We start from the raw sequence: 108,355 nt of genomic DNA on the forward strand, positions 1-108,355 counted from the left end.
TTGTTTTATTAATGTGCTGTGACATGTGGTCCACTCATGCTCTAACAAGGACAAAAATCATGTATTTTTTCTTATTAACATTGAGAGATTGTTGCCTTTTGAGAGCTGGCTCACCATTCTGTGAGCTGATTCATTGTTGTTTCTGATGAAACAAACTTGTTTTGAATTCTACTTTGCAGCACAGTTGTGAGTCAGCTGTGTGCATTGCCCTTGGGCACACCAGTGTTTACTGTGTTAGTACTGAATGCAGTGTTGCTGGTGATTAAGGCCTCTTGGGTCAAAAGGTTCAGAATCCCGGTTGAGGAATGTGTTCAAATGTGTTCAAATCATCAATGGATTAGCTTTCCAGTTTTGCAATATGACTTCCATAAGAACAAAATACTATTTGTAGTTTTAAGACTATGAATTCAGTCAAACGTCCTTCAGAATAAGCTTTGAGTGTACGTGTTTTATACTTAAAAAAAAAAATTTAATTAGACATGTTCTGAATATTAAAAAAATAATAATTTTACATCATAAAATATGTTACATTAGACTGTTGTCATTCATTTGTCATGAACAGAACTCATGCTGATATTGTTATCATCCTGCAAGATGACATTATGTGTTTCATTTTTGTTTGGATTACATGTGGACATCCATAATGCAAAGAACACCATTACATGTAAAGTGAAGATGACACATTCATATCCTTCCCCTTGCAGCAATTTAATCTAATCAAATCCTATCCTTGTTAGAGGGCAAAAAAGACAGCACTAATCAACCATCAACCTGAATAAAGGCTGACTGTATACCTTTTTCAAGAAACGAGAGGTTACAGGCAAGATCTTGGCTCTTCCATGCACATGGTTTTGTGAGTGGAGTTGAGAAGCTTGCAGAGAGTACTGGGTCGATATAATGTTGAGAGCTTGTTTGTGTGTTGGCATTTGGAGTGAGTTGCAATGAATAATGAATGGAGGAAAGGGATGGCTCGAGGTCATTTCCTACCTCCGGGTGCAACAGGATTTGCTTTGTGTGCTGCAAGCTGAGCTTCTTTAATTCTCTGTGTTGTTTCTCTCCATTGGCTCAGTTCAAATGATCAAGACTGAGGGGTTGGTGGGATTGGGTGAAGGCACTGCTTCCATGTTAACCTTGCAGGACTTTTTTTGTTGTTGACCCTGATAACACATTCCTTCCAGCCCAATCACATACAATCATGCATACACAGAAAGACAAAAGAAGGGCAAGTCATTGCTATGCTGCTGCCTAGTGCTTAACTTTGTGTAACAATGATACCCTTTTAATAACAAATAATCCATCAGCACATAATGCTGTTTTAAACGTGTTTTGTCCATGTTTTAGGTTTACAAACCATTCCATCTTTCAGTAGCCCTGATTGGCAGTGCAAGTAAAGAAAAAAAAAATCCCCACATCCCCACTCTTCTGTCACGGGAGTTTGCAAAGCAATAAGATGCTATCCTGATAAGAAGAAGTGATTGGAGGGAGAATTGCATATAGCAGAATACTGTTATTAATGAACACATTGTCCTCCATATAAATATAGTGCTTAGACTGGCAACTTTTATTGGCAACAACAGTTATAATAGATTAATGCAAATTATTAGAGCAATCTGTATTTTGTGTTCTGTAAAAGTTATAAATTGGGTTCATTCCCACAAAGATATCTGATATAAACAAAGATCATAACTGAATTTTATTAGTTTGAGGTGTGTGTGTGTGTGTGTTTATTGAAATGTAAAAAGTCTCTACTTTCTTAAAAATTGGTTCCAATAATAAAGTGGATCGGCAGCTGAAGTGTTCCTCTGCGTATTATTATGAAAATGCACAGGTGGGCCCATCAATCCTGAGCATGTTTACATGCCTGCCAGCTGTTGAAGACCATGACCAAGAGGAGTGTGCTAGAAGCATGCAGATGTTCCTTGCCGACTTCACCAACCCAAACTGTGCTCCCTTGGGCCAAATTAGCTTGGCTTTTTTGACAACAGCAACAGTGGACACTAATGTTTGTACCGATTTACAAGCTTTTGTCTTGCATGTATATTGTAGCTAAGTGAAATCTACATGGTTTTAATAGTTCTATGTGGATCCTTTGTTAAAATTATATAGAACCTTGTCTATTCTAGCAAACAAACTCTTAGCATACTAATTAACATATTAACATCAGGACAGAATGTTAAAAATGTTGATTTATGTATGTCTACAAATGTATGTCTTCATGCCTATAGTGGCAACTAAAGTTTATGATATTAATATAAATATTTCCTAAGAGAAAGGCCATTAAAGTGCGAATCATCTGATGTGATTTTAAACTACAGTTAGTTTTGTCAGTTGCCAATACTGGTGAGGACTTTAATTTAATTACAGAGGCCCTCAGCATGGCTAAGCGTTGCCCACATGGTGTGGCACAGCATGCTAGCCGGACACATCCTGTCTGAGGTGTCGGGAACATCAGACAAAGCAGATGGCTCATGAATCATGTAGGTTCACACACAGTGACAAAAGAGGGTCTTCCTTATGAAAGAAGAGGAGAATGAGAGTGAGAGAGAGCAAAAAAGAGAGCTATATTATAATAATCCAGCAAATGGTATACAGACCATCAAACAGCATTTACCTTTATGGTAAAGGTTATTACAATTTTCTCTAATTAAATATTCTTTATTTTAGTCAGGATGTGAGCAAGACTAAACTATAATAGAATAATATTCTACCAAACACTTTCCTAATTTGGTGGCATATTCAGAGTTAGGTAAGGAACAGTCCAGCACCACTGTCTTACAATCCATACTCATTTACTTATAGTAATCACTTTATTCTGGTCAGGGTCAGTGTGAATCCAAGAATTTCCTTGGCACCATATATCACAAAGAATTCATCATTGACCACTACCATGGTCATACGTTCACACTTACTTTAGTTAATCTATCTCCTGTCATGTGTTTAAACAAATGGAGGAAACCAGAAAAAAACTGGATGAACCCACGCAAACCTGGGCAGAACCTACACAGAAATTCACAAACAGTAAGCTCAGGATAAAACTGAAGACTCTAGGGAGTTGTCATTCTGACTGTCTGATAGTCTGATGTAACCAAATAATTTTAGTCTGACATGGGATTCTTCACTCAATGAGTTGATTTGCTACTGAAGTTCCTGCAGTTTATTTTTTTTAGTCCTGGTAGCTTTTTGGCAGCCCTGTGATTACTACCACTTAATGTAGGCTTTTAATATGCAATTTGCACCTTTCACAGTATGAATTTAATAGTTGGTTCCAGATCCAGTTTACATGACATGCTATAGCCATAGTAAATTGAATGTTAATTTCAAACATACTGTGGGCACTCTGTGTTGCTGCATCAAGCTGTGTTTTGTGCTGCTTTTTTCTGATATATGTGCATCTAGCATTGTACATTTGAAATCATTTGTGAAAGTCTGAGCTACTGCAATGAATCCCATCAAATAAGCTTTTTTTTCATGAAAACTTGTTTCCGCAAGGTGGTGACATATTTTTTCTTACATTTATGATTTTGTACATATAGTTCATCAATGGTTTCTGAACATTCTAAACACTCTTAACTTTTGAATTGCAATTTTAATGATTTTAGCTATAAGTGACCAACTGAATGCTAATTATTGAAACTGAGTAATATTAATAATTTGTTAAGGATTTTATTATAACAATTTAACAATTTAATCTAATTTGGAAAGACCAATATAAAAGGCATTCATAATTAACAACATATGTAGGTGTTACAGGTAATAATATAATATTATGAATAATAATTCATAATAATGCTTATGAATCTTTTACCTATAGGCTGAAATGGTTTACAGTCTAAGTCTCCTTCCCTTTAATAATATCCATTTGGAGTTGCCTTACATTTTCATAAATGTAATAAAGCATACATAACTGTATGCATTCAAATCCTTTGCCCGCTGGTGTATATTTTAGTGTCTTTGTAACTCGATTACACACTAAATTTGTACATTGTTACATGTCATGGTCATAGTTCAGTGTTTCCAATATTAAAATTCATTACATTAACCCTGCACTTTACAAACCCCACAACACTGAACTGTATCCCAATGTCATCCTGTATTTCCAACATAGAACATCTATAATCCTCATGTGTATAACTACACGAGTGCTGTAGTGCCCCCAAGTGTAGCAGAAACTCAGCTACTTGGAACCCACATTAATATGATTGCTACTTTAATTATGATCCCTATCTAACTTAGTGTAACAGGAGTTGGATTTTTTAAAATTGGATTTTCCTGGCAGAATTTTTAATGAACTTTATTTCAGACATAGCTGTAGATACCCTTTACTGGTTTCATGCATATGACACTGTTATTAATTACAGACTCATAAAAACCCAAACCTGGAACATAGTGGGCAGCCTGGATGACTGTATTCTATCCTGATATGAGGCAGAAGGAGATTTTTTTTAGATAATTGTAAGCGTTTATGATAAGAAGACTTCACAAATGGCATTTTTGATAAACATTTAATAACTTAGATCTTCTTATGTGCCTCACAGGATGACTAGATGCTGGAATAGCTTTCAGAATTTTGAACTGATCCCATACTAGTGTGTGTTCACATGCCAAGCAAGCCAGTATCACTCTTTTTCAACTGATGCCTGGGCAGCCAGTGAGAGATTCCCAGATCACTTACAAATTGAAATGTAGAGTGGCATATGGAGAGAGTACCATGGGATTGAATAATTAAAATTAAGACTGCTTTTTGCAATTGTTTTTGTATTAATGCTTTAGACTGTTTGACATTTTCCATTATAATACTCAATTAGATTTTGTTCACTTTTTGCTAAAAAAAAAAAAAAAAAAAGTAAGCATTTCATGGTTACATCACAAAATGGGGAAGTGAAAGCAATAAATGGATATTCATTCTGTATATAGCTTTTCTAGGAAAACTTGTTTTGACATTTGGATTTTCATAAAGGTCTTAATTACCAGATATGCTAGTTATCTTCATTTTTGGATATGTTTGGATTTTCTCCTGTGGCATGGAAGTTTGCTGTTTCATGTTCATTAATAAAACATTCATAGCACAGCTCTCATACCAAGGTCAAACCAACCTTTTTTTCTTTGCTCCACTCAGTATCCCATATCCCAAAATTAGCACATCAAAAACCTCCCATTGTGACCGATCACATGATAAATGAGTGTGGAATACTTCACTTCATTAGGGATCTTCAAAAATACAAGGAGTAAAATGTAAATGCTAATAAGAGAAAACCAGTTTTATACTCAGGTCCAAACACTGATTTAAACAGTAAAACTCGAACCTAAAGTTGACACAACATATGATAATTATTTGCTAGTTACATTTTTGATGGCCTATCAACACCCTTTCCCAAGTGTTTAAAAAGGAACATTCTACTAAACGTGTGTTTTGGGTTAAGTGTGTGTGGGAGGGGACAGTTACTGGTATGACCCAACACTTTTGACATCTCACTTCTCAGCAATGCTCTTCCAGTTTTTATATTTCCCCTTTTAAGGTTTGCTTGAAATATCTATTTTTAAAACCCTAGTTACATAGAAATAAACAGTTTTTTGCCTATTTATGCATTACCAAAACTTGTATTCACACATATAATATATATAAAGCCACAATGCTTTGTACATTTTTGTAAAAACATTTTAAAAAAAGACTTAAGTGATATGTGAACACTTCTAGTATGAACAAATTCAAAGTAGTGTCATGAACTATATGTGACAAGTTTAAAGACTCCTGACCAACCACTCATATGTGTGTTAAACATTCCATGTCAGTTTTAGCCCCCTCTTTGCTTTTATAATTACATTTACTATTCTAGAATGGCTTCTCACTAGATTGTATAGTGTGCCAATTTTGGATTTACCTATGTGGCTAAGGCAACATAACTGAGGTCAGACACAGGAGACACTAAAGAACATTCACCATTCTAGTTCATCCCTAAGGTGTTTAGTGGAGTTGAAGTCTGGTGAAGTTAACACGAGTTTCTCCACGCCAACTATGATGATGCACTGGTGGCCATATACTTTTGGCCATATAGTGTATTAATCAATACAAAATATTTTTTCAACCTCAAATTGTTGCTTTACAATAAAACATTTTAGTCTGGAACTAAGCAATTGGATGACATTATTTACATTTTACACATATAGACGAGTGTCTAACTAGCTACAAGTAGTGCTAATATAAAATTGGCTATTTGTTTTAATTAATGTGGCAGAAGTTAAACTATTCTATGTATCAGGCCTTGGTTCAATACTTTTTTTTTTAAATAGCATCAAACATCGTATTACTTTTTTAATTACTTCTACTTTTGATTAAATGTTAACAGTCAATAGTTTCCAAATGTTTATATTGACATCGGTCGTTTTGCATAATATTTATAAATGCTATAAATATAAATAAATGTTATATGGATTGTAACTATTGTGTTAAAGTTAAAAATATTAACTAGTTAGCTAAATATTTCTGGAAATAAACTTTAGCCAAAGCCCTTTGTGTGTGTGTGTGTGTGTGTGTGTGTGTGTGTGTGTGTGTGTGTGTGTGTGTGTGTGTGTGTGTTTGTTTTCTGTTATGATGTAATGTTATTCTTGCTTTTTACAAAAAAATGGTACTTGAAATGAAAAAGCAAATAGTTTAAAATTAAATTAAAATTAATATTATTTTGGTGTTTTTTTTATCACGCGTTGCATGTAACCTGGCAAGAATAATGGCAAAATAGCTTCCCCAACACTGATAGAGACATACAAAGTTGAAAATGTGTCCCCTTATAAAAATAGATATGACATAGGTCCATACTAGTGACTTTTATATGCACATATCATTACTCTTGGCACAGCAATATTAAATCAGTATACACAAAAAGCTTACCCACTGGATTGTAAGACAGATATATTGTGATTATCTTTATATGATTGGAAAAAATATCCAAAGAAAGCCTTTCATCACCCATGCCACAGCTCAGTTGAAAAGAGGGAGCAGGCTGAAAATAAATAAAGAGAAAATCACAGCTTTTTGTTCAGCCTGGAAAATGTCCTTACAACAAGTCTTTGTAATTTCCATTTAGCTGAATCAAACCATAGGTCTGAATAAGCACTTTCATTTGTGGAGCTGGTAGCAGAAAACAAAAGAAATCAAAACTTACACCCTCTCCAGTCTGCTGTAATTGTGGATATTTCATAATAGTGGCTGCAATTGTAGCTCCCATGATTGAGTCCTACTTAAATAACTAGTTCTAAGGTGTACTTTTCAGCAATCAAACTCTGCTTGTGCTGTTCAGTGGCTTCATCAATGTCACTCGAAATTCTTGTTTCAAAATTCCATGTAAGGCAGTCTTGTAATTAAATAGTGTTCAGTGCACGACCATCTGTTGGCTATGTGTCATCTGTAGAATAATGTTCCCCACCATAATATTTTTAAGACAAACATTAGAAAGATGATAACATTTCAGGGTTTGATGTTATTTTAATAAACTTTCATTGTGAAATGTATTCTTTATGCAGTCCCCATGTTGTAAAGCTGTAAGAAACAGCATGACTGTGATGAATTTGAAAGGTTTAATTCTAAGAATATATGCTCATGTAACTCTTTTGTCCTGCGTTGGATTGCTTTTGTTTCACATCACACACCTGCAATGTGGATATAATATAAGTGCAGTTTTAATTTATTGGTTCACTGACCTTGACTAAAATGCATGTGAAATAAATGACACAGATGCCATCTTTTAATTCATATTTCCTTATTTCATATTTCCTATATTCCTATTAAATTGAAGGTTCTATTATGGCAAATTGTAAGTCAGGCAAAAAATTGGGGTAGCTGGACAGTTTTATCTGCTCAGATCAGTGTGCTGTACAGTAGATTTATACAAATTTGTTTTATGCTCAGTGAAGTAATGTTTTTTATAATGCCAGCTGTGTGCTATGTAAACAAATGTAGCCAGGAGGGAAGAGACAACAGAAGCCAGTAATGCTGAAATAAGGACATATGGATCAAAAGCTTGGCATCTTAGTGTTCTTTGCACACCCTCTCCTGCTATATGACATCTGCCTCAGACAAGCAAGTACAAGAGCTGCATCAGAGAGCTATAGTCTAGAAATTCCTGCCAAGACTAATAACTTTTGTTCCTCTTTCAATTCTCCTGAACAATGGCACAATCTCATCAGCCGCACCCAGAACGTAAGATTGCAATGGGAGGTCTACATTGACCTTGCTGTTTGTTTATATGTTGTTGTAAAATTGCTTCATGACTTGTGAATATAGTCATATGCCAAATAAAAGACGGCATGATTTATCACAGTTGCACACTCCGGTCCATCTCAGCATGGCATGGCCCATACCAATATGTGGTGCACGTGTCTTTGTACAGCCAATCAATATTCTCAATATGGTGCACCCAGAGCCAGCTGTCCATGTCTCATTAGTGGAGGAGTAAGCCTGCCCTCCACGGCCCCATTAAACACACCCCTGCTCAGAGGGTGACAAACGAGAGATAGAGAGTGAAAGTCAAAGCCTCTGCAAGCAATTGCGGTTCAGACCATTTTAAATTGGGGGGAAAATTGGGAGCAGCTGTTCTGCTAGTGGTTAGGGAATGATGCTCAGAAAACAAAAATGTAAATATTTCATTTATCTGGACAATAAATGTTTAACCTAAAAGTCAACCTATACTGACTGTAGAATTCTTAATTTAACAATATCATTTTCATTGATTGTTTTAGTGATTTTCATTACATACATTTTTAATGTGATCTAGGCTTCTTTTTAATCTTGATCTGGTAAACCTGAGCAGCCAACTTGGTACAGTAAATAAACTTTTTAAACACATTTAACACTCCATCTCAACAAGGCAGTTTACAATAATGTATTGTCAGTGCCTAAATGTGGTGTATAAATGTGGTGCAGCTATTTTCTCACTGTAGCCCTGTATAGGGGTCTATATAGAACAGCCTGGAGAGTGAGAAGTTCATGAGTGAATTCAGATATGACTTTATTATTCAGATGGTGCATACACAGCACTCATGTAAGTAAAACAAAACTGTGTATCATGTTAGTTAAATAAAAACATCTTTTAAAAAATATATGTGGTGTATGTATTTAATCATTTTTTAATTATATAATTAGATTTCTCCTGTTCTCTTCACTTTAGTTCAGCCAGCCCTACTGATAAGGATCACTCACAGCTAGAAAGCCAAGAAATGTAAATTGAAATTTGTGTTCATTGTTAATATCATAAAAGTTTTATTATTATTATCCTCTTTATCTTGATATAATTTATTTATTTATTTATTTATTTATTTATTTATTTATTTATTTTCATTTCTAACATACCATGGCTGTGAAACTGTGTGAGAGTCTATATGTGGAGAAAAACATGTTCATGCTGTTATGGACTGATGGCAGTCACTAAAATTTCATAATCAAAGATTGCTTTCATGATAATAACAGAGAGAGATGCCATCTGCCACAAATTTGATCTACCAATTTCATTGCCAGGTTGCTACCAAGCTGATGTATTAGGTCTAATCATATATTACAAAAGAAAATGACACAAATATTGTGTTATTGTGAGGCTTTTTTTGTTGTTGTTGTGAGGTTATTATAGGCTATGGTATTGTGAGGTTGTATAGGCTATGTTATTGTGGGGTTGTATAGGTTATAAGCCATCAAGCCTTTGCAGAGTTATCAGTACTGTTAGTCATGTACAGTGATTTGTGCATATTCTCCATGCACATGGAAAACCCATTATTGATACATGTTGAGATCCTTAATGACTGCTCATTTAGGGCTGCTGCACATGTGTTCACAATCTATTTTCAAGCTATCTCTCTATGTCTGTTTTTTCCTTTGAGTTTGGTGCACTCTGATACACGACCTGATTAATTAGTCCCCAGATACAAGCTGATGCACAGGAGATGCTGGTTTGGTGTCATGCAGATGCACCAACTCTCATCATTTAAACGATTCTCTACAGGAAATTGCATGCTGACTCTCACCAAAACAAACTGCCATTCAAACTATGTGGGTGTATTAAGTCAGGGATATTGTGAGTAATGTTAGTCAAAAGGTTTTCCCATTAATTACAGCTGAACTTGAAGAAGCTGTCACATTGCCACAGTTATCTAAATGTCTTCATTCAGTTTGCAAGTATTGTGACAAGTGTGTTACACCTTTACCATAAATTAGTTGATACAAGCACACAAAATTGATCATTCATCTCAATGATTCTACTGATAAGATAAGACAAGATAAGATAAGATAAGATAAGATAAGATAAGATAAGATAAGATAAGATAAGATAAGATATGCCTTTATTTGTCCCACAGTGAGGAAATTTCTGTGTTACAGCGGCAAAGCAAAAGAAATGTGCAAATATACAAAAAAGTACAGACATAGTCAAAGTATATATATTACAGTGTATGAATACAAAAAAATAAAAGAGACCACCAATAAATAGTTATGCTTTCAAACATATTGCACATAGGTAATATTACACCGTTTTATATTAGTGTTATTGTACATTTATTGCATTAAACACTTTGTTATTGTTATTATTGCACAGTAAAAAAAACACTAACACCTACACATAAACACATGATAAACAACACATTACATTATTTTAACTATTCATTCTTTTGCTTTTGTTTAATTTTAAACATATACTGTTTTACTGTATATTGCTAATATAAAATTATCAATTATTTATTATTTAATATAAATATTATATATTATTATATATTATATAATATATATATTATATATAAGTTATTTAGGTACTCAAATAGGTTTTTATCATAATATGCAGTATTCTATCCTATAATTAACAATAAGCAGTTGTGCAAAATCTACTAAAATATTACCTCGGATTACCTTGTCATGTTAGTTATTTTGTTTTGGTGTTTTCTTTTCTCTTTTTTATTATTTTTTTATTTTATTAATGCATTGTAAATAAAAATTCCATAGTAATATGTGAAACTAATGTATATAATTATATCAATTTTATATTTTATATATATATATATATATATATATATATATATATATATATATATATATATATATATATATACACAGTATATATTTTATATATTTTAATATTTCAATATCTGGATGATAGAAGTTTTTCATTCAATTACATAATTACAATATTTTCAACATCTTTAAAAATGATTGAACCAACAACAACTAATACAACTCTTTCAGTAATCAAGAACAGAAACTGGTAAACAATCAAAGAACATGTACTTTTTTCAGTGCAGATGCTACACCCATGAAGTAATACTCCAGAGAATGTGGTATATGCACAGTAAATACTGTTCATATAATATAATACAGTTTGGTGTGCCAAGTAATGAAGTAATACTGCACAGTCTAATTGGTTTTTATGTGGCTCTACAGATAGTAATTAAAATAGTCTGGAATTAATTATTATCCTAAGGTATGGGATTACTGTTATGTTTTTGCTGCTATTAGTGAGGTTGATCTTCCTTCCTTCCTTCCTTCCTCCCTTTTTCCTTTGCTTTGTGCATCTAATTCTTATTCTAATTCTTCTCTAATTCTTCTTAAAACTAAAAATAACAAGTGTGTATGGACTGGATGACCATAGAAGCATTGAACTAATCCTGGCAACCTCATAAATATTTTACATTTATATATAAATATTTTTTTACAAAGTTCAAGCCACAGGATCATGTTGAGACATAGGTAAACAGGCACAAAATATCATCCAATACTGCAATACTTCAGAAAACATTATGGCAAAGTGACCATGATCCAGGGAGACATGATGCACCTCAGCTAAATTTCAAGTGTCATTGCAAGATGGTCTGAAAGGTGATGTAATTATTTTTTATAAATATTGAAAGTTATCCATTGGCATTGTCTTTATGGGGTGTAGAGTGTGAAAGGAAAGCATTTTACAAGAAGGTTACAACATAAAACATGTCATTAAGGGGTCTGAATGCTTTCTAAATGCACTATATAAATGAGACAACAAACCATGACTTAGTATTACATGGAACTCTTTGGTTATGTAAGGAACACAGAAAGACACACAAAATATATCAAACTTCCAGTACCCCTAAGCAAGTGTAGAGCAGTCCCTACCTGGAGACCTTGTGTAGAGCAGTCCCGAGCTAAAGAGCTTGTGAAGAGCAGTTCAGAACTGAAGAGCAAGTGTGGAGCAGTCTCTACCTGAAGACCTTGTGTAGAGCAGTCCCGAGCTGAAGAGCTTGTGTAGAGCAGTCCCTACCTGAAGACCTTGTGTAGAGCAGTCCCGAGCTGAAGAGCTTGTGTAGAGCAGTCCCGAGCTGAAGAGCTTGTGAAGAGCAGTTCAGAACTGAAGAGCAAGTGTGGAGCAGTCTCTACCTGAAGACCTTGTGTAGAGCAGTCCCGAGCTGAAGAGCTTGTGTAGAGCAGTCCCTACCTGAAGACCTTGTGTAGAGCAGTCCCGAGCTGAAGAGCTTGTGTAGAGCAGTCCCGAGCTGAAGAGCTTGTGTAGAGCAGTTCAGAACTGAAGAGCAAGTGTGGAGCAGTCCTTAGCTGAATATTAGCAGGTTTTATTGGGTGCTCCTGTTAGGGGTCACACAGTGGATTAATAGTCTACATATTTGATTAGGCACAGGTTTTATGCTGGATGCCCTTTCTTGATGCAACGCTTCAATTTTATTTGTTCTAGTGACTGACTCTGAGAATGCACTGGCTTGCACAACCCCTAGCCACTGGTTGATTCCCTGCCAGGAATTTGAACCCAGACTGCAATAGTAAGATACTGTTGCTGCTAGGACAGCTGCATATTAACAGGAATATAAACTATTAGAAGAATCATATTGCTTGTAGATATGTGATAAGATGTTCATCAAGACCAAAATAAAAAACTCAATATATGGACAAAAGTATTGAGACACCTGCCTTTTCAGCTGTATATTTTACCACAAAGTTACCACACTTGACCTAGGAGACCCAAACCTGTTTTGGCATGACACTCTTGTGTACAAAACCAGCTTCAGGAAGATATGGTTTACATGGGGTGGAGTGAAAGATCTTGAGTAGACTGCTATAGAGCTCTGACCTCTATCATATTGAACACCTTTGGGATGAACTGGAACACTGGCTGCACCCCTTGTTGCTAACTAACTGAGCACACATTTACATTTACAGTAACTTACAGCATTTAACAAATACCCTTATCCAGAGCAATACACAAACTTGCAAACTTTGGATAGTATCAACCCAAAAATATCCCATAATGAATTTTCATAGCAACAGAATCCTAACAAAGACCTCCCTTACAAATATATTTTGAAAACAATATTTACTGCGATTTAGGTCTAGGATGTATTACAGATTTATTACAGACTATTAAAACATATTATTAAATACTAATATAAATTATTATTATTATTATTTAATTTAGTTATAACTTGAATTGGTTTCATGCTTTCAGAAACCAAGCAAGAAAATCCCATCTTAAAAACATGACCATGAGTAAATCAGTGGACCAAAACATCACACTGAATGTTAAATTGATCTAAATTAAGCTTCTTTCTAAATATCACAGTTCATAAAGTCTTTACAAATTAATTTAAAGGACAGTACATTTTTGTATATATAATCTGACCCCTTCTTATTGACAAAACTTGTGTAAAGTAGTAAAATGGAAAATGGCTGAGTATTTTATTTAATGAAATAAATAGGTTTTAATAGGTTTTTCGATTTTTTTTTTTAATAGAATTTGCTAAGCGTTTGTTTATTCATCCATCTTGCCTAACTTTAAGTTTTTATAGCTCTTAGCTCTCTTTCTCCAGTAACTATGAGCCCATTAAAGGTGAATGGCTCAGCTTGGCTAGACTGCACATCCTCAGCTACACATAAACTTCAATTTGAATTCCATTAGATGCTGTGGCACTTTTCAAAAAATGGAAAGCCCTATTAATTACCAAAGTATGGGCCCAGGGTAAAGGTGCATGTGCAATTACAGAATTAAATCAAGTCACCGTTTAGCTTGTCACTGCTGACAGAAATAATTTTAGTGAATTATTGAACACCTCCATAGCAATCGTGCAAAATGTCCAATTCTAAGTATGGAATCTGGCCTTTTTCTTCTAATCTAATAAAACCATTAACTGCCTTTCAGCTGGTTTAGGGCAGACTGCTGGACAGACCTTTTACTAAGCCTGTAATGTCCAAATGTGTCCTGGTTATACTACCAGGGTTTGTTTTCTGGAGGTAACATGAGAGAACATATGTTATGTTGTAGCACTGTGATATCATCCAAACCTGCTTCTAGAGCTCTTTCTTTCACAAGTGACAGAGGATCTTTCACCTCTTTTAGAAGTAAAAGAATAATAGATAGACTAGAAGATAGGTAGGTAGGTAGGTAGGTAGGTAGGTAGGTAGGTAGGTAGGTAGGTAGGTAGATAGATGTTAACAGTTGTTGATTTGATTTGCTGGTGTTCTTGACCTGTTGCATGACCCAATTTCAAACTATCTTAAGCTGCTTAAATAAGTATTTTGGTATAAAGTGGTCATTATTGTCTCAATGACTGCAAATTTCCAAGGTCATGTAAGTGCAAAAATCATCATGCTTGACAGTTGGAATAAGGTAATGTGCATTGTTTGGTTTTCTTGCCTAGCATTAAACTGTCAATAATAAACAAATATCTCCATATTCGTCTCATCAGTCCAAAGGATATTGTCCCCAAAACTTTAGTAATTTGTTCAGATGAAATTTAAATTTTCTTTTTTTACATCGCTGAGTACTAAACAGTTTGACCTTGGAATGAATTTGCTGGGGGAACAACTAATGGGAGATGGGCAGCTGTCGTTAAGCTGTCTGTTAAGGCTTGTAGAATAGTACATTTAAAATTGTTTTGTGGCCTTATAACCCTTCCCAGATTGACCATCAACAATTTGCATGGCTGTGTCCTTTCATCTCTGCATGATGTAGACACATACCCAAGTGCTCCATAGCACAAGACTACCAAAAGATCTGCTTTTATAATCACATTTTATGATGATTAACTAATCTTGTGAATTTTATTAGAAACAATATTGTGCATTTTATTTACTAGCTGGTAATTACTATTTTAACAATTTTGGAAATAGGAAAGAATGTACTTATTTTTCCCACATAGGGAAAAAGAAGAGGTGGATGGACATGGAAAATGACTGTAGCCAGTATGCTCTTATTCTGTTATAGCCTATCTACCTCAAGTTTTGTCACGGTGCGATGCGTTTCAGTTTACCACAGATCTATTGTGAGCTGTTTTAAATAACAATAAAATAAGCATTTCCAGCTACAACAGTCATACACTTAATGTTGTTTATTTTAATAAATTTTATTGTTGTTGTTTAGTTTTTTTTGCGCCATTCTATGTTAACTTTAGAGAGTGTTGTGTGTTAAACACATATTGCACTTTTCTTCATTCTGATAATTGATGTAAACTGATGGTCTTGACCAGTATCTGCATAATTTTATGAATTATGCTGCTGCCATATGAATGATTGATTAAATAATATATACAAAGTCTGAGAGCACACTGAAAATCGGGGTTTTAAAATATTCAGTATGTTAACTTCTGCCTACATGCTTGCCTACAAGGCCAAAAATGGTCTAACACCATCTAACCTCAGAGACCTCATCACATCTCGCATTGCACCATGCTGTCTGAGATCCCCCAGCACTGCTCAACTGGTACCACCTTGTCTCAGAATGAGAGGTAAGTATACTTCAAGGCTCTTCTCTGTTCTTGCACCGAGGTGGTGGAATGAACTTCCCCTAGATGTCCAAACAGCGGAGTCCCTGGCTATCATTAAGCGACGGTTGAAGACCTACCTCTTCCTGAAACACTTAATTTAGCACTTTCCAAGTTTGCTTTGTAAAAATCAAGAGTTGTGGTCTGGTTTATCTTAAGTTTGTTATATAGCGTACCAGTGTAGATTTATTCATTGCTAGTGACTTAAAGCACTTTTGTACGTCACTCTGGGCGTCTTCTAAATGCCACAAATGTAAATACTAATAACGAGAGGTGGATAAAGTTTAAAAACTATGCATATATAAAAACTAATGGATAGAGATGCAGTTACTGTTGCATCTACATTTTCTAAAGCTCAAGTAAAACACTTTACTGTTACTTGGAGTTTTGATTAATTAAAGCAGGCCTTTCCTTTTCTCTCCATGTATAGACCTCATGTTACTTCAAACTTTCATCTGTGCCTAAAAGAGCTTTTCAAAGCTGGAACCACAGGATGAGCACAGTTATACAGAGTGGCTCATAAATCAATCTCACTGAAAAGGGAGTTGATTTTAAATACCTTTCACTAGCACAAATGGAATAGTAAGTGACAGAACAAAGTGAGGCAATTAACTATGCTTTCCTAAAAGAGTGAATATGGCCATTCATCATTTATTGAAATGATGGTTGTGTAGAAGAGTACTATAAATGGAAAGAACAGAATATATTACCAAGCTGAATGCATTGAGGAAGTGTACCTGGGATACTCATTGTGAGCAAGTGGACTTTTAGGTACATTTAATAGGGAAGTAGGGATCTAGCTAGGTTTTACTAATCTTGCAATAACTTTAAACATTTATCATTGTAAACATTATTACCAATAGACAGAATGTGTGTGACACTGGATGTGCATTATTTTATTTAGGTATTGGTTAGGGTTTATTCTATATATTTCTTATTACAATAAACCTTTCACAAGCACTTTAACTTTTATTATTATTATTATTATTATTATTATTAATAATACTTTGGCTGACAAATGAGAAATGTGTGTCATAACAAATCTTCTTTTGGATTCTATTGGCATGTGAATAATCTCTAAGTAATAAAACTATCCATAATAATAATAATGCATTTTAAATTATTAAAATAGTGTACGCACAAAATAAAACAATAAGCATTCTAACCAGAGCAGCATGATGGCAAATTGGGAAGGTCAAACACGTGCAGGCATGCAGATTGCAAATTTGCCCGTATACCTGAGCTATTTCTATCCATCACCATGGTCTAGTTAGGTCCATTAACTACTGAGCTACATTCTGATGTTGAGTCAGTAATAACAGTGATCAAATGATAGCACACTATAAATATAAACAGTCCTTAAACCCTTGTTTTGTTTTACAGACAGACCTATAGTCATTTTCTATATTCCTCACAATTTCTCCCCTCCCACACAGATGTCTCTTAGTAAAAAGGTTAAAAAGGGGGAGATATATAATTTAGATTGCCTTCTGCTAACCTCCCAGCTAGTGCTACTGACCTGTGGTAAGAAGGAAATCAATAGTCAATTCAATTTTGCAGCCTGCCTGTGACAGGTACTAGATAGGACTACATTGGATGCTTGTAAGGAGGAGGACTGTGGGTCCAAGCCATCTTGCTTCACTGCCCTTAAGACAGATGTAAAGTGTACAGTGCCATCGCCCTATTGCCTAATATAGTTTTGCCGGCGGATCCAGCACTTTATGGGTTTTCAAGTAGCTCTACTGGTAATTTCTTTAAGTGAAACTAGACCTAAGGGTGTGCTTTATCCTGGATGGGGTTATATCTAAGTAGTAAAGTTCTATAAACAGAGGTTTAATTTAAGTCTATTAAACTTCAGCACATGGTGATTGAAGAATAATGAAGTTTGTGAAGTCGGTTTATTGGATCTCAAGCTATTAAAAATTATTTTGAATTAGCAATCACAATCCAAAAGAGTCATGCAGTGAATTTCTATTAAGTAAATTATTATGAATGCTAGCCAATGGTTTTGTTTGAATAGGTTGACACCTCTAAATTTATGAAAGAATAAAAAAGTTAATTTTAATACAAGGATAAATATGCTCAAGTTGCTGGATAAGCTGCAGGCTCCAAGTTCACAAAGTATGCAGTATATTAAATTAATTAATGCTGATTAGCACAGAGATGGCAGAGAATGTGTCAGTGTTACCCTAATCAGACAATGTACTTGTATTAGCATATAGTCTCCTTTTCTGTTCCCCTTCAGCAGTGGGACTTTAGTCATTTTATTTTATGTATTTTTTAGTTACAGTTTTCCAATTAGCTGTTGTGTTTCAGAATGTCAGAGTGAAAATATAGTGGATAAAATGCTGAATCGGAGGACACGAATTTAAACACCTCACAATAGAAAATTTTTCTAATTTAATGAGCTAATAAGCATAATTTAACAAGTGGGATGTGATACCCTGGAGGATAAAGGAACATTTAACACATTTCACAGAGTATGATTCCGTTTAACAGAACTCACTTTTTGTGCTCCTACACCCTAGTGTCCTTAACCACAGATCCTAATGCTTGCAACATTTCCTGTTTTTGGGGTTTTTTTTTTGCATAGCTTTGCCAATTTCTTCTTGCAAAGGTAGTGTTCATAAGAGGCCTGGCATGGAATGTAACCTTAGAACCTTCTGAGACCATGTAGGTAAAATATAATTGAAATGGTGTTGCAGAAAATGATGAACAATGAACTCCTGATCCCTAGTGGTGTGCTGGTAAGAATTGTATATAAATTAGGCATATATGTATATATATTTTTTTCATGTTAACCAAATCAAATAATGAATGCAGGCCTTTTTTACCACTGTCTCTTAAATAAATAGCTCTGTTTCTTCAACAAATCAGATTTTAAATTCGCCTCACAGAGCAGCTAGCTGGTCCAGAACAGCGTCAGCATTTTTTTCTGATTGGTTGGTCAGAGGGAAACTGAACAGCCAGGTTCGACTGGCAAAACACGTGTGTAGCTCTGCACACATTAATACATCAGAGTTAGACTTTTTTTACATCTACAGAGGAAGAGAAATTGATTTGGTCGTGGACATACTTAAAAATAAATTTTCCAAAAAAGCTAGGCATCAAAAGGAGAGGTCGGCCAACCCTTAAGCTATCTAGCTTGTCTCAGCCTGGGAAAGGGTTTATTCTCCACTTCCAGACCAGTGAATACGAGTGGTACCACTGGCTTACAGCCTCTGAGGAGCGGTGGAAATTATGAGTATTCATCTCTGGTGAGTGGGTTGTATTTTATTTACATTTTTATGTTTTTGTAATGTTATTCGACAAATATTGATTCTGAACTGCTCCAGATGATGTACGTGACACAGTTGCGGTTGTAGTGTAGAGGTTAGGAGTCTTAACTAGGTTTCTTGTTTTAGTAAAATGGTATTCACCCTTCATATGCGAAATGCCTCTTTCTCTGTAATGCCACGTGTTGTTATATGTGTTTTTGTATAGTATTGATGGTTTCTATAATCGCGACGTGATAGTGGTGGTAATGGAGGTGGAATAAGTCGGGTAAGTCCTCACAAACAAAGTTCATGAAAAGATAAACGTAAGACAATTACTGCATGGTGAGCCTGATTAACCTTGATTAATCCAAAGTTTTAAACAGGTGCAGAGATTATTTGATGTGACCTATTAAGGTGCAATGGCTGATTGGAAACATTGTCTCTTGTCATAACACTAGCAAAATTATAAAAGTGCTATTAATGCTTTTCCAATTGTCCACTGACCAGTTTCAGTGAACTTGTGCCCACTGCAGCATAAGATTGTGATGTTCTATATTAATCATAATAATCATAAGATGTTCTAAGCTGAAAAGAGTGAAACCAGATAGGGTTTTCTGCTGTTGTGGCCCATCCTCCTCAAGTTTTGCCATGTTGCAAATTCTGAGATGCTTTTCTGCTAACTAGTGTTGTGATGAGTTTCAGATTTTCTGTCAGCATGAACCAGTCTGACCTTTCTCATTAACACAGCATTTTTTCCATCAGAATTGTCTTATTGGTTTATTTTTTTTACCATTCTGCCTAACCTTTACAGACTGTGAATAAAACAGTGTGTGAATATCCCAGGAGATAATTTCTGACATACTCACCACAGTCCTGTTTAGGAACAACAACCAATCAGTGAGATCAAATTTTCTCAGTTTTCACACTTGATTAACATGAACTGAAGCACTTGACCTGTATCTGCATAATTTGATGCATTGCTCTGCTGCCACTTGCAAGAATGGTTGCAGGAATTAGCATTTTTTTCTAATAAAATGGCCAGTGACATGTACACACTATATTTTACTATACTATACATCCTATATGTTTAATTTTAAGATGTCACTTTTTGTGCTACTTATTTTATATACTATATTTTATATACTACTTTATTTTATCTTACATATAAAATGGTGAATCACTCAGAAATGCTATATATTTAGCCTTGTTTGGGTAATGGATATTAATTTCCCACTTTTGTATTTGTAAACATACAAGACAAGAATTTGCTTTGCTTTTTTGCTTTGTAAACTAGAGAAAAGTATTGTGTGGCATTGTAAAGCAAATTGTTTTATTAAATTCAAATGAATATTAAGCATTTAATAAAAATACATATAGTTACACAGAGCTATGCAACAAAATAATTCAAGGCAACAAAATGATTAATTCTAAACACCAACAATAGTATACAAATATTAATAAAATTAGTTACAATGCCTATAAAAAATCTTTTTAAATCTAAAAACTATATATTTCCTTCTTTTTATATTTTGGCTGTAATAGTTTCCCTCTGACCAAGCAATCAGAGAACGGATTATATATATATAATATATATATATAGAGAGAGAGAGAGAGAGAGAGAGAGAGAGGGGGGGGGGTGGGGATAGATAGATAGATAGATAGATAGATAGATAGATAGATAGATAGATAGATAGATAGATAGATAGATAGATAGATAGATTCATGTTTGGAGGGGGGATGGTTGTGTGTGTGTGTGTGTGTGTGTGTGTGTGTGTGTGTGTGTGTGTGTGTGTGTGTGTGTGTGTGTGATTCAATCTCTGTGAGTCATTTTAAGGATTTGGTTCTCCTTTTTTTCCTAAAATCATGTGATCTCTCTTGATAAATGTGCAACCATTCAACTACACTAGTCTGGCACAAACAGAGATTACAAAGTGCAATCAAATTAGTCTGATAGCATCTGTATGTTCTAAGAGACTATAAAAGCTCCCAGTCCTTGCCGCCTTATGTGGTGAGTGTTCTTTTGTGATTACATTTCTATATCTCTATATGTCTTGTATGAAACCAGTTTTTTAAAGAAGAAAAAAAAAAGAGTTATTTTCAGCAATTCCAACTTAATACAAATGCGGGATTATTTACATATTCTATACCTCTTTTTGTTGGTTTGTTTTGTTTTTTAACACACCATATATGGCATTTTACAATTCATTTAAATCATGGTATTAAGTGCTTTGTACTGTATTTTTTTTATATTTTTGTGTCACAAGTTATTGGTTGAATTTTAAAACCAATTTTTAACATAACATCTATATTATTTATTAGAACTACATTATTAACTAGATTTATCATTGTAAAGGTATTTTATATGTAACAGTTTCAACAATTTAAGTTGCCAAGGCGGATGTGAGAGATTTAGTTTTTCAAACGTAGTTCTTCTTTTTACTTTGTCTTCTTCAGTTATTGCACAATGGCATACACAGATTGCAAAATTGTCTGAATCTGTTTTGGGGGTTTTTAGTTTTCAAAACTAATATGAAAAGCAATGCAAGAAAAAGAAAAGAAAAGGAAAGGAAAAAATCAAAAAAAGAAAAAAAAAGAAAAGAAAGCAAATAATCGAAAAAATAGAAAAAAAAGAGAAGTGTGATAACAAGAGAGTGTTTCCTGTAAGATTATTTCTTAATCAAGTACACAGTGTTCTAAGACATTTGGGCCAGCAGTAAGAGTAACAGATAACACATTACTTCCAGTGTGGTGGAGCAGAGAATAAAAAAGAAATACGTAAAACCTCACTAGTTAAAATCACTAGGCAGTTACTAAACAACTTCGAAATCTGACTGTATTACTTCTTATTTTCACCGAACACATTTAATGGAAACAAATAAATCAATTTGTGGCAACAGAGACGCAAAAAACAGTGCAGCTATATGTAAGTCATTTGTTATGTTTTGCCATATTCACATTATTAATAAATGCGTGCAGGCAAATTGAGAGAGAAAAAAACATAAGCAACACTGTGTTTTTTTTTAATGGAAAATGAGAAATTGGCAGTCTCATTTGTGTTCGCAAGCACATTAAATCATTGTGCTGGAGCAAGATGCCAGGCAGTCATTAAAAAAAATATATAAATTACTACAAATATAATAGCTGCTTTCTCCTCAGATGGCTAAAAAGCACATTTAGGAGCCAGAGGCAATTAGCCCCTGCAATTGGTGAATTCTCTGTAAAGCGAGTGCTGAGAAGTGAAGGCCTTTATGGGAGCCAGTGATAAGAAAAGAATTGAGTGTAACTTCAATAGTCTGTATCTTTTTAACATTCACACATGCATACAAACACAACCAGAGAAAGAACGCATTATCTGACTACCATCGGGCTTATGTGAGCTACAGTCCACCAGTTGTACCTTGCTGGGGGTTGAAAATAAATGAAATGATTATTTTACCTGGCTTTATGATGTGTGATTGACTTCTTTACCATTATGTCAAGTGGCATTATTCAGTATTTCATTTAGTTATTTTATAATAAAATAAGTTATATTACACAAATAAGCAAAACTAATGAGGGAGAAAAGACAGCAGACTGTAAGAGAGGGTCGCAATATGTTGCACAACAAGCTGACATTTCCTGACATTGGCCCCTGTGACTCAGGATAGAGCTAACGGTACACCACAAAACAGCCGATAGAGAAGAAGAAACACGTTGAAGAAAAGAAAGCTAGTAAGTCTAATTTTGTGTAGTCTTTTTTGTTTTAGAAAGATCACCCTGTCTAACAGAAATGGAAGCAAATGAATCCTACTTACATGCTAACATGTCCTAAGAAACTCGTTCAAAGGTATGTGCATATTTTTGTATTCATGTTCTATTCATTATCCATCAGGGTTTTAGCTAGTAGACAGATAATAACTTTTCTACTTCAGTAGCTGTGCCTCATTAAATCAACTTTTCTCTTTTAAAGTCTAATGCATCACTCCTCAGACAGGTGGGTCAAGTTTATGAAGGATTTAAATCTTTAACGTAAAGCAATGAAGATAATGTAGAGAATATAGTAAATGACACCAATTTTTTTTTTGGATGTCTTACAGATTCCTTCCATCATGTCTCTGCAATGGACCACAGTACATGCTGTGCTCTGGACTATTCTGTATTTGTTCACAAAAAGTAAGAGAGGTTTTTTAATACATTTGAAGTCAGTGGGCTATAAGCTTTGTTCCAGAAAGCATTTTATTCAAACAATTAAAACCAATTTGATTGATGAAATAAAAGTTAAATAAATGGATTAAATGAATTAAATAGTTTACATTTATTCAATTAAATTTGGGTAATACAGATGTGTATGTAAGTGTGTGTGTGTGTGTGTGTGTGTGTGTGTGTGTGTGTGTGCGTGTGCGTGCGTGCGTGCGTGCGTGCATGTGTGCGTATGTGTGTGTTTGGGTTTTACATTTAATATTTAATTTTTTAAAGATATGATCTACGTAACTGTTCTGCTTATTTCAGCACACTTTAACAAATGTCTTTATTCCTTCCATCCTTCATTCATTCACCTTTATATGTGGAATTGTCAGAATTTTCTTTTTTTAAAATACATTTCTAAAGCTGGAAATAAAATGCTACAGAATCAATAGCAATAGCGTTAGCCGCTAACCAGGAAGTGGCTAGCGGCTAACACTAGCGCTATGGATTCAAGATTGAATATTTTTTATTTGTCACAAACATAGTTATACAGTAATCACCCGCTTTACTGTGGTTCGAATCTTGCGCCCCCGGTTCATTGCGGAATTGCATTTGCCACGTAACTTTGTTTAGCTGATTTTCCCGGTCTCTCGCGGATAGCATAATGGACCAAAAAACTTATAGGGAATAGTTTTTATGGCGTTATAGGTTGATATAATAAAATTTATTCATTAATATATAATTATTTATTATAAAATGAAGTAAAATGTTAATACAGTACAGTATTGGTGTATACATAAAATGGCATTTTTGGAGTGGCGTCCATTTATCGCGGTTTTTCGTTTATCTCGGGTGGTTTTAGAACGTAACCACCACGATAAACGGGGGATTACTGTATACCGGACACATCTTGCAGTGAAATTAAAAGTTGAAAATCTTAAACGTTAAATACCTAGCGGTAGCAACTAGCCCCTTCCTGGTTGCTCCTCAAATGTTAACCATACTGCTGATTAATATAATTTGTCTAGTCTAGCTGGTAAACTGAAAGATGCTTTCACAAGATTGCGCTGACCTATTTCACCATGAGTTTTGAAATAGCCCAGTTGTTGAGAAGTAGGATTGCAATGCTGTGTTTCACAAGGTCTGGTGTGGGAATTTTATTGTTATTGCATGATTTTCACTTTCATATCTTTTTAATATGGATATTATGCGACCACAGTGTTAGTACTCTTTGTATAATATATGTATCTACTTGCGAAAATGTCTCATATGTGCCTTTTGTGTATCTTATTCCCTAAAGATGTCAGAGCATCACCATGTGCTGAGGTAAACAGCTCATCAACAGTGGTTCCTCTTGGCTCAGCAGTCAGTGCTTCCTGTTACATCAAAAAAGAGTGTACACTAACACAAACCTCAGGTTATTTTATTAAATGGAAAAGAAACGCTCAGTTTATCCACCGTAGTAATGCCAGTCAGAAGAATGTATATGACGTCTACATAACCAACCTTACTGACATGCAAAATGTGCTGGAATGTTTTGTCTGCGATTATGATACCTGCAACATTGTGGGCGCCGTGGAGATCAGAGCAGGGTGTAAGGACTTTTACTTTGTGCTATATATACATATATTATTTGTTTATGCATTATATTAGGGAGAGATGGTACAATGATAACTTTTTAAAAAATATTTAATTGAAGCTAAATTACACAGGGTTTACATATTACAATTGTTACAATTGTGGTTTTTTTTGCATATATGAACTGAGTTTAATTTTTGAGCATGTAATGGAAAAATTATTATAATTAATAATTTTATAATTTATCTTTGTAAACCAATAAGGCACAAATATTTCCAGCATGCTTTTCAGACAGATGCCGAAAAGTGATGAATATGCTCTTAAAAGTAGTGTAAGATGCATGTGTGCATATTGGAATATTATAATATTGACAATACAATAGGGTTACAGTTGTGTTACTATTGTACCAACTCTCCCCTACTTACTTATGTGGCCTATACTGAGTTAAACATAAACTGAGAACACACACTTTTGGTTAAAAAAAACTTTATTTTACAAATAGCAATCTTTTTGAAAATGTATTTTACCATTCTACTATCCATTTAACTAAATATTAAGCTGATATTCAAATTGGTATAGAAACTTCATATTCATTTTATGATGCACTTTTGCACCACAATTTAGTTGTGTGGTGTAATTTAATAAGGTGTCTCATTTCTGTTTATAATCCTGTTTATTTTTGAAGATCCTCCATCCGTCCCACAGAACTTGACTTGCTTAATAAATCTAAATGAATCCCCTACAACTCTGGAGTGCACTTGGCTCCATGGTAAAAAAACTTCTGACATTCCAACAAATTACACCTTGTACACAGAATTCAGGTAGCTATATAAAGTACTCAATTCTAATTACTAAATGTGCTATTGATTATAATATATAGTACACTGATTTGTTTGAATGCTATCACTGACAGATGATACATGTCTGTTTTATTTAGAGATGTATCAAATAAATTGCAACGGTTCGCCTTTGTTCCACCACCTGATGAGAATTTCTTCAGGGTTCCACGTTTTGGCTTTACTTTGTTTTATGAAATGCAAGTTTATGTGGTAGCAATGAATGCCCTTGGTCAGACCACATCCAAACTCCTAGTGATGGATCCAATGATAACAGGTTAGAAATTATCTTCTGTGCACTACACAAATGAACAAAAACAAGGCACGGGACAGTTTTGAACAAGTTACAAGGGGAATTCTGTGTAAAATAGATCAAAAAAACATTTAGCCTAGAATTAATTTTATGTTGTTTCATTCTCTGTGTTTTGCTTATAGCTAAGCTGGATGCTCCTGTGATTCAAGGGGTTGGAACACAAACATTTGGATGCCTTGAATACAAATGGAGTCTCTCACCTACTCAGAAGTGGATAAAAAAGACATTAAATATAGAGATCAAATTTAAACCTGTGAATAACAAGATTTTCAGTGAAGAAAAGGTTACAAATCTTTACTCTATAAAACTACTTACACACAGTTTTGGCTTTTTAAAATTACTCCACATTGATTCCATGCAATAAACTTTTCCATATTTTAACACTTCCAATCGTCTAAAAATGCCAACATGTTTGCCTGATATGTTTATTTAACTCTTCAACAGTTTAATTATAGACCTGATAAGAAAGTTAAGGTGTGTGGTCTGCTTCATGGCATGAGCTACGAATCACAGATGAGGGTAAGGTATCAGAGCAGCCCATGGAGCGAGTGGAGTAACACTACCGTGGCTACTACACCCATGAAAGGTACTGAGAATTGACTTGTATTTTTTTTATAGTCATTATATCATTTGTTTGTAGCATACTGTATATCCACTAATAAGCCAGCTACCTGACAGTAGCATGTAGCTAATGTAATTACCTGGCAAGTATAGCAGATGTGTGGACTTAATGACATTTTATCCAGAATACTACCAAAGTGTAGAAAGTACAATGTTCCAATGGTAGCTGGGGGTAAATTATGTTGCTCAGTATACACTTCATAGTTTTTATGTCATATTTTATTTCATTAATAAATATAGTAGTTTCTAAATATGATGTGTTAACCCAGGACCAGCTTGCATTGAGTATGTGGCAGATAAATCCACTACTGATCATGAATATGAAGTTTGGAAAGCTTTACCAGAACATGGACTAAAATTCATGTTGCTTGAAAAAAAAAAAGAAAGAAGAAATACCATTTGAAATTTAAAACAGACAATTTACATTCAGATTGATGAAAATAGTTGATTTATGGAAAACTTCTAATCGCCTTAAACAAACACATCTCTGTAGTTCATGGTAAAATGGATAGGCTAGCAATTTTTACATTTTGACATCTGTAATGCAGCACATAACATGTTTAGGTTTTTATTTTTTTAAGTTAAATAATGGAAATTAATTATTTCTAACCTTCAAACCTTAAACCACAAATTCTTGAAGTATCACTGATAGCATTGTTTTAGTTTCTTCCTATGCAAGTAGATTAGAAAAGAGAGAAAGTTTAATTTAATCACAAAACTATATTGCATTTATACTAGGTTGCTTTAATGTTATACCGAAAAGGTCATTTGCACTTCCTTGGTGTTAGACTTCTTTTGTAAAAAGTTCACTCAGATACTGCGGTGCGAGACTGTTAAGTGCGTTATACGTCAGTAGTGCTATTTTATGATCATTGTGAGATTTGATAGGGAGCCAGTGTAGACTGATTAAAACAGGAGTGATGTGGTTATATTGTCTAGATCAAATTTACACTCTTGCTGCTGCATTTTGAACTAACTGTAGCTTATTTTTGCACTTCGAACACCCAGACAGTAAAGTGTTACAGTAGTCAAAGCTGGATGTAACAAAAGCATGAACTATTTTTTCTGCATCCTGTAACATTATATTTCTAATTTTAGCAATATTTCTAAGGTGAAAGAAGGCGATCCTGGTAATGTTATTCACATAAGCCTCAAAGGAAAGACTAGGGACAATAATCACACCAAGGTTTTGGACTGCTGTACACACTGAGACACAAAGACCATCCAGAGATTCTACATAATTGGAAAGTTCAAACCAAACTTCTAGCTGCATGTGGTCCTAGAAAAAGTACTTCTGTCTTATCCTAGTTGAGCAGAAGGAAGTAATCAAGCTTCCACTGTTTAATGTCCTTTACACACTCCTCACGTTATTAAGCTGATCTCTCTCATCTGGCTTTGCTGAAATATACAACTGTGTATCATCAGCATAGCAATGGAAGCGAATACCATGTTTATGTATATTCACCCAAAGGCAGCATATAAAAAGAGAAAAGCAGTGGGCCTAAGACAGATCCCTGTGAAACACTAAACTTTACCTCAGAGAGTATGGAGAACACACCATTTACATCAACAAACTGCTAGTATTCAGTCAGACCTAAGCCAGGAGAGAGCTGTTCCCCTTAATTCCAACAACATTCTCTAGTTTAGCAAGGAGGATAGTGTCAAAAGCTGCACTAAGGTTGAGCTAAACAATTCCAGGTTCTGTTTTAACACCACAAATGAATGTTTGTCATATCAACTATCCGCAAAATTGGCCACAACTTATATAATATAATTATAAATCTCTCTTTTGACTTATCAAATTTGCACATATTATGCACACTGTAAATTATTTAGAGTGCAGTATGTGTCAATGAGAATGGCCTATGCTATAGAGTCTCTAAAAGCTTTACTTTATCACCAGTGCAAATAAGAGCCTTGATGTGCTGAATCGAGTGCTCTCTTTTCAGCTCCCACTGGCCGGCTAGTCACATGGCTGAAGCTACAGAAGCCAGAAAGCAGGAATCCAACCGCACAGCTGTTTTGGAAGGTGAGAACTCAACAAATACAACACCTCACAAGCTGTGAGAGATTGTCTAATAAAGACTCTCTGTACGCATCAATTTTTAGCAACTTTTAGTTGCTTTAGGTTTTTAGCAGCTACAGTGATATTGTCTCCTGTATTAGTGGTGTCATTATGGCATTACTAAATTACTAAATACAGTTGAAATATTGAATGTATTTATTCTTAAGTTTTATTCTGACAATTCTCTACTTAATGTTAATGTAAAACTTTGCACTCTCTCAGCCATCTTTGCAGTTTCGGCCCAACAGCATGAATGTATCTTACACTGTATCACTAATCGGAGAATTTACAAAGAAGAAAGAAACTGTGTGTGTCACAGATCAGCAACACTGCTCTTTCCAGATACATGCAAAGGTCAAGAAGGTCTACCTAACCACCTTGAATGAAGCAGGGAAATCCCACCCTACTGAAGTGGCAGTGTACAGACGAAGAGGTAGGAACAGCTTCTAGACAGAGAGCTTTTTGTCAAGCTAGCATTTTCATTATAATAATGTAGAGAAGAAGCAAATGATTTCAAATGTATTAATTATAAATCATTGTTGATTTGATATGATTTTCAGGACTGGATCCTGTCTCTTTTTTTAACGTACTTCCACAATCTGAGGAGTCTTTGATGGCCAACTGGAAAAGCACGGATAACTCAGTCATTAGTGCATATGTGCTGGAGTGGAAAGCATTATGTGGGATGAAACAGAATCATGTCTCTTTTGAAATTGTTGACAGAAATCAGACCAGAATGGTAGCATCCGGTACAGTATACATTCAAAGCATCATACAGGTGTTTCTCTTAATCACAAAGAATGGTTGTTTATTAACCTGAAATGCTAACCTGAAATGTAACTTTCTATTTTAGGTCTTGAGCCTTATATGCCTTATGAAATTTCAGTGTATCCAAAGTATGGCGGTGGTATTGGTCGACCCTACAGCAGTGTGGTATACACAAAACAAAAAGGTTCATTTTTATAAAAAGAATTATACAAATTATTAAATGATAAAATGATAAAAGACAGAAACATTATGAGAAATATATAGTTTTTCTAATGATACAAGACTTCCCTCTAGTGTTCTTTCCAAGCATTAGCAGCAGACACAACTACTAATTTTAAATATCATAGCCATAATCATAATAATGAGCTGCACTTATCATGGTTGTTCTTCATGATCACAGCCCCTTCCACTTCTCCAAAACTGGACACTGGACAAATCACACCTACTTTTATAGAACTTTACTGGGATGAAATCCCACTGGAGCAGAGGAATGGAATCATTACTGGCTATAAGATTTTCTACAGAGATGAGAAAAACAACACAGGAGGTTTGCTATTTAAAATTTCATTTCCAACTGCTTTTTGCTTAATGCAAAAAAAATTTCCTTCTCTAATTCTTGTCCGTCTCATCTAGTTAAAGACACTGAGAGCACAATCAGGCATGTGGTGCTCAAAGATCTCTATCCTTTCACCGTCTATGAAATCTTCCTGATGACTAGCACAAATGGTGGCAGTGTGAATGGGTCCATTGTAAAAGTGAAAACTGCATCTATTGGTATTGATTAACAAATATTTTATTAGAATATTATTTTACAAGATGATAACAAGGCTGTTAATAACCTCGTGTTTTGCTTTTGTTCTGTTTTCAGATGCCTTCGAGATTGTTCTGATTGTCATTCCAGCATGTGTTGGATTGACACTTTTCTTCTTTGGTGTGTTTACCTGTTTTATCAAACAAAAGTGGTGAGTCAGCACAAAAAAAACATATTGATTAGTTATTTTATCATTTTCAAGAATTTATTTGAGAATACTCCACCATTTTTCCTTAAAGGATGAAGAAGTATTTGTGGCCAGTGATTCCAGACCCTGCCAACAGCAATATTAAAAAGTGGGCAACAGCTGATTCTTTGGAAGTATGTCCAGTTTGTTTTTTGTAAACAATACAGAATAGGGTAGCAATTGTTTTATTTTATTACATTAATTTCTTTTCATGGTGTTATTAAGAAAAAACTACAAAACTGCTTGTATATCTCAATTTTATAGTAACTGTATATCTCAAATAATTTTATTTAACCACATATGAAAGTTATTGCTTGTTCCTATTATGCAGTTTGTCAAGATAATCTATATTTTTTGCCAGTTCTGTTATAGTATAACTATTTTTCTACAATATCATGCATGAAATGTTTCATCCCTGTCAATCCTTTTAATCCTTTAAACATTTATAAAAGGAGTCATTTGTGTCAGCAAACAGGTGATGGGAACTCATTTAAAAATCATGAAATGTAATTATACATGGTTAAAAGCCTTACATGTAATTTATTAATACATTTTAAAAAATGGTTAATTGGCCATTAACAAGGATTTGAATAATCCCTCTGTAGGCTTTTAAAAAAAGAATCACACATCCCATGCTGATTGAATTTCCTTTAACACCACTCCAATTGTTTTATTCCTTACTTGTCATACAGTCAATTTAATCAATGTTATTCAACATGTCTGTAATATAGATAATGATTTGTGATTGTTTTTCCCACAAAGTGCATGCAGCCCTTTAAAGAGGACAAGGACCCTATGATCGTGTATCTCTCTAACATCAGTATTCTGAGTCTGCCTGAGAAAGAGATGTTGAAAGGAGACGAGAACATCAAGATCAACAATTGGCCATATAATGGCAAAAGTGTGGATGCTGGCCACAATGAGCCATCCCATGATTCTGAATCATTTGAGTTAGAGCAGCAAAGTGAGTCTGTGCCTTATGCTACAGTTGTCTTTGCTGAGCCATATCGACGCCAGCCAGTCTCTCCACCGGTCTACCTGCGCTCAGAGTCCACACAACCACTATTGGCAGAAGAAGAACCTTCCAGTCCTCGTCAGTATGAGAAAATTACCAACCAGGTCAATCTTGCTGATGTACACCACTTTTCATCCTTTAACAAGAATCTCAGTGTTAAAGAAGAAAATGCTTCACTTTGGGTGGATTTCCCTATGCTCAGGTGTTTGGAAATGAACAGCAAGTCTTAAATTCAATGTGTTCATAAACAGCTATAATACAATGGTTAATTTCTTTCTCAGCTTGGAGCGGTGAAATATTATGACTTTTGTTTTGTAATTTTTTTTCCCTTTGAGACAGAGTCATATATTGCTGCAGTCTGTGACCTTGTGGTCCTACTCTTAGCAAGTATAATATTAACTATTACCAATAAATAAACCCACCATCTTATTCACATTGTAATATCTGAGGGAATAATATACACATGACAAGAGTAAGATTTGGTTAGAAAGACAAACACTGTCACTGTTAGAGCATTGTCACTTTTGTACATGATGGATTTTATTGGCCAGCAGTTCAATCTGTTCATGCACTGACCTATAAAATGTGTAAATCTAATGATTTAATAATCCAAATTAATTTTGAGTGAAGCATAATTAAGTTTGCCGACTGTGACATGCTGCAAAATGAAGGCATAATTTACACAAGGCATTTCATGATTTAGAGGTTATACTTGATTGGGTTTGGGTTACTCTGTGCTTTCATTTTCTTGTGAAGAAAGATTTAATCACATTTTCTGTTCCAAATTGCCACAAAAATGTCAAGTTCACTCAATCTTGACAGTCACTGGTCCTAATGAATAGTGAAGTAGTATGGTAATGTGTAGAAGAATTTGCTATTGGATGTAAAATTTTTATTATTATTATTACTTGAAAATTCTTGAATTGACAAAGAAATAACTTTACAGAATGTGTTATTGTTCTGATGTCCATTTCTCTGTTCTGATTTCTGAAGCATTATAAGTAACAGCACTTTTTTTTAGCTGCTACAGCTGTGAAGTAGCTAATGGCTCTGAAAAGATTTAGCTGTCTGTCCTTGTAAAGTGTTGACTCGGTACATTTACTTTTTTGGCTGATTGTCTTTCTTCAAAGCAACTTATAATTGCGCATGATACAAATTGAGCAGTTAGTGTTTAAGGGCTTTGTGGCTGACCAGAGAACATTCGGAGGAAACTGAACTTGAATTCATAAATCAAACAGTATCCCAAATTCTTAACCATTTAACAACATTCACCAAGCCAAAAAAGATATGGTCAATATTACAATTTTTGAAAGTGTATGTTGTATGAATTAATGAAGTAACATTTGGTGCTCATCAAGGCTCTGTACTAGGGTCTCTTCTGGTTTCATTTGCATTTACATTTGGGAGATACATCTACATTTATGGAATTACTTTCCATTTTTATGCTGATGTCATAATACTTTATATTTTGTTGTTGTTATTGATGATTTTGTTGTTAAGCCAAGTGAAATGATACAACTTTATAATATTATAATTATTATTATTATCATTCAATGTTTTTATTTTCTTATATTTCATAATGATAAGAAAACTAAAACTTCCTGTCTTCCAGTGTCCAACCTAATCTGTGTGTGACACAATTCTTCTTGTTTACTAATTTGTCAGGATGAAAATCTGGTGGTTGTTACTGTTGATTTTTTCTATTTCAGTTAAAAATACCAAGAGAAAAATTACTGGATATTCAGATACTGTAAGTTAGGGCATGCCCACAGCACAGTTTAAACAATGAAATAAGGTAGAGCCTTACTGGAATTTTGTTCTTAAAATTAATTTTATTTGACTCTAAGTTTTATCAGGGTTTGAATCACTCTTAATTTAGCATTTCTACTTTTTGGGTTTTTTTCATTTTGCTCACATTTTTTTATTGTGTTCCTTTTTTTGTATGCTGATTATGTAAAAGTGCTACTTATATAGTCACAAATACTAGATAATAAAAATTAATTCAGATAGTTTAAACATAACCTACTCTGGATTTAAAAAATAGATAAATATAATGAATAAACTAAACAAAAAACAGGAGTTGTGTATTGTTGAGTTGTGTTTTTCAAGTATATCGGTCACTTGACCAGCCTATCCCCACTCATATAACCTCTAAGGTTTACCAATGATTACCATCTGAATATTGAAAAATACTACATTTTGAGATTTTTGGTAATGAAACATATTCACAATAACTTAGTGTCTGCATGTTTTAGGTTTATAACTTAAGGTGCATAAAGTGGGGGTCAAGCACCGGTTTTTGAATGGAGAATAGGGAATAAGTATTATAATAATAATAATAATAATAATAATAATAATAAATACATATTTTGTCTTCATTCTCTATGTTGAGTTTAGTTTAATAATAAACATACAATTGCATAAAGCATTAATACTTGTCCATGCTCATTTTTATTTAATTTAAGGAACATTTATAACAGATAAAAATAATTTTGCGCTTAATCGTTATTAAATATTACATTTTAATCGATTGACATTCCCAATTTATATATATATATATATATATATATATATATATATATATATATATATATATATATATATATATATATATATATATATAAACTGGTGAGCAATTCCAGCTGCAGTGTGGAAACGATTGCCCATTGAGATCCTCCGCAGTATCCTGTCCTCGCTTGTATTTGTCTTTCGTGGACAACCAGCCTTCTTGGTGGACTTGAATAAGTTTGGGATGTTGTAAAGATTCAATGTTCTTGAAATCACAGATTTGGAACGACCAACTTGTCTTGCTATGGCTGATAGGGTCATCCCTTTGGCCTTCATCTGGACAACCTGCTGCAGGAGGCTTTCAGTCACTTTAGAACGACCCACCATTATCACCGTCAGTGAAACTGAAAGTTAGGCTGCCAGTTTAATAGGGGTTGACAGATAATCAAGGAAATTAGCACCAGGTACCAGATTAACACCAATAACTGGGAGGTATCTGAAAGTGTTCTCTAATTTTGATCAGTGTGTTTTCTGCAAAATAATGTTTTTTTTTGGAAATGCCTTAGTTATTTTGTGGAAAAAGTGTTCTGGTAGCATGTTATAGACAGGACAAAAACTCCTTCAACTGGTTAGCAGTGAAAATGACATTATTTCAGAAATGTTCAATTGTTTCTCTAATTGCCAGTGTGTGTGTATATATATATATATATATATATATAGTCAGAGAGTGCACTAGTCAGAGTTCGCAAATCACACGCAGATAGCAAACTGCACAAGCTTAAAATCTTTTCATTCCACAATGGCTGACAGTGTAGAGGAAATTGATTTTGTTGGACATTTACCAGACAGAATTTTCAAGAACAGCTGGACATTATCAGGAAATATCAGCCAAAACCAGTACAAAACAGTTGTTAAGGTTTTTAATGAAACATTTATACTTTTGGCATTTTCTTTCTTGTAGAATTTGCACAAAGAACACAGAATTTCCTTCATTACAAATCCTCAGGAAAACCACAATGCCCAGAACTAAATGCAAAGAAATGCACAGAAAACTAGGAGTTAATTTATGAGGTTAGTATTAATGCTTTTGCTAGAGTGCAGATGAAACTATGCTCATTGGACACCATCCAAGATGGTGACGAGTCTGCATATCTGCAGAAGGTGGAGCGGCTGGAGCTATGATGCAATCAGTACAACTTAGAGCTAAACACAAACAAAACTGTGGAGATGATTGTGGACTTTAGGAAACACCCCTCAACACTACTCCCCCTCACAATATCCAACAGCCCTGTGTCATCTGTGGAGACCTTCAATTTTCTGAGAGCCACCATTTCCCAATACCTGAAATGGGAGTCCAACATAAACTCCATTCTGAAAAAGGCCCAGCAAAGGATGTACTATCTATGCCAACTGAGGAAATATGGTCTGCCACAGGAGCTGTTGATACAGTTTTACACTGCAGTCATTGAATCCATCCTGTACACCTTCATCAGCGTCTGGTTCAAAGCAACAACAAAACAGGACAGGAACAGAACTATGAAAAACAGTAAAAACAGTTACAGTTAGTTATATATCTGTCATATAGTGTAGATTGTGGTCTTATTTAATCTGTATTGTCTGTATAGTCTTTTATATTCTGTATTGTCTTGTCTATAAGCTAAATGTATAGTGTTATTTATGCCTGTACTGTTGAGAGTCACCAACAACTGGAACCAAATTCCTTGTGTGTTAACACATTTAGCCAATAAACCTAATTCGGATTTGGAGATGATGCATATGGCACAGCATCAGCTGCAGTAAAAGAAGTTGTTGCATTGTGATGTTGAATGTTATACTGTGTTTCTATATAGCATCGATGGTTCTAAGAGGTGTGAAATGAACAGCCTGCCACAGATCGATCTATCTATCTATCTATCTATCTATCTATCTATCTATCTATCTATCTATCTATCTATCTATCTATCTATCTATCTATCTATCTAACTAACTAACTAACTAACTAACTAACTAATTTTTGTCCGTGGCTCTAGGACCATAGGTTTATTGCTTGACTTCGCCCCCTGGTGGAACAACAAGGACCAGCTCATTGAGTCTTTTAAGACGACTTTAAAATTATTATCAATATATAAATTCTAAATTCATTTGGACTGTTTTTACCTTTATTCGGCTGGACATGAATCAACTTTCGGATCGGATATTTAGCATCCATAGGTTTTTCAAGTGCGAAAATGTCGAAATATTAAATTCTGCGATACCTCCTCTTCTTCTTCTTTCGGCTGCTCCCATTAGGGGTCGCCACAGCGGATCATCTGTCTCCATACCACCCTGTCCTCTACATCTGCCTCTTTTACACCAACTACCTGCATGTCTTCCCTCACCACATCCATGAACCTCCTCCTTGGCCTTCCTCTTTTCCTCCTACCTGGTGGCTCCATCCTCAGCATTCTTCTACCAATATAATTCATGTCCCTCCTCTGCACATGTCCAAACCATCTCAATCTTGCCTCCCTCACCTTTCCACCAAAACATCCTACATGCGCTGTCCCTCTAATAAACTCATTTCTAATCTTATCCATCCTCGTCACTCCCAATGAAAACCTCAACATCTTCAGCTCTGCTACCTCCAGCTCCATCTCCTGTCTCTTACTCAATGCCACTGTCTCTAATCCATACAACATCGCAGGTCTTACCACAGTCCTATAAACTTTCCCTTTCATTTTTGCAGATACCCTACTATCACAAATCACTCCTGTCACTCTTCTCCACCCACTCCACCCTGCCTGCACTCTTTTCTTCACTTCTCTAACACACTCTCCATTACTTTGCACTGTTGACCCCAGGTACCTGAATTCCTCCACCTTCTCCAGCTCTTCTCCCTGCAACCGCACCACACCACTGCCCTCCCTCTCATTCACACACATGTATTCTGTTTTACTCCTACTGACTTTCATTCCCCTTCTCTCCAGCGCATATCTCCACCTCTCCAGGCTCTTCTCAACCTGCTCCCTACTCTCACAACAAATCACAATATCATCCGCAAACATCATAGTCCAGGGAGACTCCTGTCTGACCTCGTCCGTCAACCTGTCCATCACCACTGCAAACAGGAAAGGGCTCAGGGCCGATCCTTGATGCAGTCCAACCTTCACCCTAAACCAGTCTGTCGTACCTACTGCACACTTCACTGCCGTCACACTGTCCTCATACATGTCCTGCACCACCCTCACATACTTCTCTGACACACCGAGGGGGCGATAAAGGGCTCCGCGATGTCACGTGACCGCTAAAGACGCCGAAGAAGGGGAAAAGATGGCAGCCTCCGTTTAGTGAAGGGACACAAACACGTTTTGACAGTCGTTTGCTGCATAACAGACATCCGCAAAGACGATGTTTTTGAAACACAGCCTGAAATCAACAGCGGCTGCAGGACGAGTATGGAGCGTGCTGTCGGGTGCGAGACACGGCGGGGTTCCGGCGGTGGCGGCGCGGCAGCCCGTGTACTGCAGCGCCATACCACAGCGCTGTGCTCCCTTCACCTGCATGACGACCAGAGGTATCACGTCCTTCTGTCTCACTGGAACGTCTCTCAAAGAAAAACGTATTGTGATTTAGATTTAGCGTGTGTATGAAACTAGGGGCGAATAGATACAAAATTTTGGGCTGCAGTTAATATAAACAGTTTGCTACAAGTCAAGTGTCCATCAGTGGACAGATGATGACCTTAAAATGATAAAACTATAATGAATAGACATTAGGTGGCACCCACATGAGTATTAATTCACTTCTGAGTCTGGATCCTCTCAAGGTTTCTTCCTCTTACCATCTAATTTAGTTTTTTTCTTGCCATTGGATACCACTTGCTTGCTTATCATATATTATTATTATTATTATTATTAATATTAAACGTATAAACTAATTTCTTTATTTCTTTTATAATCTTTTTTTGTTTATAAAAAAAATAAATAAATACTTGGGTTGAGCTAACTACAGTACGTTATATACAGTACCTTTATCTACCACTACGGGGTGCTCAAATCAAGAGAATATTTTAATCTCATTCTTCTATAGGACTCTTTGAGTTTCTTCATGTCTTTAGTACAAGACAGAAGTAACACGACACAGACACAAACCAGAATCAAAAGTGCAATGAGATCAAGCTTGATTTTAATTTATTTCACACAGGGTTTAATTTGAGCTGATGTAGTATTTCAACCAGTATGAAATTGACACCTTACCGTTTTAAATACATTCTTTTGTATAATTATTTTGATTATTCTGAAAATGTTTCCTACATTGGGAGCTGTGGTGTGGATATAAGTAATATCCCTTATCAGGTGGACATTATGTTTGGCTGGCTGGACATTTTGGCTGGTGATTCATGGTTAACTAGCTGTGAGGATCACGGTGAGAGGTTGATTCTAAATCATCATTTATTGTTGTTTTTTTTCAGGTTCAAAACTATTGGAATGAAAAGGCAATTTCCGGGTTTTTTTTGCTGTAGAATGTAGACATCTGTGTATAAGAGCAAAACATAAATACAAGGTGTATATATATTTCAAATATTATTAGGAATTTCCTCGTATAGATTTACCAGTTCAGTAGTTTCAAAAGGGGACTAGAAGTCATTCCATTGTCAGTGTGGTTAATAATGACATTTCCTATGCTCTTGGTATGATATAATGTGCATATTAACGTATTAAAATTGTGCATATTTCAAAAACCCCCAACCCATATTTATAAACTCACACCAGGAGCTTGTCTTGATTGAAGTGAAAATGTGCAGGAGGTCTTTTTCAGTCATCAATCCATAAAATATGTGTGCCATTATGAATAACTTCATGCTCCATGCCATATATTTTTGTTCAAATTTGCTTTTAATTAAAATTTCCACACAGCCGTTAATAAGCACAGTGGAATAGTGTTCCTGTTGTGCATTACTATCCTGTAGACATGTAAATGTAATAAATACATTAATTAATACTTTAACTTTTTTTTTTTTTTAACAATTTGATAATTTATTTTGACAGTTGATTGATAGTAGATTGTGCCTTTAAAATGATGAAAAATCTGAAAAAAATTAGAGTATTTTTTTCATCTATTTGTCAGATTTTGCTGAATCATTTTAGATATGAGCATGGTTCATTAAATGTAGCAGATAAGACCTTAATTTCAAGCAGTGCTTTAGCATTGTAAAATGTAGGGCTGAAATGATTCCTCAGGGAACTCGAATACAAAAAATCCTCAAGGCAAATTATTTGTTTAGTCCGTTTAATGATACACGGAGCACTGTGTTTCCGCACGGACCATTATTGCTGACGCACCAGCCGCTAAACTCTGGAGCGCTCTGTACAGGTACGGAGAGAAAACGGTGAGGGGCGAGGAGAAGATTTATATGGAAGCTCGTTTCTGCCACATTAAAATAAAAGTTTGCCTATTTCCGACTTTTTTATTTTTTTGCAATTCTGACTTTTTTTTAGCCAGTCAGGCAGCGTCACCACTCTGTAGTGCCAGAAAGCTTAATACATTCAAAATGAAATGGGCTAATATCAATAGAATCGCATGGAATAAAACTAAGCCTCTGATCCCTGGAGAGAACTCTAACAATCAGCTCTGGAGGAGACGCAACAGAGCTGATTGTTGACACATGAAGCAGCGGAGCCTCGTTCATACACCAACAGCTTCAAACTTCAGGCCCACAACATGGTTACCGGTGGATGCATCAGAAATGTCGGATGTTTACAAGAAAAAAAAAGTCTGAAATTGCGAGGAAAAAGTCCGAATTGCGAAAGAAAAGAATTGGGCAAACTTTTTTTTATGTGGAGAAAACAGGCTTCCATAGGATTCAGGCCAAAGAAAACAAAGTTTCCAAAGTTTGGGATCATTTCAAACTAAAACATAAAGAAAACACTGTACAGTTTGTTTCCTTTTTTTTTAAATTCTTTTTTAGTAATCTAGTAAAATAAATGTTTATATATTTATTTATGATTTTTGTTTATATATTTGTAGTAGCATTTTTTTGTGTAATATGGCAACTAAATGTACTGAACGAGTTTAGTTTTATAAGTTTAGAGATTTTATGTGCAATTTGAGCAATAAAATGTTTTTTTTTTTTCTAAAAGGAAACAAATTACATATTAAAGTAGAATACTTGACTGCTATAATAAACGATAGCAACCGTCCTAGTGAGATTCGAGCTGTTGTATGCTGTACAGTTGCAGGCATTACACAACGTTGAGAAAATACTTCAGGGTGTTTCATTATTTTATCCTGTATGTACCCAATAGTTAGCTGCAACCATGGACAGGATTACACAAATACACAACGACATGCCGTGAATGCCAAATGTAATATATAAATAAATGGGAAATTGCAAAAAATACAAAAAGAAATGGGCAAAATTCTAAACTTTGTTAGTCTTTGTTTGTCTTTGGGTTTTTGTTTACCTTCTTGACAAAGGCATTTCTTGTCTATTTTGCCAGCTCTAGTAAGAATCCTGGTGGTTTCAAACATCTTCACAATGATTGATCCCACTGAGTTTCAGCAAAAATCTCTAATTTAATCTTTTTTTTTTTTGGTCATGGACATCATGGTTTCATTTTTGGTCTGACATTCACTTATACAAACAGTTGCTTACCTTTCTATGTAATGTCAAATAATCTGAATTAGCCTTCAGTCAAGTTCTAGAGAAATCTGTAGATAATGAAAGTAAACCGGATGCATCCAGACTTAATTTGGTAAGAGAACAGGGGCAAATCTTACAGATTAGAATCTACAGAATATGACTCGTCTCAACAGCTTCGTTCATTTATGCATTTGTATCTTTTAGTTTAGTAAATGCAATAAGCAAATATTTGTACTAAACATCAGCTCAGTATACATATGTAGATTATGTATTGCCACTGTGATCACACAATTAGTTTTCTAAGGCTATAACCACAATTTCAAGAGATTTAAAATAGAATTTTAAATTTGAACTAATTCCTCAGAGCAACAAGGCTTCCAGCAGAAATACTTAGCTTCAATATTTTACTTTAGTATTTCACTTAAATGAGGAATGTATAATGATTCTTGGTTATGCTATATATTGAATTGTTCTTTGTGGGTTGTTAATTTAACATCTGGTCATTACAGTTTTATACTATTAAAGTTTGGACACAAAGCACATCTCTTTTCCATTTCTGTTTATGCCTTATGACTCAGTTATCCACATTGGTTTACGTTTTCTCATTTATACAACTGAGCATTTGAGGGCTGATGGCCATGCTCAGAGTCCCAGGAAGCAGTTTGGTCATTCTGGAATTTAAACTCATTACCTTTTTATCAGATGTCTTAACCACTGAGTTAACACTTCCCAGTAAGTTAGTTTTGAATATACTGTTTCAGATTTAGTTCCTTTTTTTGTTTTTAATCATCTGCACACTTCTGGGAAGGATTTACATATTGAACTTTTGGAATGTGGCTGTGAAGATTTGTTCTCATTCAATAACAAGAGCAATAGGGAGGTCAGGCTCGGAGTATAGTCTGTATTACAGTTTATTGCAAATGTTTTCAGTGGGAATATGATCAGGGCTCTGTCTTAGACCATTTAAGTGAAGGAAAACTAATGCTGCTATCAATACATGTATGATTTGTAGCATTACAAGCGATATTCTAGACAATTGTGCACTTATAATATTTGTGGAAGCAGTTTTGGGAAGGCCCACATATGGGGATGATTTATGAGATTGTAGCTTTTGGCGATTTATATATATTTTTTATTAGTGGAACTGTACATGGCCACTCAGCCCGGGTGTGGATATAACACTGTTCTTCATCCAAGTTTAAAAACCTGCTTATGTAAATCTATGCTGACTATTATGGTGGCTGACCTGAAGATTTCTATGTGGGAGAAGCATAAACATTGCCCCAATTTTAGCTGTAGTGATTTAATTAATGTAAAAGACTAAGAGTAAAAAGAGGTGTTCAATATTTTTGCTATTTATATACCTTATCAAGTGTAGAAGATAGCGACACAAATACCCATGTTGTTTTATATGTTTTTGGGGTGTTAAACTATAATAATGCACAGTTCTACAAACAATATGTACAATATTCATATGCACAAACATTTATATTTGACTAATAAACAAGCTAGACTGTGGTGACATGAGAAACTTTTATAAGCGGGTGTGTGGAAAGGATGTGGGCTACCAAGTCACTTCCACCAGCCATCCTACCCCCACCCGCATTTGAGCTGTTTTCTTATAGTGACATTTCTGACTGTGTTCTCAGCTCTGGTTTTAATGCAGTATTTTCACATTACTTCTCAGCTTAGTTGGCTTAGTGTTGGCATTGTGACAAAATTGCTCATTGCGATATCACTGCTGTTTAGAACATAATCATCATTTGACATGCACAAGCAGCATCACAGTTTTTTTTTCTCCTACTTTTTTAGCAACAACATAAATTATATGTAAGCTGTTTTCCATTTATTTCAGGTAACGAACCCCTCAAAATCCAGCCAGTAAGACAGTACGCCCGAGCTGTACAAAAAAAGCCAGGTAAGGCTGTGTAAATAAGGTGAAACATCGATCAGGCCTTATTAAAATATATGAAACAATAGGGCAAATATTTAGGCTCAATAATTAAATAACATTTTTTTGTTAGCTTTTCTTGACATTTCAGTAGGTATGTAATACTTTTTGTATATTTGATATGGTTAAGAGTAGTGAAACACTTAAAGACTGTGTGCACCTTCAATCTTACTTTTTTTCTGGAAAATGTGAATAAATGATTGAAGCAGTGTGTGTGTGTGTACCACATCAGGTTTCTCTTTTTTAATCAAAGATTTAAATTGCATTAAAAACCAAACAATTCCAGCAAATTAAGACAATCTATTTGGACACATCCTACTTTGCTGCTCCTTTCATTTGTTCTCGAAAGGTAAATGGCTTGATGCAATGCTCCATTCTGTATCTGATAGCACCTACCATAGTTGTATAATCTGCTGACACAATGTTCTCTTATCTGAAATCTTTTTTTTTTTTTTTCTTCTTCTTCTTTCTTCCTTCCATAAACTCAGCAATAGGGGTTTAGTTTGGGTCCACTGAAGATTGCTTGTCTTTACAAACCCTACAGTAAATATGGAGAAGCTATATCTGTATATAGTTTTCTTACTTTGTACTTTTATTGGCTCATAATGCAGGTGTGGTTGATTATGGTCTCTGAGACCCATCTATTAGCTGCAAGGTCTGCTTGGATTGAAAAAGTCAGATTATTATTTACAGTAATTTTCAAAGGTTTTTAAACATACCAATTTTGAACTTTAATATATTAATAGTAACTTTCTTTCGGCTTCTCCCGTTAGTATGCTGCATATAATCAACATCAGAGCTTTGAATGTAAAAATTTGTGCTTGTGTTGTTTTAATATTTCTGTCTCAAAACAGAATTTCAGAGTCAACTACAAGACCTTCCATCGTCAGTGCTGAAACTTGAATATGCTTCTGTTCCTCTGGCCCACGCGTATGTTTCCTATTTACAGTTGTCCACCTTGGCATTAAGTGGCTTATGTCCATTCTTTAATAGGCCACAATTTTCTTTTGTTCTTTTTATTACCGTCTCAGCAGTGTCTTTTTAAACAGATTTTGCAGGCCTTGCTGAATGTTTGGTTTACTGTATATAAAGAATAAAGTACTTAAAATCTGTGAGATTCATTGTGGAGAGACACTGCTTGACAGCTTGAGCATTAATAAAGATAATTGGGCAAATAGTTCACAAAAAAACAGCTAGATATGGTTAAAGAAACATGACACAAAAGGTTGAACATTGTTTAATTGTTTTTATTGGCACAGCCTTCAGGTTGTTTAAAATGAAGGCAAATCAGTCATATTTTTAATTTAAATATTATAATATTACTATTACAGTTTCTGACAATGTTCTCAGGGTAAAAATGATCAGAGAAAGAACTTATAAAAATACAAATTGATATGTACATTTAGGGTTTTGAATAAAAACTCAAATGTAATCTTGCTTATTATTATTATTATTATTATTATTATTATTATTATTATTATTATTACTGTTATGATAAAAAATTGATTATTCATAAATGGATGCCAGCACATCTTTAGCACTTTAATGGCAGCTGTGTGTTACTGTAAAATATTAATAATTTGTTTTGAATACACTATATGGACAAAAGTATTGGGACACCTGACTTTTCCAGCCATATGTGGTTCTTCCCCAAACTGTTACCACAGAATTTGAGACACACAATTGTACAGGATGACTTTAGATGCAGTAGCATAAGTTCGACCCCAGACATCCCAAACCTGTTCCAGCATGACAGTGCTCCTATGCACAAAGCCAGCTCCATGAAGATGTTTTACATGCGTTGGAGTAGAAGATTTTGATTGGCCTGCTATAGAGCTCTGACCTCCACCCTTCTGAACACCTTTGGGATGAATTAGGAAAGTGACTGCACCACAGGCCTCTTCAGTACCTGACTTTACTAAAGCTCTTGTGCTGAATGAAAACAAATCTCCACAACCACATTCCAGTACTCAGTGGATCATCTTCCAAGAATAGTGGAGGTTATAACAGCAAATGGAGACTAAATGTAGCTTGGTATCTTTAAAAAAAAAAAAAACATATAATTCATATGAAAACATATCTATCTTGGGGTCAGGTGTCCACAAACATTTGTCCATATAGTGTAAGTGGAAATAAAAATTTTTAATATTATAGTTTTCATCATCATTAAATAAAAAAAATCATAATTTTTGTTTTGTGATTTCAGGGTTGACGGTGTGGTGAAGAAACTCCTTTCATTGGAGCTTGCAAGTCATGTATGACACTGATTTCAGCATCTTTCTGTGTTTATTATTTATTATTATTATTTATCTTACTATACTTTATATTGGATATTGTTAAATGGTCTAACATTTTCAGCTCTTTAAAACATTATATCACATCACATGATTAAAGCTTAAACCTAACGCTTCTTCATCCAGAGTGAAAGACTGCGCCTGAAACAGGAACAGCTGATCGCAAAGGTCCAGAGACATGAAAATGACCGAAACTCAACCGAGGTTGGGGGTAGGTTCCCCTTTTTTTTCTTCAATCCCAATAAGATTAACAGTGCTTTCATCATCTGTATTTCCACTTGCCTCTGACTTGCAATTTCCTTGATGTCGTTGTGATGGACTTTTCTTGCTTGCTTTAGTGGCCGTATTGACCGCACGAATACGTAACTTTCAGGAGCATTTGCAGAAGCACCCTAAGGTATGTGACGGAGAAGAAGTGCACTCATTCTGCTGTGCATCATGGAAGTTGTGACAGCACTTCACTTCACACTCTACCTTGATTGCAGCCTCAGTGAGAAACAGGATATCCTGTGCTCACTTTGAGCATAGAATACATTTCACAGACAGTGTATGTATGAATGTGAAAGTCAACTCAGTAAATAAACATTCAAAATAAAAATAAAAATATTTGCAAATAGATAAAATACATGCACATTATTACCCAAAAACTATTGGTGAAATTGCCATCTGGGGTGTAAGTATGAATTATTGGACAAAAACTATAAATAACTATTAATATAATTACACAAAATTTCTTTGCTGTGCATGATTGCGCATGAAACACACAAATATTTCTGAAGCTGACTGTCTACATTAATTGAGTTTATTGTAGTTTTGTTTACATATTATAAAATTAATAAATAATGCTTTAAATAATGATGAAATAATGCTTGTTGCTGCATCACAGCTTATTTCTTTGTTTTTCTATTTTATATCAGGACAAAGCTAACAAGAGGTGGATGCTGATGAGCATTGATCGCAGAAAGAAATTGCTCAAATACTTGAGAAGTTCACGATATGATGCTTTTGAGAAGGTCTGCACAGAGTTGGGGATCACATACACCTTCCCTCCGGAGTACTACAGACGGGCAACCCGGCGCTGGCTGGCTAAGAAGGCCCTCTGCATCAAGGTATCGCAGTGATCTAGGAAACAAATATCTAAATAACCCCTGATTCTTGGAAATGTCAAAACCATACCACTGATCATTTTTGCACCAGTCTCTGCACTCGTTAATTTTACCCTTATCTTTTTATTTGTATATCTGTGCTTTTTTTTTTGTTTCTTAGGTCTTCAAAGAGGTCCAGAAACAAAAGGAAGAGAAGAGACATGCTCTTGATCAGAAGAAGGCAAAGAGTGCAAGCTCTAGCTCTACAGAAACAGAGGGGACTCCAGTATAATAAGATCCACCTTAAAAATATATATGATTATACTGTAACATCATTCAGCATAACCACAACTAATAAAACTGGCAGAGAAATTAAGATTCTCTCACCTTTTATTCTGAATCTGTTCTTTATTTGTTTTACTTTATGATAAACATTAATAAAATCTTGTCTTTTAAAAGTTGTCCATCTGTCATGAGTATTAAATACATAGTTTTGTGCTGTTTCATGATGCTTCTATGCATTGGATTACATCAGAGCTTCTGATATGCATCATATATAATCAGACTGACTAATAAAAGTTTGAGGCAAAGATCAAAGCCAGCTGCAGCTTGATGCATTTGTGGTTAGATTTCTGCAGCTTTGCTGTGCTCTGTTTGTTTTAATTTAGCTAATTATAAAAGTGAATTGCAGTCCAATGTAGGAGTTCAGTGTGTTCATTAACTTAGGTTAGAGTATGCGTTTATTGTTTAATCATGAGTTCAGTCACATGGTCTCCTGTTCTGGTTGAATACTGTGTTCTCCTGTGATCTAGTCACTGTGATGTTTGTTGAGAGCTTCGGAAACATCGCAGGCGTGGTGGTGTCACAACTTCCTTTTGTGCTCAAAGATTCAGATCGAGAGGCTCGAGAGTAGCAGACGAGGTAAATGTCTTCACATGTTACTTTTTTCTAAATGTTAAACATATTCTTATTTATAGTGCTTTTCTGTTTTGAGTTTTCTTAGACTGTAGTGAACACATTTTTTAATGTACAGTTTACAGAGTTTATGTGAATATTTTAGATTAAATCTGAATGTCTTAGATATACACTATTGCTTAAAGAAAAACGAAAAATTCTGTGTCTATTTCAGTATTTTTCAGAATATTTTGACCAAATTTTAAAACAAGCTATTAATATATACATTCGAAACAAGGAAGAGAGCAGTTATATGGTTTTGTAATCTGGTAGTAGGCAGGTTACATTTAAACAGAATTAATTAAATCCACTAACATCTTGCTACCTTGAGTTTATATAAATAAATTAAAAAAAAAACATTTACAATATGAGTATATTCTGATAAATTTTTAAGTATATGTCTTTTTATAAATAAAAAAAAATGGAAGGGAAATCATGTGCTACATTTCACACCAAACTTAAGAAATTGTACAGCACTTACTTTTCATTCTTGATATAATTTTGCTGTATATCTCTGGAATTTAAACAGCACTATATACTAATCCATTACTTTTGCTTTATGTATGAATTTTGAGTTCATTCACTGCTGAAACCCCGTTCATCCAGTACTTCCTATGATTATTTTTTTCATTTTACATGTAGAGCACTTCAGTTCATTGACATGTCAAACCCAGTCATTACTCATCAGCCCGGTGCCTCCTACGGCACCAACGTACAAACGGGAGATTGGAGCACAGGCCTCTGCTCGTGCTGTAGTGACCTGTTTGTCTGTGAGTACCTGCACTACTGATTACTCAAACTTAAGTTTATGTCCTAAAATGTGTTCTAACATTTACATTTAGATGTATGGCTTTTGGCAACCTTTAGATTTATGGCCTCCTGTCTCTAGCAACTTAAGGAAATGCTTCTAAGTCACTATAAACAATACACAATCAATTCACCCGAAAACCAATTCACTGGGGCTTTGGCAAAAAATAGCATTAATTTAGAAATTTTGTTGAGATAATATAGTTAGAAAAGTTTAAAAGGAAATGATTTAATGATTTATTTGTTTAGTTTGTTAAGTTGACAGCAAATTAATAACAAATAAAGGATGCAAATACCATGACCATCTCTCATTATACATAAATGGAAAATTATTTAAACATAGAGTGTAGTGGAATAAAAAGAAAAATTGTTTAAAAGTATCTGAAGATAGCAGGCATATACTGGGGTAACATTACAGAACATTTTTAACATTGATGTTCAAAATTTTGTTTAAGAAATATATTTATAGTGCTGTTTAGTTGTGAAGTTAAGTCTAAGTTAAGCTTAAAAAGCTTAAAAAAAGAATTACTGCTGAATTGTTTAACTTTTTTAACTCTAATATGCATCTTTGTGTAGAAAGTTCACACAGATTTTTGCTGTGTTTTTTCACTATCAGTCATATTGGACTGCGGTGAAATTATTGTGTTCCTGATGATAGAGAAGTAAGCATATGATTTACATGTGATCTATCTAAAAACCAGACCTAAGTAAATGGTAACAGTTTGGAAAGGATTAAACACACAGACGGTCATTCACTACTACAGAACTGAACGGAGTTACCACTTCCCATTTCTATTCATACCTGTCTGTTGTCAGCATTGTTGCTAAATAAAGTTGTATATGTAATTAACCCCCCCCCAATCCCTTACTTTTTAGGTGCCATTGGTTGCATCTGTCCGATTGCTCTGAGCTGCTATACAGCAAACAAATATGGTGAGAATGCATGTCTAGCATGTGTTCCAGGAGGCATGGCAGCTATGAGGACACATATGAGACTGACCTATGGCATTCAAGTGAGTGTTCTAGAACAAGAAATGTCTTACCCAGAGACTATTAGAGTTTGTTCATAAATTAATAATACAATTTGATTTCATCTACTAAATTATTATTAATTATTATTAATCTTTTTTACAGGGTACAATATGCAATGACGCCCTGATGACCTGCTGCTGTGGAATATTTGAGACATGTCGAATGGCCAGAGAAATTCGTGTTAGAAATGGAGAGGCCTAATTAAACATTAATACTGTAAATGTGCTTTGTAGCAGAGAACCCCATCACTGCAAGCTTGATTTTATAAAAAATAAAAAGTTTAATGGAAAAACATCAATGGTGAATGGCCTGTGGCCTTAAAATGTAATAGTCCTTGGCCTTAAAATGTAATGGTCTGTGTTAAATTTTAGCATTAGCAGAGGTTAGTCACATTAACGGTTCACGTTTAAATGACGTGAATTTTACTTCCTTTATTAAGATTTTTGTCTATGATACTGATAATTAAATTGATACATTTCTTTAGTATTTGACTGTAATTTTATTTTTCAGTTAGTAGATTAGATTATAAATGCAGAGGTCACTGGGACTACATAGAGTGGAATTGTAATATAATCTTTAAATAAATTTGATTTTTTACCTTTGGGGGAAACCATAATTAAAAAAAGAAATACCTGGATTTTATTTATATATATATATATATATATATATATATATATATATATATATATATATATATATATATATATATATATATATATATATATATATATATATATATATATAATTGAGTATTCTTTAATATATTTCCATTTCAGAATTACCTTATAACTTTCTGATCATATTTGATGCACATGTCTCAATAAATATAATAAAAATGAAAATTTGTATTTTTTTTAAGCATATATTCAAATAAGACTTTTAAAGTACGCTTAGTTTCATCATGCCGTGCCACAGTATACCAGGAAACATTACCATGATATGACAAACCTCAATCAAGATCTCCGATAGATGCCAGATAGGTCTCAAAAAAAAGTATACATTATTCCCTGACGCACCAGGATCCAGTAATTTTGGGTAAATTTTTAGAAATATATTCATCAATTCTCCAAAAGCCTATATAAGGTAACTTTTATCTTTTAACACCCAATAATAATGATGATGTTAGAGGGTTTTAGTACAGCTCCACAGAAAACTAAACAGCAATGTGCAAGGCAGGACAACACATCTAAGGTAATAGGGAAACTACAAGTACTCTTCTTTATGAACTATTATTTTACAATCACATGCATCCAGAATAATAAGTTGATAAAGTCAGAGAAGTGCAGATTTAGCAAAAGAATATGTAAATGTTGCAGTAGTACAAACAAGTAGCTGTAATAGTGATTGAAGTGGATGCTGTAATTGCTATCTAGTAGTAACACTTGACATTAGGAATAGAGAGTTGATACAGGGATAAAGTATTGTCTATGCAAACATTACAGCAATTGAGACGGAAAGATTTGGTGAAACTGCAGCAGCAGCTTAAGAGCAGTTATGAGTTGATTTGAGCTGATCTGAGTAAGCAGAAGGGATGAGGGACTGGAAGGCTTGTCAAATGGAAAATGGAAAAGCTGCATTTTTTTTTTTTTAGCTATTTTCTGGACTCGTTTAAAAATACCATCGCATACGATTATTAGTTTAAGTTTGGTGCATATTCCATTCCATAGATTTAGACTTAGATTTGTTAACATATGTAAAGTTGATACAGAGAAAATGAGGTCCTAAAGGTCCATCACCATAACTGCATTATATTTTCTCACTCTTAACCCTTTTAATTCAGCCCAGATACAACCTGTGCTACTTATATGGTATGGTAAAGTAAGTTAGGAGAATTCTGTATGAATGTGGTTCTTAAAAGGTTTTGTGTTCTAGTGCATCATTGCAAAAGGGTTTTCTTTTTGGCATTATTAGCACCTTTCATGAAAATCAACTAAGACTGAAGCATGTGGTAAGTTCTCAGGAAGAGGTTGATTTGTGCAACAACTTGAAGTTAACATTTGGTTTTGAAACAGTGAGTCATTTAAACTGCAGACTTAAAGCCTTTTCTATGGCTATTGGAACTGCTTATAATTTTAACTTCCTTTTCCCATGGCTATATGGCAAAATATATTTAGTGGCATTTGATTGTAATGTGTTTCTGAAAAGATTGACTGGTGTTATACACACAATCCATGTTACAACAAAAGTAAAGCACCTTTTGGAGGACTCAGACCCCATCACTCCAGTTCAACCCACTGCTGGAGTTTTCACATTTAACTCTGTAATAAAACTGTTAATAAATAAATATATAAATATTTAATTGTGATTATTTGCCTGAATGTCATGTGTTAACTCATGATTAATCACAACTTAATCGCACATTCTGTTCTAAATGTAACTTAAAGTAATACTTTTTAGTTTATTCATTTATTATTTAATACTTAGCATGGGCAGGGACAAATATTGATGCTTTATGCAAATGTATGTTTATCATTAGTGAAGCAATACATAACATAGATCATGAAGTCAAAATATTATTGTAAATGTTTTAAAGTAATTGTGGTGTTTTAAATTACATAAATCATCAGGACACTAAAGGGCACATTTGCTATGTTTCCACACGGATACTTAGAATTGCCGGATGTGTGCATCATCACAGACTTGGTGATTAAAATGAGTGCTGTTAAAATGAATTTGCGTTAACATGTTTTGCCAGCCCTAAAAAATATATATATTTTAATATATAAATACAGCAATCCCCTGTTTATCACGGTGGTTACATTCTAAAACCGCCTGCGATAAACGAAAAAACTGCGATAAATAGAAGCCACCTTAAAAATGCTATTTTATGTATACAGTACTGTACATTTTACTTCATTTTATAATGAATCATTATATCTTTATTAATACAGTTCATTATCTCAATCATAGCAAAAATGATTTACCCTTTCTGATATATTGATTAAATGTTTTGTTGTGTTTATATGAATGACTAAAAGCATATGAGTGTAATAATTGCATGACCTATGCTTTTCTCCTCTTCGTGGGCCTCCATAACTGTTTCTGCTGATGCTTGTTCTGGTTACAACTAGATGACCGATTAACCTATAACTCTGAATCAGCCACAAGTATGTCATCAACCGACACTGTCAGCATCAAGGTGCTGTTCTTTTTGACTTGTGCTGAATGTTAGGACTGCTTACTTAATTTTTTCCCCAAATGATATTAAAGGTATTAGTTCTAGTACTAATTAATGTAGCAGTAACAAAAATGTAAGTCTTTTAGTGTGCATAAATTATTATTGATTCCTATGTATTCAGAATGTTTTAGGGAAGGAGTCTGTTTGCTATTATAATATCCGTAACATCTCTTCTGGGAAGGCATTTCACTAGATTTTGAAGCAACTGTAACTTCGTGGCTACAGAATGGGGAACACCAGTATATCAGTGTACCGGTTAGGTGACCACAATTCGTTTGACCATAAGTATATGGATACAGGATCCCCCTTTTGATTTTCAGAACTTAGGAAGCTGTGTGATATTTCTCTGTTCTCTATGTTCCCTCATATGTCTGTGTTTGTGTGTTTCCTCTATGTTTCCATGTCTCCCTGAAATTGCCAGTTTTGTGTGTGTGTGTGTGTGTGTGTGTGTGTGTGTGTGTGTGTGTGTGTGTGTGTATATGTGTGTATATTCTGGATTCCTGCCATTCTTTGTTTTCTTAGGCTCTGAATCCCACACAACCCTGACCAGGATGAAGGTTCTAAAGATAAATTAATATATAGTAGTACAGTATACACAATGTTTATTGTACAGTATATGCAGTTTGTAAAATGACTCACGTTATAGTCACAGTGCATGATGCAATTCGAGGAGTTATTGTTGTGCATAGTTTCCTTGTCATGATACCCAAGGCTTTAGCTTTTCTAGCTTCAGCTGCCCTCACATCAACACAGGTTTTTGGGTAGTGTTGGTTTTATGAGATAACAACAAAAGAAAAAATAACGTTTGAAATTGTCAATCTTTGGTGGGCACCATTTTCCCCCCTTTGCACATATATATATATATATATATATATATATATATATATATATATATATATATATATATATATATATATATATATATATATATATAATGTATATATAATGTATATGTACAGTGAGGAAAATAAGTATTTGAACACCCTGCTATTTTGCTAGTTCTTCCACTTAGAAATCATGAAGGGGTCTGAAATTGTCATCGTAGGTGCATGTTCACTGTAAGAGACATAATCTAAAAAAAAAATCCAGAAATCACAATGTATGATTTTTAAACTATTTATTTGTATGATACAGCTGCAAATAAGTATTTGAACACCTGTCTATCAGCTAGAATTCTGACCCTCAAAGACCTGTTAGTCTGCCTTTAAAATGTCCACCTCCACTACATTTATTATCCTAAATTAGATGCACATGTTTGAGGTCGTTAGCTGCATAAAGACACCTGTCCACCCCATACAATCAGTAAGAATCCAACTACTAACATGGCCAAGACCAAAGAGCTGTCCAAAGACACTAGAGACACCTCCACAAGTAGTACACGTCCACAAGGCTGGAAATGGCTACGGGGAAATTGCCAAGCAGCTTGGTGAAAAAAGGTCCACTGTTGGAGCAATCATTAGAAAATGGAAGAAGCTGAACATGACTGTCAATCTCCCTCGGACTGGGGCTCCATGCAAGATCTCACCTCGTAGAGTCTCAATGATCCTAAGGAAGGTGAGAAATCAGCCCAGAAATACACGGGAGAAGCTGGTCAATGACCTGAAAAGAGCTGGGACCACCGTTTCCAAGGTTACTGTTGGTAATACACTATGACGTCATGGTTTGAAATCATGCATGGCACGGAAGGTTCCCCTGCTTAAACCAGCACATGTCCAGGCACGTCTTAAGTTTGCCAATGACCATTTGGATGATCCAGAGGAGTCATGGGAGAAAGTCATGTGGTCAGATGAGACCAAAATAGAACTTTTGGCTCATAATTCCACTAAACGTGTTTGGAGGAAGAAGAATGATGAGTACCATCCCAAGAACACCATCCCTACTGTGAAGCATGGGGGTGGTAGCATCATGCTTTGGGGGTGTTTTTCTGCACATGGGACAGGGTGACTGCACCGTATTAAGGAGAGGATGACCGGGGCCATGTATTGCGAGATTTTGGGGAACAACCTCCTTCCCTTAGTTAGAGCATTGAAGATGGGTCGAGGCTGGGTCTTCCAACATGACAATGACCTGAAGCACACAGCCAGGATAACCAAGGAGTGGCTCTGTAAGAAACATATCAAGGTTCTGGCGTGGCCTAGCCAGTCTCCAGACCTAAACCCAATAGAGAATCTTTGGAGGGAGCTCAAAATCCGTGTTTCTCAGCGACAGGCCAGAAACCTGACTGATCTAGAGAAGATCTGTGTGGAGGAGTGGGCCAAAATCCCTCCTGCAGTGTGTGCAAACCTGGTGAAAAACTACAGGAAATGTTTTACCTCTGTAATTGCAAACAAGGGCTACTGTACCAAATATTAACATTGACTTTCTGAGGTGTTCAAATACTTATTTGCAGCTGTATGATACAAATAAATAGTTAAAAAATCATAGATTTCTGGATTTTTTTTTTTTTAGATTATGTCTCTCACAGTGGACATGCACCTACGATGACAATTTTAGACCCCTCTATGATTTCTAAGCGGGAGAACTTGCAAAATAACAGGGTGTTCAAATACTTATTTTCCTCACTGTATGTATATATATATATATATATATATATATATATATATATATATATATATATATATATATATATGTATGTATATATGTATGTATGTATATATGTATACGTATATATGTATATATAGCGTCAGCATTTTTTATATCTTTTTATCTCTGATTGGTTGGTCAGAGAGAAACTGTTACAGTCAAGTTTGACTGGCAAAACACATCTGTAGAGCGCTGCACACATTAATAAATCTGATTTAGACTTTTTAATGCTTACGGAGGAAGAGAAATTGATTTGGTCTCAGACATACTTAAAAATCAATTTTCAATAAAAGCTAGTCATCGTGAGGAGAGGTCGGCCAACCCCGAAGCTAGCTAGCTTGTCTCAGCCCCGGTAATGGTTCATTCACCACTTCCAGACCAGTGCATACGAGCGGTACCACCAACCTCTGAGGAGCGGTGGAAATATTGAGTCCGCATCTCTGGTAGGTTGTATTTTATTCATTTATTATTTTATGTTTTTGTCATGTTATTAGACAAATATTGGTCTGCAATTGGCACAGTTGCAGTTGTATTGTAGAGGTTTGGAGCTTGCTTTAGTTAAATGGTTTTCACCCTACATATGCGAAATTCCTATCTCTCTGTAATGCTACGCGTTATGATGTCGTGTTTTTGTATAGTATTGATGTTTTTTATAATTGCGACACAATAGTGGTGTATTAAGAGGTGGATTAATTCGGCTAAGTCTCCACTGAAGGCCCAGGTACCAAATGCACAGGCTGCCACTGATATATACATATGACATACCAATAAATCATATTTTAAAAATGTAAACTTTTTTAGATGCTCTAAAACTAATAAAAAATTAATAAATGCAAAAGCCACATTGAGTTTAACCATCTTTAATTTTGACATCTTATAAATCTTAAAGTGGCTGCTTGTTGAAGTGCATGGGAGCATTTCACTTTAAACAAATTCACTCCTGCTGTTTTTTTCTTTCTGTTAAAAAAAAAAAATAAATAAATTTCAAATTAAAAACAGCATTCCAGTATGCAAGGTGAAGCAATTTGCTTCATTACCTGTGCTTCTACACCACTTACACTTTTACGTCTATTCAGGATTGGGCCTATTCTCCAGCCTATCACGTACTCTGAGTAACCGTAGGCTTTCAGCGCGCGTCACTCCAGTAAGGAGATTTCTGATTGGCTGTTGTTCGTCGTGACCTGGCAACCGAGTGGCGGATCCCAGACGCTCGCGCATCCTCAGTGCGCAGTATCTGATAGCGTTACACAGTGCGGTATTTTCGGGCCAGGCTGCGGTCATTCTCAGCGCGCTGGTTTGTGGGGGTGAACGGCAACATGTCAACGCGAACGCTGCCTCTTGTGTTTATTAATCTCGGAGGGGAAATGCTGTACATCTTGGACCAGCGCCTGCGAGCGCAGAATATCCCCACCGACAAAGCTAAGAAAGGTAACGATGGCTAACTCAGCGTGTGTTAAAACAGCAGACGTGCCTCTGCTTCTCTCCTGAATCTGATTATGTCCCCCTGCTGTTAATATTATTTCATTCATTTCCACTACTAGACTGCTTAGGCATAAACGGCAGCTGAACATAATTATTCAACATGTTCTTTTCATTAAATATCCTCACCACTACCACTCATCGAAAAGCTGTGCTGGTTGATCGATCACTAGTCATGTCAGCTGTCCAATCATCTTTTTGACCTGTGCTTGTGATGTTTTCCAAATATAATTAAAGTAACAAATGAGTCTTTACTTGGTAACTTGGTGTGTTATGATCTTGCTTATTAACCTGGAGATATACTGAATATATAATATATATATATATATATATATATATAAGGGAAGGGGGCATGGAATAATGGACCATCTTCCCTAGGATTGTGATCATTATATATTAACTTATTTATTTACACGTCTGTGTTTATATTGTACCCAAACAACTTACCAAGTGTTACAATTTCACATAGTTTGTTTACCCTTCAGGCACATTAGTAGTGATTGTCTAATTGTTTGTTTTTTGTCATGGTACAGGTACAATGCTTTCGATATTTTATTCGTTTGCTTTAGTATCCTGCCTGAGAATGAACATCTAACACAGCCGAACATCATTATTCAACACGATATTCTTGTAATCAAATATTGAACACACTTAAAATGTATTCAAAAATTAGTACAAAAGCCTTTGTTGGTAATGACGACTTCAAGACGCCTCCTGTATGGAGAAACTAGTTGCACGCATTGCTCAGGTGTGATTTTGGCCGATTCTTCTACACAAACATTCATCAAATCTTGAAGGTTCTGTGGGCTTCTTCAATGAACTCTGATCTTTAGTCCTTTCAATAGATTTTTAATTGAATTCAAGTCAGGTAATTGGCTGGACAATTCTAGCAGCTTTATTTTCTTTCTCTGAAACCAGTTGAGAGTTTCCCTGGTTGTGTGTTTGGGATCATTGTCTTGCTGAAATGTCTCTGTACATTTTTCTATTCATCCTTTCTTCAATTATATAAAGTTTGCCAGTATCGTATGCTGAAAAACAGCCCCATACCATGATGTTCTCACCTCCAAACTTCACTGTTGGTATGGTGATTTTGGGGTGCAGTACAGTGCCATTTGTCCTCCAAACATGGTGTGTATTATGTCATCCAAAGAATTACATTTTGGTCTCATCTGACCAGACTATATTCTCCCAGTATGTCACAGGCTTGTCCAAATGTTGTGCAGCAAACTTTAAACAAGCTTTAACATGTTTTTTCTTCAGAAATGGAGTCTTGCATGGTGAACGTGCACACAGGTCATAGCGGTTAAATGCATTACTTATTGTTTTCTTTGAAACAATTGTACCTGCTAATTCCAGGTCTTTCTGAAGCTCCCCACAAGTGGTCCTTGGTTCTTGGACAACTCTTCTGATATTCAGCAATAAGGTTGCAGAGGTCTTAATAATGGAACACCTTTATTTAGGCCATTAGTTGAGACTGAAGCAGCTGATATTAATTTGCAATGACGAGGGGCAGGATTGCTTTCTAATGTATATATGTATAATGTATATATATATATATATATATATATATATATATATATATATATATATATATATATATATATATATATATATATATATATTATTTGTATAGTCCTTCTAATAATGAATATTGCTCTTAAGTAGCTTTGCAGAAATTAATTGACTATAACCATACATTTTAACATCATATATTTTCCTCCCTAAGTTTATTTCTAATGAGAAAATCCATAAAATAGTATAAGGAAGAACCTTGAGAGAAATCAGAGTGAAAATGGAAACAGGTAAAGGCTAAAGGTTTAGGTGATGATTGAATTTAATCAGATAATCTAGTGTTTTATATATATATATATATATATATATATATATATATATATATATATATATATATATATATATATATATATATAATATAGTGGAACCCTGATACTCGCGACTTTGACACTTGCGACCTCGATAGTTCGCAACTTTTTATTTGGAACCAGACTAAGAGTAACTCGCGAAAAATCTGATAGTTCGCGAGAAGCCACGAGGTTCAAAAGTTCGGAGTAGCATTTCAAAACAGAGTTTGTACTAATAAATATAATAAAAATGTTTATAAATCGATTTAATTATTGTATTATTCAATCAAACATTTATGACAAGTAATTCACAATTTTTGTTACATTTACAGTACAGTACAATTGCCTTTGAGAAAGGAAGTCAAAATTTTTTGTTACTCACGAGGGGGTCATAGGGCATAAACGTAGACACAACTGTTTCAAGATTGCACAGTTAACAGGTTTTTTTTTTATTATTATTTGTTTTGGTTTGGTTTTTTTAAACCATTATGCGTTTTTGAAATGTGAAGTAGCCTGGATGAAAATGCATTCATGAAGTGGCAAAATGAGTGGGTGGTGTCACTATGGTGACTATGTAGCCAGCAATAGCTTTCACAAAGTGTTCAACGTTTCCTTTTGCAATCTTTATAGCCACTGTAGCAGGATGGATAGAGGAGGACAGAAAACGAGGTATTGTTGTTCCCCCACTTGCTTTGCTAATAGCCATATTGCAAAGTAGCTTCTGCCGGAAGCAGAAAACCCTGCTAATAGATTTAGGTCTTTTATTTGATCAGGACAAAACCATAAAACGATCCAATACATTACATTGTTACAATGCACTAGCAACATTGCATAGGAAAAGATTAGAAAAATGAATATTTCTGCAAGCACGCACCTTCACATGTACTGTCTGCTGTTGAGCTTCTAGATGGCAGGCTGCCTGCTTGCATTTCAATTCGAATAACATGAATGTATTCTCGGCAAATGTTTCTCTTATTTCTTCTATTTCTCTGTTCTGTGTTGTGACAGTGATGAATGATATCATCACCACAATGTTCAACAAGAAGTTCTTAGAGGAGCTTTTTAAGCCACAAGAGCTGTACTCCAAAAAGGCTTTGAGGACGGTTTTTGATCGACTTGCCCATGCTTCTATAATGAGACTTAACCAAGCCAGTATGGACAAGGTAACATCATGTTCAATTCAACCTTGTTTTCCTTCTAATACTATGTTCACACATACAGTGAGGAAGCAACTAGTCTTCATTCTCTATCAGTGAGAGCTGGCAACTTTTATCAACATGAGAGCATGTTGGTCTTTTGGCAAAATAGTTACATTAGGCACACTTTCAGACATAATAGTTTGCCTGGTATATCCCTCTCCCCCTAATTTATAACTGACTATAGTTTGAATATTGCTGGAAGCTTTTATTATGACTTTAATGTTTTTTTATTACTAGTCTACTTAGTAATTATGTGTGCAAATGGCTCCCTCTAGTGTGTATTCATATGTATGAACAGTAACTTTAAGAGTTATTCTGTTAATAGTTTTGATTTGGATTTTTCCCCATGTCCAGCTTTATGACTTGATGACTATGGCTTTTAAATATCAAGTCCTTTTATGCCCTCGCCCTAAAGATATTCTACTTGTGACCTTCAACCACATGGATGCTATAAAGGAGTTTGTGCGAGACACCCCCAGCATTCTCAGCCAGGTGGATGAAACATATAGGCAACTCATCCAGGTGGGGAAGTTGTACTGTTTTTAGGCAAACGCTATGTTTTATACACCAGCTATTTTTATCAGGGTTTTCAAGTTGTAATATTTCACATATTTGTTCTTTGTCTCTATCTTTCAGATATATACTCCTTTATCTTGTGGGGAATTTCAACTAATTAGACAAACATTGCTCATCTTCTTTCAGGATATGCATATTAGAGTAAGTTAATCTTCTCATTTACATATACACAAATATTCTATGTGCATAAATCATTATTTATTATCAATTCTAATATTCAAGTGATTCTTATTAAATAAGGGGTAAAAGATTTCTGTATAAGGGTAATAAACTAAATTCTGTTCGGCTGTTTTTATAGGTGTCTATATTTCTGAAAGACAAAGTGCAAAATTCCAATGGACGTTTTGTACTTCCTACATCAGGACCTCTTCCATATGGCACTCACTCCCCAGGACTCATACGGTATCTCTCTTCCTTTCGCATTCCTGCATGTAGCTGTCAAGTGAGATGAGGAAAAAGTGTGTCAGGATAGAAAAAATGGAAATAAACTTTAAGGGGGAAGTCAGCAGTTAGAAAAAAGTGTTGAAAGATGTGTTTCCTCTGTTTAGCCTTTCACTGTCAGCTATAAATGAACCTTCTTGGTTTTATTAGAACTGGTAGAGCTAATTCGAATTAACTCGGTTTCAGACGATTTTTGAATTCATCAAGATGTCATGGGAATTTCATTGTAAAGGTTTTGAGAGTTTAAATTGAAAGCCCTTAGCATTGTGTAACCTTGTAAGAGGACTATAAGAAACCGTATCCTGATGCATCCCTCCTGTTGTGCTTATTAAACTGTTAATGAAATATAATGTATTTCGAAGACACGTTCTGTGAAATCCAAACACGAAGACCTCAGCATTGTCTAATATTATTAGAGTACTGTAATAAACCGTCTGCTGCTGCTTCCCTCCTATTGTGCTTATTAAACACTCATTGTACCTATTCAGAATGTTTAGCTGTAATGGTGAGGAGGTGAAGAGGTTGCAGTTTCGTGATGGGGGAAACTACACAGCTGCTCTCCGTGAGGGTTCTTTCGAACTGTTTGGTGACCGAGTTATCAAGCTAGGCACAAACATGTGAGTCTCACTGCTCTACTTAACCTTAATTTGTTATAAAACAAAAAATCTTTTTCTTGTATGTAAAGCAAATAGCCTTCACTCTGACATCATCTTCTCATATAAACCTTTACTATTTAAATGATTACCCTAATTGTTTAAACCCTATGGTGATTGTAAACCACACAACATCCTGTGTAAATTGTTACTGTGCAAATGGTGTCCTATTAGAATGAGCACATTGCAGCTGGAGCTGCTTCATAAACCATGCTATTAAGATGTACAGATTTGCGAGTGTTGTATTTCTCCTAACAGGTATAGTGTAAGTCGCCCCGTGGAGACACACATGTCTGGAACCTCTAAGATTTCATCACAACGCACAAAGGTAAGGTAGTGAGTCTTTCGAATGGTTGTATACCTGTACACAAACAATCCAAATAGCCTAGGGATTTGTCTTTGTTTTTTGAACTGCAAGATATCATTATTAAATATAGTAAATAGCAATTATTTTTGTTAAGGTCAACACAATACCAAACCCACTGGCAAAAGAAGAGCTGAATCTACTTGCAAAACTGATGGGAGGTTTGGAGATTCGAAAACCAAGCAACACTGACTCTGGTTTCCGTGTCAACCTCTTTGCTACTGATGAGGAGGAAGAGTGAGTGAATATTTGACTTGATTTGATTATTTAATTGCTTTAGACAAGGAACAGAGTGTGTCTTGCACATGTTGATGCAATAGCATCGTTTTATTTCACTGAAACAACAATGGGTCTTTGAATAATTGAAATGGTCATTTTCTCCACAGGGAGGCTTTGATATCAAGACCAGCGGAGCTCTCTTACGGAGTAATAAATATTCAAGCAACCAAGGTAAAAAGGAATTTATTTAGAATGATACAGATTTAAAAAAAATTAAATCTGTAAATTGTGTGTGTGTGTGTGTGTGTGTGTGTGTGTGTGTGTGTGTGTGTATATATATATATATATATATATATATATATATATATATATATATATATATATATATATATTATACATATATACACACACACACACACACACACACTCACTCACCGGCCACTTTATTAGGTACACCTGTCCAACTGCTCGTTAACGCAAATTTCCACACAAATGCCTTGTTGTTGCCAGAGGTCAGAGGAGAATGGCCAGACTGGTTCGAGCTGATAGAAAGGCAACAGTAACTCAAATAACCACTCGTTACAACCGAGGTATGCAGAAGAGCATCTCTGAACGCACAACACGTCGAACCTTGGGGCGGATGGGCTACAGCAGCAGAAGACCACGCCGGGTGCCACTCCTGACAGCTAAGAACAGGAAACTGAGGCTACAATTCGCACAGGCTCACCAAAATTGGACATTAGAAGATTGGAAAAACTGATGAGTCTCAATTTCTGCTGCGACATTCAGATGGTAGGGTCAGAGTTTGACGTCAACAACATGAAAGCATGGATCCATCCTGCTTTGTATCAACGGTTCAGGCTGGTGGTGGTGGTGTAATGGTTTGGGGGATATTTTCTTGGCACACTTTGGGCCCATTAGTACCAATTGAGTATTTTTGCTGACCATGTCCATCCCTTTATGACAACAGTGTACCCATCTTCTGATGGCTACTTCCAGCAGGATAACGCGCCATGTCATAAAGCGCGAATCATCTCAGACTGGTTTCTTGAACATGACAATGAGTTCAGTGTACTCAAATGGCCTCCACAGTCACCAGATCTTAATCCAATAGAGCACCTTTGGGATGTGGTGGAACGGGGGATTTGCATCATAAGTGTGCAGCCGACAAATCTGCAGCAACTGCGTGATGCTATCATGTCAATCTGGACCAAAATCTCTGAGGAATGTTTCCAGTACCTTGTTGAATCTATGCCATAAAGGATTAAGGCAGTTCTGAGGGCAAAAGGGGGTCCAACTCGGTACTAGTAAGGTGTACCTAATTAAGTGGCCTGTGTGTGTGTGTGTGTGTGTGTGTGTGTGTGTGTGTGTATGTATATGTATATGTATATGTGTATATATTTATATATATATATATATATATATATATATATATATATATATATATATCAGTATCTTACAACTATTTTAGTATATCTTCCTATGGGACAGGTTGTATATTTATATATATATATATATATTGAATATATTTTAGAGTAGTCAATGTGCAGCTTGTATAGTAGTACAGATTTACTGTCCTCTAACATACATATTTGATGTCCTCAACATACAGCCATTATTGTCAAAATAGCTGGCAACAAATGTGAGTACACCCTAAGTGATAAAAGTTGTATGTTGCTTAAACCTGCAAAGCCACAGGTCCTATTCATCATGTTCATGTTTTTGTCTGTTTGACAGGACCATACAAACTTGTGTATCTTGTATTAAAGCAGGTAAACTTTGGTGCTTTGGGTTCAGTTTTCTCATACTGACCACTGGATGATCAACACGGAACCTCATGGCAAAAAACTCTGAGGATTTGAGAAGTAGATTTGTTGATCTTCACAAAGATGGCATAGGCTATAAGAAGATCAGTAACAGTTTCAAAGTGTTACTGTACAGTGGTCAATTGTTGACTGAGATGGTGTCCAGCATGTATGGCGACACCCTGGTAAGGAGCACCAAGAAAATTGCATGGTGGTAACATCATGGTCTGGAGCTGTATGGGTGCTGCTGGTACTCGGGCTGCACTTCATTGAGAGAAACATGGACTCCAGGATGTACTGTGACATTCTGAAGCAGCGCATAATGTACTTCCATAAGAAACAGCCAAAATGAGTTTTCCAACATGATATGACAACGAGCCAATACATACCCAAAAGATGACAACTGCCTTGCTAAGGAAGCTAAAGATGAAGGGGATGGAATGGCCAAGTATGTCTCCAGACCTGAACCGTATTGAGCACCTGGGGTGGAGAAGCTTTGCTAGATATCAATGGTGCTCATTCAAAATATTGCCACTTCGAACACAGTTTTGAAATGTTTACTTAGGGTGTACTCACTTTTGTTGCCAGTTATTTTTCAGCTATTTTCAGAAGAGGGTAAATCTGTACTGCTATACAGTATTGTGGTGTGTGTGTGTGTGTGTGTGTGTGTATATGTATATGTATATGTATATGTGTATATATATATATATATATATATATATATATATATATATATATATATATATATATATATATATATAATATGAAAAAAATGGCATGTTCTGACAAAATTCATGTAATAGTGTATCGTCTTAGTTATTTAAAGAATTACACATTAAGCAGATTCGCTGATATCAAAATACATAATGACTAAGAGCAACAGATTCCTTGACCACACTGGTCCTCTTCACTGTTTTTCAGGATAGCCAAGCTAATGCAGAGTTGGTAAAGATCATGGGGGAGTTCACAGAGTCAGAAGAACCAGTTCCAAGCTCCAGCAGCAAAGGTGATGACCTTTTGGCAATGATGGATGGCCTCTGATGTGCAGAGAATATACATTTGGATTTTGTAAAACAGTCTAGCTTGTGCATGGTGTGCTTCGCGGTCTCATGCAGAAAGCTGAGAGAACAGCCATCTTTTAAAATGCCAATAACTAGGAGCTGTGTTTGCACTGGTAGTCGATCATTGTCCGACACCATCCATCCTGTTTGGGTGCAGCCGATGTTGGGGATTCTTTAAATCTGAGCAGTTGCTGTGAAATCATAACTTAATGTTAATGTAAATTTCACTGGACAAACCAGTTGTTCCATCAACAAATGTCATTCATGGACATTAACTCCATGAAAATATCAATTAAAACTCGGGAAAGGTATTGGCAACCTTTTCAGAATATGAGTTAACCTCTGTTAAAACATCAGTACAATAACAAAGCACCAGGGCAGTTACTAAAACTGCACATACAAACGTTTACAGCTAAACTTAACCATAGCGTAATGGTTTATTGCGCCATACATAGCCTTGCCAGCTACAGGCTGGAATTAAAACACTAAGAAAAGTGATTTCCTGTGGAGGACTTGTAAACTGATGTCATCTCAGTTCTACCTTTTTTAAAATAATACTGACATCACTTTCATTGAGATTTGCACTTTGTGTAGCTGTGTTTTACCAATTTGTATTCCTATACCAACTCCTTGTGGAAGCTTTAATACTTATGTACACTACATCCTGTTCCTATCATAGCCTTGTTTCGTTATAATGTGATACCCTGTAATGCTTAGAGTAGCTATATATAATATAGTTCAACAAGGTAATAGAAATGCTATGAACTTTGTCAAAACTAAGGAGTATGACTCATGAGAAATAGAAACTACACCTTCTTTACAACTGTTTTTTTTTTATTAATTTTGGGTCATAATAACAAATAATCTGGTCCTAGGCAGGTTTCAGTATGAATTTAAATACAGCTTAGATGAACAACATCACATGACATATTACATGTGTTGTTATGTGGTTCACCAAAATGGAGAAGATATGCATAAAAACCATAATCATAAGTATATCTTATGATTCGATAGCTCGTAGAACCTTATTTTGCAGCAATAAACTAAAGAAATCATGTGCTGTATGACTTTTATCAGTTTCTCACATTGGTGTGGAGGTATTTTTGACTCACTCTTCTTAACAATATTGTTTTAGTTTTTATTTGTTTATTCACAGCTCTCTTGAGGTCCTGCTACAGCAATTCAGGCAAGTTGAGGTCTGGCCTTTGACTGGGCCATTGCAACATCTTGAGTTTGTTTTCTTTTAGCCATTTTGTTGTAGATTTGCTGGTGTGCTTAGTGTCCTGTTGCGATTACAGGCATTAGCTGCCAGACACATAGCCCCACATTTGACTCTAGAATATTTGGTGCACAGCAGAGTTCAGTGACTGCAATGATCTGTGGCCCATATCATAATCATCCCCCCAAGCCCTCCCTAAACCTAAGCCATGCTGCCTTCTTCTTGTTGATGTAAATCTTGTTTGCAGTTATAATTATGAGCTTTAAATTGTTTGGACATGGCCTTATAACCTTTCCAAGACCGATGGGCAGCCACAGTCACCTTGATGCCTTTTCCTCTTTGGCATTGTGTTAACACACACCTGAATGCTCCAGATCAGCAAACTACTAAAACATAAGCTTTTTCAAAGGTGGCCACACTTGCTGATAATCAGCTAATCAAGATGATTTGATCAGTAGCACTCAGCTATTGCATAGCCTTTTAATATAAATAATTAGCTTTTTATTTTTGTAATTATAAATAAAGACACGTCATGTGGTGGTGTTCATTTGAGGTTGTAGTTACCTAATTGTAAGGCCTGCTAAGGACCAGATGATTTTTATTATGTCCTGATACACAAAACCATAGAATTTGAAGAGAGTGTGCTTTCTTTCAGTCTATATATGAGAATCTCATACTTACACCAGAGAACAAAGAGTAAAGAGTAAATGATCATTTTTAGCTTGAATGCTGCATGCTTGGCTGCATGTGAACCTTAGGTGAAATAATGACAGATGTACCACAAATTCAAATCTGAACCCATAACATTTAATTAGTATTGACAAAATAAATTATCAGTCATAACTATCAGAGTTAGCTGTCTCAAAATAAGATCAATTAAAAGGTCTCTGCTTGTTGTATTCTTTGGTTCTGCATTTTTCATCTACCACACCCACCCACACACACACACACACACACACACACACACACACACACATATGCGACCTTTAGATTAGAAAACTGAATCATCTTTTTGCATGAAATGCACTTGAGTGCTATAGAGGCCCTGTAACTGGCCTTAGTGTTCAGGGTTTTTTTGTGTAATTTTCAGATATTTCAGTTAACATGTGAATTTATTTGAATGTATATTATTTTAATTTGTCACCTAGTAAAATTGTGTAAGATGTGTACAGATGTGTAAAGATTGCATAAAATACCCTCCCTATCATGTTTAAAATATGTTAACTTAATTTTCTGTGTTTTCAATCATTCATAATGTTTATTCATACATAATTCACAAAATAAAAATTAAGACATCCAATGTGTGCTCACTACCAATATAATAAATTAATTTCAGCATAATGTTAATACAAGCTATCGCCACGAATGCAGCTTGTGTGAATCATAGCACAAACAGTTCTTTTTTTTTTAAAGTACTTACTGGGGCTTGAAAAGACTTGGAAAAATACTGAAATCAAAAAGCCTATACTTTTGGGTTGCATGTTAAATTGTTTTAGTTTTACTTGAAAAAGAACTCAATAATGAATATGATAAACTTTGATAATGCTAAATAATGTGATTAGGGCAGATGACACCAAAAAGATTAGCAAGTTGAGCAGGAAGGCTGGATCCATATTGGATGTGTAGCCAGACGGAAGGAATGCAAGTGTAATTAGCTGAAAAGGGAATATTGCAGAAACGCTTCAGCATCATGGACAACACTGCGTACATATTGAATAACACAGTTCACTACACATACACTAGTCTGGGCTATTAGGGGTCAGTAATTTGTGCTTACTGTTGAAAGTGCATACTGGCCTGTTTTACTGATTTCAAGATCTTCACAACATGTGCAATCTTGTACTTTAATATTGCCACTATGTCCCTTGTGGGTATTTTATGACATTATCTACTATGTCCAGTGCATCTGGAAAGTATTCACAGGGCTTTACTTTTTCCACATTTTGTTATGTTACTGCTTTATTCCAAAATGAATTCATTTAATTATTTTCCTCAAACTTCTACAAACAATACCCCATAATGAGAATGTGAAAGAAGTTTGTTTGAAATCTTTGCCAATTCAGTTGATTGGACGTGATTTAGACTGGTAGAGATTGAGGGAAAGGTGAATGCAGCAATGTACAGAGACATCCGTGATGAAAACCTACTCCAGATCGCTCTGGAACTCGCTCGTGTCAAAAGCACTAAGCACTTAGCCAAGATAACAAAGGAGTGGCTACAGGTCAACTCTGTTAATGTCCTTGAGTGGCTGTGCACCGATGCTCCCCATCCATCCAGAGGTTGGCCAACCCCCGAAGCTCGCTAGGGCTGGGAAAGGGTTTGTTCTCCACTTAGAGACCAGTGAATACGAGCGGTACCACTGGCTTACAGCCTCTGAGGAGCGGTGCAAATTATGAGTCTGCATCTCCGATAAGTAGGTTGTATTTTATTTACATTTTTAACGTTTTTGTCATGTAATCAGACAAATATTGATTCTGAACTGCTCCAGATGATGTAGGTGCACAGTTGTGGTTGTAATGTAGAGGTGTAAAGCTTGCTTTATTAAAATGGTATTCACCCTCCATATGCGAAATGCCTCTCTTTCTGTAATGCAAAGCGCTGTTATATTGCATTTTTGAATAGTATTGTTGGTTTCTATAATTGCAACATGATATTGGTGGTATTAGGAGGTGGATTAAGTCGGGTACGTCCCCACTGAAGGCCCAGGTACCAAATGCACGGCCCATCACTGCTTATGCTTATAACTACCTGTTACAGAAAGATTTATTTCTACATGTGATGTGAATACACCATGAAAATAGTGGCATACTCTCAGACTGTGAAATGTGTGTTTATTTCTTCTTTTTTCTCTTGTTAATCTTGTCACATATTGAGTGACAGACAGTCTGCTCCTGTAGCAGTGCACACTGATCGTTGGCTAACGATTCAGACTAGTCATTATGTCCTGCTTCCTACCCTGTCTTTCATTCACCCACACAGCCAACACAGTAGGGCTTTTGATGACATTTTCTAATCAGCAATTCTGAAACTCTGCTATTCATTTGAATAGTCGTGGGAGAGACATTCTGCTCCTACACATGAATGAATGAATCACATTCACATTCATTCCCAATGAGAAGTCCAATCTATGTGCCTCTAATTTGTTTCTTAAACATATGCATGTGCTCCAAATTTAAGTCCTCACTTTAATTGACCCACAACATCAATGAACACTTCTTTATTACTATGCTTCTCTGTACCATTGTGATGACCTATTATTAACTTATTTTGTATCAGCCCAATGACATCAGTGTGAATTCAGATAAGCAATAAAACAAAACACCACAATCACATGCTCTCCATTTCAGCCATGGGTAAATGAAAGGCTGCCAAGCTATGCTGAGACTTTGCCAGAGATAGTAACTGTGGCCTTGATTGCTTATCTTTGTAGTGTTTAAGTAACTCTTTTCTAACATACCTGCTTTTTATTCATTGATCTTCAGTTCACTTTAATTGATTTCAGCCAGAATCACATTGGATACAGAGCCTCTCTGTAACCTATAATCTCTAGAATGCTGGGCACATAGCAATCCACCACGCACAGACACATTGGCAGCAAGGGACAATTTAGTTTAGCCAACCCACCTACTGGTATGTTTTGGGACGTGGGAGGAAACTAGACACGTGGAGCACATGCTAAACTATACACAGACAGTTACCCAAGCTCACAATCAAACTAGGAGCCTTGGAGCTGTGAGGCTCCACTGCCTGTTGCACCACTGTTCTTCGTATAGTAGACATAAATAATGACCTTTAAATGTAATTCTATTTACAGTGTTCTTTTCCAACACTTTACTATACACATTTCAGTCCAGACACTAATTTTTCCTTTCATTTTTTAAAATCTGTCTTCCCCTTTACAAGGATTGCCTACTCACAAAGCATGATTCACTCAGTTTCCACCCAGTAAACTGTGGGTCGGGCAATTTGAAGCCAATGGTTGATAAGTCTCATACTGCTAAATGCAAAAACTGCGCTGAGTCAAGGCAGGAAAATGAAACTGGCTATAAAAGAAAGGCTTGTATGTTGACAAGCTTCCCACTCTAAACTGAAGCTGTTGGTGTAGGTGGGCTTAGTGAAGAAACACTAAAATAGCACCACTTAGGGGTCTTGTGCATGAAAGAATAAGAACAAGGTGTCATCTGTGTAAGCTGGTAGTATTTACATCTGTTTTAAGGTAGAGGAAAGTAGTATATAATAAACCTGGGACAAAAGCAATTTGCTTTGTCTGACCTGTTACCACCTGCAACAAGAGTCTGACCTGATCCAACTGGTAGACCATCTTTACCAGCTGGTATGTTATTCTATTTTTATTTAATTTTTGGTCATTATCAGTAAATGGGATTTTCCGACTGCCTTACATATGTTGTGTTCTTTAAATTAATTTGAGTATGATGGCACTTGAACAGCAATAATTCAAAAGTTTTTATTGACTAGTTTGACCAGCTTGCTGTGTGTTTTGGGAATGGGAAGCTGGGTTATAAAATTTACCAAAATACTTTATTTTTTAAAATCAATTTAATTATTTAGTATCCTAAGCCTAATCCATACACTTTTATAGTTTAAAGTATATTCACTAGCAGCTTTGAGAAGTATGTTTGAAATGACATGCTTGAGTGAGGCTTTCTTTCGGCCACAAGACGCCGCATGTCATTGGCTGCATGAGGAAGGGGGCGGGTTTTCCGCCTTTATTGGCTGGGCTGTACTGTCACTTACACTACGTGCGTCATTTCCGTTGTCAGGTGGTGCTGCTATGGAAAGATGTGATCAGCAGTCCCATGAAGGCTTTTCCTGATTACCAGTTTCGGTAATGCTGTGAGGGGGGAAAAAAACACGCCGTGCATTTTCAAAGACAGACTGCATTGTGGTGAGGAGGAACTGTCACTGCACTGCTCCTCGGCAAACGTTTGGATAAAGATGTCGTCGCTTGTGTAGACAAACACAGGATATTCCCCCGGCGCTTTTTAGCTCGAGGTGAGTTATTAAATGGCCCGTCAAGTCAGTGGACCGAGCTGTGCGCTAAAGAGCCGCGCTAACCGTCGCTGCTGCTTCGCTACAAAGGGGTACATTTTCTGCTGAGCTCACTCGTAGGCAGCCGGTTCGGTTTTCAGTTTTCAAAAAACAATATGGATGAGGTAGTATTAGCCCGAGCTGAAATAGGTGTTAGCATTCAAGCAACATGGCTTCGAGTAAGTTAGCTACAAAAAAAGAACAGCTGGGAAAGTGAGTGTGTGGTTAAAACGCACTGTACCCGTTTGTTTGGGGTCGAGGAATAAACTGCATTTCCACCGACCCATACACACGTTGACCTGTTTACACGAACACGCAAGCTAACTACCTTTTAGCTATCCGAGCTCAAATCCGAGTCTGCGGTCTGATCAACTGAGCAGCCTTAAAATCGCTGTTCCTGTTCTTCCTGTGACCGATCTGCTCCTAATCTCCAAGTGCTAACGCTTACAGTGAGACTCATTAGCGGCTCCTCATTAGCGGGATTTGGCCGAGTGAACTAGAAGAGCAGCCATCCGCCGGTCCTCTAATGCTCTCAAGTACGTTCATGTGAGAGCCACTTTGTGAATTCAGTGAGGTGTCACAGGCAGCTACAATGTGTTCAATCAAGTGCTGGTGCCCTTTGGTTAAAGTCTATCCAGGAAAGTGGCAAACCAATAAAAGAACGAGCGATTAATTCCGCACATATGGCTGAAACTCGAGGCTTTAAATTTAGCTCCCTGGCGAATGAGACCGGCATGTGTTTACACACCACTGACATCATATCATCTCTCCTTCTACACCAGAGCTGTGGATTGTCTGATCGTGGAGGATATCTGAAAATGTGCACTTTGTAAACAAAGGTCTATGCAATTACAGACTACTAGTACTGTTCCCACTGCTACAAATGTGACCTACAAAAAAGGTCCAATAACCTGCAAGAGTGGTCGTGGCGTCATTGTGCAATCGAATCTGTTCATACGTCTCATAGTGATGTCCATGTGAGCATGTCTGTCGCATTGTCAGCAGTCTGGAGCTCGACTGAGCATCCAATCGTGATGAAACTGACGATTTGTGTACAATCGTAGCCAAGTGAACTCCTACTCCTTCTAGACTGCTGCAGACTGGCTTTAAGGGCTTTTTCCGGTTATGTAGCTTCCTGGCAGGTGTAAATTATGAATACTGGTTATGAATGATAGCCCAAATTCTTAATGATCCAATTGCTGGATGTGAAGTACAAAAAAAAATCAAACAGGACGTGACATGTTTTAGGGAAATCTTCCAATGCTTGTTTGTTTGATATGGCCTGGAGTGAACGTTTATATTCAGTGTGTCTTGTGCATTTTTTTTTTTTTAAATATACTCCTCTTGTACTCTTGTTTTTTGTCAGCATTGAAATTGTGTAAGTTATTAATGAGCATGTACTTTTGACCTGTTGAAGCTGTTGAAAGTATACAAGGCAAGTCATTCCTATTATTTCTTACATCAAAGTAATGTTTTGCCAACCTTTTATTTATTTTCCACCATTCTATTTTGTTAGTAACACACACACACACACACACACACACACACACACACACACACACACACACAAAATAAATAAATATATATATATTACATACATCCTTTATTTTTTCTCTCTCTCTCTGAATACTGTTAGGTAAATGGGAACCATGCAGTTGTCCTGTGAATCACACTTTAATATTAGGCATGTACTTCCTTCTTCCAGGAACTAGGGAGAGAGTTTCAGCAAATTATAGAAACCAGTTTCTCGACAAGCCAAATAGACAAACTTCCTCTGCTATACCCTAGACTCATGACTTGATCCTAAAGTACTCCGGGTTTTAAAATGTTTGTAAAAACTATATTTATTGCTTATGTGTAACTTAATTTTATTCATTTAATTTTTGCGCAAACAGTCTCAGTCAAATTAAATGGCCACCATATCACTCCTGCTTTTATTCCCATTGTTTTGCTGTAGTCTCATCATGAGATTTCACCCCAGAAACCATCCCCTATTGATGCAAATGGACCTGTGATGGCCTGCCATTCATTCAGGGCCACCGCTGTTGGCAGATCTTGTGATTGTCGTAAAGTGGTGGGGAGGGGTTATCTCTTACTGAAGCTAGCTCCCATCCCCCCCATATAAATGTCTTTTTTTTTTTCTTCTTTTTTTTTTTCTGCCGGTGACTCACCCTTTGCTGCCAGTCTACTGGAAGCCCTCGGTAGCACTGTACTGAATGGTTTTTTTTTTTTTTATTTGGAATGTGGTGAGCCAAGTTGCCTCTGTCAGGGTTTTGCTTACTACAGTATTGCTTGGACGTTTCATGTCTCTGCTCAGAACCTGTTATTTATTATTTGCTCTGTTTGTTTCATTTTTAATTAACAATTGATAGTTTTCATGTGCATAAAAAATCTGCCTCGGTTATGATCTTTGAACGCTTTTCCTTATCTGCTATTTTGTCTTTTGCAGATCTGCAGAATGTCTAGACGCCGTGTTGCAGAGAGAGGGGCAGGGGAATCATCCGGAAGGGCAAGCAAGCTCCTTTGTCCTGGGATATCTGGCAACAATGCTAAAAGAGCTGGACCCTTTGTCTTGGGTAAGAGACCTGAGGGTACCGAGTGGAAAAAAGTTTAGTTTTGCGCATGTGTGTGTTCGAATGTCAGATGGGCTCTAAATCTGGGTGGGAATTTTTAATGTGAACGTCTGGAATTTCAGTTCCAGCTCTAGAATTAGAACTAGAATTTAAATGAACTTCAAAGTGTGTAGGTGTATAATATTCATTGTAGATATCAAAGCTTTTAGTGCAGTGTTAAGTTTACATTTGGGTAAGGGAAAAGCTGTACTTTTTGGTCCAACATCAGCTGTTAAATGCCTTTCTCTGCTTACAGGACCTCGACTGGGAAACTCTCCTGTGCAGAGCATAGTGCAGTGTCTGGCCAGGAGAGATGGAACAGATGATTTCTACCAGCTAAAAGTGAGTTCACTAATCAGTTTAACCAAAAACCTCCTCTATTATTTTGATGTTTGCTGGTATAGTTAATTTCACAAAGACACTGGATCTTTTTTTCTCAAAGCAGTATGAACCTTTTGACCTTCTAAACAGACTGCGTTTATGACCTACAAGAGATTTGCCTGATGGAAAGTTGAGATTTGACTATCATGGGCAATTCACCTACTTTATGGCGTGCTGTTAGATAATGAGTCAAGAAGCCTGTAGAGACACTGCCCTGAGTGAACTTTTTACCCACATTCTTCTCTTAAGAGCATAGTGTCTCTTGTGTATTGTCCATGTTCATTTTATGTGTGACTAAAGATTTTATCAGTTTGTCTCGATCATGATCAAGAATTCACAACTGTGATGATAAGGTTGTTGAGAAGGTGTGGATGCAATCGTGTCTATTGAGGTCATGACCCATTTTGTTCTTTGAACTCTCTTTTAGATTTTGACCCTAGAGGAACGTGCAGACTCGTCTGGAGAGACACAGGAGGAAAGACAAGGCAAGATGCTGCTGCACACAGAGTACTCGCTGTTGTCGCTCCTTCACAATCAGGATGGAGTGGTGCATCACCATGGCCTCTTTCAGGTATAGTCAAAACACAGAGAAACAAACTGGTAGCTACAATTACAGGTTAAATAACAGGACCTTTAATATGGGTCTGTTTCTAACTTGTTAATGCAATATATCAAAGATTCCTTTATGCAGCTGTTGAGATTGGACTTGGTTTGTTCCACAAAGTCCTGTTCGGGCTCCTCCTGTGTTATTTGTAATGTAAACATTACTTTGACAGGAACATTTCTCTCCACAGCACTCAATATGACTCATCGGTTAGTTTAGTTTCTGTTTGAGCCAGGCATTCTTTTCCGACTCACTCATCAGCTTTGCAGCCTTTGCTACCTTCACACCAGCAAAGCAAGGCTTCACCAATATGCTGCTTAGCTGTGCATGCCATTCATGCACTATTGATTAATTGAGTTAATATGACTCCTGTCCACTGGGCCTTTAATCTATGGCTAAGCTCTAGGTCTTCAGGGAAGGTCTTACCTCAGCCCATTCATGTTAGCAATCAATGTCCAGCTATATTTGATTAGAGCAAGGCCTATCCAGTGTTGTTTGTCAAGGCTGTGTGTGTGCATTTTGCCTGTATCAAAACTATTATTTAAACTAATCGCAATAGTTAAATCTCACTCAACTATAACAAATAGCAGCTAGGAAATGTCCTTAGCCTCGCAGTTTCACATTTTACTAACCGAGCAATCGTTACACAGCTGTACAGGAATAAAATGTCAAGCGGAACCTAGCTGTGAGCAGTATTCTCAGAGAACTGAATAGCAGCGGGTTAAATGACATCTCCAGGCTTGTGGTTGTGCTTCTTACTCAGGATTACAGCTACAGTGTCTGTCTGCTGCTCGGGATTTTAAAGCATATCAGTGTTTAACCACTGACGTCTGTTGCAGAGTGAATGACCAAATGACATGAAATATTATGGCATATGCTGCTGGAAGGCAGATTTCTTATTTTATGCCCTACAGCAGCACATGTCATAATATTTCATGATTAGCTTGTCTTTAGAATGCTGTATGTTTCCTCCATCATTTACTTGCCTATTCACATCTATACCTTTTTGTTTACAGTGATTTATTGGTTTGAGGCAGTTTTGAATGCTAGGGTTTTGTTTAGTATTGTAAAAAGTATTTTGTCTGTCATTTGGAAATGACATGTTGCTTTTAGTAGTTAATTATAAAGCACTGTACTCCTCTTCCTTTTCTGGAAACCTTTCGTGCTCAGGATCGCTCCTGTGACATCGTGGAGGATTTGGAGGCCAGTAGATCACGCAGAATGAAGAAGCGGATCTGTCTTGTGCTGGACTGCCTGTGTGCTCATGACTTCAGTGACAAAACAGTGGATCTCATTAACCTGCAACACTATGTTATCAAAGAGAAAAGGCTCAGTGAGCGCGAGGCCATAGTCATCTTCTGTGATGTAGTGCGAGTGGTTGAGGCTCTGCATAAGGTGAGCAGTAGATTGTTGGTAGATAAAACAAATGATATACAAAGCTACAAATTGTATGGTATTATCAATTTAAATTTATATATTTTTTTTACTTTTGTTATCAATGCAGAAAAACATTGTGCACCGAGACTTGAAGCTTGGAAACATGGTGCTTAACAAAAGGTAAGACGTCGCTGCTGATTCACCTTTCACATGTTGCATAGAACTACCGTAATTTCCAGACTGTTAAGCACACCCATATATAAGCCGCACCCACTGAATTTGACACAGATTTTTATTTTGAACATAAATAAGCCGCAGGTGTCTACACTGAAACTAATGAACTTTACACACGCTTTAACGACAGTGTCTGTTACATGGTGTAACAGGTGAAATATGTTGCGCTACCTTTAGGAGCATAGCGGCATTTTGGGAATAGCCTGCCGCCACATTTTTCCGCTATTAATGCATGTGTGCAAGACCGAGGAATATGTCCTTCTTATTTTCTGATGCTCATTTCTAAGTTTCTTTGACTAACCCGTAATGCTGTTGCCAAGAAAAATAAAAAAGCACGAGTTTTGGAAACCTGTCTGTGCTTATGATTTCTGTTTCAACTGGAGTTAGCAAGCTATCTTATGACCCAGACTCGACGTGTTACAACGGCTTGTATCTAAACAGTAGCCGACCAAGAAAGTCATTGTTCACTGTCTTCCTCCTTTCTTTTTACAACTATTTATCTCGGGAGTTTATCTTTTGGCATCGTCGTGCGGTAAAAAAAAAAAAAAGTTTTTTTCTCCCAATGCCGTGCAGCTCAGAACACAGGTGAAGTGCGTACCCTGCAGAATTTCGACTTTCTGATGCTGTAGGCATTTCCAGACACTAAGTATCATTCTTTCTCTTTCTAATGAATAAAAGCCAGATTTTAAATGAAAAGTATGCAGCAATAAAAACCCTGAAAATCCCATTTCATTGTTCATGTATGTGCCACTTGAGGCCAGGTTGAGACCACAAGCAACTCTCACTACTAGTCAAAACTTGGAACACGCACTGTACAATGTACCATGTGAGTCTCCTCCATGCCAGTTTATAATTTACCAACTGCAACTCTCTGTCACACGAGTTTAAATAGTTGATTTTCTGACATGCTTTGCATATATATGCTGAGTAATTTTCATCGAGATGGCGTTTCCATGAAGTAACTGTACTGTACTTGGCAAAATGCTGAATTATCAGCAAAGCTAAATTAATTAGACCACTCAGAGGCTGCACATGAAGCACCATTCATTTAATTTTGCTCACACACACACAGACGCACACATGTCTCCTATGGTGATTAAAGTGACTCTGCCTGGCTCAGTGGTGCTGGAGTGCAGAACACTCTGTCCCAGCTGGAGACAATACAGAATACTGCCAAAGAATCCATAACTCAGAGCTGAGTCACACACATGCATGCTCACACGTCACTCTGGCATCTCTCCCCTCTGCAGTTTTTCCACAAGTACTCTTTCGTCTTTTCAACCTGTTCCTTCTGCTGATTGCGAAATCAAACCTAACGATTTGAGGATGCAACTTTTGTTCTGATGTTGACTGAGCCATGTATGGGATTTTTTTCTACCGCCATCCAGCTGCAAATTTCAGCTATTTTATAATAAAAGAACTGATTGGTTTCCAAGAATTAAGTACAAACTCGCTAAAATGACAAACACACAGCTGTTGTCACTATGAGTAGCCTATTAAGCAAGAGGTTAACAAGTGGTGTTTTGGGTCATTGTGTGAGGTATGGCTTCCTACTGTGAAGTCCATTTCTCAACTCGCACTTCTCAAACAGCTGTGTTTAACCTCTCAAGTCCTGCTGAGCACACACACTTTGCCTGTCACTAGGGGTCCATAGGGCTGTTTCTACAAAGAGGCCACTCTGTTGGAGCAAACTTCAGGGTTTTTGTTCCCTTTCTTTCAAATGGCAGCTTATTTGAGAGGAAGAGTTTGGGAGACTTTGGCAGTGTGGTTTTCTCCTGTGTGTCTACACCTGTGCTCCATCAAGTTGTTAGTTGTTAAAGACGTTTTCGTTTTAAACTCCAAATCAGCTTGCATTAGGCCCAGACACATTATCCTCTGGACAGTGAAGCGTTTGTGTTTTGTCTGTTTCTTTGATTCAGATAGGAACCTGGTTTAGTTTTTTTTTCACTAAAAGCCTTCCCATGTTGGTTCTTTGCCTGGAGGCCAAAAAATTCCTTGCATAAAAATATTTAAACTTTTCCCATCAGTGCAGCTGTTTTTCGTTTCAGGCAAAAGAGCAGGCACTATCAGTTTGCTCACCTGCAAAAAAATAAGAAGGCATCCTGAGGCAGCTTCAAGATTGAAGCATGCTGACTAGTATTTGTCACAAAAATAATTCTATGAGCTGTCGATCCTGTTTGTCTGACTTTATCACTATTTTGTGTGGGAACAAAAAAGAGAAATGCAATTTAAAAACATGGATGGATTAGTTGGGTACTGTAGGCACTGATCATCTTGTGTGCACAGCAATAAAAACTTGGGGTATAAACTAAGCACTTTTAGGCCATGTTGCATAAAAGTACTAAGTCGCCATGTGCTTATTCTATTTGTGTATGACCTGGCAAATCTTTTCACTTCACATGATTGTTCTTAAATTTTGTCCTTGCCCTCCAACGCAAATAACACAAACTCAAATTCATGGATTTGAATTTGATTTGCGTTTAGACGTTACTTAATGATTGTCTTGTTAGTAATGGAGAGAGGCTCACCCTACATGATTAATCACCAAGAATATCAAATGTGCCTCAGAGCCTTGGCAACTGTTCACAGACTGAGGGGAGGGGGGTCACAAAGCTGCAGACTTAGACTGTGACAAGGGAAATCTGGACTAAATCATAATGGTGTTGACCACAGTGAAGCTGGAACAGATGTGGTGGGAAAGTTTAGCATGACCATCAGACACCATGGGTTTTCAGCTCTAGAACCTGATTTTGCATTTAAGCCTGTGAGCCCAGGGAAAACTCTGCCACATTATAGCTCTGTGCATGTGAGTCATTGTCAGGGTGTGAAAGTGAGAGAGAATTTTGGGGAAGCTTAGGAAGAGGATGTGACTGAATAAAGCTTTGCAATCACAAGCTATGATGACTGCTTTTGGGAAAGCTGTACTCGGCTCTGTGTTGGAGCAGACATATCTACTGAGGAGCTTGCTCCATGCATGTCCCTGATGTACTTGGTGTTTTTGTGTGCAATGTGCTGTTTGTATGCATGCACTGAAATAGCTTGGATCACATCCCTGTACTGTGATAGGTTAGTCATCCAAGTGCTTGTGCTAAGCCACAGGTTGACTCACTTGTTTGTCAAAAGGGCTGCTTATGTGTGTGCTGTCATGTTTAGTTTTGTTCCGTGTAAAGGCAGGCTATTACAGCTCTCCCTCACTCGTGCTGTGGATCTCTGCCACCCACATCAGTTTAGTCGTGATGACACTGACACAAATACCAAACATGTTCATACAGACACATTCAGTGCTCCTCCAGCAACCTGCATGCTGTGTGTTTGCGCATGTGCAGCTATCCCCCGCTTTTCTATTGCAAATAGAATGTTTGAGAGTTTTCCATGAAAATTGTGGCATTACCAAATATATTTTGCATATCAAATAATTCTTGCATAATATTTCATGATTTCCCTTATCACTTGGTTTTTTTTTTATTTTTTTTGTAGCCTGCAAATTAACTTCGCTTGAAATTCACACAGAGCCTGCTCCTTTTGCAAAAGTGGCCCCTTCTTTTAAATGCACATCTCATTTAAACTGCATGTTTCTTTGCAGACAATAGCGAATTTAAATATTACAATATACTGCTTTTTATATAAATGTGTGCATGTTTATTTGTTTCAGGACACACCGGATCACAATCACCAACTTCTGCCTTGGCAAGCATTTGGTGAGCGAAGACGATCTTCTGAAGGACCAGAGAGGCAGCCCGGCCTATATAAGCCCAGATGTCCTCAGTGGTATGATGATGATGTGCATGCAAGTGTTTGTGAATGAAACTATTTTTCAAACCATATCACCACTGTCCTCCAACCCTCCCTGCACCCTGCAGATTATGGCTTGTATATGTAGCACCAGTGAATTGTCCCTGTTTTGTGATATTGAACATGGATGATGGACAGGATTTATTTATTGTCTATTATTTAATATAACAGAGGTTCAGTATGTACATTGTCTATAGCATTAAGTGGAATGTGCTAGCCATTGTCAGGTATCCCTGACTTCTTACCCTGTATTCTAGACCCAAATCCACCACAGCCCCACCTTGGTTAATTAATATGCCATGGAGGGTTTATTTATTTTTTTCTTCTTTCCAAACTGTTCCACCAACAGAGCAAATTTATTAAAATTCTCAATAGATTCAAGGGTACATATTTAAGTAATAAAAGAATCAATATAACATTTTTTTGATTGAATTGTCTTGAAGAAATTTTGTTGTAAAACAATAGAAATAAGCCAGCATTGTGGCAAAATAGCTTTTAGGTTGTGTAACCAATCATAATTTCTCACTTCCGGTTTTCAGTAACTTATGGATGTGATTTACTGTAGTTTGGTCAGTTGGTGTAAATCGTTCAGCCTTTATTTGCACTTCTGTTCACATGAAAACAAAGGGCTCGTAGATCAGCAGAACGTGACTAAAAAAAACAATGAAGCGCTGCCTGAATGAGTCATCGCAATGAGTCATCCTGAGGGGGAAACTCCTCCTGCTTCCTTCTCTCTCTTTCTCGCAATTCTTCCCATCTTCCATTTTCTTTCTTTCTTTTTCCCTCCCTATTTTTCTTTTGTGTCTCATTGCTTTTGCTTTAATTGTATAGTTTAACTCGATATGCTAATTAAGAGTGAGAGTACAGCTGAGGCTTTAGTTCAGGGAGAGACAACACGAAGCTTCAGTGTAAACAAGTATCTTGATGTACAGGATATGGCGAAGGTGATGACACCGTAGCTGTCATTAGCAGTGACTCATGCTTCTTTAACGGTTGTAAACAGGACATGCTTCTTGCTGTAGTAGCTTTTGTGGTCATTTCTTTGTACAACATTTTAATCACATGCTGCTCATGTCATTAACAGGTGGTTATACCACCAGTGGTTGTTCCTGTCTTTAGAACCAAAGTGTCGAATGCTGTGTTGCAGGTCGTCCGTACCGTGGAAAGCCCAGTGATATGTGGGCTCTCGGCGTGGTGCTGTTCACCATGCTCTATGGCCAGTTCCCCTTTTATGACAGCATACCTCAAGAGCTCTTTCGCAAAATCAAGGCTGCCGAGTACTCCATCCCAGAGTGAGTGCCACACACATGCACTTCAAACGCCTCATCAGCTGGTCTTGGAACCACAGATAGTTAAAAAGAAAAATATTCAAATAAATTAGAACACCTGAGGAAACTCCATCAAAATGTCTCGATAATTAAAGAATGTATTCGTTCTGGTCTGTTGCATAAGTTATTTGTTTGTGCTGGTGTGCAGGGATGGCCGGGTGTCAGAGAGCACAGTGTGTTTGATTCGCAAATTGTTGGTGCTGGATCCCCAGCAGAGACTGACTGCATCAGAGGTGCTTGAGTCTCTCAGCGGCATTATTGCCTCCTGGTGAGTGTCTCGACTCTGTCTCCTAGCTGCTCAGATCCCTGCTGACATCCTGTCCTTTTATAGTACTCATCTAAAAGAGCACTTCTAATGATTTTAATAGAATTATTATTATAAGAATCATAAGTTGGACGATTTTGTTTTTGTCCTGGGGTTTGGTCTGTCTGATGCTCACACTAGTCTACTTGTCTGACCGACTCTAGTGAGACCACACTTCTGATTACATAAAATTTTGCAATATTGATTCTCATGGCTGTGGTTTTCTTAAGGCTGTGTCATGATTTATTTTTGTTTTGTCATCATTTTCTGTGATCTATTTTGTTTCCCTAACTGCAGTTCTCAGAACTTGTAAATACATTTCAACACTTAGTGTTGAGTAAGACTTCATGTCAACCAGCTAATAAAAAACTATGAAATCTGACTTTTTCATTTTCTTTAGTTATTAAACAAGTGAATCTTCAAGTATTATGCAGGTCATGTTTTTCAATGAACACTGCTCATAACATGTCCATTCATTAGAGCTTCCAGCTGATTATAGCCATTTATGTGGGCAAAAACAACAAAATGGAAATTATCAATGCCTTTCATTGGTGACCCCCACTAGTAATAATCAGCTCAGCCAGTGACTCCAGTTGTGTTTAACACGTTGGCATGTTGTAAAGAAATGGACAGCTAGAGAATATCTTTTAACATGAGCCACCATTGTAGGAAAACAAAATAATTAATTTTATAGAAATAAAGATGTTCAATGTGCCATTTTCCAATACGAAGTTTCACAGTGGAACGTATAGGGTGGTGATGGAAAGTGATTTCACTTAATTTTAGATTCAAGCTTGCTACCTTTGCTTTTAAAACACTTAGGACAGATTGAGTCACTGCTTTTTCTGTGGTTTTAATGAAGAATACCCTAATTTTATCCTGCATTTTTTGGGCATGTGTTTTGTAGGCATTCTGTCTCATCAGTGAGCGGCCCGCTGCAGGTAGTACCAGACATCGATGATCAGCTCAACCAACCAGAGCATCTGCAGGAGGTCAGTGCCAAGATAATTGTCTGGTCAAACAATTACTTCTCTGAAGCATTGCAAAGAATGCTGTGCTCTGTGTATATGCTTCAGTGTGACTTAATCATCTCTGTGTTCAGGTGAAGGTAACTGAAGAGTCATCACAGTACGAGTTTGAGAACTACATGCGCCAACAGCTGCTACTAGCTGAGGAGAAGAACACTATTCATGAGGCCAAGAGCTTCCTTACCAAGAGGCAGTTTGGCAGTGTACCACCAGTGAGGCGCCTGGGTCACGATGCACAGCCTGTCAGCCCTCTAGATGCAGCCATACTGGCCCAGCGCTTCCTCAGGAAGTAGTCACTGTGCACAGGCTTTGCCATGCAGCTGGATTCGTGTGTGCGTGTGGTTGCTTTAAAGAGCGTTTGGGTGAGGAGACGCAGCATGTTAGACAGTTATCTCTCATCTGCTCTTCTCACTGCTTAAAGAAGGTGACTCTCTTTTTTTTTTTTTGAGCAGCACACAAGACTTCTGGGTTCTGAGCCCCAACCTATAACCCCTCCCCCTCACTCTGCCATACAGACATTAGCAGCAATACCGGAACTGAATCATGTAGCAAATGGGTGCGTGCACACGCACACATAACACACACCTCTCATTCTCCTTTTCTACTCAGCACTTTCCAAGGGGAACAACTCTGATCACCTGGCCTCAGATGTCATCCCTCCATGTGTTCCTCAGTCTTTTAGTCAACCACACCCATCCATCCTTGGCTCCATCTACATCCACAATTGCAAATCTACCTCTTAACATCTCTGTTTCTGTCTCTCAGTCTGTGTAGAACTGTGCTCTCAATAGTTTTGAAAAAAACAAAAACAGGTATCCAAATGTGGGGATTTGACCACAAGCACAGGTGAAGAGCATTATTATTATTATTATTATTATTATTGTTATTATTTTTATTATCATCATCAGAGTTCTGGCATGTCAAAACCAGCGATACGTTTTTCTTCATAATCTGAATAAGCTTTGCTCCCCTCTCCTGTTAGAAAGGTAGCATTTTGAAAAAGAAATATTTTCCCTTACCATTTATTAGTTTGTTGTTAGTTCTTAAATTATATTGTAATACAAGGACTCTGTACACCTTTTCTTGATTGGGCATTCACAGGCAGCTAGCACTGTACAGGTTAAAATCTAGATGCCAAAAATAGTCCCGAAAGCTGCTGCTTTGAACCTGCTGCCCTGTGAGGTACGATATTCTCTACTGATCGGCTAAAGGTGCAGTTGGCTGCAGTGGGTCTAAAAACGTCTTTCTTTTTTTTTTCTTTTTTTTTTTTTTTTTAACACCTCTGTCCAAATAGAGTAAATTACCGGAGTTCCAAGGGCATGCCTTCTGGTTTTCGTTCCTATGATTGCGTATTAGAGGTCCCAGAGCAACCATAGATGAGAGAGCTGTCAGAAGCAGAATGGCTGAGGCTGCAGTCATGCGGAAGTTTAAGCTCCATTAAGCCCCCGGAAGTGTGGACTTTAATCTCTTCCCTGCTCCTGTGATGACCACAGCCAACATCTTGAGCTGCCGTTCTGAAAACAAGCCAGCACTCCTTTTCTGCCTCACCATATTAAGCCGAATCTTTGGCTTTATTTGTACTGGGAAATAGCCACTAAATCTCAACCTGGGAACCTAGGCATATATACCATACCCCAATTCCCATCTTCGGTTTTCAGTGCCATTGTCGGTTTCTCACATGTATATAAAGATTATGAGTGCAGTTCTTTGTTGATACATTCATTGATCACATTTTTATGTTTTCCTATTCACTTTTGATGAGTCATAGGATATAAATATTTATAATCTTGCCAGACTGCTCACCAATCCCATCTAAGCTACTTGTATAAACCATTGCCACAGGATATCTTGCCTTAGATTCAGATTTCAACAGTGAATGGTGATTTTTGTACCTTCAGTGGTCTAGTATATTAGTAAACAGGTGGTCATCTTGCATCAGCCTCTGAACCTGTGACTTATCTTGTGAGGGGCCTGCCTGGTTCACTAATATTAGGGGGGAAAGCATAATCCAGTACTGTATGCTTCTGAGCTTCTCAGTGGTAGTTTCTTTCTTTTAGTTTTGTGCTAATTTTTTTTTTAAGTGCAAATCAGTTTGACAGAAAGCATGAGTAAAACTGTTTAGCTTTGCTTGGCTTTCGTTAATTTTTATTTTTTAGGGTGTTATTTATTCACTGTGTACAAATGGTCTTGCTTCCATCTATTATTTTGAACACTGCCTCTATCCTTGTAAGGTGTGAAGTATCATGAGATCATCACATAATCCAATTCAAAAGTATTGCTGTGATATATATATATATATATATAATTTTTTTTTTTTTTATTTTATTTTTTTTTTTGCGCCCAGTAATCCCCAGTGAAGGTTGTTTATTATTATTATTATTATTTTTTTTTTTTTTTTTTTTTTTAACCCTTTAGTCTGAGTGAATGTCGCCATAATCCTGATGGTTTCTTAAGCTACATTAATAACAAGACTGACTTTGCATAGCTCTATTTTTAGACAAAGAAAACTATAGCGCATTATGACATTAAGGATTTATGTAGACTTTATCCTGCAAGTTTAATACAACACACTCCAGTGGCCGGTGTGTAAATCCCATCCTGATGTAGCTAGAACAGAAGGCTCCAATCAAGCAAAGTCGCACCATGGCATCAACATGAGGAGTATTTATCAAAGTAATGTTGCCTGCCCTATTGAAAGCATTAGTGTGCTCCCACCTCAATGTGAATATTTTAAAATCTATTGCAGTATTGTAGATGACTTGTGAGTTCTGTGTTTGGCAGTTAAGGGGTATTTGTAAGTACTAGCGCCCCACTGAAATTAAAATGTCACTGCAGGCATAATTCATTGAAGTGTAGTGACCCGCCCAAGCTTCCCCATCTTACCACAAATCTGTAAGTTTTGAATGTGACTTCGGTGGAGTGGTTGTGTTTTCAGTACCTTAACTTGGGCCATAATTGTTGTTCAATGCCCCATGTAAGTGTCTTTTCAAAACCACTCCCTGCATCACGACCCCGCCCTTTTCTTTCCCCCCTGTAGCGTGACGCTGTGTATTTGCAGCATGACACATTTATGTTTGTGAGCTATATTGTTTTCTACATCAAATAATGCATGATTTGGATACATTTGAGTTGCCAGATAATTTGGGTGTAGCTTTGTTTTATTTTTGTTTTGTTTTTTTTGTTTTTTTGCTTTTGTAATCCAGTTGATAATACACTAAAAAAAAAAAACAACAAAATACAGAAGAATCATCTCAGCGGCGCTAAATTGGGAGAATTTGTTTTATAGTCTGTAATTCTGCCCCGTCCCGTCCTGTCCTATAAACATGTCGGCTAACTGGAAAATGGTGTAAAATGAGATAATGGTGAAAATAGTTTAAAAGCCTAATTGTTTGGTGTCGTAAGCTGCTTGTTTGGATAGATAAAGAAGAAACTGGGTAATTGTACAGAGATGAAATTTGTATAAATGACATATTTTTGTACTTCATAAAATCTCTACATGCATGTCAGCAATAAATTTGATATGGAACATCCTGGCTTAGTTCATTAATCATTTGACTGTGAACATTGCTATCTTTAATCATGGCTTTAGTCAAATATGCCACTAAGCCAATCAGCAGATAAGTCATAGGACTGGTTGATGTCGCAGCTCTCCGTGTGAACCTGTGTGTTGTATCTCCTGAGGTGCCCTCTAGTGGAATACTAATGTCACACAGGAAGAAGTCGGAGTGCATCTACAGGACATGCTTGCTGTTAACATAATCAGGATGTCCGCCCATTGTCATGGTAAAGCCATTTTGTTTGTGTCATTAAGAGCCACAACAATTAAATGTATATTAAAGATATTTATTTTCAGATGAAAATTAATAAAATTGCCAACTGTTGCAAGAGTATAAAATAAACCAATTTGAGAGAAACTTGTAAAGACTAATCTAAGAGTGTATAGGAGTGGTTCAAGGTCATTTTACACATGTTAAGGATTTTATTGTTGAGGTGCCAATAATATAGAAGTCGGTACCAATTTCCAAAAGTAGCATATTTCTGTACCTTTTTTATTTTATGTAACTGAAATGAGCAGATGTATTGTATTACCAAAGTGTTGCATTGTATACGAGTGATTTTAAATATATAGAGTAAAAATACAGGAACTGTAGGTAATAGTCCAGCTGTGCAGAATTTTTCATGTAAAGTGTTAGATTATCTATGCAACTTGAATATATACAGTATTTACAAATGGGTCCTAGTGGTGGCTTTTTAATTGCTTATTGCATTATTTATTTAAATTAAATTTCCTCAAATTACACGTTACTAGAATTTACACACATTCTGTAAGACTGGGTTGGCTTGGTTGGTGTTTCTGCAATAATGCTTGCAGACTTTCTGGAATTAAATTCATTCTCTGCCCACTTCCCCCTCATACGCAGACTGTTGTTTAAGATGAGGGTCAGAAATATCTTTGACATAATATCCTGTTTTTTGGTGGAAAATGTTTGCAACATCATGCTTAGTTGTAGCCTGGTAATCTATTGTGTTGCTGACTTAGAAGGTTTTAACTTTTAATACAGTTGAAACTAGATATTTACATACACCAGAAAAAAACAAACTTTTTTCTTTACTGTCATACATTAAATCAGAGTAAACTTTTTCTGTTTTAAATCAATAAATATTAACATTCTTTGCATTTGTTAAATGTCAGAATCGAGCGAGGGAGAATTTTTATGTATTTTCTATCACTTTCATCAAAGTCAGAAGTATACATACTCTAAGTTTATCGTGCCTTAAAAAAAAAAAAACTCCAGATGATTTCATTCTGAGCTTAAGAAGCCTCTGATAGGTTAATTGATTCAATTTGAGTTAATTGGTGACACACCTGTGGATGCATATAAAGGCACACCTCAAACACAGAGCCTCTTTCTTTGACATCATGGGAAAATCAAGAGAAATCCACCAAGACATCAGAAAAAGAATTGTTGACCTCCACAAGTATGGCTCATCCTTAGGTGCAATTTCCAGATGCCTGAAGGTCCCACGTTCATCCGTTCAGACAATAATACGCAAGTATAAAAAACATGGGAATGTACAACCATCTTACCGTTCAGGAAGGAGACAGATTCTGAGTCCCGGAGAGGAACGTTTTTTGTTGCGAAATGTGCAAATCAACCCCAGTACAACAGCAAAATATCTTGTGAAGATGCTGGCTGAAACTGGTAAGACAGTGTCATTATCCACAGTAAAACGAATACTGTACCGCCATGAGCTGAAAGGTTACTCTGGGAGGAGAAAGCCATTACTTCAAAACCACCATAAAAAAGCCAGACTACAGTTTGCAACTGCACATGAGGGAAAAAATCTTAATTTTTGAATTTGGAGGAAAAAGGGTGAAGCTTTAAAGCCTCAGAACACCATCTCAACTGATAAGTATGGGGGTGGTAGGATAATGATGTGGAGCTGCTTTGCTGCAGAAGGGACTGGTGCATTTTACAAAATAGATGGCATCATGAGAAAAGAAAATTATGTGGATATATTAAAGCAACATCTGAAGACATCAGCCAGGAAGTTAAAGCTTGGGCGCAAATGGGTCTTTCAAATGGACAATGACCCCAAGCATACCTCCAAATTAGTTACAAAGTGGCTTAAGGACCACAAAGTCAAGGTATTGGAGTGGCCATCACAAAGCCCTGATCTCAATCCAAATCTCAATGAAAAGGCGAGTGCGAGCAAGAAGGACTACAAACCTGACCCAGTTACACCAGTTCTGTCAAGAGGAGTGGGCCAAAATTCCAACAAACTATTGTAGAAAGCTTGTGGAAGGATACCCAAAACGTTTGGCCCAAGTGAAACAGTTTCGGGACAATTCCACCAAATACTAAGGAAGTGTGTGTATACTTCTGACTTTGATGAAAGTGATAATAAAAATACATAAAAATTCTCCCTCGCTCGATTCTGACATTTAACAAATGCAAAAAATTTTAATATTTATTGATTTAAAACAGAAAAAAATTACTCTGATTTAATTTATGACAGTAAAGAAATAAAAGTTTTTGTGTTTTTTTTCTGAAGTGTATGTAAATATCTGGTTTCAACTGTATGTGAGTCAGGATTGATAAAATGTAACTCAAATTTTCTGAAACTTCATCATATAATCTACTCACAATATGGTATGTGATATAGCTTTCAAATGTTTACACTTGCTTGTGTTTTCTTTTTTTATATTTTGAATCATTACCCAATAGGCCAGACTGTGCTCATTTGCATATAAAATTAAACCTAAATTTGCCCATCTGCAGCATTTACATAGGTGTAAAAGAATGTGTAGGGGTTAAAAAAAAAACAAAAAAAACAAAAAAAAAATGGCCTCTCGGATTATTTGTGACTCACCCACCCCCTTTCTGCCAAATAAGAAACATATTTAGCAGAGATGGGTCTCAGTTGCTTTGACTCCCACTTTACTTGGATGCCAGAACATGAAATACTCTTCCAATATCATCAAAAAGCATACACATAAACAACAAAACATAAGCATTACTATTCTTTGCACCAGTGACTAAAACAATCAAGTTGTAAGCCTGTCCAGATGTATTGTGAATTCTTTTTTTTTTTTTTTTTTTTTTTTACTGAAAAATTGGCAGGATGCGAGGATGCTTGAATGTTTTTCCCAAAATAACCCTGATTCTGCCGCATCCTCTCAGATTGAATCCATTTGTTCACGTTATGTTATTCAGTGTGGCTGTGTCAACAGTCCAAGATTATATAATGCACAGTATCTGTTAGGTAACAAGTCCTAATGAGTTTGTTTTATTCATTAACTCGAAGATGTATTCTGCCCCCAGCCATATAAAGATGTCCATGTCCACTTTCAATAGACACAGATTTCTATAAATGACTCATCTCCTGTATAATTTACAAACATGTCAGAGTTTGAACTAAAGGCTGTTTATTGTTTGTTGGTTTCTGCAGAAGACTTCTACAGAAGTCTTTGTAGTTGGTTTATCCAGTGCCCCATGCTGGGGTTCTATCCTCTGTTTGACCCCAAAGCTTCACTGATTCTATTATACAGAGGCCCAGAGGCAGATTCAGTCAATTAATGCCTCCTGCTTCAGTAGGGTCCGTGTTGTATTGTCCTCTATATCTATGCCTATGAGGTCTTTCCACTTTCAACTGTGTGTGTGTGTGTGTGTGTGTGTGTGTGTGTGTGTGTGTGTGTGGTGTATAATATGACTGTCCTTGGTTCTCTGAGGAGTTCTATGTACTGATTTATTGCTTTGAACACTCGCAGGTCTAAGCTGCTATAATTGCAGATGCACCATATGCAATATCTGTGTGGTGTATACACTCAGAATGGCATTAGATAGATAAACAATTTACTTGTGTAATTATTACATTTAAAACCAATCTAAACTCATCCTTTGATGAATCCTGCTTGTGAATGTAGGCAACTGACATGAGCATAGCCAGAAAATGATTTTTTTTTTTTTTTAAGTTATTCTATCTCACAAGAGGTCATTCTTAATCTGTAGAACTCCTCCTTACATTGCTAATGAGAGAGACATTTATTGAGAGCAGTCATCTGTGATTAGTATGTAGTCAGGTTTTTTTTTTATTTTTTAAACCCTCTTTTTATGCCCTTTATCTCTGAGTATTTGAAATCGCTAACACAAAGCAGAATTGAGCCTGTCTTTCTCCATATGCCTGCTAACTATAAACATGTGGTTTGAGGAGCAGGCTAACTCTTTCAATAGATGTCCTTGTTTCTACTGTCAACACTAAATTATGCCAACATCATGGGGAGTGGACTTGGATGCTGTTTTATTGCAGAGTGTGTGTGTGTGTGTGTGTGTGTGTGTGTGTGTGTGTGTGTGTGTGTGGGTGGTGTTTAGTCAGTATCTACTAAAGCTTGTGTAGTGTAAATACACTATATGGCTAAAAGCATGTTGACGCTTGACCAGCACATTAATATGTGGTTCTTTGCCACACGTTTGGAAATGCGAATGTCTTTTTATGCTGTAGAATAACAGTTTCCCTTCAATAGAATTGATGGATACAAATGTTTCCAGCATGACAATACAATTGTGCACAAACTCTGAACTTTGAACTCTACTTTACTGAACACTGAGTTGAATTGGACTGCTGCCTGCACCCTGAGCCTTTTTGCAAGACACCAGTGCCTGACCTCACCTGCTCTTGGGACTGATTAAGTACACATTTTCACAACCCTTCTCCAAAATCTAGTCAAAAGCCTATCCAAAAGAATGTTGTTATATAAGGTAAGAAGAGATTTATTTTGGAATGGAATGAAATGGGATCTTATGGGATGTTTTAAAAAAAAGAATTGGTGTGATGGTCAGGTTTCTATAAACATTTGGCAATTTAGTGCATACTGAAGATCTTAGAGTAACAACCCTGAAATTGTAAACATATTCCATATTCATATAACAGTAGTCATGCACATTATGCCACTTTTGTTGCATCTGGCTGAGACACTGTGTAGGGAGTCTTCCAGGAAATACTTGAGCAAAGCTTTGACACCTCGAATTAAAGATAGTTTGTCTAAACAGGATGTTGCTGATGATGAGTGAAAGCCAGTAATACCAATTGGCATAATTTCATTTGCATTCTCTCACTAACATTTTTAGTGGTTTGGGCTGTACCACCAGTTTAGTCTACAGACTTTTGTAGTTACTTTTGGCTATCCATTGATTTGATGTTGGAATAGTTATGCACATGTATTTAGATATTTTAACCCATGCCTCATTTTTACTTTGTTTTTATCCCAACATGAAAAAGAAAGTGTGTGTGTGTGTACATGTGTGGTGATTCCAGCTGTCCTCCTTCATGCTAGCAGCAATGTGCAAAGTGAGCCAGAGGAAACACTAAGCTCAGCTTCCAGGAGAGCTAAGAGCTTAGCAGGGAAAAAAAACGGCAGGAAATGCTCAGCACAGCAGCTCTACTCGGCTCAATTCTTCAGCAGTGGGAGTTTAAACAAAATAACACTTTGGCCAACTGAGAAAATAACATTCCTTCCATATGGGAGATGGACAACAGCCTTCAAATAAAATCCAATAACATTTTAATCAGTGACACTGAACTGGAATGTGTTTCAGCAAAGCCAAGTGTACATGTCCATTTGTCTTCAGCAGCAATGGATAAGTTTAGGGACCCCTAGAGATCGTGGCTTTCATGTTTGATTTCTATGCAGAAAAGAGATTATTTTATGGCGGCTTTGCATGCGAGTGTTAATACTGTACACACTAAAACCAGTGTAGCTGTATGTTCCTACTGTAATCGCATCAACCTTTTCCTTTTTGTCCTTGTGTTCACATTCACATTTCAAGCAGTAAACAGTCTCTTCTCTGTGTGATCCTTTAAACTACTTTGTGGTCGTTATTTATTTAATAATAAAACCGAGGGTCTTTTGCATCAAGAATATGATCAAGTATATGCAAAACTTTAGTTATTGAAAGTCAAACATGGCCAAGTCTAGCCATTAAACAGTTATTAAACAAAAGCTGAGTGGAAAACTGAATAAAATTTGTTTTTCTCTCAAAATGTTCCCAGTTGACTTGCTAAATTGACCCTAGCTATATACAAGGGATTCTACCATAAAAAATGTGAAAGGCATCTGAACTGTTGGTAAGAGTTTGTGATATAGTGCATTCACATATTTTATTTTACAATGAATAATTGTATACACATCTTAAGAAATGAAATCCAGAGCATGAACAGCTTCTAAATTTCTCACAATTTGGACATTTTTTCAATATTACCCTCTATCTACTATAGCACTGTACTATCACACAGTAATTGTGAATGGGTTCAGTGCATGCTATATCGCCAGCAGCATAATAAAAAAAATCCATGGCCCTCTGAAAGTGAAGAGTGGGAAAGGGAAGACTAATGAGGGAGGATCTATATCTAAAATCATTGATGTACAGGTAGTCCCCAGCTTGTGTTACAATGACCCCATCGTAACTTGAAAATATCGTTAGTCAAGATGTGCAAGATGTGTTGTCAAGAATGTGGATCTGTATGGGGTAGTATACTCCAAAGCATGTAAACCATATATTCAAAGAGCTCACGTTGTGCAAAGGGGCATTGTTATGCTGGAACAGGTTTGGGTTTCCAAGTTCAAGTAATTGCAAAGTTTTATTATAGTGCATCTTTATGACGGCATGCCTCCAGCTTTGTGGTAACAGTTTGGAAAATAACCCCATATAGCAGGAAAGGTCAGGTGACCCAATACTTTTGGCAATATAGTAGAGAGAGAGAGAGAGAGCACAAGGCTGCATGCACAGTCACAGAGAGCACCTACCTTTATACATCAATGTGGAGAGAGACATTATACTGTGTACATCGGGAGTTGTGCATCTGGTGCTATTTTGACCATGTATGCACCATGTCACTTAGCTCTACTCATACATGAGTTTCTTACCGTAAACAAAATTGTCTCGCTTTCACACCCACCCTCCTTACCAGATTTCACGCCTGCAGACTTCACCCTCTTCCTCAAAATGAAGATCCAGCACAAAGGTTGCCGTTTTGTGTGAATAGCAGAAGATGCTTGAAACCTTTTGAAAACTTGACTTCCAGGACAACTTCCAACAGTGGCAGGAATGCTGATAAATGAATGTAGATAAATAAAGTACATTCTTGTAAACAGAGCTAGTTTTGAAATGGATGGATGGATGGATAGATAGATAGATAGATAGATAGATAGATAGATAGATAGATAGATAGATAGATAGATAGATAGATAGATAGAGATAGAGAGATAGATAGATAGATAGATAGATAGATAGATTGATTGATTGATTGATTGATTGATTGATTGATTGATTGATTAGCACTGGTCATATACCTAAATATTTTAAACTGGCAATTATCAACCCCCAATCAAGAAACGTAAACTTGACCCCTGTAAGCTGTACAACTACTGGCCAATATCAAACCTCCCCTTTATCTCCAAGTTTCTAGAAAAGGTTGTAGCACAGCAGTTATGCTTACATTTACTTAAGAAAAGCATTTTTGAAATGTATCAGTCAGGATTTAGGCTTAGTCATAGCACAGAGACAGCGCTGGTTAAAGTGGTAAATAACCTGCTATTGGCCTCTAATCAGACTTTACATTTTTTACAACAATAAGGACTCCCTGTCACCCCTCCACACACACACACACACACACACACACACACACACACACACACACACACACACACACACACTCACTCTCTCTCTTTCTCTCTCTCTCTCTTTCAGTGGAGTTAAACATGCTTCTGAGGTACCAGTGACCAGTGTGTTCCTGACCCCCTCCTCAGATCTGCCTGCATTGTCCTGGCCTGCCTCTTTGAAAAATAGACTTTGGCCTCTTTTTCCTTAGAATTTGAGGCCAATCTGTGCAGCTGTGGATGGTTTCACATCAACAACCTGGAAATTCTTAAAATTACGGAGTAACAGTAGCTTTAAGGATGGATTTGAAATATACTTAATGTTAACGGTCTGTTACATTGACTCAGGATTAGAGGTTGCATTTGATCGCCATCACTGCACACTTTAACAACATTCAGCTGTAATAAATGGACATTTGTTGCCACCCAGATGAGGATGGGTTCCCTCTTGAGTCTGGTTCCTGTCAAAGTTTCTTACTTATGCCATCTCAGGGAGTTTTTCTTAATCTTATTCATTCTTTTTTACCACATTATTTGTGTAAAAAAAGCACAATACAAATTAAATTGAAGTGAATATAGATATAAATATTTATTTTTTTTGTCCCGACAGAAGATCATGTCTTTTGTTCCCCTCCATTATACCATTGTAACAGGATATATGCTTTAATGTTTCATAGATTGAATACAAACAATGTGAAAGTTTTATTTTGTATTTGCAGGTTAGGGTCAGGGTTGGGTTTCAGCCTCGTATAACAACAATAACCAAGGCTACAGTGGAAAGATACTAAGGTGTGTGTGTGTGTGTGTGTGTACGATGTAAACTGTAAATAGTTGATGATGGATGCTCAACAAACATTCATGATCCATCGACCTTGTGGCAGCAAAGATGAATCTTAGTTTCCTTACATAGGGAGGAGATGAGTTACTGCAGCTTTACTGGGAGTAACAACTTGTAAAGCACTGTGGCAAAAGCTGCTATTTTTATTGCTTCCATTCTGGTGCTGCTGTCTTCCCACAGAGCAAAAAGTACAGCTATGTGCTCATTATGGTCTTCCATGGGTTATGCTAAATGGTGACGGGCCTTGTGTGGGTTTGGCTGGATGAGGCAGGCTGATGGTCAGCTTCCCCTATTGTAACTGTCTGTCTGTTTCTTTCTCCTAGCTGCACCACAATGAAGCATGGGTGGAGTGTGGTGGCCTCATTTGTTGCCACTTTTGTTACCCAGTGTTTGTAGAGAGATGCTAGAATATCCTTAGAAGCCACAAAGAAGACAGATATAGCTGGGGACTGCCAGGACAAAATCTACTGTGTGCGTTCCAGTGGTTTGCCACATGAATGTGTAACTTGTCTTTAGGATCTGTGGGTTACATAGGCAAGTTTGTCAGGTGCAAAAGAAAAATTAGTTTTGTTTTATCCTTGCATTTCCTGTAATGGCACCATGAACATTTTGAGAACTAAGGAGGCGATTGATCAGTGTTTTTGGGTTAGTGCTTCATTCATTTTCATTTCTTATTATAATTGGCCTGAACTGACACTTAGCTGCATGAAGCGCATCTTCAACAAGCAGCAATGCAACAGATCATCCTTATCATGTTGCCTTTTAGTTATGTAAGCTGGGAAGTCGGGTTTAGAACAACTGGGAATTTTATCCTTCATATTAATTATTGATAATCATTCACAAGACATTAAATAACTGACCTTGACTTTTCCTTTCTCCCTGAATGTTAGGCTTTTTATTCATGCTGGCATATTCTACTCACACTTTCTTTGCTCTTAAATGCTTTTAGGCTCTCTGGTGAAAAGGTATTGTGTATGAGATTTATATAACTGCTCTTAACTGTTGAGGTATGGACTCCACAATACCTCTGAAGGTGTTCTGTGGTATCTGGCACTAAGATGTTAGATGTAAGATGAGCAGCATATCCTTTGATTCATGCAAGTGTCAAGATGCTGCCTACATGGGTTAGCCTTGTTTGTCCAGTACTTTGCACAGATGCTCATTTGGATTGAGATCTGAGGAATTCAGAGGCTAAGTAAACAATTTAGTTATGTTTCTCAAACCATTCCAGGACAAATTTTAATGTGTGGAAGGGCACATTATCCTGCTAAAATTAAATACTAATATTATGGCATATCGATGAAAGAGTGTAGTGGGTTGGCATAAATGTTTAGGCAGATGGTACGTCTGAGCTACATAGCCCCATATTCAGCAAGCCATGATGAATTGTGTGTTTTGATACCTTTTTAACATTCATTCCTCAGTAGTTTGTGCTACATAAACTTCATCATGGGATCAAACCTTGGACCACATTTGATAGGTATTAGACTACTACTGCAAACTGGGACAAGATTAACTATTTTAGAAAAACAGCCCTGTAGAGGTTGCAGAAGCAGAAGGTTCACTTGTCAGTGCTGCACACTGCAATAAGTCGGTTTGCATGACCATCGTCCAAGAAGGAAGCCTCTTCTGGGTGAGCATGGTGGTAGTAGCATCATGGTCTGGGGCTGCATGAGTGCTGCTGGTACCAGGGAGCTGCAGTTCATTGAGGGAACCATGGATTCCAACATATTCTGTGACATTATGAAGCAAACCATGATGCCCTCTCTTCAGAAACTTGGCTGAAGGGCAGTTTTCTAACATAACGACCCCAAACACGCCTTGCTGAGGAAGCTAAGGGTGGAGAGGCCAAGTATGTCTCCAAATCTTAAACCTATTGAGCATCTCTGGAGCATCCTCAAGCAGATGGTGGAGAAGCGCCATGTGTCAAACATCCAGCAGCTCCATGATATCATTTTGGAGGAGTGGAAGAGGATCCCAGCAAAAAACTCTGTAGCTCTTTTGAAGTACATACACAGAATGATTAAGGCAGTGCTGAAAAACAATGGTGCTCACACAAAATATTGGCACTTTGGACACAATTTTGACACTTAGGGTGTACTCACTTTTGTTGCCAGCTATTTTGACAATGATGGCTGTATGTTGAGTTATTTTTAGAGCACAGTACATCTGTACTGTTATAAAAGCTGCACATTGACTAAAATATATCCATGTTTCATTTCTGTAGTATTGTCCCTTAAGAAGACATAATAAAATGGTTGCTGAAATGTGAGGGGTGTACTCATTTTTCTGAGATACTGTACATGTATATAATACTAATTAGCAAGCTTAAGTGAAATAAGCAGTTTGGGGAAATGTACATAAGAGTCAGTGGGTAGTAGGGTTTATTATGTTTTAAAGTAAAGTGAACATGTTTAGTCATCTTTCATCTCTAGATTCATTTGCAATGTGCAGTGAAATCAGAAATTCAGTCCCAAATGTAGTTACTGCAACAGAAAACTCATACGACTGAAATGCAAGGCTTTGGCTCTGATCTAAATCAGTCATCTATAAGTTTAAGCATTAATAAATGAGTTTTGGGCAAGATATTTTATAACAAAGATATAGGGTGTCTTTAATGATGTAAACGAATTTGCACAAGCAATGTGACTATTAATCCAATCCTCTTACTTCTACTTTCAAATAAATATTTTTGGTTCTTTCAGTAAAATTATGACTTAGCTATCTGGTGTTCAGAATCTTTATATTTATTTGACATTTATCTGTCCAATTCTTTCTAATGATATCACTCTGGAGTATTAAATAATCAAAACCTTAAAGAAACTGAGGGTCTAAGTAATATTATGAAATGCTTGTAACCATAACAAGAGAATAAGCATGTCCCTGCTCAGCTTGAGAACTTGGTATTTTGTCATAAAGGCTGTGTCTCTGAGGACACTGGAATTACAGTCTGGTGTGACTCACTGGAAACATGCCTTTGAGATGATGCTAAGGGCCCACAGGCTGCACATTTCTCTAAAACACACTGATTTTCTGTAAATTCAACGTTGTAATCACATCATTACTCTTTCCTTTTATAGTTACACATTATATTGGCTTGTAATATTTGACCATTATTAGTCACTGAGTAGTGTGAATGTCTCCTAGGAGGGCATGGTGTTTCTATTATTTGGAAGTACATCTTTGTGATAATATATTACAACATTTGTATACTGTAAACTCCATCTGTCTGGGCAGATATTACATTGAGAATGAAGACTGAAATATGATCTCTTTGATGATACAATGCATTAGTGCTGAAATTTGAATGGGCTTATATGCATTGTATGCTGTCTATGTGTGCTTTACGCATGCCCTGTATGACTTAGGCTAATGTTTACAAAGGGATGTGGCTGCTGAATCTGAAGAAAAAACATTTCCCAATTCCCTGAGTTAATACACTTATCTGGAATATGTAAAGGAAATATATATCTTTAGAGAGCTTCTGGAAATCTTTTTTTAAGTAAAAATATAAGGGATCTGGTGAAAATCTATAGTAAATCCAGCTACCAATATTATGTTTTAAAGTAAAGTGAACATGTTTAGTCATCTTTCATCTCTAGATTCATTTGCAATGTGCAGTGAAATCAGAAATTCAGTCCCAAATGTAGTTACTGCAACAGAAAACTCATACGACTGAAATGCAAGGCTTTGGCTCTGATCTAAATCAGTCATCTATAAGTTTAAGCATTAATAAATGAGTTTTGGGCAAGATATTTTATAACAAAGATATAGGGTGTCTTTAATGATGTAAACGAATTTGCACAAGCAATGTGACTATTAATCCAATCCTCTTACTTCTACTTTCAAATAAAATATTTTTGGTTCTTTCAGTAAAATTATGACTTAGCTATCTGGTGTTCAGAATCTTTATATTTATTTGACATTTATCTGTCCAATTCTTTCTAATGATATCACTCTGGAGTATTAAATAATCAAAACCTTAAAGAAACTGAGGGTCTAAGTAATATTATGAAATGCTTGTAACCATAACAAGAGAATAAGCATGTCCCTGCTCAGCTTGAGAACTTGGTATTTTGTCATAAAGGCTGTGTCTCTGAGGACACTGGAATTACAGTCTGGTGTGACTCACTGGAAACATGCCTTTGAGATGATGCTAAGGGCCCACAGGCTGCACATTTCTCTAAAACACACTGATTTTCTGTAAATTCAACGTTGTAATCACATCATTACTCTTTCCTTTTATAGTTACACATTATATTGGCTTGTAATATTTGACCATTATTAGTCACTGAGTAGTGTGAATGTCTCCTAGGAGGGCATGGTGTTTCTATTATTTGGAAGTACATCTTTGTGATAATATATTACAACATTTGTATACTGTAAACTCCATCTGTCTGGGCAGATATTACATTGAGAATGAAGACTGAAATATGATCTCTTTGATGATACAATGCATTAGTGCTGAAATTTGGAATGGGCTTATATGCATTGTATGCTGTCTATGTGTGCTTTACGCATGCCCTGTATGACTTAGGCTAATGTTTACAAAGGGATGTGGCTGCTGAATCTGAAGAAAAAACATTTCCCAATTCCCTGAGTTAATACACTTATCTGGAATATGTAAAGGGAAATATATATCTTTAGAGAGCTTCTGGAAATCTTTTTTTTTTAAGTAAAAATATAAGGGATCTGGTGAAAATCTATAGTAAATCCAGCTACCAATATTATGTTTTTAGGTAGCTTGTGGCTCAAAGTTGTTTTCATAATATTTTATTTGGATAAAAAAAACAGAGTGTACATCCTGACTGGAAGCTAAAGCAGTCAGAAATCAGTATCAAATAGAATGTTATAAATTAAACATAGAGCTGAAGTAAATGCACAAACAATCAGTCAGCACATGAAAAAGAGATACCAAGCTTGGACAGTGATATTCTTCTGGGGAAAAAATGGAAACTCTTCATCTCATATTGTAAGCAGCGCCCCCCTGCTGCTAGTCAGGGCAATAATAATTTAACTACTACAACATCTGTTAAACTGCTTTCATATCTTGTTTTCAGCCCTGAACTGTATTTTTCTGCCTGGCATTTGGAGCTGAACAAAGGTAGTATGAGGAGCTTCTGTTCTGGATTAACTATTTTACTACATAAAATGGACATTATTTGAAAATAAAATATTTTTTTTACATGTATAATCACTTATAAGAAAAAAGGTTGTACTACCTCACTTATAGCCACTTATATAAATATTGTTCTGCACATTGTAGTATGGTATGTCATAACCTGGGAATATGTATTTTTGCTTATAACTGAACATCTCTTGAATATCACTTAACTCTGTTGGCTTGTAGAGATGCTTTTTTTTCTCTGGCTGGAGGAAAGCCAGAGTCAATAAAGCTTTGGCAGGTGGGTGGAAGTTGTCCCTTTATGTTTTCTCTTAAACAAAGTGTCAGCTGTGTTTGCACATTTCCTGTTAAATCCGCCACTCATCCAGCTACTTTTAAATTTTTTATTCATTTTTAATCCAACATATGTTGCCTCATATTTCAAAGGTTTACATTTTCCTTACAATAGGATTGTTCTCACTAAAAATATGATTAATGTATCAGTAATGTAAAAAAAAAAATTATAATGATTTCTGAGCTGCTTTTACAGTATAGTATAGTAATTAGTAATTACAAGTCAACACTGTATGCTGGGTCATAATTGATGGAAAATTTGTAAATACATCATACAGCAGCTCAGATACGCCCAATGTTGTGAACAATGTTTGACAGATGGGGCCAGGCAGCCAACCAGGAGAGAGAGAGATAAACACACTGGAGTGAGTTAGTAGGAGAAGTTTGATATACTGTAAAAAGGGTAATGATTAAGGACTGTAATACTTCTTGCTTTTTTTCTTCTTAGGTAAGGCATTTATTTTTCAAATTGTGTCTAATTTTTAATCTTAATTTAAGACTTTTTGCACTTATCTTTACATAAAGCTTTACTCAATTCTACTCAAAAGCATAGAAACATAAATGTCCCCATGTGGCTCATAACTAATGAGTCATAAACATGTGCATATTATGGTTCAGAAGGAAACATGGCAGTAAGCTCTGCTGGGCCAGTGAGGGAGTTTGTCTGTGTTCCAGCTGGCTCAGTGTTGAATTTTGTCTTGCTACCAGCACAAGCACTGCAAACTCATATGAATGTTCTCAAAAGTCCTACTTGTGTTTGCCTTTTATCATATTACCTGTTTTTCTTATAAAGCAAGCCTGTTTATGTGGTAGCAGCAAATATAATTGATAATATTACTTTGCTAAAAGCTGGCACCACCAGCACAAATAATCCATTTATGAATGAGCTCTTTCTCCATACTCATACCAGAGTTGCTCTTTATGCCTATGGATTAGCATGTCATGATGATGTGTAACAGATGATAAGATGGGACCTTTCTCGGCAGCGTGTGAGTGGAACCATCTGCAGGGTTCTTTGGTAAGAGTGTGTTGGGGGCTCTACACTCCTGCTTCATTTGCACTCAAACCACAACTGCATATCTGGAATGCAAAGTGTAAAGAGAGCCTGCTTTGGCTTAGGAGCAAAAAAACTCTGCACTGACTAGCGAAATGATCAAATTCCACTACTTCTTTTGTTCACACAACCCTGTTCCAAGTACATTCGGTTGCAGGTCATTGAGTTTAATGAGCCATCCTGAGTACAGTCCTGAGTGCTGAATCTGCAAATCCCACCAATTTGGCAGTATGACCTAAATCCCAATTATTGTTCTTGGTTCAGATGAGTGAGGTAACCATTAAAATCCAGGTGGCTGGGGATAAGTGTTAAACAATGTACTAGTAAAATTAAAAACAGTGGTGTCTATTGTAATAATGTGAAATTAACAGTAAGCACTCATCTGATTTCTCTCTTTGTGATTGCTGTATTCCTATAAACAAACAAAGAGAACAATATTGCAACCAAAAAATAAATAAAGAATTTCCAATTGTACTGGTTATTTATGGTGTGTTAGAGTTTTGTTCCAAATTCCAAAGAAGCATTGTAAACAGACTGGCACAACAAATGTAGATTACATGCAAAACAGATGCTTTTTTCCCAAAGAAGCTGTACTTGTGTATTCCAATTTCACAAGCTTTACTACATTAACCAATGGATTTTCCAATTCAGTCATTTACAATAGCGTATACAATAAAATGATGCACAGTGATGCATAATTATTTATAATAATTTAAGTGTCTGATGTTTGTCTATTAACTTGAGCATATCAAAAAGTGATGGGAGAATGCTAACAGCTGATGCATAATTTAGAAAGATGAAAATGTTAGTATTTTTTATTTTTATTTCAAATAAATAACTTTTTTTTTATATCAAGGTGAATCCTAAATTTTAAATTTAGAATTTAAACCATTAAGAATTTTTTTGCTTAAAATTGATTTAAAATATGCATTTTTTCTGCACTACCTTTTCCTTATCTATTTCGTATGTAAGGAATACTTACATGTATAAACATAATTTATTAATTCTGCAAATTGTACTGCAGATTGTATTGTTAGTTATTATTGCAAGATCATGCTATATACTGTTGTACAAATGTGGTATTTTTCACATGCTACTATGTAACATACTGTAAAATATAATTTAGAAAAAAAAAATTCCAATTTCTTGCCTGGCACCTGTGCAGAAAAAGGGCTTCCATTGTTAGCATGTTCCATGTTTTTGTCATTGGCACAAAATCATGCAATATTTTATAATAATAGCAATAATTTTCCAAGCAGGGCCTCTCCCCAGCCCCATGATGTTAAATCAAATCTTCAACACATATTTGTGAGGCCACAAATAAGCATTATCTCTTGATCTTTGTGAACTGTAAAGAATTGGAAATGTGGTAAACATGCTAGCACTTGCCTTCAAGCAACAGTCTGCATGAAGGGGGAACTAATGATTAAGCATTCTTAGTATTATAGTCATACACATAGTGTCTTTGCATGCAAGAGAAAGAGAAGATGGAATATAGTTAGAAACAGAATGTTTTAGGACATAATGCTTACTCTGGTGCTGTGCCAGCATTTAACACAACAAAACTCTCCAAAATTCCTTATTCTGAGGTTACTCCCCCTTTAGAATTATAATCATAAGTTTAGAGTTCTATCCAAGGCAAATGTAATTGCTTTCTCCCTGCAATTAACTGAATTGCATAGCGTTTCAGCAACACAGTTCCCTCCTGTTCATTCTCAAGAATTTCTGCAACCTTGCAAAACATGGCTTTAAAAAAAAAGCAGCATGTACATGTTAAAGAAACTTCCATTCATTTAGATTTTTTTAAAATTTATTTTATGCTTGATATTTAATTGTAGTTATGTATCACAGTGTGGATCTTGTGTCAATAGTGTATAAAACACAGATTTACAGGCTTGGCCAGAAGGCTTTTACTTTGTCGCTGCAGAAACAAGCTAAGCATGAGTAATGAGTCTTTATGTTTTAATTAAGGAGAAGGACCCAAGGGACATTAACCACAACACTATCGATTTGTATGGGGTTAACAACTGGACGGACAGGATCCAGTTCCAACAGTGTATTTGTTTTAATGAAGAGGTAGTCGGCAGAAAGGGGGCAAGGCTGAAGGCCAGCAGTGCATCTGACAGCGTGATGAGGGAGGTCATTGCAATAGCTTGACACAGAAGTGTTCCAGGTGCTCACAGATGTGTGTGTGTGTGTGTGTGTGTGTGTGTGTCAGTGCATGCATGTATGCACTGTTTTTTGTCTGAGTCCTAACTTGCCTGGTTTTCAATGGGGGAAGGGCAGTGCTATGATGCAGTGAAGTTGCTAGCCTTGCTCCTCTCACTCTCCCCTATCATCCTCAGATTGGCCTGTCCCTGTTATTACCATGATCACAGATCTGACAGCACAGCTCTCACCACTGCTTCAAAGCTATGATATAAATCAGAACAGTAGTGCCTCCTCTAATGTGTTACCTCTAGCACATTGTAGAATGTTGTGATAAAAGCAACATTTGAACTGGAAAATTGTTGATAGTCGATGTAGCTGCACTTATATTGATTTAATACATTCAGTAGTGCATATATGTTTTTAGGATCCAATTTGTCACAAGGAAGGTGATCAATAGCTTTTGATTGTTGGACATAACAGCTTAGGGATGGTTTAAATATAGTTTCTCTACCTGTTTCTTTCCTAGCTGATGATTGACTGACAGATAAAAACTTATAAAGCCAAGTTTAGCTGTGAAAAAAATAAAACTGTATATGACTTTATTGAAAAAGTATTCCCTGTATTCTCTCTAATGTTAAGTCCATTTGTCAAACTCTCCCCATCTCAAATCAGGGTTGGACACAGTGTAAACATCTATAGGTTATGTATGTAACCCTAGTTCCTAGAGGGAACAAGATTCTGCATCACAACGCTTTGGGAATGCTTCCACGTTATCCACACTCTGAACAATGGGTGTGATCTGTCCAATGACAGGTGCAGTATGACCGGCAGGTTGACGTCATGACCAGGAAGCTATAAAAAGGACCTGGAGTGAAGCCGGCACCAGCATCTGTAAGAGAGAAGGAAGTGTTTGCAGGGACACCAGCAGTGTGGCAAGGGGACACAACGTCTCATTCCCTCAGGAAACTAGGGTCACATACGTAATCTAGAGACGTTTCCTTTCAGGAATTCGAGCTGCGTCGCAAAGCTTTGGGAACGAGAGTCCAATACCACCAGACTGACCAGTCCCTGACAGAGGTCAAGGTTATAGGACCTGACAAAGGTCAGCATCGCAGAGGTCTTGGAGGGACACTCCAGAGGACCAAACCTTAGAGGCTGTCACACTTCGGGTCAAGTGCGCTCTGACCCCGAACAGAGCGGGGAGACCCGAGGACTCGTAGGAGGATGCGATAGTGTTCGAAAATCCACCTGCTGAGTGTCTGCTTTTTAGCAGAAAGGCCTCTCTTCAGAGGGCCGTAGCATATGAACAGTTGTTCCGACTTCCTCTAGGGACTCCTATAGATGTAAGTGGTTCACAGCCGGTTCAGCTTCTCCTGGTCTGGGGCCTGAAACGGAGGAGGATAGAATGCCTGGAACCTGACAGGTCGTGGGACGACCGAGGGCACTTTAGGGACGTAACCTGCTCTAGGGTGCAGGAAGGCACTGGCTATGCCTGGAGTAAACTCACACAGAGAGGGTCTGTAAATCACCTATTCTCCTCAGAGAGCAGATAGCCAGCAGAAGCACAGTCTTTTCTGTGAGATGCCTCCATGAAGCCTCGGCCAAGGGCTCAAAGGGGGCTCGGATAGAGCAACCAGCACAATGGCCAGATCCCACCCAGACACTCTAGGTCACATCGGAGGCCTCAGCCCAGTGATTGCCCCATTATGGGGGCATGATACGGTGAAACAGCGGATGCGTAGACTTTGAGGGTGGACAGAGCCAACCCTTTTGCGAACTGTTCCTGCAGGAACTCCAGCACTGAACCGACCGGGTCAAATTGGTGCAAAATGCACCACACAGTGAACAGACGCCATCTTGCGGCATACAACCTCCTCATGGAGAGAGCTCTGGAATGAAGAATGTTCTCTACCAACCTCTATAACTCTGGGCTGGGGTGGACAATTGCGCCCCCTGCTTGAGAGAGGAGATCCCTCCTCAGAGGAATCTCCCATGGAGGCTGATTAAGGCGGGCTACCAGGTCCGCGAACCATGGTCTGCCAGGCCACCTTGGGGTCACCAGGAGGCGACAGACTCCATACCGGCGATCTTTCTCCAGAACCCCTGGAAGCAGCACGATGGGGGAAAGGCGTACGAGTGCGGCCTCGGCCATGCCCGTGCCATGACATCTAGCCCTAGCTACCCCTGTCTAAACAGGGTGTCTGCTGCTTCATTCAACCGGCCAAGGATATATGCTGCTCTCAAGGGGAGGAGCTCCTCTCGGCCCAGAGGAGGAGCTGAATCTGTACAGGAGTGTGCACATTTCCCCGGTGGTTGATGTACAAGACCATTGAGGTGTTGTCCAAAAAAGATCAGCACACGGGGACTCCCAGCACAGGACCTAGAGATAGAAACCCAGGATCTCTCCAAACAATCTAAGGCACTTAGGCATCGCCACATGACCCTGGTAGTGTGGAGAGGATTTCCCCTCCGTGAGAACCCTTGGGTCCTAATCCACCACTGAAGGGATCTCATGTGCAGGAGGCCAAGTGGGATCACATTGGATGTTGCTGCCATAAGCCAGAGCAGTGAAGCAAAGATGGACACAATGCCGGCAGGAGAAAGCTGCATGCGCATAGCAGTCAAAACTTATATGACACCTAGATAAGGGGTTCTCTGTAATGGAGAAAGCACACTCTTCTTGGCTATTAGTGGTCTGGCATCGAGATGTTCTTGCTCACATGAAGGAACGTCTCTAGGTTACGTATGTAACCCAGTTCCCTTTCAGGAACTCGAGCTATGTCAAAACGCTTTGGGAACTTTCCCAAAGCGATTTGACGCAGCGTCTCGTTCCCTCAGGGAATTAGAGTTACATACGTAACCTAGAGACGTTCCTTCATGTGAGCAAGAACATCTCGATGCCAGACCACTAATAGCTCTGATTGAGATAATATCAACCAGTCATCGATATAGTTTAGAATGGGGATACCCTGGAGTCTCAGGGGAGCCAGAGCCGCATCCACACACTTCGTGAAGCTCCGAAAGGTTGTAGAACCCGGACTCTATTTCTGACAGAGGAACCACCTCAATGGTCTCCTTCTTTATGGGTGTGCTTACTTCTTGTTCCATAACATGAGCCTGCTCAGTTCTCAGTTCTCACTAGTTTCGACCCAAGTCAAAACTGGACGAGACCCGAACTGAATCATCTGGCAGAGCTTCCCAGGCTGCCAGGTAATCTCTTAGGGTATCAGTCTCTCAAGACTGACCTCCGGTATGCCTAGAGCCCTGGTGCAGCTCTAGTAGTCTTGAAAGAGGCGGCGAGTTCTCCTGGTCTGCAACAATGCCAGGCAGAAACCGAGAAGGGAGATCCCTGGACCTGGCCATGTGCTGAAACACACAGTTAGGGTCACGTGGCAGGGTTAAAGATCCAGGTGCCTGACGGGTCCGGGGGCCATGTGGGCACTGAGGAAGCCAGTGCTACACGTCCTCTGACCACCCCCCAAAAGGCCTGGCTCCATAACCATTTTCTCCAAGCATCATGACGTTCAAATAGAATGCCATTTTGAGGCTAAAGGGGTGGGCCGAGAAGGGCTTCACCCAAGACCTGGACACCACAGGGTGCATGTCGGGGAAAAACGGGAGATCCAGATGCATAGTTTGCGATGCCGGAAGCAAAAAGCCCTCATCTGAACAGAGGGGTTTTTCAATCATTGGCCGGCCAAGCTAGATCCAGCTTCTCAACGGCACGTGTCCTCCATGAGATCCTGCTCTCAGGCTTGCTAACCGATCCCATCCCCCCGCCACCTCGGAGGAAGAGAGGTGGAGCTGCATGCTCTCGTCGCAGGGGGGAGAAACCGCCAAAAGGCATGTTTCCGAAGCCTGCAAACGTGAGCTGGACCGGGCAGGTGAGTTTTGAGAAAAGGACAAGCCCGTCTTGAAACCCTTTGCAAGGTCCATTTGCAAACCCCAGCATCACAGGGCAGGGTAACATATGCAAAGGAAATAACTATGCCTTGTTATTTATGCTTGAACTCATAGATTGCTTTTTTTGCCATTATAGACAGTGAAGAGAAAGTAAGCCATTCTTCCCACCCAGATATCATGGCTAATTTTGTTCTCTCATGGCCTCTCCTGACAATCAAATCTCCTGACAATGCAAACACTTTTTGCTTACACTGTTCAGTAGTGGTTGTTAACCTATTTTTTGGCCTAAATGCCAGATAGAAATGCTGAGGTCACTATATGACATCTTAAGAATCTCTCAATATTTAAAACAGTCTAAAACTTTAACCTTCATGGAACAATTCAGCATTTGTAGTATGATAGCTAGGGGAAAGATTGTGTTTGAAAAGCCCAGCATCCTTTCAAGAAGAAAAAGAAATCAGGAAGCAGCAATGTGAAAAGGTTAAAGTAGAGGACTAAAAGAGATTAATGGTCAGAATGTCAGCTAATGTCCCTTGGGGTGATCACTGAGCTATGAAGTCTTAAAAGGCATAACTGTGTATGCAGGACATGTTGGCATTTACAAGTTCACTTTTCACATTGCCCTCTGTCAATCATCGCAGTGACATCCCATTGACTCACATCACATAGGCATTCAGAGGCGCTTTTAAGCTGTTATGTTGCATGGCAAAAGCAGAAAACTAACTAGAAAGGAAGTCTTTAGCTGACAAACGATGTGTAACGGCCTAAACAAAAGGGTAAAGGTCAATAAAAACTCATGTCTAAATGAGCTGTACACTGTGATAAGTTTACTAATGGTGGGCTTTTTGTTTTCAACAAACATGGTACTTGGAAAGGTTTTTAAACGTATTTCCTGTTGGCAGGCCACTATGTTTACATGTCGACCAATTCAGAATACTACAAAACAGTATGTTTGGGATTTCCATTTGGAAGAGACACAGTGACTCCCACTTGTGGTTAATTTGCAGAAGGGGGTGAACCAGAGTCCTCTTTATTCTGTGGCCTACAGCATGGATCAACCTCACAAGATTCGAACTCACTGTAGCACCACTGTCTGCCTCAAAAACATGATGAATGCACATGTGACTGTTCTTAAATATTTCATCACTACTCTTTTCTTCTTTATACAGTATATATATATATATATATATATATATATATATATATATATATATATATATATATACACACACACATACACATATTTTACAGCTGGTAAAATAAGTATTGAAGACGTCACTATTTTTCTCAGTAAATATATTTCTTACCAGATGTTAGCAACAACAGATGCAATCCACACATACAAAGAAATCAAACCATAGATGTCAATAAATTAAGTTATGTGTAATAATGTGAAATGACAGGGAAAAAGTATTGAACATGCTTGCTAAAATTAATTTCATACTTCGTACAAAAGTATGGAGAAACTAGCGCATTGCACAGGTGTGATTTTGGCCCATTCTTCTACAAATTCTTCAAATCTTGAAGGTTCAATGGGCCTCTTTCATGAACTCTGATCTTTAGTTCTTTCCATAGATTTTTTATTGAATTCAATTCAGGTGATTGGCTGGACCATTCTAGCAGTTTTATTTTCTTTCTCTGAAACCAGTTGAAAGTTTCTTTGGTTGTGTGTTTGGGATCATTGTCTTGCTGAATCCACCCTCGTTTCATCTTCATCAAGAATGTCTCTATACATTCATTCATACTTTCGTCAATTACAGTTGTGTTCAAAATTATTCAACCCCCAATGCTGTAAATGGTTTTAGGGAATTTAGT

General features: G+C 36.8%; 4 protein-coding genes across 11 annotated transcripts; all 4 read left to right on the forward strand.

Annotated features, from left to right (window-relative positions):
- The first annotated feature begins 18,803 nt into the window (after positions 1-18,803).
- csf3r (colony stimulating factor 3 receptor (granulocyte)) lies at positions 18,804-33,459 on the forward strand. 6 transcript variants are annotated; one of them, XM_046847963.1, is made up of 18 exons: positions 20,907-21,030; positions 22,754-22,848; positions 22,972-22,995; positions 23,099-23,174; positions 24,487-24,780; positions 25,450-25,585; positions 25,702-25,877; positions 26,036-26,196; positions 26,358-26,499; positions 28,484-28,563; positions 28,822-29,032; positions 29,160-29,348; positions 29,453-29,551; positions 29,768-29,914; positions 30,001-30,141; positions 30,236-30,329; positions 30,418-30,499; positions 31,128-33,459. In XM_046847963.1, the coding sequence occupies exons 4-18, from the start codon at positions 23,111-23,113 to the stop codon at positions 31,608-31,610; spliced, it is 2,499 nt and encodes an 832-aa protein (XP_046703919.1). In that variant the 5' UTR covers positions 20,907-21,030; positions 22,754-22,848; positions 22,972-22,995; positions 23,099-23,110; the 3' UTR covers positions 31,611-33,459. The 6 variants fall into 6 exon arrangements, with proteins under 6 accessions (XP_046703916.1, XP_046703919.1, XP_046703913.1 ...); XM_046847957.1 differs by having other exon boundaries at positions 22,769-22,848; XM_046847960.1 differs by lacking the exons at positions 20,907-21,030; positions 22,972-22,995 and adding an exon at positions 18,804-19,022 and having other exon boundaries at positions 22,769-22,848.
- Positions 33,460-37,167: 3,708 nt separating this feature from the next.
- mrps15 (mitochondrial ribosomal protein S15) lies at positions 37,168-46,301 on the forward strand. Its single transcript, XM_046848153.1, has 8 exons — positions 37,168-37,441; positions 42,366-42,428; positions 43,316-43,391; positions 44,668-44,716; positions 44,882-44,966; positions 45,094-45,152; positions 45,673-45,864; positions 46,022-46,301. The coding sequence occupies exons 1-8, from the start codon at positions 37,276-37,278 to the stop codon at positions 46,130-46,132; spliced, it is 801 nt and encodes a 266-aa protein (XP_046704109.1). The 5' UTR covers positions 37,168-37,275; the 3' UTR covers positions 46,133-46,301.
- A 9,285-nt stretch (positions 46,302-55,586) lies between these two features.
- Positions 55,587-66,569, forward strand: oscp1b (organic solute carrier partner 1b). 2 transcript variants are annotated; one of them, XM_046848398.1, is made up of 11 exons: positions 55,587-55,822; positions 58,741-58,895; positions 59,286-59,453; positions 59,568-59,648; positions 59,806-59,909; positions 60,437-60,565; positions 60,860-60,929; positions 61,063-61,202; positions 61,352-61,415; positions 63,911-63,995; positions 65,207-66,569. In XM_046848398.1, exons 1-11 carry the CDS (start codon positions 55,711-55,713, stop codon positions 65,257-65,259), a joined length of 1,161 nt encoding a protein of 386 aa, XP_046704354.1. In that variant the 5' UTR covers positions 55,587-55,710; the 3' UTR covers positions 65,260-66,569. The 2 variants fall into 2 exon arrangements, with proteins under 2 accessions (XP_046704354.1, XP_046704355.1); XM_046848399.1 differs by having other exon boundaries at positions 55,588-55,822; positions 63,911-66,569.
- A 3,381-nt stretch (positions 66,570-69,950) lies between these two features.
- On the forward strand, positions 69,951-85,506 carry stk40 (serine/threonine kinase 40). 2 transcript variants are annotated; one of them, XR_006925416.1, is made up of 12 exons: positions 69,951-70,282; positions 72,768-72,894; positions 73,187-73,272; positions 73,739-73,882; positions 75,086-75,310; positions 75,420-75,472; positions 79,179-79,294; positions 80,466-80,610; positions 80,795-80,914; positions 81,858-81,942; positions 82,053-82,340; positions 82,431-85,506. XR_006925416.1 is itself a non-coding variant. In XM_046847495.1 (11 exons), exons 2-11 carry the CDS (start codon positions 72,777-72,779, stop codon positions 82,269-82,271), a joined length of 1,311 nt encoding a protein of 436 aa, XP_046703451.1. In that variant the 5' UTR covers positions 69,951-70,282; positions 72,768-72,776; the 3' UTR covers positions 82,272-85,506. The 2 variants fall into 2 exon arrangements, 1 of the variants encoding a protein (XP_046703451.1); XM_046847495.1 differs by having other exon boundaries at positions 82,053-85,506.
- Positions 85,507-108,355: the final 22,849 nt, after the last annotated feature.

This window comes from Silurus meridionalis, chromosome 4, assembly GCF_014805685.1.
Source record: "Silurus meridionalis isolate SWU-2019-XX chromosome 4, ASM1480568v1, whole genome shotgun sequence".
In the NCBI taxonomy this organism is placed as follows: Eukaryota; Metazoa; Chordata; class Actinopteri; order Siluriformes; family Siluridae; genus Silurus; species Silurus meridionalis.

Excerpts from the sequence above, each read along its gene's own strand:
- csf3r (XM_046847960.1), top strand. The coding sequence starts at position 23,111 with ATGTCTCTGCAATGGACCACAGTACATGCTGTGCTCTGGACTATTCTG. Across the intron at positions 24,781-25,449 it reads CGTGGAGATCAGAGCAGGGT|ATCCTCCATCCGTCCCACAG; the intron begins GTAAGGACTTTT and ends TTATTTTTGAAG. Across the intron at positions 25,586-25,701 it reads ACCTTGTACACAGAATTCAG|AGATGTATCAAATAAATTGC; the intron begins GTAGCTATATAA and ends TGTTTTATTTAG.
- mrps15 (XM_046848153.1), top strand. The coding sequence starts at position 37,276 with ATGTTTTTGAAACACAGCCTGAAATCAACAGCGGCTGCAGGACGAGTA. Across the intron at positions 42,429-43,315 it reads AGCTGTACAAAAAAAGCCAG|AATTTCAGAGTCAACTACAA; the intron begins GTAAGGCTGTGT and ends GTCTCAAAACAG. Across the intron at positions 45,153-45,672 it reads ATTTGCAGAAGCACCCTAAG|GACAAAGCTAACAAGAGGTG; the intron begins GTATGTGACGGA and ends ATTTTATATCAG.
- oscp1b (XM_046848398.1), top strand. The coding sequence starts at position 55,711 with ATGTCAACGCGAACGCTGCCTCTTGTGTTTATTAATCTCGGAGGGGAA. Across the intron at positions 59,454-59,567 it reads CATATAGGCAACTCATCCAG|ATATATACTCCTTTATCTTG; the intron begins GTGGGGAAGTTG and ends TCTATCTTTCAG. Across the intron at positions 59,910-60,436 it reads CACTCCCCAGGACTCATACG|AATGTTTAGCTGTAATGGTG; the intron begins GTATCTCTCTTC and ends GTACCTATTCAG.
- stk40 (XM_046847495.1), top strand. The coding sequence starts at position 72,777 with ATGTCTAGACGCCGTGTTGCAGAGAGAGGGGCAGGGGAATCATCCGGA. Across the intron at positions 73,883-75,085 it reads ATCACCATGGCCTCTTTCAG|GATCGCTCCTGTGACATCGT; the intron begins GTATAGTCAAAA and ends TTTCGTGCTCAG. Across the intron at positions 79,295-80,465 it reads AAGCCCAGATGTCCTCAGTG|GTCGTCCGTACCGTGGAAAG; the intron begins GTATGATGATGA and ends GCTGTGTTGCAG.